General features: G+C 51.6%; 3 protein-coding genes, 2 long non-coding RNA genes and 1 pseudogene across 5 annotated transcripts; 4 read left to right on the top strand and 2 right to left on the bottom strand.

Moving 5' to 3' along the window:
- The first annotated feature begins 2,565 nt into the window (after window positions 1-2,565).
- Window positions 2,566-15,642, top strand: LOC147412314 (coiled-coil domain-containing protein 40-like). The gene is made up of 19 exons (XM_086481492.1): window positions 2,566-2,586; window positions 2,751-2,875; window positions 4,060-4,228; window positions 4,412-4,602; window positions 5,125-5,208; window positions 5,297-5,516; window positions 6,351-6,505; window positions 7,330-7,452; window positions 7,854-7,975; window positions 8,698-8,941; window positions 9,049-9,231; window positions 10,470-10,715; window positions 11,453-11,666; window positions 12,216-12,385; window positions 12,510-12,601; window positions 13,204-13,324; window positions 13,988-14,176; window positions 14,388-14,546; window positions 15,309-15,642. The coding sequence occupies exons 1-19, from the start codon at window positions 2,568-2,570 to the stop codon at window positions 15,552-15,554; spliced, it is 3,072 nt and encodes a 1,023-aa protein (XP_086337618.1). The 5' UTR covers window positions 2,566-2,567; the 3' UTR covers window positions 15,555-15,642.
- Window positions 15,643-15,945: 303 nt separating this feature from the next.
- On the top strand, window positions 15,946-24,706 carry LOC147412313 (lysosomal alpha-glucosidase-like). The gene is made up of 14 exons (XM_086481481.1): window positions 15,946-16,335; window positions 16,417-16,562; window positions 16,838-17,003; window positions 17,408-17,504; window positions 17,588-17,707; window positions 17,874-17,992; window positions 18,133-18,264; window positions 18,424-18,534; window positions 18,699-18,811; window positions 18,934-19,019; window positions 19,144-19,261; window positions 20,033-20,133; window positions 22,407-22,531; window positions 24,650-24,706. The coding sequence occupies exons 1-14, from the start codon at window positions 15,946-15,948 to the stop codon at window positions 24,704-24,706; spliced, it is 1,881 nt and encodes a 626-aa protein (XP_086337607.1).
- A 12,203-nt stretch (window positions 24,707-36,909) lies between these two features.
- On the top strand, window positions 36,910-67,982 carry LOC147412311 (serine/threonine-protein kinase PAK 3-like). The gene is made up of 15 exons (XM_086481480.1): window positions 36,910-37,153; window positions 37,278-37,352; window positions 46,460-46,514; window positions 46,988-47,062; window positions 47,952-47,985; window positions 48,451-48,515; window positions 49,196-49,317; window positions 50,816-50,888; window positions 51,967-52,015; window positions 58,824-58,936; window positions 59,818-59,935; window positions 60,762-60,859; window positions 61,296-61,494; window positions 66,225-66,362; window positions 67,893-67,982. The coding sequence occupies exons 1-15, from the start codon at window positions 36,910-36,912 to the stop codon at window positions 67,980-67,982; spliced, it is 1,548 nt and encodes a 515-aa protein (XP_086337606.1).
- Window positions 54,658-56,046, bottom strand: LOC147412312 (uncharacterized). The gene is made up of 2 exons (XR_015184216.1): window positions 55,785-56,046; window positions 54,658-55,308 (listed from the first exon to the last, which is right to left on the bottom strand). It is a non-coding gene; the product is annotated as an uncharacterized LOC147412312 (long non-coding RNA).
- Window positions 67,983-91,493: 23,511 nt separating the features above from the next.
- On the bottom strand, window positions 91,494-109,361 carry LOC147412309 (serine/threonine-protein kinase PAK 3-like; annotated as a pseudogene).
- LOC147412310 (uncharacterized) lies at window positions 103,380-104,814 on the top strand. Its single transcript, XR_015184217.1, has 2 exons — window positions 103,380-103,687; window positions 104,164-104,814. It is a non-coding gene; the product is annotated as an uncharacterized LOC147412310 (long non-coding RNA).
- Window positions 109,362-134,628: the final 25,267 nt, after the last annotated feature.

The raw sequence follows: 134,628 nt of genomic DNA, 5'->3' as shown, positions 1-134,628 counted from the left end.
TGGGACCAACAATAGGGATCCCACCCCAAATTTAGATTCCATTTCAAAAGGAACGTCTTTTATTACTGGAACCCCGAAAGGCTCTCCTTTTGCTCCAATTACTTGCATTGTCTCCGGGGACAAGTGACATCCCCGGGGTAACTCTTGTACTGTGGACCTTTCGGCCCCGGAGTCCACAAGGAACTCGATTTCCTGTTGCTGGGGACTTACTTTAATTTTTATCAAGGGCTTGGTCTTACGTCTAGCCCCCAGCAAATAGAGCCCCTGACACCCCTAATCCTCCTTGAATATTTTCTCATCCTGCAGCCGCTTTCTGCATTCCCTTCTCATATGACCCTTCCTCCCACAATAATAACACTCTACGTCCTTTCTCCTTGTTCCTTCCACCCCGGGTCTTGGGTCCGTTTTGTGAGTCGATCTAATCCCACCTCCACGTTGTCCTTCCCGAGCCACTGCTACCATCACCTTTGCCTGCTTCTTAAACCTCTCGTCTTTCCTTCTGACAAACATCTTCTGTGCCTCCCTCAATAGCCCGTCCAAACCTCTGTTCTGCCAATCATCTATCTTCTCAGTTTTTCTTTTAATATCTTCCCATGCGTTTGCTACAAATTGCATTTTCAGCAGGGCCTGCCCCTCCTGAGTGTCTACATTCAGACTGGAATACATTTGGAGACTCTTTCGTAGTCTCTCTAACCATTTAGTGGGCGACTCATCTGCTTCTTGATATTCCTTGAAAGCTTTATTAATTCTTCCTCTCTATTCTTCCTCCCTCGGTAGCCACCCCCCTTTTCTTTTAAAGGGTATAAATTTACCCTAGTGTCGGCCACCATCCACAGACTGGCATATTCACTTTCTTCCAAATTAAATGGTTCCTTTGAGTTAACATAAATGTTTAGCGCCTGACATATCCAATCCTCAAATGATCCAAAACCAGGCCAATACAGATGGTCTCCTCGAATCTGTTTTCCGCCCCAGACCTCTATGCAATAATGGATCATTTTTACCTTATCCTTTCCCTGCCTAGAGGGAAAGTTATCCCAGTGTTTCAACATCAGCCCTAGGGGACTATCGGGCGGTATTTGGGGCAATTTCACATGGGGCCCCTCTCCCATGGGCTCAAAGGGCTTGCTTTTCCTTTGTCCCATCTTCTGAGGCACTCACACACACACACCAACCGCTCCCCTCGTTTGGGGCTCGCTCCCTCGCGGGCTACGAGAAACGCACTACTAGAGGGTCCGCACTCACTTCGCCCTGGCAGGACGTCTCATACACCGTGCCCCAGGCTACCCAACCCAAACCGAACGGATTCCCGGCCTATACTCACGCGTCCTGCGTCTTCGTTCAGAGCTTTGTGCACAAAGATTACAGGGTTACCGGTTCTCCTTTGCTCAGTGTTCAATTTAGGTTCGTCGGTCGAGACAGAAGCGACCTGAGGGCTGCAGGGGCCGCCGGATGGCGGGGCGCCTCCCCAATGCAGCTGCAGGCCACAATCTAGTCGCGATCCGAGTCACGGCACCAAATTGTGATAGGTAGAGACACGGACAATTTAAAGTGTCAAAATCCAATGCGAATTTTATTATATTAGAAAGCGAACAAGAGCAAAGGCAGCGCTGGGCGGCCGGGGAGTCTGCGCTCCGCCAACGGCTCGCGCCTTCCCGCCTCGTGTAAGCACATGATATACAGTCTCATTTCCTGCATTCGCGATGTCGCAATCAGGGCGATACTCTGCGCATGTTCCTTCTGTTGCTGGGGGGTCTTTCTCTGCCTCCTGGTGGTCGTAAGGATGAAGGCTGAAGGTCTTCCTCGTTGCCCTGTGGGTGAACTTATGCAAGAATGTGATTACTCAACCCCCTCAGCTGCGGGTCCTGTTTACTTTGCCAGATGTCCTTCGGCTGGGCTATCAAGCCTTGCGGGCACATAAATCTTCCATCCATACCTTCCCATACAGGTTTAATGAACAAAGCACAATATGTTACTTATTACACCGACCATCCACCTTCAGGTCTCTGCTGATAACAGCAAAGGAAGAGGTAGATACTGGGGCAATTTGAGAGAGGACCCCCTCCCCAAAAGGAAGGCAATCCTAAATACACCCCAAGCTTTAGGGAGCCAGCCCAGAACAGCAGAACATAAAGTTAAAATGAACTATTTCGCATTCCGCCAGCCCCCAGCCGGCAGCACACCGAGCGCCTCAGGGCTCCGGTGGGAAGGGAAGACAAAGAGCGGGATAAAAGAAAATGGATGCATCCCCGGGGTGCTGGGCAGCGTCCCGGGTGCCTCGTCCCCGCAGATCCCCCCGTCCGGACTCCAGCCCTCGGCGCCGTTACCTGCTGCCCCGCACCGGGGCTGGCGCCGCCAGGGCGGCCGGGACGCCGCGGGCCCCCCCCGGGCCTGGCGGGCTGAGGTAGTGCGGGCCGAGCGCCCCCCCCACAGCCCCCCCCCATCTCCACGAGCCGAGGTGGTGCGGCCCGCGTGTCCCCCCCCCCTCCACAGGCTGAGGTGGTGCGGCCCGGAGCGCTCACGTGACCGGGTGTTGATGCGTCGCCTGGCAACGGGAACACGGGAACATGGCGCAGACGGCGGCGGGTGAGTGCGGGGCTGGGCCGCGGCCGGGCCTTGAACCGCCTGGCCCTCGGCCGCCCGGCCTCCCCGGCCCTGCGGGTGCCCTTGCCCAGCCCCGCGGCGGCCTGCAGCTGGCGGGCCCCGGGGAGCCGGGCTGGTTCTCACTCTTCCCTCCGCTCTGGTTGCAGGCACAGGCCATCCCCAGCCCAGCAATATGGAGGAGGCCGCCGGTGCCGCAGCAGAGGGCTCTGGGGTGGAATCCGGCTCCGCTGCGCGGGATATCGTCCGAGTTCCGTCGCCTCTTGCTATGGAGGTGATTTCCTTCAGAACGTTCGCGGGGCAGCATGATGTTCCTACGCTCTCCTTGCAGAGTGATGGCTTCGTGGAAGCAGTTTCAATAGGGAGAAGTAAAACAAGGGAGCGGTTGTTGAAGTCTTGCCCTGCCTATTAAAAAACCAAAGTTAAATGTAGTTGTAGTTCTGTGTGTCAGCAGCGTCCTGAAGCATGTGCTTCTCACTCAGCTCCCAGATGGCTGTAGGCATGTTAAACGGGAGGTTGCCCCCATCTCACAGACACACGTATGGGGGCTGTGTTCGAGGTTGGTGGTGATAAGTTTTTTTTGTCTGTTGGTACTGCACGATATTTGAATTTGGCAAATGATGGTACGGGATAAAACAGTGTCTCTTTAAAAAGAAGATAATAGTTTGGCTACGTGTAGCACCAGCTGGAGGACTAAAATCCCTAAGGGCATTTTTTTAAAAAATAGACGTGAGCCAGAGACACATCTGAAATTAAAAGTGGTGTGTAGAATTTTTGTCAGGATCTTTACCGTCTTCATGCTGCCTGGGTGACTGTTTTTGTGAACGAGCTTAAACTTCAAAATTAAACTCCCATGACAAAAAGCAGTTGTTACAGCACCGTAGCATGAGCATTAAACCAAATGCACAACCTGCTGTAACGCTGCTATTCTGCTTTTTGCCTGTGTGTGTGCTAGGCAGTAGAGGCGGAGAATGGGAGCGACAATGAAGAAGAAGGGTCCGTTCCTCTGCAGGACCAAAAAGAGACATTTCCACCAGCAGAAAGAGGACCTACAGAGCTGTTTGTTAGTTCTGCAGAGGTGAGACACTAACAACACACACAATCTTATTCACAGAAGGCATGGCCGGTATTTGTAACTTCAAATTCTCCTGGGGCGGTTTTGTTGCTGCCAACACAAACCCGACCAGAACTGAACAGAGAGAAGCTAACTGGTCAGGCACAAAGTCTACAAAAGCTGTGACAGAGCTGGAGAGGTTCCTCTGTTGTGCTGCGTGTGGGTAAAGGTGATTTTTTGATCGGCAGAGGCACAGCTTTGCCAGTGTATCTGTGGGCTGAGTTTAGAACAAGGCCCTCTTGCCGATTCTGTGTCTGCATCGTTCTTGTCTCGTGGTGACAGAAATAAGCAGATTGTCAGGGCAGACTGAAAAGCTGTTTCAGGTGGTGGATTTTACGTTTCAGAAAAAATCCCCTGAGACTTTCTTGGACAAAGTCGAATTAGACAGTTGTCCTCCTGCGTTGGGTGACATGGAGCAGCCAGTAACCGAGAGAGAAAACCCTCCCCTTCCTTCAGGAGCTCCTCAGCAGGTGTCTGCGTGGTCAGCGGAGCGGAACAGCTGCACAGAGTCAGGTATCCTTCAGTCCCTTGCTAACAGTACAACACTCCATACCACCTGTCAAGCACAGTTTCTAGTTTTCTCCCTTTCTCATCATTGTTAGTCCAACTGGAGGCACAACGCTTTGAAATCTAAGCATTTTCTTTGTCTTTTTCTTCTCTTTTTTTTTTTTTTTTTTCTTGGGGGGTGGGGTCCAGGTGACATTGGAGAACCCATTTCTCTCTGCTCAGAGACTGCCTTTGAGCAGTTGGATCAGCTCACCAGTGAGCATGGTGACCAAAGGCGGGAACAGGCATGCCAGCAGCGTGGAGCTGAGGGGCACAAAATGAGTGGAAGAAGTGAAGAAACCGTAGAAGAAACAGAGCTGGTTGTCTTGGATCTAGAACATGTGAGAAGTCCTCAAATCTTGTCATTCTTCTTCGCAGACCTGCTGTTTTTATTTGTATGAAATACACAAGGTAGATTGTCAGCGGCGGCTCAGCCATAGGCTGAAAGCACGTGTTTAAAACAGGCTTTTGCAGAAGTACTGACTCCTGAGCGTGTCTGCTCCCTCAGGGTTAGCCCCAAACGGGAGGCTCAGGAGGGAGCCGTGTAGTGGGTAAATCTGGTACTCCTCAGTGCTCCTGAAAGAGAAGTACTGTCAGCAAGAGCGAGGGGATGGGCTCTCAGAGGCAGCTCTTCTGATGTGTTTCTGACTTTCAGATATCCTCAGTAGTGGCTTTCTGCTGTCAACAAATAGCCACTATGTAACTCCTCTCACTCGTTACAGTGAGCGTAGCTAAAGTAAGAATGCAAGGGTCTGTGGCAGAAGATACGCTGTGTTATTTAGCAGCGGGGGTAGCAGTAAGGTTTCTTCATAATTTCTTTACACAAGTACCTTGACTTGTATCAATGTCATACTTCTTGACAGCCTCTGATGAGAAGATTCCAGGCTGCCCTGAAGAGTCACCTCACTAAGCAGATGGAAAAAGTGAGCCTAGAGCTTCAGGAACTGGTACGTGGCATTCTTACTTTGCCTTCCCGCAGCAGCCCACCCCTGCCCGAGCTGAAGCCAGGTAACTGGTTTCCTCTTGTGTTTGCAGAGGGCAGCAGCGAAGAAGGGGCAAGCAGAGAGGGAAGAGCTTGGGCTGGTTCTTTACGGAGCGCAGCAGCAGCTGGCCCGCCTGCAGCTGGAACTGGAGAAGAGCCACGACCGCCGTTCTCAGGTGGCCACAGCACGTCAGCAGCTGGAGGAGGAGCTGGAGGGCCTCAGGCTTACTTACAAGCAAATGTGTCAGAACACACACGATGAACGCCAGAAAGGTGACCGAGGCAGCCCTTGCCAGGTTTCCTGGCTCTAGTACTGTGTGGAGAAAGGGATTTATTTGAATCCAAGTCAAGCATTGGATTGAAAAATACAGTAACATTGATCAGGAATCAGGCACTCGCTGAAACCTTTCACAGGTATTCCTGGTTGTTTCTAAGACCGTGTGGCTACCTTGTACTTCTGAGAAGGTCTTTAGGACTACAACTGTTCCGGGCAGATGGGCTGCTCTGTGACTTAGAAGGAGGAAGATCCTGTCGCTCTGTTACGTTTGCCTGTGTCTCTGTAAGGGTGTGACGAGATCGCAAAGGTCGTGGGTCGTGAGGGGCACCCGGGAGCCTGAGAGTGCCATCCGTGTGGGAACCCGTCCCAGCCAAAGAAATGGACTTGACTCATGCTGGTTGTGCTGCAGGCCTGTGGGTAGGGGACAGGAAAACAACTGTGATGGCGAGGATAGCTCAGCGTAGGATAAACTGCCTAGAAAGGTTTGGCAGGTTGCTGAAAAAAATAGAGAAGCGTTCAACAGACTGAGAAAGAGACAGTTCTGTTTTGGGGCAGAGGAGTGGAGTCACAGCCTCCTGAGGCCGCCCCTTCTTTGATCTCCTGGGCTTCTGAGTGCTGGGAAGCAATGAATTGCTTACCAAGATATTAGCTGTGCTTGTGGAGCTGTACTCCAAAGCCGATGCAAATTCACATTTCAGGGGGGCTGATTTGGCTGGTAAATGTGCGAATTTGGCTTTGGGTGCTTCTGTGTTTCTTTCCCTTTTACCTCTGTTTAAAGTGTGTCTTACAAACATACTTTCCTGTAAATATTTTTCCCTCTGCCTCCCCAGTCTCTGCAATGCAGACCCAGCTTGAAAACCTGGCCTTGCCCCTCTTCTACATGCAGAACATGGCCCATATGCACCATAATATTTTACTAATGAAACGGTCGACAAAGAGGGCTGAGCTGGAGAAGGCCCAAGCTGACGTGGAAAAGAAAAAACAGGTATCAAGTAAAACTCTCTTCTTTCAAATAAATAAATGAATTCAGGTGACAGCTAGCGGCGAGTCTCGGAGGACGTGCTGCCTTGGCAGAAGGAAGGCTGTAGTGAATATACAGACACCATGGAAGGTGCGTGGGGATATTTTCCCCAAATAATTGAAAATGAGAAGAATCCCCACCACCAAGATAGTGGCATGTACTGAACAGAATTTTTTTATGAGCCTTATAATAGGAAGTAGTAATCAGTAGTGATCACTCTTCACACAGGCAACGGGGGTGTGGGGGCAGAAAGATATTTAGCAAAGAAGTATCGTATGTTGAAGTCTGGAGAATTGCCCTGAGTCCCAAGGAAGAGCGAACTTGGAAGGTGAACTGAGCGGTCGGTGTGCTGGAGCTCCCTCTGCTGCCTCCTGCTTGCAGCAGGACACCAACTAATTACTGTTGATGCAGAATTGCGGGCAAACGGTTGAGATCGAATGGGTTTAGATGGTTTTTAACAAAGGGTTTTAAACCATAAATTATCAAGATTCCCAGCTGCTGGAGAGGTGGCGCAATGTAACCCATGCTGGCAGGGATGAATGCTGCTTCAGATCTGAAGGACCAATTTCCTACTGTGGGTGGAACGATAAAAACCAGCAAAGAAGGTTTTGTTCTCTTGAAAATCGTCACTGCTGCATTCAGGAGTCGTTTGGATAGGAATGGAAGAGTTTCAGTAGGAATCAAAGCTAACTGAATTCATTTTCAGCCCAAGTTATTGCTGTAGAATTTAGTTGGTTAAGCCTGAGATTATGTTACTCATCCTGAGCTGTTTGGCTCTGCCTCTCTAGGATCTTCTGGTAGACCGCTTGACCCGGAAAGCCTACGAGCTGCAGGAACAGATTGCTCTGTTCGAAGCTCAGTTTGTGGCTCAGGCAGAGGACACAAAAGTAACTCGGCAAGCAGCAAATGAGGTAGGAGAATGCTTTTTTCCGCTTCTGGTTAATATTTCCCTCTGGAAGGACCGAGCCCGTTGGCTCATGCTCACGTGGTACCTACAGTGTAGGACAGAGTTGTATGATCAGTTCCTGTTTGGAGGAATGAAGACTTTTTTGTTTTGTTTTGTTTTGTTTTGTTTTTCCCTTTGTCCTCAAGAATTGCCTATAAATCACTTCCTCCCCCACCCTCTCTGCATTTTTTTCCTTGCAGACCTATGCTCTGTGGTCGGGGGTGACCATAAACCAGAGGCACGTTAGCTGAAGCTGTTCCTGCCCACCGTATTATGAACACGCACCAAAAAAAAGGCATTGTAACGTGAATTTGGTTTCCCAGCCTAGTATAGATTTATCCTGTCTACAAATCCTCTCTCCCCCAGGCTTGTATGGAGGTTCAGGCTATTAACATGGAGAAAAAGCGACTGATGAACCACTGGAATAGCAGCTTGGCGGGAATGAAGCAGAGAGATGAGGCCTATATCGCCACCCAAGCGCTGCTGAGGTACGGTATCTGAGAACAGTCCCAGGAGAGACCTCACACGGGCTGGACGGGAGGAATGCTGAAAGGGGCAGTGCGTCTCCAGTTTATTGCTGCGCGTGCAGGATATGTCAAGCAGAACAAGTTTGCTGCTCTGAAGCACGTAGTAAGGTTAAAGGATAGGAAGCACAGTTCTTCGTCACTATTCTGTATCCAAAACACAACTCTCCCCCAAAATGTGTGGGGTTTTTAAAGCTGTTTAGAGTTTTTCTGTTCATATTTTAGTCCTTTAGAAGAGTTCCTTCACCTTTGCAACATCTCTCAATCCAAAGAGCTAGACTTCAAGAGGGATTTTACCTGTCGCTCTCAGTTAGGGTTTTGTGATGCCTTCAGAAATCATCAGGAAAACCGTCCTGTTGTTGCCAAAGGAAGCGCTTATTTGCTCTGGAGTCAGCCTGGCTGATTCCCTGCAATGTGCTTTTATGGTGGCATCCTGGTAAGAGTGGGGGGTGGGGACAGGACTGAAAGCGGGAATTAATTTTCCTACGTACGTTTGCTTTTCAGTCTTCTGTCTCTATCCATCTTCTGATGACTCTGCACTGTCACAGCAGGATGGCCTTTGTAAAGATCTTCCTCCTTGGTCTGTTGTCGCTGCAGTAGCGTGTTTGAAAAGAGGAATTTGTAGATGACTGTTCAGCGCGTGAGTCTACCCCTGTGGTGATTTTCCATCCTCTTTGCCTCTCCAGCAAGTACAGACATGACCTCAAGTCCCTAGAAACGGACATCCATGGCTGTAGGAAGTCAATCAGGAAGGAGGAGGAGAAGAATGAGTTGCTTGTCGCCATCCTGAGCCGTTCACAGAACGATGCCAACATGACAAAGGAGCTGATTGCCCAGTGCCTTTCCAGGCAGGAGGCCTTGAAGGTGGAATCTGGCACCTACGCTCGCGTTCTCCACGAGACAGAGCAGGCCCTCAACAGGACCAGGATGGTGAGGAGAGTTACTTGGAAGAAGAACCTTTCAAATCAGACACAGATGTTTAATCCCCTTCCCCAAACAGTTGTAGTGACCCTGTCTCCTGTCTTTCCTGCGTTTAGGATCAAGCTGCTTGTCTGAATCAGTTGCTGTCCATCAGTAAGGACATAGAGAAAGGAACTGATGCCAAAGTGCAGATGGAGAACGGAATCATGGCAAAGCTTCAGGACCAGATGGTGTCCAGCAAAGCCACAAAGCACTTCTCGCAGCTGGCTGCAAAGCTCCGTAGGAGAAAAACAGACCTGGTGTGTTATCTCTTCCGTTTGGGAGGGCGGGGGAAGGAAACCGCCCTGAGCGATGTTTCTCAAGTGTGTTTCGTCCGCGCCTTCGTTCTGCTTTTCAGACCTGAAGTTGAAGGTCTGCTGAGTTTGTGACTTCAGTTTGGTTCTTCCAGTGATCTTAGTGCGGGATTCTGGTGTACGCGAGAGGGTTTGGCCAAAAAGGCCTTGACACATAATGTACTGTTCTTTCTTTGCTTAAAAAATGGGACAGAACGATGAATTCTGGGAGTTTTTACCATAAAGTAGTGCCAATTCTTATGTATTGGAGGAAGACAGTGGATATGTAGTACTGCTGTACTCCACATTGAACTAACCTGTATCTCTGTCCGGCATCATGGAATGCAATACAGGCCTGCTCTCATTCCTGAGTGAGGATTACAGCCCGAGGAACAATCGAACCAGACCCACAGTTCTTTGTGGCACGATCAGTTGCTCTCTTTGGGAGTGTGTAACTGGAACAGATAGAAAAACTAGAAGATCCAGCGTAGTGTTTGTGGTGTTGAGTTGTGTGGGCTGGCACTAACAAGGCACCCACACCTCTGTATTTCTGCGGGTTACTTCAGCCTGGCCCTGGGATTTTTAAATCGGGGGCATTATCTTGAGCAACAGGAAGAGTTCCAGGGCTGGCTTCCGTTGTGAGAGAGGGGCCCCCCGCCCCCTTCCCACAGGCACACCAACAAGTGGACACTCGTGTTGTCTCCCATCAGCACCTGCGGTGCACGGCTGGATGTAGCCAGAGTCGTGGCCGCTGGCGGCGCGGGGGCAGCAGAAGTCACCCGGCTGCATTCGCGCTGCGCTCAACAGGCACCCGCCTTTCTGGCTGCTGCGGTGGTGGTTCGGTGAGGGACGTGTTTGTCGGGTGTGGTGGAGAATGTCCTGCTCCGGTGAGCCGGGCAGCTGGAGACACCCAGGCAGGGCAGGTAACTGCAGAGGTGATGAGCGCGGCCTCTTAAAGGCTTTGGGATGTTTGGGCTCCTTCATGCTCTTCAGCAGCCTTATGGCAGAGGTAAATGTTGGTATCTCCGTCAGGAGATGGAGAAACAAAGGTACAGAGCGGGTAAGTGGCTGGCTTGCAGCTTGTGGCACAGACCTGGGAGGAGAATCTAAATCCCCTGACTCCTGTGCCTCGGGAAGCGGGCGTTCCAAATCAATGGGCTGCTGCTGGTGACAGTAATTTGTTTTCTGTCTGTTGGCGTTCCTAGGAGCTGCATTTTTCCAAGGTTGAGAATGATGTGGCCCAGGTTATTCTGAATGCAACTCATACCAGCTGCAGGCTGACAGTTCTCCAAAACACACTTTGTCGGCTGGACAAGGAAGTAAAAAATACCTGTGACCTGATCAGCTGCAGGGAAAGCGAGATTGCAAGGTGCAGTCTCCTGACCGAGAACAGGCAAGCGGTGCTCAGCCAGTACAACAAGAGGTTGGAGAAGATTCTTGCGCGGCAGGGGGTATGTACATTCCCATTTCAGTCCCAGGCTTGATTTTATTCTTTGTGGTGACCACAGGTGCCCCTGATAAATGTAACTGTGTAAGTGCTGAGTAGTTAAAACTTTCAGGCATCAGTATAGAGGTTTAAAAGCTGCACTAGTTAATGTAAGTGTTTACGTCTGTCAAACAGCTCTTAGTGCACGGGGGGGAGGAGCTGGCATGAGGGAATTGTGAAATGAGGGTGTGCCCAGCACAGATTTCTGCAGGGAGTTGTCTGCGCCCGATGAAAACGTTGAATGACATCAATACTCTGGGAGTAACTAGGGTCTCATCAGAAAACCTGCAAATCCTGACAAGGGGCGAATGGAGCAGGTGGGGTGATGTAGATCACTTGGTGCTTGGCCCCATTCAGCTGATACCCAGGTCTGCCCCTGGCACCGTGAGCTGCAAGACCTTTATAGAGCCCAATGCAAGAATGAGTGCTGTGGCAGACTCTTGGACACCCAGATGTGCCTGTTGTAGGAGCTTAGGAGGCCCCTCTCGCCCCAGAGCCTGAGAGCTGTTCGGGCTTCCCTTGCATTTGTTCCCGTGAGGTCAGGAATGATTGGTCCCATCCAGCTCCTGGGAAATAGAGGCACAAAGGAAGTAACAGTATAGCTGAAGTATTCGGTAGGCATCTCAGCAGCTGGACTGGCCTTCTGCAAAAAGTGCTTCAGCAGCTTCTGCCTGATTAATCCCCAACCTCGCCCTCATCCAGGGTCAAGAACTGGGGCCACTGGAAATGGAGATCAACAAGCTGTCCAAGCAGATAGAAGAATATCACTCTGAGGTGATGACGCTACAAAAGCACTGGCTCAATCAGCAGCAAGAGCTGGTCAAGTTAACACACCAACGGGAGGAACAAGTAGCCTCCCTGGATATGTTAAAGAAACGGATCACAGTAATGCAGCAGAAGAAAGTGCGCAGGGAAAGTAGGTCATTCCCCAACTCTTTTTAAAATGTTCAGCTGTGAATGGAGGAAAAAGGGAGCGAGAGCTTACAGACGGGTGAGCCAGACCTTCACCAGAGAATGCGCCGTGCTCCTACGTCCGTGTGAGCAGTAACGCAGGCGGCCCCAGCACTGCTCTGGGGCTACGAGCCAGGCACCTCTGCTGCTCTGCCTGGCGTTATTCCCTGTCCCAACTGATCCCGCTGCCTTAACGGGCACAACCGAACCAAAGTGGCCGTGTCACGTGCTACACTTCTTAAATAACGTTTGCAAGTAGTTGGTGGGTAAATGTCCCCACCACGATGGCGCTTCCCTTGGCTCAAACCAGCTCTTTTCCACAGCAGTCTCCTTCAAAACCGTATTTGGGTTTTGGGCTTGTGGAAAAACAGTTTGGCTGGGTACGTGGGACGCAGGTGGCTCTGCAGGCAGCGTTGTCTGGTCTGATGGCAGTCTGTCACGCCTTGCCTGTGTTCCACCTGCTGCTTGTGGGAATTTTAAGACTTTTTTTTTTTTTTTTTCTGTTCACCTGTAGATGAAATTCAGCAGGAAACAAAAGAGCAGAAAGACATCGAACGTCACATGAGGAACATGTCCAATGACTTGATAAAGCTGAATGTGTTCATCAACAAGAACAGCAGCAGCTTCGAGGAGCTGCAATATGGCAACACGATCACCGAGAACGAGTTTGTGCGCTCTCTCAAGGTACAGACATCTCATTTCCAGGTCTCAGCCTCCCGTGCAGATCGGAGGCAGACAGTGACCGTGTAAATCTTTCTTAGTCTGACCACGTTGTGTTGTCTGACAATGTTATGCTTCCCAAACCTAGGCAGCAGAAAAAGAGTCGGTTGAGATGCAGGAGAAGCACAGTCAGCTGACTGAGGAGAAGGAAAGACTCCTAAACAGCCTGGTGGAAGCAGAGTAGGTACCAGAGAGGTTCTTGCTTTGTGCCACCCTCTTTGAATGTAGGTGTCCATGTCACCTTTCCTCTCTGCTCATCGAACTGAACCAGTAACAGCAAATGTGCTTCTGTCCTTCTCGGAGAAGATGAAAGGAGTTTCATGGATTTTTGGGCGCAGAAGCTGAAAGGTGCTTTAGCTGTCTCTGCAAGCAGCGAGAGCCGGGAGGATGTCGGCTTTAACAGTTCCAGCAGGCTCGTGCTGGACGTTGCTGAGATCTGTATGGGGTGACTCTGCCTGCGCTCTCCTCCGCCAGTAACTCGGAGCGAGCGTGCTGCGCTGGGCAGCTCACTGGGGTCCACCAGCCCCCGGCAGCCTGGGCACGCTTGTTGTTAGCCACTGTGCCACCACCGTGCCACGTTGTGGATGGCGGAGCTCCCTGTCTGGTTCCACGCTGCTCCTGGCTGCCCTTTTACGTGTCCCACATGCAAACCCTCAGGTTCTGCTGAACCTTCAGCTCCATGTTCAGGACTGAGCTCGGGAGCGTGCTGCCACGCGTGCACAGGGAGCGAGCGTCCTCTCGGGCACTGACAAAGGTGCCGCTTTCCCTTTCTGTCACTGAAGGCATCAAATCCTGCTGTGGGAGAAGAAGATCCAGCTGACGAGAGAGATGCGTGCGGCGGTGGAGTCTGAGTCAGGGCACGGCGAGATCCACGCCATGAGAACAGAGATTCACAGGATGCAGGTGAGCCCCGGGGGAGGAGCACTGGGGAGGGGAAGCTGCACACAATGGATTCAGCTTCGGCGTTGCTGAAGGCAGGAGATGAGAAACGGGCTGGGGAAACAGCATTGCCAGGCCATAGCAATGTTGGAAATCGTACACCCTCCAGCTGGGCTGAATGAAATACATCCAGCGTGCGTGCTCTTCGTGCCTTCCTTGCGCCTGCCGTGTAATGGGCTGCAGCAGAGTCTAGAGACACCTGAGAAATCTATTTAAAACATAATATGTTTGCCACCTTATGCCGTGACCCCAATTTATAAGCAAAGGAATGTTGATGACTAAATATTGCATCATCTTAATCACTGGTTAGGGAAGCCTTCTGTCTTCTGGCAAAGCAGCTCTTCCCTTTTGTTCCCAGGTTACTTTACTCTTCTGCTTTTCCTATTGCTAAGGAGTTCCAGTGAAACCTTTTGAAGATTACTTTAGACGAGTTGATAATCCAGCCCTTTGCTTTCCAGATCCACACAGGGCAAGCCGGGTTTGGGTTTAGAGCAAATTTGGCTTGCCAACGCTCACGTGTCACGTATGTCTGGTTTATGTGGAGGGGATGTGCCGCACAGAATCGGTTCGGTGCCGTTTGTGAACATTTGTTACTTTCAGCCTATTTCATATCTTGGCACACGGCAGGTCCGCTATGGCCAGCTGATGAAGCAGCAGGAGAAGATGATTTGTGATATGGAGGCATCTGTTTCTCGCAGAGAGGTGATAGCGCTTCGTGGAGAGGGTCAGAACAAAAGAGACAAGAAGCTTGTCCCCAAGAGCGTCTTCCACTGCAAGAAACAGGAGCTGAGAAAGAAGATCAGCAAAGCCCAGAAGGTGAGCGAGCAGAGCAGGGCTGCAGGAGTTCACCGGGGCTGTAAGGAGCACCAGGGTGGGCTGAGCGCAGACACGCGGGGTGTCGGGACACAGACGGGACAGGCTTTGGAGGCTCCTTAAAAAACCCCACAGGAGAGTTCTGGGGAGATGGCTGGGAGTGCAGCTGGACGAAGAACCACACTCTGCCGTTTCCTTCTCTTCCCTTTGCCAGACCGTTCAGGACTGCAACGCAACCCTCCTGGAGCTGGAGAGTGCCCAGGCGTCCCTCGGTGCCGCCTTCTCAGAAAAGCAGCGAGAACTGCGCAGGCTGGAGGCTGAGTGCGACGGCCTCGATGCAGACGCAGAAGCTCGTTGGAACAGGAAGCGACGGGTGAGCGGCTCCGCTCCCTGGAGCTCGCGAGCCCGACGGGACCGGCTGCTTTCTCCTGGTGCCGGCTCCCCATCTCCCTGTCTCGCCACCATCCTGAACTGAGTGTGCTTGGCATTTTAGCGGCACTTTAAATTAACTGAGCACACCTTGAGGGCTCATGGGGGTCCTGAATTGGGGCTGCAGTTGTACTCTTAGCGAGGCAGCATTCACCTGGAGACATCAGCCTGAAGGACATGGTTTGTGTCTTGAAAATACCCGGTCACAGCTCTCCTCTGTGAGCGCTTTCTGGCTGCTCGTATGTTACAGATTTGAGAGCCAGCTGAAGGTCTTGAATGGCCTCCTGCAAAGGTTGTAAGTTGGTCAAACTCTGTCCTGGCGAGGGTTGCCCTGCGCATGCAGGTATTTCTCTAGTTTATGGAATTCTGTGATGAACATTTAATTTTTTTTTTTTTTTTTTCTATTAGCTGACGTGTAGATGTGGTGCTTAGGGACATGGTTTAATGGTGGACTTGGCAGCGTTAGGTTCATGGTTGGACTCAATGATCTTAAAGGTCTCTTCCAACTTAACCACTTCTCTGGCTGTACCCGTTAGCAGCTGTTCTGCCGGTACAAGGGGGACTTGATAGCCCTGTCCCTCTTCAGAAGCCCTTCCCTTTCAGAATGTGATGGTTCCAGTACCGGTGACAAAAGTCACCTGCCTTTCTTAGTGCTTTTCTCTCTGCGGCCTGCTGTCAAAGCAATTTCTGTTGTTGCTTTCCTTAGAACCTTTTGGAGATCGTGTCCTACCAGACTCGCCGGAAGCACCTGCAGGCGCTGAAGGAAGGGACGTACACTCCCCTGTGCCGCACGGAGCAAGCCTGGAGAAATGAGCACCAGAAACTGCGCCACCGGCTCCAGACCATCAATGCCATCGTCCAGCAGATCCAGCAGGACCATCCCCAGCACTACCGGACTCTCCAGTGGCTCAGACAGTGCTTGGGCTCCAGGCTGGGCTCGCAGGAAGCCTGACTGCCACGAACCCCATCCATGTAACCCTCAGCTCTTGTTCTGCTGGAGCCTGCAGGCTTTGTAAATAAACAAATATCTAAAAACTAAGTCTGTGTAGCAGGTAGTGGTCACCAAAGCTGTAGCACTGCAACTGATTTTTGTTTCCTTGGCTGCACAAGGGTGGCTTCATCCCTCCCCCTGGCCTGGGGCGCTGGGGGCAGCCGCCCCCTTCCCCTCCGGGCCCCCCCTCTCTCACCGCCTTTCCCTGCAGCTCCGGGAGGCGGAAGGCCCCGGCCCCGGCAGGGGAAGGCGCCCACCCGCTCCCGGGGCCGGTCCCGCCCCGCAGACGCCTCCGTGCCGTGGGGCCGGTCCCGCCGCGCCTGCTGGGAGGCCGGGCCGGGCCGGCGGGGCCATGGCGGGACCGGGGCTCCCGGCCGCGCTGCTGCTGCTGGCGCTGCTGGGCTCCGCCGCGGCGGGCAGCCCCGGGGCCGCCGGCTGCCAGGTGCCCCCGGGTGAACGCTTCGACTGCGGCCCCGAGCGGCTGCTGTCGCAGGCGGACTGCGAGGAGCGGGGCTGCTGCTACGCACCCGCCGGCTCCAGCTCCAGCCCCGGCTCCAGCCCCGGCCCGCCCTGGTTCTTCTTCCCCAGCGGCTACCGGAGCTACCGGGCGGAGAACCTGACGGCCACCGCCACCGGCTATGCCACCCGGCTCCGCCGCGTCGCCGCCAGCTTCCTGCCGGGGGCCGTGGGCAGCTTGCGGCTGGACGTGGCGCTGGAGACCCCCACCTGCCTCCGCTTCACGGTGCGAGCCGGCCCCGGGCCCGGTGCCCCGGTGCTCCGGACCCCCCCGCTGACATCCCCCCCCTTCCTTCTGTCCCCGCAGCTGCGGGACCCGGCCCGGCAGCGGTACGAGGTGCCTCTGGCCACGCCGCGGGCGAGCGGCCGAGCCGCCTCCCCGCTCTACGGGCTGCAGATCAACCAGGATCCCTTCGGCCTCGTCGTCTGCCGGCAGCGCGACGGGCAGGTCCTGTAAGTGCCCGTCCTGCCCCGAGCCTTCCCGAAAGGATTCGGTCTGGAAGCGGGTCCTGGCCCCAACCCCAGCGGTGCGTGGGACGGAGCAGAGATGCGGCAGGGGATGGCGGTGACAGCAGCGGGGTGGCGGTCAGCGGCTGCGGGGGCTTTGCTTTGAGCCCCTCTGCGGTTCGGTGCCTGGGAAGGGAAGCAGGAGTCCCAGAGATCAGTCGAAACCCGGCTGCTGGGCACCGCTGGGGCTGTTTGCCGGAGTCTCCCTTTCTCTCCGGCAGGCTGAACACCACCGTCGCGCCCCTCTTCTTCGCAGACCAGTTCCTGCAGTTCTCCACCTCTTTGCCCTCCCATTTCATTTCTGGGCTGGGGGAGCACCAGACGCCGCTGGTCCTCGACACGGTGTGGACCAGGGTCACCCTCTGGAATCAGGATATGGCGCCTGTGGTACGGAGCGGGCTGAGGGAGAGGGAGGTGGCTCATCTGCGCCTGTGGGGGTGGCCCTGCAACCTCTGACATCTTGTTTGGGGCTGGGGAAAGGCATCGGTGGCTGTGGAGCTCTGGGACCTGGCCTCAGCCCTGGGCAAGCCCGTGGGACCGTTGTCCCCAAGTCAGGCTTTGTCCCCCCTGGGGCTCTTGTTTGGCTCAGAAGCCGCTTTCCCTGACACGGTCCAGGGCTCTTGTTTGGGGCAGAGCTCTGCTGACTCAGGCAGTGTCTGGGGCTGCAAGCCCTGGCTTTGCACCCCGAGCCTTGACGGTGCTTCTGGCCAGTGGCAGGCAGGTGGGTGGGTGGGTGCTGTGCTGGGGCCTCCAACGGAGCCTCACCCGCACTGCGCTGTGCTCTACTCCAGCCCCAGGTCAACCTCTACGGCTCCCACCCTTTCTACCTGGTGATGGAGGACAGCGGTTCGGCTCACGGCGTCTTTCTGCTGAACAGCAACGCGATGGGTGAGTCCCACGGAGGTGCTGGGCATGGGCTTGGCCCACGTCCCCATCCTCAGCTTGTTCCTCCGGCGCTCGTGCTTCGCCAGATGTGCTCCTGCAGCCCAGCCTGGCCCTGACCTGGCGCACGACGGGCGGGATCCTGGACTTCTACGTCTTCCTGGGCCCTGACCCCAAGAGCGTGGTGCGGCAGTACCTGGACGTCATCGGTAGGGCCGAGCCGCGGGCGGGGGGCACGGGTGCTCCTGGGCTGGCTCTGCCGGGATGCTGCGAGCGGCGCGGTGGGGCCGGCGTGGCGGAGTGGGGCCACGGGGGAGCACGATGCTGGGCTGTCCCTGTGCCCACCTGGCCAGCACCCGCCCTCTCGGCTTCCAGGGTTCCCCGTCATGCCTCCGTACTGGGGCCTGGGCTTCCACCTCTGCCGCTGGGGCTACTCCTCCACCGACATCACCCGGCAGATCGTGGTCAACATGACGGCAGCCCGCTTCCCCCTGGTAGGTCTCGGCTGCTCCCTGGAGCCTCTGCCCGGAAAGCGGCCATGGGGGAGTGACGGGGAGCCTCTGTGGGGTGGGGGTCCCACAGCAGCGTGCAGGGGTCCCTGCTCCTCCCTGAGCACCGCTGCCACCATCCACAGGACGTGCAGTGGAACGACCTGGATTACACGGATGCCAAGAGGGATTTCACCTTCAACAAGAAAACCTTTAAGGACTACCCGGAGATGGTGCAGGACTTCCACCGCCACGGCCCGAGGTACATCATGATCGTGGTGAGTGACACCCCCGGCCATGCTGAGGCTTCTGCGCAGGTGGGCTGGCACCGGGGTTTCTGGCAGCCCCCAAGGGCGGTGATGGAGCTTCCTCTGTGGAAGGCGGGGGAGGCCATTCCCTGCCCTTCTTGGTGAAGCCCCGGCTTTGTGCCCTGCCAGGATCCTGGGATCAGCAGCTCAGGGCCTCCCGGCACCTACAAGCCCTACGACGAGGGACTGAAGCGAGGGGTTTTCATCCGAAACGCCACGGGGCAGCCCCTGATCGGGAAGGTACGTGTCGGGAGCAGCCCCAGTCCCTGTGGGAGGGGGCTTGAGTGGAGCCCTGAGAGCTGAAGGGAAACACGGAGGGGTTATGGCCGTGGGGGGAAATGAGGTGGCATGTGGGGGCTGTGGGGTGCAGCAGGGCTTTGCCCATTGCTGCCTCCCTCCTGCAGGTCTGGCCGGGTCCGACAGCCTTCCCAGACTTCACCAACCCAGAGACTCACGAGTGGTGGCACGACATGGTGAAGGACTTCCACGACCAAGTGCCCTTCGATGGCATGCGGCTTGTGAGTGGCCCCGGCAGAGCTGCCGGTTGTGGCTCCCTGGCTTCTGCCCTGCGCTTCAGCTGGGCTCTGGTGCAGCAGCGAAGGCATCCCATCCTTTCCCTCCCCTTCTCTTCCCTCCCCGGGACACGAATGAGCCGTCGAACTTCGTGGAGGGTTCCTGGGACGGCTGCCCCACCAACAGCCTGGAGCAGCCCCCCTACGTGCCAGGTATGGGGGTCGAGTACCAGCCTCTGCCTGGGGTTGTGGGGAGCCCCGGGAGGAGCCCAGGGGATGCTCCGGTCCCAGACAAGTGGGCTCTGAGCTTGCCCTCGCCTCCGCCTCTCCCGTGCAGGTGTGTTCGGGGGACGCCTCCAAGCTGGGACCATCTGTGCCTCCAGCCAGCAGTACCTGTCCTCCCACTACAACCTGCACAGCCTCTACGCGCTGACGGAGGCCATCGCCTCCCACGAGTAAGCCTGGGGCTCACACCTGCTGTCCCGGAGGAGCTGATGCAGAGCCCAGGGGATGCCAGAGCCGGGAGAGAGACCCCCCTCCCTGCGCTGCGGCGTGGGCAGTTTGGGCACGGGGGAAGGCATTTGGTGGATGGGCAAGGGTTTGGTTTATAACACTGCCTGCTGCTGCCAGGAAGCTGCCTGCAGTGAGTGAGCAGTGCCTGCGACACCTTGTCACCTGGATGATGCTCCCCGATGCCTTGTAGCAGCTCTGGGGGGTGGACACAGACGTTGTTCTCCGAGTAGATAATCTCTCCATCGAGTATGGAAGATGAACTGCCACCACCACCAGAATTCAAGGTCAGGAGGTCGGAAGCTTTGGAAGAGGCACGTCGGAGGAGTCGCCCCAGAGACATCGCCAAGGAAATGTTTCCATTATCCGTCAGCTTTAATCAGGAGCCAATTTTTTTGTTCATTTTTTGACCCTATTGCTCTATCCTGTTTTGGGGGGCGTTTTGCAGGCGTTTTATAAGAAGACAAATGGTTCTAGCCAACACGTTGTTCAAATGTGTGTGTTACCATCCTGAAGAGTACCAGATGATCACCAGTGGAACAGACAGAAGGGTAAGCAAAGCTGCGGGAATTCTGTTTGAAGGAATTCCAAAACACAAAGTCGGGGGCTTGTTATGTGATGAAGCTCCTGAAGCCCCACAGAAGATTGTGTTACAGGGCTGAAATCTGTGTGCTGTTCACACAGAACTGAGCTCTCCTCTCTGGTCTGCTCTCTAGATTCGGTACTGGGAAGTCTGCAATCAGAGAAGTGGAAGGATCTGTATCGGGTTCCGTCAATGGGATGGACATCACATCAGATGGGGCGTACTTTGTCACAGGTGAGTGGGTGGATGAAACTAGACAAGAGGAGGTCATATTAAGAGCAGGAAAAGGAAGACAACGAACCAGGGATCTCAGTGAAGTATGAAAAAAATGAAAGAATGGATTGTAAAGGGGAAAATAAAAAGAATCACTGAAGAAAAATACTGAGAAAAAGGCTGTAGTTCAGACTTGGAAGATACTATGGTTCAGTCTTGCAAGATGTAGTTTAAAGGTGAAGACAAGGTTCAGATGTCTCCAAGGGAAGAAAGACTACAGGGTTCCACCTTGCCCTGCTCCTCATTCAGTTCAGTGGTGTTCACAGTGCACTTGAATGGTTTGTTCAAGCGCCCTACTCGAAGCCTGGAAGTATCTGTTGGTTTGCGAGCAGGAATGACTCCAGGCTCCATCTAGCCTCAGGCTCACATGCTCCCTACCACTGTGCCGTCCCTTCTGGGAGCCTGGCACAAGCACAGAGGAGCCATGGTATTGCAGATCTTGGCTATAGTTAAAAACCACAGATTTGGTGGCAGCACCAGTTGTTTCAGATGAACCTGGTTAAACGAATGTTGGTGAAGAGCCTTTTGAAGACAGTCAATATTATTAAAATCATAATCATATTAGAATCACAGTTTGGGTTGGAAGGGACCTTTGAAGGCCCTAGAGTTCCAACCTCCTGCTGTGGGCTGGGACATCTTCCACCAGACCAGGTTTCTCTAAGCCCCATCCAGCCTGTCCTTGAACAGTGCCAGGGAGGGGGCATCTCTCTGGGCAACCTGTGCCAGTGTCTCACCACCCTTCATAGTGAAGAATTTCTTCCTAATATCTAATCTAAATCTCCCTCTTTCGTTTTGAAACTGTTACCCCTCATCCTACCACTACACTCCCTGATAAAGAGACTCTCCCCACCTTTCCTGTAGCCCCCTTTCAGTACTGGAACGTCTTCCTAGAGCCTTCTCTTCTCCAGGCTGAACAACCCCAACTCTCTCAGCCTGTCCTCACAGGGGAGGTGCTCCAGCCCCCCGATCATCTTTGTGGTCTCCTCTGGACCCACTTGAGCACATCCATGTCTTTCTTGTGCTGGGGGCCCCCAAGCTGGATGCAGCACTGCAGGTGGGGTCTCACCAGAGTGGAGCAGCAGGGGAGAATCCCCTCCCTCGACCTGCTGGCCACGCTGCTTTTGATGCAGCCCAGGATACAGCTGACCTTCTGGGCTGCAAGCGCACTTGCCAGCTCATGTCCAGCTTTTTGTCCACCAGCACCCCCAAGCCCTTCTTGGCAGGGCTGCCCTCGATCAACTTGTCCCCCTGCCTGTGTTGATACTGGGGACTGCCACAACCCAGGTGCGGGACCCTGTCCTTGGCCTTGTTGAACCTCATGAGGTTCACATGGGCCCACCTCTCCAGCTAGTCCAGGTCCCACTGGACGGCCTCCCTTCCCTCCAGCATATCAACCGCACCACTCAGCTTGGTATCACCCGCAAACTTGCTGAGGGTGCACTCGATCCCACTGTCTATATCATTGATGAAGATATTAAACAGCACTGCTCCCAGTACAGACCCATAAGGGACGCCACTGGTCACCAACCTCCATCTGGACATCGAGCTGTTGACCGCTACCCTCTGGATGCGACCATCCAACCAATTCCTTATCCACTCAACAGTCCACTCTTCAAATCCGTATCTTGCCAATTTAGAGAGAAGGATGTTGTGGGGGACCGTGTCAAAGGCCTTACAGAAGTCCCGATAGACAACATCAGTAGCTCTTCCCTTGTCCACTGTTGTAGTCACTCCATCATAGAAGGCCACGAGGTTGGTCAGGCAGGACTTGCCCTTGGTGAAGCTGTGCTGGCTGTCCCGAATCACCTCCCTGTCCTGCATGTGCCTTAGCAGAGCTTCTGGGAGGATCTGTTCCATGATCTTTCCAGGCACAGAGGTAAGGCTGACAGGTCAGTAGTTCCCAGGGCCCTCCTTTCTACCCTTTTTAAACATGGGTGCAGTGTTTCCCTTTTTCCAGTCACCAGGGACTTCACCTGACACCTGGTTGGTACATTATTGGTACCAATTGCTGGCCATAGCTCGCTGTGATCTGCTGGGGCAGGTCCTGAGCACTCTACTGGACATTGATTCTCTACTTCGGTTGAAAAGAAGTAGCTTTTGCCATAAGGCCCGAGACAATGTATCCCACCCTTCCTAAACCAAATGAATGCCTAAATATTCCCCTGCCTGTGATCTGGGAACAAAAAGCAGCAGAACTCTGTGTAATCATTGTTCTTGCTTTGTGCCCCATGCAGGTGGTGATGACCATCTGGTGAAACTGTGGCACTACAACGAGCGTGCAGTGACTCATGTTGGAGTGGGCCACAGTGGCAAAATCACCTGTCTCAAGATCTGTCCTGGGAACAAGTACATTGTGAGTGTGAGTGCAGACGGTGCCATCCTGCTCTGGAAATACCCAGACTTGCGCTAACAGTTGACACAGGAGCTGTGAGGCTCCTACTACCTCGGCCACTCCTAGCAATCCTTTTCTTGTACAGCTGAGGTTGTTTGAAAGCATTTGTTCTATTAGAGGAGATACTATTTTTATACTCTCTGGTACGCGTTTATCAGATCCTTCAGATATCCTTTGTAGCACTGCATAAATAGGTCTGATTTTTTCAGGGGGGCTAAGAATTTGCTGTTCCTTTTAGATTGGTGTGAAAGGATTCATCACTTCTGAAAATCATCTTGGCTGTTGTTATAACACTTGCATGCTGTTACTGCCACCTCTCCTGATAGTGTCCCAGCATAGTCTTACTTGTATGTCTGCTCATTTTTGTGGGCGCTCTCTTGCTTTCACGTGGTCTCTTTCTCTTCCCTACCCCCTTCTGTCCCTTCCTTTAATGAATAACTTGTTGTGTAAATTCAGTCTTCTGTGTTCATTTTAATTTGTCTGCTCCTGATTAAGGAAAAAGCCCTCAGCTCCAACTCAGGCGTTTAACTGGGAAGCTCTTTTGAGTCAAGCTTTTAAATCAATGTTCTCAAAGGAATCCAAGGATGTCAGGGCTTCTTCATTTGCGGTGTCCAATTTAAAACTCTCTTCAGGGACCTGGTTTTCAAGAGCGAGAGTGCAGTCATTTCTAAAAATGCTTGGATGTTTCCAGCTAGACACATTCAAATTCCTGGTCATTGGCCTAATTTTTCAAACGGGCTCCAAATTTGCAGGAAATATGTATTTAGTCTGAGAACGAATACCAGGTATCATATGTAGTATTAAACCCAACAGCTCTCGAGATACTGTTTGTTTAAAGATCAGTGCAGGCAGCCAGTCTGTGAAGTGATGCAAGTGAAGTAAATATTTCTTTTGCAGGTGCTGAAGGCCTGTGAGAATTCTGTCATAAATTAAAATGGTAGGAAAATGTTGCATTCCTTGATGTTAAGGCTCACCGATGTTTTAGTTAACTAAGATGAAGATTTAAAGGTGGCATCAGCCAGGTACTGTCATACCTGTATCGATAGTATTAGCTGTTCTGGTAGGCAATTTAAAGGGATTTAAGGTATATTTAAAGGTATGATTGCTTATTATTCTTTATATGTCCCTAAAAATGTTTACTGCTCCTAACACAATAAACCTTTTGGACTGGCTCAGGGGGTATCTGTGCACCTATGTTGTCCGCCAAACACCACGCAAGTCATATTCCTTCTGGTTGAAATACCTCTGCTTGTACTAATGGAGTCTTTAGCAAAGGAATTAACTCATTCCTTCCCCTTTTTGTTTGGAGTCAAGACTCGATGCTGTGCAGCGATAAACACTCCAGCAGGTTTTACAAGGTCTGCAGCAATGCTCGCTGTGGTTTGGAAGGCAGAACCAAACCGCTGGAATGTGGGACAGACAGGCAAAACATCTGTGCTTGTGCTAGGGGAGTGAAAACAGAAGTGGAGCCTGTGAGAGCTAACCAGGCCATCCTGAAGACCCACATCACCGCCAGCCCCCTGTGCTCTCTGGGGTGTGGGGTTTTGAGCTGCAGGTAACTGTCTGGCAGAGTCCCACCTCAGCAAAGCATTTCCCTTCCCATCAGATCACACCAAACCTGTCATTACAGGCAGGGGGAGAATCCAAGTACCCATCGGGGAGCCAAAGTCCTGTTTCGGTGTGGGTGTTCGCTGGGGTGTAAGGACCAAAGCCCTGCACGCTCCTGCACTAGCTGGTTCTTCACGGCTTGGAGGCAGCAAAGTGAGACAGGCTTTCCTGACTCACCTGGCCACTGTCACCCACTGACTCCGTGGAGGACAGGAATTGGCACATTCAGAGTAAAGGCTGGTAACCCACACTTTCTGTTTGTGACAGCCAGCCAGGGCCTGTGTTTGTCACCTTCCAGATTTGAAAACTGAGAGCGCAGATTAGTTGGAGAAGTCTTGTCCTGCCCATCTTCCTTTTGAGTGTGAAGTAGCATCGCTTTGTTGAAAACAGCCCAAATGTTAGGCGTGGACACTGGCTGAATTCGCCTGCTCCAGCCCATATAGGTCACTGCCCAGGGTGGCGGTTGGTGCGCCGTAGCAGCAGGACGGCATCTCCCCTGTCCTGCGGCACAGCGTGCACACTGTGCTCCGTTAGACCCCCACCCTAGTGTCCATGCACAAAGCTGGGCTGTCACATCCTTGCTGCTGTAGAGGTAGATGATTTGGGGCTCTGCCCCTCATCGTGTGTAGGAACTAACACGGCCGTGACTGCAAGTAGCGGCGTGACCTTTCAGTCTGTTGGTGCGGTCGGAAAAGATGAGCCCCCGTGGCTGAGCCAGGCACTGGCAAGCTCATCTACTTCCCAAGCGGCGCTCAGCTGCGCAGCAGCTTGGCAGCGCTCGTTCCCCCAGCCCAACCTCGCCCCTCCCGGCACATCTCACACAAGCCCTAAGAGCTGTCCACGCTCCTCACCAGCACGGCCGGGCTCCCCAGGGAGCCCCCGGAGCTCTACAAATGGATGTGACCTACATGAACGACACCAAGAAGCAGACAGGCAGAGCAACCTGTGCTGCTCTTCCGCCAGAAGTCAGGTTGTGTTTGGAAAACATGCAGTCACCGATTTCCCCATTATGCATTTGCCTGACGGCAGGCACGTTGTGTTTTACAGCATGAATGTATTCATTACGGTATCATTAGCTGTGAAGAACGGCCCGGTTAATAACGGAGATCGGTAACGCTCGTACACAGAATCAGCCGTAACGAACGTGCTGTTGCCATCCAGTGCTGGGGAGCTCCAGTGCCCCCCTCTTCGCTGAGGCAAAGGGAGCGGATGTCGCTCCAGTCATATCAGGAAAAGCAAAGAGGTGTCACTGGCAGAAGGCACGTTTGCCTGCCCGTTGCGTGTGCTCCTGACATCGCTGCCCCTCTAGCTCGGTGAATTTGCATCGGGAGGAGGAGTCGTCAGGGCCAGGACAGAGATGCATGGGCACCATGGTGGCACCAAGCTCCCTTAGCTGTTTTGATTGACGCCGGTGATTAATGTCAAAGTGCAGCTAAATTCTGGTCCCTGTGGGCCTGGGGGAGGGGATGAAGGGAATGTGAGTGAAAATCAGGCAGGTGCTGGGGTTTGGAAATGGCTTTATAATCCTTATTGCTAGGGGGGAGAAAAAGGACGGTGTGTTAAAAGGACTTCAGTGATGCCTGACTCTTGGTGAAAGCAGTCATCGCTGTACGGCATCGGGCCATGAGATGGGAGACCCAGGTTTCTAGCTGTACCATTAATTCACAGCACAATGCTGGGATCAGAGCCCCTTACCACCAAGAATTTGTCTTCCACCCCCCTGATGCCATCCTCCCTCTGGGAGCTGCTTTCTCCTGGTCTCAGGCCACAGATACCGCTGACGTACAGCCCTGCAGAAGGGCTTGCATCACCCTTCTTCCCTTCCTGTCCTCAGCACAAAAGCTTCATAGGGAGGTTTTTTAACACACTAGCATCTGAAGTTAATTTTTTTTGTTGTTGATTTGCACATCCCTCAGCACCTCGGGGCGTCTGTTTGTGTGGAAATGGGTACCCTGGTGCTCATGCCAGCAGGTGCCCAAACACATGGCTGAGCTGGGCTGCTGTGCAGGGAGAGGGGGAGCCCAGCCCCGGGCTCAACACGGGCAACAAGTCCCTGGGGAATTCAGCTTACCCAGTGTTGCCTTTGAAGGCATGGCGACCTGGCTCAGGAACGGCACGGTGGCCTTCCCCGGGCCGCTCGGGCCATTAGCTCACTGACACCAATGTGGTGGACGGCAAATGGCGTTTATTGCTGGGTGATGCAGCGTTATATAGCTTAGGTTTATGACCTCATTTCCGTCTGCTTACATCATAAACTAGGCACTAATGGCTGTCGGGAGGGGGGGCCCTATGTTTCCGTACAGCGCGATATCTTCCGGCTGCCAGACCCTAACTCTCTACATTTCCCCCCTCCCTATGGATAGTTAAATTTGTTAAATATAACAACCGTTAAAGAATAAAAACCATCTTAAGATATATATCGATAACTTGGATAGAAAATATAAGGCACTCTAGAAAAGAAGTAATTGGGGGATAATCGGGGGTAACGGGGTATAATTGGGAATAGCAAAAAAAAACATTCTTAAAGCAGTTGTCGGCGTTCTACCAACATGATGTTAACCTTCTCTAGCCGGCTCTTAACGAACGACACGAGCCTGTTCAATATACAGGGTCCGAAGATCAGTGCTATCACGATCATTGCGATCGGCCCTATCAAGGTAGATATTAAGGTGGTCAGCCACGGTGAATGGTTAAACCACGACGCAAACCAACTTTCTTGTGCCTCTCGTTCCCTTTTTCGTTTTTCCAGTCCCTCTCGCGATTTGGTCATAGTGTCCCTCACTATTCCGGTGTGGTCCGCGTATACGCAACATTCTTCCCTTAGTGCAGCACACGCTCCCCCCTGCTGTAAAAACATCAGGTCTAATCCTCTTCGGTTTTGCAACACTACTTCAGATAGTGATCTGAGTGATTGTTCTAGCGCAGTTATTGATTGCTCGATTCTAGCCAGGTCCTCATCTACTGCTATCCTCAAGGTGCTAAATTCTTTAGTCTGTTGTACCAAGGATGCTACTCCTGTACCTAATCCCGCCCCTCCGATGATCATTAGAGTAGCTATGGTTAATGCTGTAAAGGGTTCTCGTTTGGACACATGATGTTCTGGGGTAATCTGTGAGTCATAGACAAAGTCTTCGGGGTGGTAAAAAATTTTAGGGACTATAGTTACCTGGACACAATATTCTGAGGATTCGTCAAAGTTTGTTAACAACAAGCAAGGTGTAACTCCCATAACAGAGCAAACCCACTTAGCATTGTTGGCTGGTATCAACCACTGCGCAGGGGTCTGACTTCGTGTCTCATCTACACACAGTTGCTTTTTGTGCTTTGGGACTTTGCCTACACACACACCACTTCCTACCACCTGCGCCAAAGTAATCCCTTGCTTTTTTGTGTCCCATTTGCATTGGGCCGGATTTGTACCATTTTTCCGTATGGGTGCGTCACTTATTCCTACAGCCTCATAAAAGGGTGGCTTCATTCCGTAACACAGCCAACAATGCTCCGTGAGATTTGGTGTAGTTTTGTTCAATATTTGGTAGCTAGCTTGCATCATGTCCCAGAGATCATTTTTGTCAGGGATTTGGGTGGTTTTTGTCATGGTTTTGGGCCCAGTCTCTTCGGGGGCGTGGGTGGTTTGGATCACAGGAACTTTCTTTACATAGACCTCTGGTTTCTTGGCCGAACTGTCAGCCAGTACCCAGTTGGGGCCTACTGGCAGTGGATCATTCAGGATTGTTTCCTTCCTTATGAGAATTAAGCCACCCTTGTCTGTCCCCGGTTCTGTGCACCTCACTCCCCACATTCTTCCGATTATCCACACTTTGTCTGTGGGATTGCTAACATTTAAGAAGAGGTATTTGCAGTTCCCATGTCCTCCCCACTTCTGCGGTGGCCTGCACTCGCACGGACCCCACTGGACTTTTAGGTACCTGTCTCTACCACTACCCGGTATCCAACTAGGGGCTATGGTCTCGCAACCCCAATAGCTGCAGTAATATTGACCAGGGGAGTTGCAATACCCCTTCCCAGGATTCGAGCTAGGGCAGATGTAAAATCCCAGATGCTCCCAGCATCGGGGTCTCGGGACAAGCTGACATAGAATGGAATTAAAGCTTGGTGCCCCTGGTGTTGTCTGGGTCGCGATGATCTTTTGGTCTTTGAGCTGGAGTAAGGTCCATTTAAAAGATTGGTGGGGATGGTGTTCTGACTCTGCCTGTTCTATCATGATAAGCCCTAAAATCAAGATCACACAAGGGCATCGTAGCCCTCCCCCAGGGGGACTATGTTGCCATTGTTTGGATTCCGTATGCGCGGAACTCTCAGGTGCGGACAGGATGCTTGTCGACTTGTCATCTTCTGTTGTCACTGGGGCGTACGGGTTACGAGGGCGTCCGGTAATCCGGTCCTGTGGACAAAAACTCACAGTTTTCATTAGTTTTATTCCAGAGGTCCGGTTTAATAGACTTAAGCGGACACCCCTTAACTTTTCCATCTTTTTTGACAGCGGCATACCCTCGTCCTGTGAGGACTAGCCTCTACCCTTGCTCCCATTCCCCTAGCTCGTTTCTAATTATAACCAGTGGGCCTTCTTCCAGTGCCTGAGTGGCCCAATGTTTTTGAGTGGGACTATTCCTTTCTTCCCCTCTGGGGAATTGATTCAATGCTAAAAGAGTGGTTGCTAACAAGCGTGCTTGGTCCCCTGGGGGAATGGCGTTGGCAAAACCTTCTGCTTTTGCCAATACCTCTAATTTAGATTTCAAGGTTTGATTTGCTCATTCAACTATTGCTTGCCCTGTGCTATTATATGGAATGCCGTGCGTTAGAGTGATACCCCATTTTGAAGCAAATGTCTGGACTGATTTAGAGACGAAGTTCGGACCATTGTCTGTTTTGATTTGATTAGGGATGCCAAGCCACGCCGTGACCGTCAACCAGTGTTGGATGGTTGCTTTGGAGTCGGTTCTGAGGTGTTGTGTGGCTACGATCACTCCGCTATATGTGTCTACGGTCACCGCTAGCCACGCTCGAGGCTTCAGCAACTGGCAGAGCGTGAAATCTGTCTGCCATACCTCGGAGGCTTTGAGGCCTCTGGGGTTGACTCCACTGGACTATAGTGGTGTTTTCTGGCAGTGGGGACACGTGGCTACTATGTGTTTCGCGTCAGTGACTGAGATCCCGCATTTTTTCGCTAGCGCTTTAGCTCCGATGTGGAGAGATTCGTGTAGCTGGCGGGCATCTCTTAGCGTCCACAACCCTTTTGCAGCGGCGTCTGCTTTGTCGTTGCCGGTTTGGAAAAACCCTTTGATTGGGTCGTGGCTGTTGACGTGGATGACCGATATGGTGCCCTTTCGGGAAAAAAGTGCTTCTTCCAGCATTAGGGCCGCTGTGGATGTTGACACGCCAGGCCCCGACATTGCTAAACAAAGCTTGGCCACGAACATCGAATCGGTCACGATGTTGAGGTGTTCCATTGGAAACAGTCCACACGCCAGTACCACAGCCATTGCTTCCAGCTGCTGGACTGAAAGCGCACCATCGGTCATTTTGATACAGTGCCATTCTCCTCCTGATTGCCATACTGCCGCCGCGGTTGAGGTTGTTGAAGATGCGTCTGTAAAGACTGTTGGTCCCTGTTGGGGCCGGTCCATGATCTTCTGTGGGAGGTCGATGTCGACAACCGCCAGCATTTGAGTCCAGGGGGGCTTTGTGGCGTACCGGACTTCTCCACCAAATCCAACGAGAGCTATGGCTAGATACTCTGACATAGCCACCGATTGCGCTGGGAGCTGTTTGCGGAAGGGTAGGTATATCCTGGCAGGTTCGCTGCCTAGATGTCTTAGGGCGAGTTTCCTGCCTTTCATAATGAGATTACCGAGGCACTCGACTCCTGGAGAGAATGCGCGCGACGGTTTTCCCAGGACTACCCATTGTATTGGTTCAGCTTTGTCAGGGGGTCCCTGGGCTAGTGCCCCTACTCCCCCTCCCTCCGTAAAGTGGACATACAGATCGAGTGGTGCATCTGGGTTCCACCTGGCGAGCATGCTTGATGATACCTGTTGCTCGATGAAGTCAAGAGAGTTCATTGCTTCCGTCGTCAGAGTTTTCTGCTCCCATGGGTTCTTTCCTTTCAGGAGATCGTACAGGGGTACCATGGTTTCAGGAGGAATCAGGACGATGTTACGGAGCCATTGCAAAGATCCCACGAGCTGCTGCATATCATGGAGTGTTTTGATGTTCCGACGGATTTTTATTTGAGGGGGGGTTACGTAAGAACTTGTGATCCCCACTCCCCAAAAGCTTACACTTGGTCCCCTCTTAATTTTCGCACTTGCGATTTCAAACCCGTATGTTTTTAAAGTCTCTGAAACTGTTGATACCAGTTGGTCCACCTGACTTCCTGACGGCGCGGCAACTAAGATATCGTCCATGTACCGGATGATAGTCGCGGTCGGGTCGCTGCGCCGAACCGGTGCCAACGCCCGATCGACTGTAATCTGGCAGATAGTAGGCGAGTTAATCATCCCTTGAGGCAACACTTTCCACTGGAAGCGCAGGTTGGGGCGTTGGCTGTTTGGGAACATGACAGAAAAAGCAAATCGCTCCCTGTCCTCCTCGTGCAGGGGTATGGAAAAGAAACAGTCCTTAACATCAGGGACGGCACAAGGTTGTCTCTCTGGTATCATAGAGTTCATGGGCAACAGCGTTTGGACGGGCCCCATTGGTTGAATTTTTTTATTTACTTCACGCAGGTCATGGAGGAGGTGAAACCCCTCGCCAGTTCGTTTGGGTACAACAAAAACTGGGGTGTTCCATGGGCTAATGGAAGGTTCAATATGACCTCGTTGTAGCTCGCGGTCGACTAGCTCAAGAAGGGCATCCATTCAAGGCTTTGACAGGGGCCACTGCTCGACCCACACTGGGTCAGACGATTTCCAGATCAGTTTAATGGGTGGAAGTGGGTGTACGGCAGTGGCCCCTACGGTAAATTTGTTACCCTGGCTTTCAACAGGGTTAGAGCATCCCTTCCCAACAGGGGTGGGACTCCTGACATGACATGTGGGAAGAGGGCAATAGTTTTTTCTGGTCCTTTTTCAGTGTGAAGCATGATTGCTACCAATTGGATGCTCTTCCGAGCTCGGGTTAATCCCCCCACTCCACCCACCATGGGAGCGTCTTCCAATTCCCAATGCAGGGGCCAGTTTGTCTCAGGAATAACTGTAACATCTGCTCTGCTATCAATCAAAAAGGGGACACTAATAGTGGTACCATTTAAGATACTATAGAGGGAACAGGTCCCCCACACTACTGGCGGGTTATCACACTTTACTGCCAGGGCCACCCTGGGGTCTCGCCCCCAGAGGGTGGTCCTTGTTGTCTCAGAGGTAGGGATAGGTTCGGCTGGACTGTCGGTTGAACCGTAAAGTTGGTCGTTCCTCAAGGGGGCAGCGGGTTCGGGAGCACTTCGCCCCATCCGGGGTTGGCATAGCTGGGCCGCCTCATGTCCCAAGTGGGAGAGGGCTGTGCGCAGCCCGGGTGCCCTCTCCCCCTCCCGTTTCCCTGGCTTTTGGATCGGCATTCCTTTGCAAAATGTCCTTTCTTTCCACAGGCCCAACACGGTCCTCTGGGTCGATTTTGGCGCGGGGGGAGCGCTGCTGGCGGGTCCCCTAGCTGAGGGCAGTTCGCCACAACGTGGCCCACCTGGCCGCATTTAAAACATGCCATCACATTAGCTATTGCGGTACGAACGGCCGCCTGAATCGGGGCTAGATGCTCTTCCTTTGCGACATGCTTAATCATGTCTGCGATACTTGACCCCACTGGCAGCGATCGTAAGACTTCTTTGGTTGACGAATTACACTGCTGACGTAAACAATCTGCAACAACCGGGCCTTTCGCTTCCGCAGGCAGGGTCGAGGAATCGACCGCTGCCTGGAGGCGATCTACAAATTGTGTAAAACTCTCACTCTCATTTTGCTTTATCGTGGACCATGGCGATGGCTTGACAATAACTCTAGAGGCTGTGCGAATGGCTTCTCTGGCCGCACGAGTAGTTGTCCTAACTTCGTGGGCCCGCAGGCCCTGGGCCTGCGCCTGGGGGGTAATCATTGTTGGGTCTGTACCTATCAGCCGCTGCAGGCTGGAGCCATGGAGCGGGTGATCCGCCCCGGTTACTTGGGCTAGTTTCCTCGCACAGTTGTCCTCCCATTCTCGTTTAAAAACGATCATCCCTGCCCCATCAAAGATCCATCTACAAGTTTGTTTTATGTCGAACGGGAGCATATCGTCTCCCCCGAAAACGCCATCTATAAGGGTGGAGACCATGGCAGAATTAAGCCCTTTATCAGAAACTGCTGAGACTGTGACATTAAACAAGGGGCTCCTGCTTCATCCACAGTAACCACTGATCTCCAACAAAACATTAACCAAACCAAGTTCATCTTGTGCTTACCAATTTTGGGCCTAATTCTGCCGTGCATTTGAGGTTTTTGGGTTGGGGGTTGGTTTTGATTTGTTTGTTTCTGAGCAGCGATGGTTAAATAGAGCTTTTTTCCGAGGTAAGTGGCAAGAGAACCAAGTTCAACAGAGCAGGCAGCCCCCAACAGCAGAGCACGGCACGGCAACCCAAGGCAAACACTGCACCTCTCGGTAGGTCACTTGGGCTCACTACAGAACACGGTCCCCAGCTAACCACCGAGGGAGCTTTGCGCTCCAACGAGGCGTGCTCCCATCGAGGCTGGGGATGAGGAGCTCTACGGCGACTCCAAAGGGGTCACCCAACCTACAAACTGTGTAGCAGACAGGGCAGCAAGACGACCTGATGGGACCGCAGGCGGGTCTGGCACAGCGCCCTCCCACAGCACCATTCAGCGCAGAGCAGGCTCTACCTGCTGCTGCTGCCCCTAGCTGGCAGCCAGACCGCCCGAGGCACGGCAGCTCCTGTTCTGCCAAAGGCACACGAGGAAAGGAAACACCCGTGTGTTCCTTTGTATTCACCCGGCCTGCCCTGCTCGCAAACAGGCCAGTCTGACCTAGAACACAGCACACAGCACCACAGTGCCAGGGCACGGAGGGATCAGCCCAGCGTGTTCCTCGTGCCAAGTCCCCCTCTGCAGAGCAGCCACTGGGCAGCCAGCAACGAAAAGAAAAGCCGACAGGCCCTGACTTGTCCTACCGGGGCACTGTATGCGGGAAAGATTTAGGGGCCTAGAGCAAGCATCGTCAAACACTGACTAGCTCTGATTTCTTTAACCACGGTTTTAACAGTATCTCCAGACAAACAAGGAAGGAAGGAGGCAGAAAGGGCAAACAGAAATCGGCGTGTCTCAAAGAGCAGCGTGAAACCTGCAGGGAAGGAAAATAGCTGTCCTGATTCTGACAGATTTGTACATACAGAAGATGGCAAACGAGACTGCAGAGTCTTTGACAGAGCCTTCATTAAAGGACAAGCTATTGGTTTAACTGGTAATCCCTGGATTTGTCAGCTTGAACCACAGCATAAGCAGTTTCTGCATTTCAGTCTTTGCTGGAACTTGACGGAGAAGCCTCGACCTCGCTACGCACTGTGCCCAGCAAGCGGTTAGGGCAAGACAATTACTCTGCAAGTCCTTCGCACCCATGTCTCCTTCTAGCACCAAACACAACACCTATCGTCATGCCTCAGCCCCAAAAACCAAACACCAATGGAGCCGTATGCTCCTTCTTGTCCGGGTCACCAAAAACCACCGTCCTGTTTCAAGCCTTGGGTTATGTCTTGGAGGAAGTCACTTGCCTCGACCACACTTAAAGAGCAAGTCACCTTTCCTCTCATGGCACCCTGCAAGAATACAGACGGTAAACTCTGCTGCAATTCCTCCTTCCCACCAGCAAGTTACAACACACCATTTCGACACAGCGTTGAAGGCGTCCGAAGCCGTCATGTGGAGCAACCTGTAGGGCAGCAGAGGCCCTGAGTGTCCCGCACGTCTGAAGAGGGTCATCTGTCACCACAACATTTTGTGGGCAGCACGGTCTGTTCAGCTATGCCCCGTGGCTGCCAAGACTGAAACCAGCCCGGATACCCCGGCCTGTAGCTACGCCGGCTCTTTCATCGCAGCTCTGAAAGTGCTAAACCTGCAGGTGCAACCAAGGAAGGTGCTGGCAGGTGGCTGTGGCTGTTGACCAGGGAATGCTCCCTCAGAAAACATGAGGGAGCTTTCCTGTGAAGGACAGCAGGTGGAGACGCAGGTATGAGACAAGAGCTTGTGTGATGTCCTGCTGCAGGTCTCCAGGGGCTCTCAGGAATGCAGGCAGAGGTGCGGGACTTCTCTGCCACCAGAGGCAACATTTAATTAGCTTTTACCTAGCAGAGGAAGAACAAAGCAACAGGTAAAAAATCAAAAGCTGCTCCCTGGAAAACAGGAGGAATTTAAAGGGAAACATCGCTTTGATCTTGCAGAACACTTGTTGCTCCAGCACTGCCCTGACGTGCAGGCGGCCGGCGCTGCGGGTACGCACTCGCAGGCTGGGAAGGGGAAGCCCAAATAAGACAGGAGGTGAAGAACACGGTGTCCTGCCAGCACAGAAATTTTGTCTTTTGCATTTGTCTTGCAGAAGAGCTACGCATCGGAAATCAAAGAGAGTTCACGATGATGTTGCAAACAAATAGCCAAATATACTGGGATATATAAATATCATCAGCAAGACTCAAATTAGTCCAGTCACCGTTGCCAGGGGCTAGGGAATTCTGCATAGCTTTGGTTGCAGCACCAAAGAAAAACAGATGCACGTCACTGGACGGTTCCAGGGAGAGTGACGAGAGTGATCTGGAAAGAGATTGCTGAGGAAAGACTGAAAAAAAAGGGAAATGTATTAAAAGTCTTCGTATGTGTGAATTGTCACTGCCAAAAAAAGGAAGAGCTGTCCATGGAGGACAGAAGCAGCCGGGCAATTGGACTGTGGCAAGGAATAGAGTCCAGCCATTCTAACAGCAGGGATAACGGTGGAGCAGAACAGGGCACCCTGCAGGGGCCATTTCCATCCCTGGGGCGTTTCAGAGCCGAGCCACAGAAACAGACTGGCAGTCGGTCCCAGCACAGGCCAGGTGGTGCACTGCGCCTCTGAAAGGCAGCTTGGGAGCGTGCCTCTCCTTCCCAAAGGAGAACAGGAGTTCACACAACACAAGCCAGCAAATAACAGAGACCAGACCTGCAGGGTTTGCTCTGTTCTGAGCCCCCTTCTGTGTGGGACAGCGTCTGCACACACAGCCCATGGGGCCTGGGTCGTGGGGAGCAGCAGGTATTGCTGCTGCCGGGCTTGGGAAGGCAGGCGGGAACTGTCCTACAGCTAAGTCAGCATTCAAAAAAATCCCCATATTTTTCATATTAATTTTCTATTTATCCCCTGATCTGAAGAGAGTCTTTTCAACGTGGCAGAGACAACCCAGCGCTCCAGAAGCTGAAGCACTGAATTAGCTGATAAGCTCTTGCTGAGTGCCAATATTTATGGGGACTCATCACACGAGTGGGTGATGGCACCAAGGGGGGGTGACGATGGCTGGCTGTTGCGGGGGGTTTGCAAGCCACAGTATTTTGCAAGGATGCAGTATGGGGTTTTGGCTGCACCGCAGCACATGGGGGTCCTTGCTGTGCCAGCACGGCACCCCCCCAGCTCTGGGGTCTCGCCTTCCCTCTGCCCCCCCCCTCTCTGGGGACAGCAGCAGTGGCCAGTGCAGGCAGCGTGGGGGACTTGCTGCAGGTTCCTGGGGTGGGCTCACTCCCATTCTCGGTGCCCTGCCAGGGACATCCAGCAAGAGAAAAGGCAGGGACAGCTGGTGTTAAAAAAGTGATTTTTCGTTTGGGTTTTTTGTTTGTTTTTTATTATTTTTAAATTAATAAAAAACCTTCACCTGTTTTTTGTTTTTTCCTTTTTTTTTTTTTTTTAAGCAAGATTGATTTGAATAGCAACCCCCCCCCCAACCTCCCCTCTCCCTGGGGAAGGGCCATGAACCAGGGTTGCAGGGATGGGGCGGGGGGGTAAATCCCCCTGGGCCCTGGGGGTGCTGAAGAAGGATGGGGTTGAGGGGGGGGCCATCCTTGGGCAGGGGGGGGTGTGTGCAGGAAGCTGGGCTGAATTTCGGAAGCCAGAGAGGCGCGTTTGCTCTGGGTGCTGCAACAAGCGTCCAAGAAATCCAAAGCCAGGCATGGGGGGGGGGCACCCAGGAGCTCTATGCCCCCATGGCCGTGATCCGGGGTGCTGACAGCTGCCTCCATCCGTATTTTTTCTTACCCCACCCCTCCCCTCCTTCCCTCTCCTGCCCTGCTGCAGGGATGCTGGGGAGGGGGCAAGTCATGGGAACCTTCCCCCTCTGCCCCACAGCAGCCTCCTCCACGCTGCTGCTCCTTCTCTCTGGATTTGTATACATTAGATATAGTTGTATATTATAGTTATATATTGAAAAAAAAAAATCGGAGGGGGAAAAGATCAGCTAGCAACTTTTGCAGAGGCTCTCGTGGGCAGGTGCCCTCCCTGGCACCGTGTTCCCCCCTGCTAAAAATAACAATAAAACCTAGAAAAAATGATTCCAGTGCGTTTCTCAGGGAGCCCCTGCTCCCAGTGCCCTGGCCTGGACACCACCCCCCCAATTCCCCCCTTCCAACCCAGTCTTATCTCTGGCCATCCATGGTGGCCACGGCTTTCTGTGGGAGGGCAGCAGGCGGGGGGGCGGCGGGGGGCCAGGCGGGCTGAGGGTGGTGCAGGTGATGGTGGAGGCCGTGGGCAGTGGGCGAGGAGGGGGGCAACCAGGTGGGCTGGTGGCGGGGGGGCGAGGAGGCCCAGAAGGGGCTGAAGCTGCCGGGGGGGAGCAGGCCATGGAGGTGATGGGGCTGTTGCTGCTCTGCAGGCTCTCGGAGCTCCGCAGCTTGGAGAACACGGCCAGAGCACCCGGGAAGTTGGGCAGTGTGGCCGGCGGGTTGCTGGGGGTGCACATCTGCGGGGGGGAGGGAAGCGGGTGGGTGTCAGACAGGTCACGGGAGCTTTTGGGGTTCCCAACCTGCCCGCAGGAGCTGGACCTGTCACAGGGGATCCTGCATCCCACACCTGGGACACCCCCCACCCCCCTCCGCCCTAGGGGATGCTCGGAGCCCAGGTCTGGCTGGTATTGGGGTATCAGCAGCCCCCAAGGGGCTGGATGGCTCCCCCAAAGGTGCGGGGGCTGCATGGAGAGGGTCTCCAGCCCAGGCTGGGAAGGACATTCGGACCATCCAGGGTGCAAAAAGCGCTGGGGTAAGGCAGGTTTGGGGAGGGGGCCACTGCTCTGGTGCCAGGAGGGGAGCAGCAGGGATGGGGCTGATGCAATGGGGTCCAGCATGATGGGTGGGGAGGGTGCTGGGGTCCCACCTGACCCCACAGGACCCCCCCTTCACCCAACCCCCTTCCCCTTCGCACCGTGTTAGGGCAGAGAGAGCGGAAGGCAGGCAGGGCCCCCCCTCCAAGACACGAGGCGGCAGCCGGGCCCCACGCGGTTCCTGGTACCCAGCTAAATTTAGCACCTTCCCCCCCGCCTCCTGCCCAGCTGGAGATGGATCGGGCCCCTTTTGCAGCCAGCCTCACCAGCAGAGGAACATCCCAGTGGGGACAACAGCCACCTACCCCAAAACAGGGTGGGCACCTGCCCTAAGGCCCCTGCCCCCTCTTTTATCTGGCAGGGAGCAGCGTTGTGCCAGGGGCTGCTCTGAGCACACGCGGGAGGGGGGGCGTCAGAAATAGCAACGCTTTGTCCAGCCCTGTCCCTGGGGGGAAAAACCTGTCTTGGGGGGCAGATCCCCCCGTCAGAGCCACGGAGCAAAATTCCCCTGGGGTTGCACGGGGTACGTGGATGGGGAGGGGGGAATACATGGACATGGAGGTGGTGGGTGCACGGGGAGGGGCTTCACCCCTCTGGGCTAAATCCATCCCAAAGCCCTGTTGCCCTCGTGGAGTCGGGGCCCGGGGCACAGCTGAGCAGCGCATCCCGCCGCTGTGCTGCTCACGGGGCTATCGAGCAGCGCCGAGGGGCCGGGGCAGAATCTCCTGCCTCCAGCTTTTGCTGCCTTTAGCAACGGGAAACTGGGGAGACGCTTCTGACGAGGCGTAGCTGCTGCATCTCCCCCCTTCTGGGGCTTATCCCAGGGTTTGCCCCTGGCTGCTGCTCGGCAGCCCCAGCTGCTCCCCAGCCAACGCCCGAATCCTTCTTACAGGTTCCTCCTCATCCCCATCCCGGCCCCCCTTAGCGATCACCGGGATCAGAGGAGCAGCTGGATGCACCGCAGGTGCTCCCCGCTCCCCTCTGCTGCGGCCAAACCCCGGCTGGGGCAGGGGGTCCCAGCCGGAGCTGTTGGAAGACAGGGTGCTCCCCCAGCCCTTCCGGCGGCCGGCAGACCCGTGCTGGCAGCGGGACAGATCAGCTCCCGTCAGCCTGCAGAGCTGCTGCACCCTAAAAATGCAATCCCGGCCAGGCTGGCACCAAAGGGGTTCGTGGTGAGTCAGGGATGTTCCTGCTTCGCTGCACACAGGCTTTAGGAGAACTCGTTTCTGAGCTCACCTCAGAGCAGTGGTAAGCCAGCTTTTGGGTTGGTTGGTTTGTTAAAAAAAATTGACTGTATAAATTTGGTAGTACCTAAAAAGATACTTGTTGCAAAAAAAAGAAACCAAAAAACTTCCAGTGGCTGTGTTTTGAAAAATCCAAGCAGCACCACAGCCACACGATTGAGGCTGGACACGATGCTGGAGGGGGGACACAGCTCTGAGCTTCTGGGGTGGTGTTGGCCAGATTAATTTAAAAACCCCCAAACCAAACAAGAATTGCCATGTAATTATTGCCTTGAATAAGGAGTGCCGTGCCCATCCTTGATACGGCTGTGTAATACGTGGATATTGATAAGTAGTAAAGTTGGTACGTGGAAAGCAGAGTTGTGCGGAGAAGGAAGGAAAGGATAAGTGAAGGGTTCAGGTTTGAAAACCAAAAGATGGGGGGAGGAAAGAGTAAACCTCATGAAAAATCCCCTTTAGGATGTGTTCTGACATATTGGAAAGATAGAGCAGGACAAGGGGGCACAGAAAAGAAGAAAAAGTGAATGAAGTATTGCAATCAATGGTGGCCGCTTTATAAGCTGGAAGATGGGGCAAAACGGCCTGAGGAAGGTGGCACGTTAGAGTGTAACATGCTCTTGCAGTTAATGTTCTTTCTGAGGAGAGAAGGGAAATGGGATGAAGTAACATACGCTGATATGTTCTTTGTTCTCCGGGACAATCCTGAGTGGCAAAGGGACTGTGGATTAGTACCCCCATGAGACCCCATGGTCCTCGCATTAGAGAAAGAAAACAAAAAGAAGAATAAAAATAAACTAAAAAGATGCTGTTTGGCTTGTAGCATTGGCCAAAGGTGTACAGAGAAAAGTCAAACTAACCCTGGGTCAGAACAAGATCTAAGTGAACTCTTTAGGCCCCCTCAGCAGCCACCATGGCGAGATGAGGACTTAGAAAGGATCCGTACCCCTCCACATCCTCCCTCCTCCCCACCAGATAGCCCGATGTCTTCCCGAACCTGGGGAAAGCAGATAACAGAAACAATGCTCCAAGCTCCTCTCCGGGATGCAGTTGGACCAGATGGAGAAACAGGAAAAGTCAAAATACCATTCTCTGGTAACGATCTGAAGGAATGCAAAGATGCTGCCCGAAAATATCGCAGTGACCCTGTAGGTGTTACTCAAAATCCCAAGTTTATAATAAAACAGCACAGCCCTGATTGGAATGACGTGTAACTGTCCAAATGCCTAACTCAGGGCCCAAATCTGCTCTTTTGTGTCCCAAAGCCTCTTTTTTTTTAGGGCCCAGAGCCTCCTTTTTTTAGGGCCCAAAGCCTCCATTTTTTAGGGCCCAAAGCCTCCTTTTTTTAGGGCCCAAATACCCATTTCAGGGTCCAAACCCTCCATTGCCAGGTACATATCCTCTTTTATAGAAAGCAAATGCTGCTTTTTTAAGGTCGAAATCCCTATTCCAGGGCCCAAAAACTCCTTCTTAAGGCCCAAACCCACCTTTTAAGGGTCCAACTGCCTAATTCAGGGCCCAAATGCCTCCTTTTTAGGGCCCAAATGCCTCCTTTTTAGGGCCCAAACGCCTCCTTTTTAGGGCCCAAGTAGTCCTTTTCTTAGGCCCAAATCCCTAATTCACACTCCAAACCCTTCTTTCTAGGGTCCAAATCGCCTTTTCAGTGTCCAAATCCTACTTTTTAGGGTCCAAATACCCATTTCAGGGGACAAATGCTCCTTTTTAGGGCCCAAACGCTCATTTTAGGGCCCCAAACCTCTTTTTTAGGGTGCAAATCCCAATTTCAGTGCCCACACTCTCCTTTTCAGGGCCCAAACCCTCCTTTAAACCTGACAGGATGGACCTTAAAACAGAGAGTTTGGGTCACAAGCTAATGCTTTGAGCCCTAAAAGAGGGCTTTGGACACTCCCAGGGAGGATTTGGACACTCACAATGCAGCTTGGACCCACAAACGCCTGTCTGGAATCTAAAAGGGAGGCTTTGGAGCCTGGAAGTGACAGACTGCAAAGCCAAACTCTCCCCTTGGGCCCTAGAAATGAGGCTTTCGAGCCTGAAATGTGGCTTCAGATTAAAAAACTCAAACTGGAAAGTAAGAATGAGGCTGTGGTCACCATCATGTGCTTTGGGCTCTAGACAGGAGGCTTTGGAGCTTCCAAAGGAGACTTTGGGCCTTCAAAATGATGCTGAGGGGCCTGCAAATGAGTCTTTGCACCTTGAAAGCGTTAACCTCCGAAGTTAGAAAGGAGGCATTGGAGCCTGACACTGAGGGTTTGGAGCCTGACACTGAGGCATTGGAGACTGAAAACACAGCTGTGGATACCAAGCAAAGGCTGTGAGTGTGCAAGACAGGCTTGGAGGCTACAAATAGAGGTTTTGGGCCCTACAAATGGGGCTTTGCAGCCTAAAACAGGATCTTTGGTGCTGAAAAGGAGAATTTGGACATGGAGGAAGTGAGGCTTTGAGTCCTAAGTGGGGAGTTTGCAAATACAAAGGAGGGTCTAGAGCCTAAAAATGAGGCTTTCCCCCCTAGAATCTGAGCTGTGGACCCTAAAACGGAGGGCTTCTGACCACAACAGTGAGGCTTTGCGCCCTACAAGGCAGCTATGGTCCTTCCCAATTAGGGTTTGGACGCTCACAATGCAGCTTGGACCCTAAAATGCGTGCCTGGAGCCTAAAAATGAGGCTTTTGGAGCCTGAAAGGGACACATTGCAAAGCAAACTCTCCCTTTGTACCCTAGAAACGAGGCTTTCGAGCCTGGAATGAGCCTTCAGATTGGCAAACTAAGAAGCTGGAAAGAAAGAACGAGGCCAAAGTCACCATCGCCCTGCTCTGGGCCTGTGCCCCGGGGAGGGGCCAAGGGGCCCGCGGGGGCGGGGCGGGGCCGGGGGAAGTGTCCCTGCAGGGGCAGGCAGCAGGAGGGAGCCCCGGGGCATGCTGGGAGCTGTAGTCCTGGGGCAGGGGCTGCCGGGCGGCCATGTTGGTGCCGGGAGGTGCAGGCTCTGCTCCAGCCGTGGCCCGGATGAGGTGAGGGCTGGGGCTGCCCCTGAGGTGAGCGAGGCCCTTGGACGGGGGAGGGGGTGTCTCCTGCCTGCTGGCTGCCCGGGGGTGGTGGGTGGGAGCTCCAAGCCGGAGCCGGGCCGGCTGGGGCATCCTCGGGGGGTGACCTGAGGGCTGGGCAGGGGAAGGAGAAGGGAGACAGACCCCCCCCAGCACAGGCACTGGGCACCCCGACTCCCAGAGCCCCCCTGAGCCCCCTCAGCCCCGCTCCCCCCCCTGCAGCTGCCCCGTCCCCAGCCCCTCCCCTGAGGCCAGTCCCACAGCCCCAGGCTGCCCCACGGCCTGTCCTGGCAGCGGCGAGCGGGGCCTCGGGCAGGCCCAGGGCTCTGTTAACCCAGGGGCCTTCAGCAGCCGTGCGGGGAAGGAGCGGGGTCTGCAGGAGCGGCTGCAGCAGGAGGGGCTCCGGCCTGGGGCCAGCTGTGGCCGTCAGGGTTCTTTCCCTCTGCCAGAGGCCGTGCCAGGGCCTCGGTTGTCTGTTCCTGCCCTGGGGATGTCGTCAGCTGCATCCAGCTCAGGCTGAAGCTGAAGAGATGGGCAAAATGAAAAGCGGCTGGAGAAGGACACGAAGGGGATCCGGCTGCGAGCTGCCCCCAGCTGCAGGCAAGAGACAGCCGGCCTCTCCGCGTGAGGAAGGGTCCCTGTGAGTAGTCCTCAGCAGAGCTGGTCGCCAACATGCACAGCGGGGTCTGTGTGCGTAACCAAAGCACGGTACAGCCATGTAGTGTGTGTGTGTGTGCGCGCACGTGAGGCTGTGTATGTAGGAAGCCTCATATTGTAAGAGCTGAGAGAGGCAGAGACAGAAGTGTCTGAACAGTAAGATCCTCCCAGCAGCACCAAGAGCGGGAGCTGCAGTGAGTCCTGGGCCCTTGTGTTATAATCAGATCTGAATTTTGATTTCATTGGTAATTAATTGTTTTGAATGAACAACTAACGTCTTATAGTTAATTCTTTCCTGATTCAATTAATTTACATTATGGTAAGAAATATACAAAACCTCAGTTATGCTAAGAGACAGCAGATGCAGGCCTTAGGAAGATGGCCAAAGCTGAAGCTGCTGTGGATTGGGAAACTGTACAGAACACAGAACGAGGAGGGAAGGAGGCAGGTACAAGGGGTGAAATTGTACGTTCTCAGCTAGTTCTCTTCTCTTATGTGATGAAACCATCGAAACAAAGGAATGTTGCTGTGAAGACTCTCCCATCCTCCCCATCCTAATTTGTATATCAGAGATTTTGATCAGTAAAATAACGAATGACTAGATTAGGAAAGGACTATTAAGGAAGTTATATAATAGGGCGGACCAATCATTGTAAATGTCAAAATTAATAGCGGGCATAACATGCATGCTTATGTTAAAATCTGTTAAAGATCATGACTTTGCAGAAAAAGGGTGTAAGATGTTGAATTTTTGATGTAACTTTGAAGCACGTCAGGTGGAGCTGTCCCCATGCTTCCCAGCGCTGCAATAAAGACGTGCCGGCTTATCTGCAGTTGTGTAGATAAATTTGTCATGATTGCGACCCTCCGTCCACACTTGGGGCCGTGTCACCCCTCTTCTGCTCCGGGTGCCTCCCTGTGCCTGTGCCCTCCCACCTTCCATCACTGGCGTCACTCTTTTGCTTCCCTGTACCTTTCTTCTTCTGTCTGTTCTCGTACCCTGCTCCCTCTTCGTCCCTCTCTGGTTTCCAAGCCCCTCTCTTGTTCTCCTATTCTACCTGCCCCTTTGGTTTTTCTTGCTCTCCCTCTGTCCTGCTCCCTGCCCCTCTTTTTTCCTTCCTCTGTCTCTGTCCTGCAGCACATGGCTGGTTTTTTGTTCACTGCCTCTTTGTCCCGATCTGCATCCCTCCTTGTTGTTCACAGTCTCTCTGGCTTCTTGCCTGAGCTGCTTTTTCTCTCTCTGCTTGCATGTCCCACTCCCTGCCCCTGTCCTCCTCTCTCTCCTTCATCGAATTGTAGAATGTATTGGGTTGGAAGGGACCTCTAAAGGCCATCTAGTCCAAGCCTCCTACAACAAGCAGGGACATCTCTAACGAGGTCAGGTTGCTCAGAGCCCCATGGGGCCTGACCTTGAATGGCTCCAGGGATGGGGCTTCCAGTACCTCTCTGGCAACCTCTTCCAGTGACCCAGCACCCTCATATTAAAGAACTTTTTCCTAATGTCCAACCGAAATCTACACTTTCCTAGCTCAAAACCACTACCTCCCGTCCTATCGCTACAAACCCTTGCGAATTGTTCTTCCCTGCCTTCTTAGAGGCCCCCTTCAGGTATTGCAAGGTTGCTACCAGGTCCTCCTGGAGCCTTCCCTTCTCCAGGCTCAACAACCCCAACTCTCTCAGCCTGTCTTCATAGGGGTGTCAGACCTTGGTGGCACCAAACTGATCTCAAACAAAGACAACAGGAGTTTGAAGATAAGAAAACGGTAAATGTCTGATTTCCTAGGTCAAGTTAGGAGGGACATCATTTACTTCACTGCAGTTCCTTTGGTGTTGTTTTGTATCTTAAGACCCAGCTTCTTTCCCCAAAGGGGTGCTAGCTTTGTGGAGGTACCACCTAGCATACTTTTCTGTGAAGGACTGGAATTAAACAAATATCCTGACTGTGTTTTTCAGCTCTTTGCAGACTGGGTAAAAGAACCCTGATTTGGGGGACAACAGGACTTACAGTGCTAATACCCCCCCCCCCCCCCCCCCCAGCTTTTTGGAAAGCACATAGAAGAAAGTGTGACAAATGAGCTCATAGAGAGGAGGGGGGAAGAAAACCCACCAGATGACTAAGAGCTATGTCTGTAGTTGGATAAAGCTGCTCCGAGAGAGAGAGACATCCATCTTCCCTCCATGGGAGAGTCAGGGCAACGACTAGAAATGAGGAGCTGTAATCAGGTGTCCTTTTTCAACCCCAGTGTCGAAGCTGTCCTTTGAGCATTTCCTAATCCCACTGCAGCTGATGTGGGTCAGGTACCTCAAAAGCATCTCTTGACTGACCCAGCTGATCTCTGCACTTGTCCACATGTGAAGGGGGAAAATACCCGCTTTGAGTAATGGCCTCATTAATGCCTTTAGCCTTAGGGTCTGGGTATGGACTCTGACAAGCAGGAGGAGTTGAATAGACCTTCTGATGGGTCTCCCCCTGTTGCTGCTAGTGTTTCTGTAGGGATCCTTCATCTGTTAAGTACAGGTCTTGCCTCCGGTCCCACTCCTCTCTCTCTGCTGGTTTCAGCTGGTACTGAAAAGTCGTAGGTTTTCTCCATCTCCATTTTTCCCTTTCTAAAGCAAGGGGTTTATGTGTAAAAAAAAAAAAAAAAAAAAGCTAATGCTGCCTTTAATTGAATGTTGCCCTGCCCTGTCAGTCCTGTGCTGCTTCTGACTGCAAATGAGCCTCAACACGCAGGACAAATGGAGGGTGGGAGGTGAAAATGATGCCTTGCTGTAGCTGGAGTTCCAGGGCAGTAACCTGGGGGCCTCCAAACCAGGTGCCTGGTGTCATGCTCTGCCTAACGGGGCAGTGAGCTGGCTGAGCCAGATCTGAACACCCTTTACAACCAGAGCTTGGCTTGGGCTGCTTTATATGCTGACTGGTTTAGATAAAACAGCCGTGTGTACAGCTGAGCCTCTGGACTATAAAAACTGAGCACCGTGTTACGAGCAGGGGGCTCTCCCGGCAGCATGCACTGCAGATTGGTTCATGTTCTCCCACTCTTCCATAAACAAACCCAAGGTAATACTGAATTTACTGCATCAGCTGTGTTTAACAGCCCGCTTCGTTAGCTGTCCTTCCACTAGAAGGCCCTTCCAGAATCAGCAGCAGCACAGCAAATACATTGAACGAAATGCAGCCGATGTTAACCTGTCTTGTTTAATGTCCGCAGGAAGCTGATGGGAATATCCTTAAGTCAAAACTGGTATGGGACTGGAAATGGGTCCAAAACCTCTGTTGTGTGACCCTTAGTGGGGTTTGAACCTTTTCCTTTCCTGGTGATTTGTTCTAGCTGTCTAGAGCAATGCAAATCAGTTGTGTTAAGATCATAGCAACTTGGATCTTTTCTTCTATCCACAAATGGTTTTTAGAAGAGGTAGTTGTGGGTTCTAAATTGGGTCAAGTTTTCTAAAAATCAGCAGCAGGATTTTTTTTTCTCATTTCTGTTACTGATGGGTGAAAGAGTAGAAGATGATTTGGAAACCTGTAAGCTGAAGGCTGTTTTCCAATAAGTTTCTTTTTTTTTGCTTTTGTGGAGTCTTCAGCATTTTGTTTTCTCCCACAGTACTTGTAGGCTGCAGAAGCAGCCCCAGAGGCACCATGGAGTTACTTGTGCAATTAGCTTGGCTCCTGCTAAGGATATAGATTGCTGTGATACTCAGAAGCTGGTTGGAGCGAAGAATCCATGTGGGGTATTTGAAGACGAGGAAGAACTGAATCACAGGCATAACAAGGCTGTAAAACTTGTTCACCTCTTCATTTTTTTTAAGGCAAACGGATGAGTTTTCTTTACAGGCTGACTGTTCCTGGAAAACTGAGTAACTTGGTCAAAGAATGGATGTCAGACCTTGGTGAGAGCAAGGGAAGGATTTTTTATACGTTTTTATCAAAACAGCTGAAGCCTTTTGATTTCTTTTAAAGGCCGTACTACCAGGCTTTATGCTAAAGCTCAACTTTTGACTTTCTTCTGAAGTATTGAGTGGAGCCGTTGTAACTGCCATTGAAATCAGGTCTCAAAGCTACTTCAGGTGAAGATTTGAAGTCTTTGGGGCACTGATTGAATCTGTGAAGTGGCTGCATCAGTTGACTTGTAGCAGTTCACAAAGCTGGAGCAAAGTGTTGTGGGGAAGGTAGATGGTAAATGGGCACTGATTTGCCCCAAACAGCCTGCAGCACCCAGTCTGGTTCGACATTGTGACAGGAGACTTGCCTTTTGTGTAGCTGCTTCATGTGTGCCTGCTGCAGGGAAGACCAACCATAGGTCTTATTTTGGGTAAAGTACTGAAAGGAATGCTACATTGGGGTGGGGGTGGGGGGTGTGCTTTTGGGTTTTTTTGAGTTGCAAGTACTCACTGCAGAAAACCAGCATCAGTCTGTTAGAGTAACCACTGGGTACGGGCCTGAGAAGACACTTTATGGAGGCTGTTGTGGTCTTTCCAGTAACTTGCAGATAGGTCGGTGTGTTTCTTCTATTCTAACGTAAACTCTCTTCTGCCCACAGAATCTTCCCCCTTCCGCAGCAGCAAATGTTGGTGGCAAATATTTACATTGAGTTCTTAGAGGCTTGGAGCACACAGTAAAGGTCGAACTTTTGTTGTCTGGTCATAGTTATAATGTTTGAAAGCGACTTCCAACAACCACAGAAGAAATGGAATCTCTTTGCAAGTGCTGACAGATGCTGTTTGTGTTGTTTCCTAGACGTGCGGAAAGATGAGGGTTTTTTTCAGTCACTGTTGGAAAAACTAAAACATCAGGAGGAAATAAAGAAATCTAAGAGTGAGTAAGCTTTCTCCTTGATAGATTGTGCAAGTTCTACAATGAGACTGTTCATGTTCAAGACTCGTACTCGTAGTGAATGTCTTACAAGGCAAAATTAAAACAGAATTTGTTCCTGAGCACCTTCTAAAGTGCTATTTTCTGCAGCATGAAAATGGTGAAGTTCAGCTTTTGTTTCCTTTCCCTGATGACTGTACATCGATAAGAATCTTGGTGGTACACTTCTCCCCTGCCCGTGGTTTGAGAATAAGTCAGCTGCATCAAAAAGCCAGCTTGTCCCTAGGAGCCTTGCTTTGATCTTAGCTGTAGTTGTCACCGAAATCGGGCATAAACCTCTCAACCCCAGGGCAGCATCACAAGGCAGGCATTCTTTGATTGCGGCGCCAGTGGCACGGGGGATCGCTCCACCCAACGTGTGTCCCGTATGTGGCATCAACCAAAGCTTTTATCCCCTTATTCCATACACAGGCATTAGATTTCCAGGGAAGTTGAGACATGTTCATCCTGTTTCCTGGAACTAATGATCATAATCATAGTTGCATAGTTATTAGACATGTGGGCTGGGTCTCTGAGGGGCTTCCATGAGGTCTCTGGTGGCGATTGAAGAGATGTCCTTTAGTGTCTTTTCCATGAAATCTGAGTCTTTCTTCCGTATATGGGCTTATCTTGTCTCATCGCCCTGTTTGCAGGTTCCTCAGTGTCCTTATCTTGGTAGTTTCCCAAGTGAGAGTTGGAAACAGCGAGGATTGAGTTGGAAACAGCGAGGATCGAGTTGAGGCCAACAGCAAACCCGTGGGTGGAGCGGAGCTCTTCTGGCCCCGACAGCCCTGCTGTGCTCTGTGCTCAGCACGGTCAGCGCAGGGTTCCCCGCTGAGGGGACTGGTCTGGGGTGCTGGGGGAGGCGGGTAAGCGTCAGGCTGAGCCTAAAGGGGGAAGAGTCCCAGGGGTTCACAGAGCTCGTCCTGATGGGGGAGGAGGGAAAGGGCGTGGGAACACGGCAGTGAGGACAGAAACGAGGCTGCACTGAAATCATGAGCATTGTAAGGGAACTGTAGCACCGTGCCTGGGGCCGAGGGCTGGAGAGTGGCTCTGACTGGCAGCGTCAAATGGAACAGGGGTCCTGAGACACTGCTGTGGTGCAGCCAGGGACAGGACGAGTCCCCAGACCTGGGGCTTGCTCTTCCTCAGGGTGAGGGGCAGCAAGGAGGGCTGCAGTGCGATGGCGATGGCGATGAGCTGGGAACTCCCCCGGGGCAAGTGGGGAGCAGTTGTGAAGGAAAAGGCAGGCAGGGGAGAGAACTGTGCAGTGAACAGCTGAGATGCATTTTTCTTCCTCCCTCCCCAGGACACCAGCCTTGGCATCCTTCCCTGACAGGCTTGCTTTCTGTTCTGCTTCTGCAGGAGGCTGTGAGGGCTGCTGAGGGGTCTGATAGTCCCGATGTTGAAGAGATACCTCCAGCCCCAGCATTGAGACTGAACAGCAACAACAGCGACTCTTCAGCCCGAAACCCCAGTTCCAAACCTCTCCCCACGGCCCCCGAGGGAAGGACAAGAAAGCCAGGCTTCGCTCCCTCTTCCCAGGGGGAGGGGATGAAAGTAAAGTCTAAGCAGCACCAACGGGTGGCTCCATCTCGGTTTGCTTTCTGTTGGTGGTGGGTCGCCGCGTTTGCTTTCTGCCCGTGTTTTCTGTTTCAGCTGCATGCTTTGAAATGCACTGGCGTGAAGGCGTGTGTTTTGTGTTAGTGTGTTCACAGCATTAAGGGAAGGGATCTTCTGTTTTTGTAACGCTGTGGGAGCTGATGGGCTGCCCCCACACGTGCTGAGGGTGCTGGTGATGTCACTGCAAGGCCACTCTGGGTTATCTTGGAAAAGTTCTGGTGCCTGGGGATGTTCCTGATGACTGTACAAAGGCAGATGTCACTTCTGTCTTTAGGAAGGAGGATCTGGGGAGCTATGGGCCAGCCAGCCTCCCCTTGGTCCCTGGGAAGGTGGTGGAGCAACTCCTCCTGGAAACCATTTCCACAGGAATGAAGGCTAAGAACGTGATCAGGAGTAGTCAGCAGAGATTTCATGCTGAACCACACTGACAGCCTTCTCCCAGGAGATGCCAGGCTTGGTGGTGAGGGGAGAGCAGGGAGTGTTATTTCTCCTTTAGGAAGGTGTTCAACACAGCCTGCCATGGCATCCTCACAGACACACTGATGAAGTGCAGTCTAGGTGAGTGGGCGGTGAGGTGGACTGAAAAGTGGCTGAAATGCTGTGCTCGAGGAGTTGTGGTCAGCAGCACGAGATCCAGCTGGATTTCAGGGGGGATTCCACCTTCGATGTGCCTTGCTGTCCCTCCAAGGAGAGCTCAGAAGTCTGGGACTGTGGTGACTCCCTCAGAGCTCCAGCTCACCTGCGCTGCTCAGCCGCCCCACTCGTGAGTCTCTTCCCCAGGTCATGTGGAGCTAAGATTTATAGCTTGATTTTGTTGGGGGAAATAACAAGTGGAAGAAGTTTAGCTTGGCTGGGCGAGGCCCTTGAGGTGGTTTCATCTCAGGGTTGGTTTGTGGGTCAGGGTATCAGGTGGCCTGTGTGTGCTTCACAGACTGTGTGACACATTTGAGAGAGTCCTGCTTGTAAAACAGGAGGTGATTGGTACGGCTGCTCTCATCTAGTGCAGTGCTTTGCAGCATCACAGTTTTATATCAATAGTCCACCACTGGTGCTAGTAAAGAGAACGTGAAGAAAACACCACGGCAGGGTGTTTCTACCTGAACCTGCAGGAACTTTGTTGTATTTCGTTGGCTCACGAGCCAGGGGGGATGCGAGGCTGGATATGCTACAGTGCGGTCTCCCCAAGGCGATGGTGTGTGCTGGGACTACCGTGCTCGGGGACCAGGAATCCTGTGGGAGTGTAGGGGTTTCAGTTAGGGTTTGAGCACTTGTGTGTTCAAAAGCTGGTTGTGGCAAGCCACTGCTGGCTCTGTGGGGCCCCTCTGAGCTTCAGACTGCCTGCACTTCTGAGTGGGCCAAACGCCATCAGGCAGCGCACGCTTCCCTGTTGGCCTTCAGTGGCAGCTGAGCTGCACAGTGGCTGATGGAGCCGGCCTGTCCCACGCCCTGGCTTCTGACTCCTGGGGTCAGAAGGGTGGAGACACATGATGAACAGCTGTTCATCAGAATGGATTCCAGAACTCAAGGGGCAGTTAACCTCCAGAAGTCTTAAACCTTCTGCTGAATCGCACAGACTATTCGTCCCTAAGAAGATGAAGGCTCTGTTGTTCCAGCTGTCCTTAGTGTTTCTAGACAACAAGCACTTGCACTGGTACTTGTCCTTTTCTGATCTGTGGCTCCCGTGAATGTTTCTCCATGTTCTTGGTTTCCTGTCAAGGTGACTCTCCAGAGGACTGTAAAAATCAGTCTTCGTGGAGACTCTCTGTGCTGCGGAGCTGCCTGTATTGTTGTTGTCACCCAGCTGCCTACAAACGGCTCACAGCCCCAGATAGTGGGGTGGCATTTCTGATCTGCTGGAAGGGGGTGTCTCCATTTTTAGTGTTGTTTCTTTCAGGGAGCACTGTGAGCGTGGGAGATCCTAAGCAGAAATACACTCGATTTGAACAAGTCGGGCAAGGGAAAGTCCAGTCACAGCTACTTACACAAAATCACGGGCCAGGTATTTTGCTGGTGTGATATCAAGCGTGAAGTCGGGCAAGCTCCAAACGTGTTCAGACCCTGGGTTTAGATTCTCCTGTCTCTCAGTACTGATCAGAATTGGTGACTGTGGTCAGAAGGTGTTGTCAAAGAGCTCTTGATGCTGGCAATGTCTTGTCTGCAGCAAGGGGCAGGACCTGGAAGATCTACTGTCCCTCAAGTTTGTGGCACCCGTTTGCTTGTTTTCTTAGGGGAAATCATTATTGTGTGTCTCAAAATAATACGGCCACGCTAAAGAAAGGAGAAAAATCTTTATTGCCTGAGAGAGCAACTTAGAACCTGATAGCTGTCAGATAAATAACAGTTCTCAAGAACATTTTTTCCAATATTTTGCTTTCAAAAAATATTCAGTGATCAGGATTATAACGGCATGGTTTAGAAACTGCAACCGGAGATTAAGTAATCAGCTCTCTTTTCTGGCAGAGGTAGTGAAACCCAACAATTCAGAAATAAACAGTGTCGATGCCCCGTCCTTTCCTCAGATGGCTGGCACATGTGTTCAGGGTTGTCAGAATGACTGCATGGTGTTGCCTGAGTTTTGCAGACAGATCCAAATAATAGGTCTGAGAAGGCACAGCTAGACTGTGCGTGTGTTACATTCTTTGGGAAAAAAACACACAAACATACCGCAGGGAAAAAAAAGAAAAAAAAAAAAAAGGGAAAAAATAAAACCCAACAGAGCAAAACTGGAGAAAATGGGAAAAGAATGAAATCTATTACTTTCCAGTCTCTGTAGGCACCTCGCCCTTCAGTTTTAGACTAAAAGAATGTAGTATGAACTCTGGAGATTTGTACCAGCCCTTTTTTCTTCCTGTTCGACCTAAGTTTTCACTTGGATACCCTGCATGGCAGGGGGCTGGTGGGCTGCTGCGCTGTGTGCTGCTGGCTGCAGGAGTGGAGGAACCAAGGTGTTTTAGAAACACTACAGGCAGCAGAGAGCTCCTGTCAGGGCTTTCACTTCCAGGGTCTAAACCACTTCTCATGTCTCCGCTGCTCTTTTGTTTCTAGGGCATCTGGAACTGTCTATACAGCACTTGACATCACCACGGGACAAGAGGTGGGTGTCAACAGCCCCAGCAGATTTGGCAGGGGTTCAGCGCTTTCCCCCCCCCCCGGTGTGAAGAGCGGATGGGCTTTCGAATCGCCAGGAGATCTTTACTGCCAAGGCTGTTCCTCTGAAGCGCAGGCTGGCGTCAACCTGCAACATACCTCGTCTGCTGTTTTCAGCTTTTCAGGGAAAGCTCTTCAAGGGCACTGTGGTTCTGTGCCTCAGGAACTGAACGCTTCCTGTTGCTATCCGCTTTCCAGCAACCATTGCACCGAGGGGGTGATTAATGCCTGAAAAGGTGCCTGCGAATTCCTGGGGGGAGGTCCTGGTCGCTCTGGCATCAGGAAGAGCCCTGGTGCTCTCTGTGCTTGGGCTGATGCTTCACCCCTCGCTTCCAAGGCCCATCATAAGAGAACTGTTTTTTTATTTATTATTACTGTGTCTTGAGGACAGGTTGGTGCTCTCCACAGTACTGTTGGTCCCAGGCTGGCACCATGTTACGTCATCCCTGACTGGGCATTTGAATGGAGAGAAATCTGTAAAGAAATCCCAGCAAGCCTTTGGGCCTGCTAAAAACTATAGTTTTTACTGCCAGTGTGAAGGTGTTGGTTTAGAAATTGTTAGGTCTCTGTTCCCCGGTGTGCGTGAAGTTGTGCTCTTAGAGCGAGTGTTGGTCTCGATATAGAATTTAACTCTGTACAATCACAGCATGTAAATCTGCCTGTGGACCTGTCCCTAGATTGGTTAGTAATACAAATGGTAAAATCTGAAGATCTGTCACAATGAGAGGCCTCGGGAGAACGCCAGGGGTGCTCACAGATTCCCCTGTTGCTGTGAGAAATAAATAGCCTCATTATGTAGTTTAATTTTGGGCAGACTTTGTCCTTATTAACAACCAGCAAGAACGCAAGGAGGGCAGTGGTATCTTTCAGAGAAGGCCACACTAGCTCTGTCTTAGTTACTGAATATATTGATGTGTCCACTCGCTGCTGAAGGCTGCCGTCATTCAGTCCCAATTTACCTTAATCCCAGGTTCAGGCAGCAATACTGTTTAGCGTTTTTTCCCTCTGGTGTTTCACCTCCAAAGTGTGATGCAGGACCTAATGAAGGAGCGGTCGTGTTTAGGACACACTTTTGTGTTTTAGTCATCCTGAAGCTGGTTGACACACGCCTGACAGATGAGAAGAGCAAAGCTCTCCCCAAAACAATAGAGCCGTGTTTAGGTCCGGTGTCGGTGACAGCCCGTTACAGCCTGTGGAGTGGTTGCAGGGAAGTGGGGGCCGAGGGATGAGAAGCAGCTCTTGAAGGAAAGCAGAGTTAACGCTGACAGTCCCTGCAGTGGCCCATTTAAAGTGGCACCTGAACGTTCGTTTCCTTTTCCAAGCCAGAGTTTTGGAATCTGCGCAAACGCTGCCTGAAAATCTGGCTGGAAAAGCAGGCCCGAGAGCGGAGGGGTGCTCTCTTTTGGGCCGTGTCAAGAGCAGGACTGGGCAGAGGGGGAGGCTGGCCAGACTGCGTATGGGGGAGCAAGAGGCTGACTTGAAATAGCCCCAGGGCCTCGTCTCCCCAGCGGGCGCGTGTCGGGTAGGGGGGCTCTTCTGAGGTGGGTTTGTAGGAGCCCTTGGCTGGAGCTGAGCTGGAAGGCAGGGAGGGAAGCAGGGCTGAGCCCAGAGGGACGGGGCTGGCAGAAGAGGGGCTCACATTGCGGCCAGGACGAAAAGCTCGAGCAGGGACCGTGGCTGCCTGGGGGAAGGTGGGACTGGGTGGAGGAGCCAGGCTGAGGCAGAGGCAGAGGCAGGCTGGCTGCAGCGGTTCAGCGCAAATGTGGTCACACTAGTAATGATCAGACACGGTGGTGTCTTAGAGAGTCCCGTTGCTCTTTTTGGCTACAGCTTCAGCTTTCTGATTTCTCATTCCTGGCTGTCAGCAGATACATCTGAATCTCACGGGTAGTGTCTCATCCACTTGCAGTGCTGCACTTTACAGCTGCTCTGAGACGGAGGTCTGCAAGGGATCTAAAAGCCCTAAGCTCTGCTTATGACCCTGGGTATATCCATCAAATACCGATGAATGGATTCTTGTTTTTCAACCCAGAAAATAATTGCAAATCTAAACTGTGCTGAAGAATGGCATTTAGAGTTGCGAAATCAACATTCCAGGCATTAGGAAGTGCTGGGGTCATATTTTTGTGTGTAACCTTAGTGATCTTTTTAGTATGGCATTTGCTATGTAATGTTCATGTGTGTTTTCTTTCAGTTATGCCGTCAAGAATAACAGCGGTTGCTGAAATAATGATCAAAAATTACAAGATTGCTACAGCATTACCAGCTGGTTTTATGTTTTCACAGCACAAAATCACTTCCTGCTGCCAAAACGTGCATGCATAATAATAATGGTGATCAACTGAGGCCATTTGACAAGAACGTAGGTCCGGTGAGTGCTGTTAGAGATTTGTGGCTGATAGTTTGAAGACCGTTTTTACAGATTTACGAGCCAAAATACATATGGTCGTGTGTCCTGTAAGCAGCAGACAAGCTAGCAGAGAAATGGGGTGTTGTAGTGTGAGGTACTCACCTCTAACGTCTAATAACAAGAGAGCTTGGCAGAGCTCTGCGGAGATGGGAGTTGGAGAATCCACAAAAGACTCAATATGAGTTATATCAGGAAACTCGTTTTATTGTGCAGATGCACTTTCTTATACAGCATAATTTTCCAAAGTCATCATGACTTGCAGTTTTTCATAAACTCCAATTGTGCTATACATACATCAGTCATCTGCTTCTACCTATCACTTTACTATTAATACTAATGCGTTCCGCCTCATACGGATGTTAGCTTCTAATTCTTCTATTCTGACCCTCAAGGCCGAAGCGTCCTTGAGGCCTGCTATATTAGTTTAGACAAACTGTTCAACAGAGTTTTCCCTGTGCAGGCCCTCTAGCATTCCATGCCTGTTTTCAGTGAGCTACGCTCCCACAATTCCCCCTTTTTCATTTTGCACAAATAAAACTCTGTGAACGAGACTCAATATGCCTTTCTGCAGCAAATTCCATACAAAGCCTAACCCTAGCAATAGCAATATAATTATAATAAGCCATCGTATGCTTTCTTTGATTAAGCCTAGTAACCAAGGGGAGAGATTTCCAAAGATGTTTGCAGCCATAAATCGAACAAATTTGTATCCTTCTGAATCTTTTGGCTGTGCTCCTTCAACCACTGCAACTGCTGATGAATCAATTCTCCATGATCGCTCAGGTTGAAGCAACACATCCCTTGGACATCTTCACACCCATGATCTTGTGCTAGAAGCAAGAAATCATTAGCCACACAGTTCTGCAAGACCGCATGTCTTAAGCTGTTTTAATCCAATAGCATCTGTTCTAATCTGTTCTAGGATTTGCGTAATTACATTCGACTGCTTTTCTGACCAGCAAGCTAATTTCTCTATTTGCTTGCCTCCTTTTTTTTTTTTTTTTTCTTTTGTGTGTGAAAAGAGGCAAAGTGCTGTTAACACTGCGTCTCACTCACTCACGCATTCAAATATTGGTAACCAATTTTACACTATCACACAAGGAGTTCCTTTACATCATTCACACAAAAGATACAAGAAGACCTGTAAACATGATTACTACAATATCAACCACAGCACCAAGCAAACTAACCCCATTCACATAGTTAAATATCAGTGCGAGTGGTGAAAATACACATTGACATCGATGCCGATCAGTGCACAGTGTGAACGTTTAGCAAACTACAAAAAACAGACCAGAAAGAATACCTTTTTCCGTAGATGGACCGTGTCTGCCCCTGCAGCGAGCCAGATGAGTCAGGGAGCCCCTCCGAGAAAGGGTCCCGGGGCGCGCCTAGGGAGTCCCGGTCCTCATTGGCTCCTGCAGCCGGACAGAGACTGTCGCATCTGGGTTGTCAATTGAATCTGAGAAAACTCAATAACAACTAAGTGTTATCAAGCAGGTATTCTCCATTCCCCAATGCACTTCAAGAAATCTGACAAAAGTTTTTATATCTTTTATGTAGCACCCCCTTTTTCAGTTGTTTTTGTTTTTTTTTTTTTAACAACAAACAAACAAACCAAAAAAAAAAAAAAAAGAAAAAATAGTTTTAAAACAAGGACCTGCTTTGACCTTATTGTAACGACTGAAAAATTAAGTACTTTTTAAACCTGCCTGGCAAACACAAACCTACAGTGCAATTAGAATTTGGTACGCCGTGTAACTGCGGAGGTTTGATTTACAGAGGGACTGAAATGAGTTTACATTGGCTCATAAAGTGACCCATTGTCCCGTAATTGAAACATCTCTTCTGCTTGCCTCTCTCCTTTCTATCTATGAGGGGTTGAACAGCAGTGTATACAGCAGCAGCAAGTAAGAACGCGATACCATTGGTGCGTTCTATAACTTCAAGCATATCAGCTACTTGTGCATCTCTGGGTAGGGTACTTAAAGCTCTTTTTGTTGTATCATTAGCATTCTCAAAGGCAAACATTTTAAAAACCTTTTCCTTTATTCCCTCATCCAAATCTGGATAACTTCTAATAACCTGATATAAACGATCAATAAAAGAAGGAAAACTTTCTTGTAGACCCTGCTTAATATTGGCAAAGAAATATACCTTTCCTGGTTCCCCGATTGAAATTATTGCTTGGTAAGCTAACCGCTGTGACAATTGTAATACCTCTCCTATAAAACCTTGTTGTAAAGCTGCGCTCGCAAAAGGACCTTGGCTTGTTAGCATTTGTGCTTGTACCCCATACAATGGATCCCCTTGCTGCCTTGGTCATGCAGCCTCCTGGTCACAGAGTTGTTGCCAGGCCCTGGAGAACATAAGCTGCTGAGAAGGGGACAAAAGAATGTTAGCAACCTGTTGTGAATCAAGTGGCAACAAAACACCTGCTGTAAAAATAAATTGTAATAATTGCTGAGTATAATTAGATTGAAGCCCATATTGTGATACTGCTAAACGTGCTTTTTCAAGGATTTTCCAATCAAATGGTTCCCGTTTTCTACCTCCTGCCTGATCTGTAACGATAGGAAAGGCAGAAGAAAGAAAATTTCCTTCAATTAGGGCATCACAAATAACTCCTTTCCATCTTCGTCCTGCTTCTTGTTCATTTAATAGTGTATTTGAAAATGAAGTAGTTGGCACAGGCATTTGCGACAAAGGCACTGGTAGTGATGACGGTACAGCAAAAGGATTATGAGTCGCAGCGTTTTCTGGATTCTTCTTGTTGCTGTCCGCTGCGGTATTGAGTTCCGATAGTTTGTTTATGAGTTGCTGTAGGACTTCATCAAACAGTTCCTCATTCTGCTTTTGTTTTGACATGATCCCTGGAGAAAGAGAATCTTCCTGTAGGCAGGTCTTTGTGACTTCGGGATAAAGGTGGGATTCTACTGGTTCACGTACTTGTCCCTTTTCTTTGCCCACGCCCTCTTGTAGTTTTTCTGCGTTCTCCGCCGAGTCCCTGCTTACTGCGATCGGGTCGGCGCCATTATGGCGCACCTCCTCCTCCGAGGGTGCGGTCCCCGCGGAGGCCCCTCTAGCCCCCGAACTCGCGGTCTGTGTCTGATCAGGGTGAGATTCCGTAGTCGTGAGGTGCGCGCCTTCCTCTTCTCTCCTCCTGCCTGGTAACTATGTGAGTCACCGCTTTTCCTCCCGCAGTGCGCTCGGCCCCCCTGCAGGGCACTGCCCATCGGGGGGGGGGGGGGGGGGGGGAAATGGTGGCACAAGCGGGAAGACCTCAGACCCAGGAGACAACTGGGGTTTCGTAAATACCAACGAACTCTCGACTGCATTAAGTCGTCTCACGGCGGCAGCCGCCACCGATAGTTCCATTTTATACTTTTTCAAACAGTTAGTTACTTCCCGCCACGGCGCCCCCAGCCTTTCTGCCGTTCAGTCCTTATCAATAACCGCATCCCATAACGAGTCCCCACATCTACGCCACTCGGACACATCAAACAATGTGCTTGAGTCCGAGAAATGTCCTTTTACATATCCCCAAGTATAAAGAGATATTAAAGTCTTTTTTCCAATATTTACACCCAGCTTTCCCAGAAAGCTTTTCAATAACGATAAGGTTACTTCTTTTTCCATTATCTTACCGCAGTGTTGAGTTTCTTTTCTCCGGCTTTCCCTGATGGGCCGCCTGTTTTCTTTTCTCCGGCTTTCCCTGATGGGCCGCCTGTTTTCTTTTTTCCGGCTTTCCCTGATGGGCCACCTGTTTTCTTATCTCCTTTTCTCCGCCGAGCTCCAACTCTGCTGCAGAGGCGAGCTTTTTCCTTAATTTCCCCGAATGTGAGTCCTGCTCATTCTTCAGGTCCCTGTTCGGGCGCCACTTGCGGAGACGGGAGTTGGAGAATCCACAAAAGACTCAATATGAGTTATATCAGGAAACTCATTTTATTGTGCAGATGCACTTTCTTATATAGCATAATTTTCCAAAGTCATCATGACTTGCAGTTTTTCATAAACTCCAATTGTGCTATACATACATCAGTCATCTGCTTCTACCTATCACTTTACTATTAATACTAATGCGTTCCGCCTCATACGGATGTTAGCTTCTAATCCTTCTATTCTGACCCTCAAGGCCGAAGCGTCCTTGAGGCCTACTATGTTAGTTTAGACAAACTGTTCAACAGAGTTTTCCCTGTGCAGGCCCTCTAGCATTCCATGCCTGTTTTCAGTGAGCTACGCTCCCACAGAGCTCTGCTACGTCATTCCAAAAACACTCCCTCCAGGTTCATTCTGATCTCGTGCAACAGACTGCTCAAATGAATGGTTTTCCTTGTCATTTTAGGGGGCGATAAAACAAATGAATCTCCAACAACAGTGCAAAAAGGAACGAACTCTTAATGAAATCCTGATGATGAGGGAAAATAGGAACCCCAATGTTGTTAACTATTTAGACAGGTAAGTATTTCTGGTACTGTCTTGTGAATGTGCATTTACGTACTACCAGCAAAAGATTAAAAAACTTCTGGCCTCTGGCAGAACATAGACCTCTCTATTATTTATCTACTCATCTACAATTTATGGGAGAAGATTGTGTTTTGTCTGCATTAATCTTTTCTGGCATACAGAGTTTGAAGACTGTTTTCAACACCCTGGATCAGCCATAGCTTACTAAAACAACAGCCTGTAAATTTACTACCTCTGTGTTGTTTTGATGGGGGTTTTTTGTTGGTGTTTTTTTTTTTTTTTAGTCAATCATATTTTCTGTGTCCTGTGATAAGTGCTGATAAATCATCATAGAAATTATTTCTGTTGGGCTGTTCCCACTATGTTCTATCACTGTGGATGCCAGGAAGACGAGGTTCTTTTTTCCAGAAACATGTCCTTTGCCAGATTTTAGATTGTTTTTCCTGTCTCTGCGTGTATTTTCTGTAGGGTTTTCCAAACTGTCGACCAATTTCTGTCCTCAGTGGTACACCCCCGCCTACCACGGACATCTGTGAAAGTTGTGTTGCCTTGTTTCTGGAGTTAATCCCGGGATTGATGCGTTAAGATGACGAACCAGATGATGTGCTATGTCCTGGTTCCAGATTTATCTTTGCTGTTAGTAAACTGCATTTTCCCTTGCTTGCCATCTAAGACATCTGATTTTTCACTCATGTGCCTTTCTCGTTTAGGCTGCACAGATTCTAAGCCCTGTATAGCCTAGAAGGAACGTCTCGTCATGTTGTTGTGTCTTCATTTAAAAATGACCTGGAAAGAAAAGCCACCGGCAGTCTTTTCCATGAGGTAATTTAGCTGTGCCTGTTCATCTCAGTGCCCTTGTTTTCTTCTTTCAGCCACCTGGTCGGTGACGAGCTCTGGCTGGTGATGGAATACATGGCCGGAGGCGCTTTAACCGAAGATGTTACCCAGTTTTGTATGGAGGAAGGGCAGATGGCAGCTGTCTGTAGGAAGGTGAGGGATCCCGCGTGTGCTTCCTCTGCCTCGGACAGGATGGTACTGGTGAACAGGTGGTAAGATCATGAGGGATTTTGTCTTGAGAGTTTTGTTTCTGCGTTGCTTTATGATACGGAAAAGAAAGATCACCTTAAGTGAACTGCCTGCCAGTGTCACTGCACTTACTGTCCTCTGTCATTACACTCTTCAACACTGTTATTGTGTTATCTCTATCTTTTTTTTAGTTGTACTCTTCTCAACATCTGCCTGGAGCATGTCTGTACTGCATTCCTTGCCTGTAAAAGCAAACATGCTGGTGGCAGAATTTTAAAAGAACAGCAAGGCAAAGGAGAGACTCATTTGTCAGAGTCCTCAGCTTAAAAGGATAGCATTCCACCCAAAATGGTGTTTGCTCCTGAAAAATGACTAAGGTGCTATTTCCAAATCTGCTGTAGAGCCTGACAATAAGGTCCTTGTCCTGCAACCTCCCACCCAACAGTGATCCACTTCACACCGAAGAAAGGGACTTTCTCATTTCTGGCAAACAATAGTTTGTCATACGGATGGAGATAGCACACTGGTTGTGGCAGCAGCCATCCTGCCTGTGCTTTCAGGGGCTAGTCTGTGACAGTAATGGACATTTCTCTTCCCAAACCTGATATGCCTTCCTTTGGAAAGTTGTTACTTTAATAGTGTTGAAGCAGCAGCTATTCCTCTTGACAGCGCGGTATTCAGTCATTACTGACAATTCATCTAGAAATTAAATCTTTTAGAGGCATTTCCTTCTTGTGTGATGAAATCAGGTCATTAATTTTTACCCTCACGTTTTTTTTTCATCTGTCAGTGCCTGCAAGCCCTGGATTTCCTTCAGTCAAAGCAGGTGATTCACAGGGACATCAAAAGCGACAGGATTCTGCTTGGCGTGGACGGGACTGTCAAATTGGGTGGGTATTCTTGGTCAGGCGTAGCCTTCCCAGGCTGTGCACGGGGCTGCTTTTGACTGACAGCCAGTTCCCCAGAAGGGATGCCTGTGGTAATGCGCTGACCACTGCTGCCAGCTCCGAGCACAGTTCCAACGTGCAGGGAGGCAGAGAAAGGAGAAAGGTGTCAAGAGTGGCTTTGGTTTGTGTGTGGCCCTTCCAGAGGGAGGCAGTTACACTCTAACGGTTCAAGTCAATAAAAGCCACTGCATGGAACTTGAGGGGGGGGGGGTTAAGTGGCCAATTCAACAACATTTCCGTGGCTACAGCACTGAGCAAACGGAGCATGGCCGCTTTTCCAGATAGATTCCACACCGTGTTCTCGGGCACAGAGTGGGGATTTCTTTTGCTCGCTTTCCTAATTCGAGCTGCCTTTAACACCACTTGTTTTCCTCCTCGGCTGATTTTGGCGTCTGTGCTCGGCTCAGCCCTGAGCAGAGCCGACGGAGCACAGCGGTCGGGTCTCCATACTGGCTGGCATCAGAAGTGGTGACGAAAGAAGCCTACGGCCCCAAGGTGGACATCTGGTCGCTTGGGGTCGTGGCAATAGAGATGGCGGAAGGACAGCCTCCTTACCTTGATGAAGATCCTCTCAGGGTAAGGTGCACATAAAATCAGATACCACTGTCTTTCAAATCGATCCCGTTAGTCCCCTGTGAGGGAAAAACCCAGCCGCGTCAGCTGGAACCAGTTCCCCCATGGCCCACTTCTAAAGCTATCACTGCAGCACAACAGCATCTCCTGTAGCTTTGGTGACGTCAAGGGGAAGACCTCCAAAGAGAAGTGACATGTAGCCAGGTCAGAGATGTGCCATCTCTGCCTTCAACTGGGCTTGAAATACCTGGTATGTTTTTTGAACTCTCTTGGAGCTGTATCTCTGAGTGACAGCGATTTTTCCGCGGCAAGTTTCTCCAGTTGGGGAATTTTTCTGAAAAGCATTCCGGCTGTGTCTGCAGGCGGAGAAGTCTTTTCATCTGGTGTCAGTGACGATGGCTTACCTGGGCCTTTCAGGAAATGTCGCTGCTTGTAGAAATGCCATAATTACTCATTAGCAAATGACTTTCTGAAAATGTGTTTTAACACAGAAACTTGTAGTAAACAAAAGTATTTTTAATGTTTTGAAGTTTTCCGTTTCATCCTCATTCCTTACAATGAAACGACCAGCTCTTATCCCAAATGAGTGTGTGATAGTGGAGGCATGTATACCAAGATAAAACCTCATGACTGGTAGCTGGAACAAAGTTAGGTGCTGCACAGTTAATTCCCGATAGGGATGCAGGTATGTATGAGGAAATTAATTGTGACCATGTGTATAGATAGATAATTTGTGTTAAGGCTGGAATTAAAATAGAGCATGATGTGTAGCTTTTCTCGTAGCAATAAGGCTGTGCTCTCTCTGGTCTATGGCACCCCGACTGTGTGCTGCAGGCTGAGAGAAGAAACAGCAGAAGGGTCAGGACATACCCCCAGGCAGGCTGCTTAAGAAAGGAATACAACAACTACAGCAGTGTCAGTCCTCCGCTCTGTTTGAACAAAGATTCCTGAGTTTTCTTGGAAGGCTTGTTTTGGTTTGGTAGGTGCCTGGGGTTTTTGGTTCCAGTGCACACAGGAGGAGCGGTGTGCACTGTGCCGCCTCCTGAGGGTGGAGAAGAAGTAAAGAGGTTTGGGTTCAGCCTGATGCTGAGTCAGCTGAGTGCACCGCAGCTGGCAGGGTGGCAGTAGGCCTGTGTCCCTGGTTTGGAGGCTGAAAATTCCCAGCTTCCTTAACCTCAAAGGTTGCTTAGGGCTCCTCGAGAAGCCTCAGGTCAACTGTGAGGCAGGGAACTGGATTTTTTTCTCTCTGATCAAATTCACATTCAGCGATTCCTGCCCTTGCCCAGATTATTTGAGATGCTCTTTTTCTCCACACATGCCTCGTCTACTGCGGGAGTTGAGATCAGCTTGAGCACTTAGAGCTTCACGGTGTCTTCAGGTGCCTGAGTAAAACTGCAGGAGGTTAAAATCAGGCACCTGGAGTTGGTCCCATCTGTGTTCGCTTCCTGGGCTCTTGGGCAGAGGCTGTTGCCCCTGAGCTGGGAACAGTGAACAGCTTGTGATGGATCACCTGAAGTTCCCCAGTTCCCAGCTGGTTTTATGAAGGTGAATCATCCCCAACAGGGACAGGATCCTTCTGCTGTTGTGTGTGGAACCACAGAGTGCAGCGAGAGCTCTCAGCTGCATCCAGACAGGAGAGCTGATAAGCAAGACCTGTGTTTGTAGGTCAGGTTTTTAGCTGATGGCGCACAGTAGCTGTTGGGTTTAATAGTCACATTTAGACCCCATCCAAGGAGTTCTGCGAAGCCTGGAAACCAAAGGATGCTCTTTCAAACTTTCATGAATGTTTTAATAGCGCAAGGCACGCAGCAGCTTCTGTTACTGACAGGAGTCGAAATACCTAAATGTACTATAAGGGCATTAAAGGATCATTGATCATAGAGGTAACACCAGTCTGAATGTAGATATGATTGTTGTTTTCCACATGTAGAGCAAATGCATCCCCTGTTGCTCACGTTCTTTCCAGCCGATGCAGAACTCACAGGAATGAACCATTTTCCAGCCAAGAGTGGCCTGGATATTTCTGTGACGGTGTTTGTTTTCTCTCACTGGGATTTCCTTCCAGCAGGCGTATGCCTGGGGCCTGAGGGACAAATATTGGTGTGATAAATGTCCTTTGAAATGCTGGTGGACCTCCCCAGTTTCAGTTTTAAAAATACCCAACAAACCAAATCCTAGGCATTTCTGTTTGCTTTTTCATTTGTTAACCAGAGTGCATCAGTTTTCTTCAAAACTATAGCACGTTTTCCAAATGCTGCAGATCTTCTACAGTTTCAGGCTGCTAAATCATCTGTATGTTGTTCTGTCATGTATCTGGGTGCCCTGGAGAACTTGAGGGTATCGTTTTCACAGACCGCAGCGGCAGCTGTATGCCAAATCCCTTCTTGTTTCTGGGTACATTAAAGAAATTGATGAGCTTATTGCCCCTTTGCAGCTACTGCAAACACTCGTTTCCTTCGGACTGTACTTGCTTTTCTCTGCCAGCTGGATCACAGGAAAGCAAAAGAGACGTGACAAGAAGGTATTTGAGATTCCCCTAGAGCTTTTTCTGTGGTCATAGAACTATTTAAAAGGTGCAGTACCCAGCTAAAGATGACTCTCATGATTGGTGTTCTGTGAAGAAAGGAGCAACTGAAAGAGCTCCCTTTGTCCCGGCACTCCTGTTTCACAGCCAGGCGAATGGAGCCGGAATAAAATTCCCAAGGCTGGCATGGGTGCTGTGTTCCTTTACCGCAGGAGAAGGGACGTCCCTGGGGCAGCACAATTTAACCGCAGTGAGGACAGGCCCTCCGGCTCACCGCTGTGCCTGGTGCCTGAGGTCAGCTGCAGATGGATGGGACAAGGCTGATTTTGTGACACTTCTCTCGTGGGAAAAGTAGAGAAACTTCCTTTTATTGTTTTTACTCTAAGATAGTTCATTTGCCTTTTTAGGCCTGGAAATTTTCCTCTGCATTTAAGAGGATAAGAGCAAAGTCTCTTTGGCCACCGTCTCTTTAAATGCCAGTAGCGCAGAGCTGTTCTTGTCATGGCAGACATTTGTATGGAAGACTCCTAGGCCTATTTCTGTTATTATTGCTGTATATTTGGGACATACTCTGCAAGTTTAGGTTCGAACAGTTCAAAACGTTTGTCTTCCTTTTCTGAAGAACGTTTTGCAAAAGCAGAATGAACTCATCTGTCCAGCTTCTCCACGTGTTAGACCTTGGTTGCAAGTTGTCACGGTTTGAGGCTGGGCCGGCCACTAACGAATGACAGACGCTCTCTACTAACCCCTCTCCCCTCCCAAAAGGGAAGAGGAGAGAGAACAAGGGAGAGAGACTTTACGGTTTGGAAAAGAAAACTAAAACAGCTTTAATGGAACAATAACAATAAAAGAAAAGATAATAATAAGAATAAGGAAAAAATGAAATATATACGATATGTACAAATATATACAAAACCAATACCGAACCCAACTCCCCCCACCCTGATGACAATACGTCACCACCACACCACAGGGCTGGCACTGGGGCAGTCCCAGGCTGGACTCGGCAGCAGACAGGGATGGGATACAGGAGCTGGACTCAGGCACTGGATTCAGGGATGCACAGATCAGTCCTCCTCAGATGTCGGCCATCGAAGAAGAGAGGAAGAGACGAAGAGGCGAAGCGCGAGACCCTCGTGATCTCTCAGCTTTATACTGAATATGACGTCTATGGGATGGAATACTCTGTTGGTCAGGTTTGGGTCACCTGTCCAGTTCGCTCCTCCCTGTAGGTGCGACTCTTTTCACTCCTGGCACCCCAACATGGAGTACAAGATTTAGCAGTGACCTTGGTCGCCATAAGAACAAGTATAAGCAAGGGCCTCTCTGCATACCATTCCTTGGTATGAACTATAAACACCAGGCCTTATCACTGCTAGGAGCAGTCACTGTCTGGAAAAACCTGCTGCTGTTTCAGAAAATGCTGTTAGTTAGAGGAGACTTAACTGAAAAGTTAAAAGCACTAAACCAGAATTAGTTCTGATTTAGCCCAAACCAGGACACAAGTGAATCTCCCTGGATAAAGCTCGCCCGATGTTTTGCAAAATTACATTCTAATTCCTTGGCATGAGGTCTGTCAGGAAGACTTGCTGATCTGGAATTTGGAGACTGCGGAAAGACATAGTTGCGGGTGGCTCCTGTCTGCCCAGTTACGTGTTTTCTTCAAAATATATTTGTGCACGCAGCTAACATGTCTGTGTTGAAAATGAGGTTCCAAATGTTTCTGTTTATCCGAGGAATAAGCTGATGGATCTACTTTTTTTTACTCTAGTTACCATTTTTATCTAGAACAGAGCAAAAATCTGGACTACCTGTCTTTTAAGGAAGCTGTACTTTAGGGAGCGGTGAGCACTGCAGGGGTGCATTTTATGTCAGAATCCTTTGAAATAATACAGCTGGACCAAGTTCACTCTTTAAAATAGCCAGTAAAGCTGGTGTCGATGCACAAAGAAGCCAAATGTGCTTTTGCTGATGGAGTTCCTACTCACTAGGTCAGCCACTGCAATCAGCTGTCAAGGCGAGATCACGTTGATGTTGGAGTAGCTGTGGCTGCATCAGGGTTTTTTTTCTAGGTATAGAAAAATCATCTCTAACCCTCTGCCAGGGAGGAAAGTGGCACTGGAGGCTGGACCTTAAAAAAATGGGCTCTCTGTGAGCAGTTCTGGGTAAGAAAGAAACAGGTGGAGTCTCGTGTTTCTTGTCTCTCTAGGCGATGGATCTGATAGCGACCAACGGGACACCAGAGCTGCAGAACCGCGAGCAACTGTGCGCTGAGTTTCAGGCCTTTTGGAGCTGCTGCCTGGAGGTGGACGTGGGCAGGCGAGGGTCTGCCCAGGACCTTCTGCAGGTAAAACGCGAAGCAGCTGCAGGTGAAAGAGCTGCGCTGTGTCATGGTTTTCTCATCAGCTGAGCTCGAAGGCATCAGATGGAGCCCCCTCGTGTTAGTCTCCAGTCTCGGTGCTTTTCAGATGAAAAACAAGTGGAATCATACAGTGGTTTGGGCTGGAAGGGACCCTTAGAGGCCATCTAGTCCAGCCCCCCTGCAGGGAGCAGGGACATCTTTAGCTGCATCAGGTTGCTCAGAGCTGCATCCAGGGATGGGGCTTCTGCCACCTCTCTGGGCAGCCTGTGCCAGTGTTTCACCACCCTCAATGTAAAAAATTTCTTCCTTATATCTAGTCCGAATCTGGCCTCTTTAGTTTAAAACTGTTACCCCTTGTCCTATTGCGACAGGCCCCGCTAAAAAGTCTGTCCCCATCTTTCTTATAGGCCCCCTTTAAGCACTGGAAGGGTGCTAGAAGGTCTCCCCGGAGCCTTCTCTCCTCCAGGCTGAACAACCCCAACTCGCTCAGCTTGTGCTCACGGGGGAGGTGTTCCATCCCTCTGGTCATTTTTCTGGCCCTATTTTGTGTTTTCGTAGTGTGTTCAGTTTTACAGGGTGGCAAAATAACTGCAGTGGAACGATAGCAGGCGCAGAGGCCTGAGATGGTGTTGGGGACTGGTGTATGCCGAGAGATGAGCAGGGAGGAACGCAGTGAAGTCAGTCCCAGCCAAGCGGTCAGAGGTTTGGCGGTGGGAAGGAAGGGGCTGTGGGTGCTCCCTGTGAGCACCAGAGGGGCCCCGGCCCCGGCTTGTCCCTCCTGCCCCACTCTTAGAGGTTTCCGCCAGCAAAACGGGGACGGCTGAGCAGGACTTGTCACAGCTCCTTCTGTTGCCTGGCATAGTCGAGTAGATGAAAACTGCTGCAGGTTTGGTGCCAGGTTTTGTGGCAGACAGGGAGTGGCACCATGTGCCCCTTGGCTGTCCCTGCTGTGAAGGTGCCAGGCAGCGCAGGAGGGGCAGGGCATGGGGTGGTAGATGCTGCTGTCCCTGCAACCCAGAGCTGAGTCCATCAGCGCTCTGTCACTTGTCTCCCTGCTCTTCTCTCGACCTCAGTGGCCTTCGGAAGAACACATGGGCCTAAATATTGCTGGGATAAACATTTCCTAGGGGTACTGGAGTTCCTTGAGGAATAGCTTGTGCCCCTCCTCTTTTCTGACCACTAAAAGAGCCCGTGTCTGTAGAAAACAGGAACCTAAGTGAGCATTTTGAGTTTCCTGAAAGGAACAAGGCCCTGGGACAGCAAGCAGCATTCCCAGAGCACTGGCAGGGCAAAATTGCCAGCAAGCTGAAGACACCTTGATAAATGGATTAATCAAATGATGGGCCATGATGGCCTGTGATGGCAAGGGACTGGACTTGCAGGCGCAGGTGCAGGTGGTCCCCTCAGTCCCATTTCTGCATATTGCTGGTAACCAGCAGAATACTGCTTGAGCCCGTGAGTAACTGAGTTTGGAAAGTAATGGTTCATTTCTTTTTTTTTTTTTCCTGTGGGCAGCATCCGTTTCTAAAGAAAGCCCAGCCTCTGTCCAGCCTGACGCCTGTGATCGTTGCAGCAAAGGAAGCGATTCAGAACAGCAGCTGCTAGCGCTTCAGGGGGGCTTTCTCCCATGCCAGCTCAGCGCAGGAGTGAGAACCAAAACTCTAACTTAACCCCTAACCCTAACCCAACCCAGTCCCTCGAGTAAAAATGTATGGTTTGTCTTCTTCCTGCTTTCTGGCTCCTTCATTTATTTTTAAGATGAAACACGGCTTAAGACAGAGAGGTAATGACCGAAAATGCTTTGCTGCCTCATCCATTTCCAAGGTAAAGCAAACTGAGTTGAAAGATTCTCTTCCTTCTCACCCTGTGAATAAGCTGTACATTCACTTTTAAATTGTCACTTGTTTCTTAGAGACGGAAAGTCCCTTTGACGGTTGATTATTTTTTGGTATGGTTTGGAACTGGAGAAGGGTCTCCTGCATGCCTAAGCTGCCGACTGCACTGCCTTTTCAGTACATACTCGCTGGTATGTGCCCAGTCGTGGTCCTTCTAGAGGAGGAAGAAAGTGAAACTGCATTTCCAACCAACAGTGAATGAGGCGTGGGGCAGGCAAGAGCTCCTGTGGAGAGACAGGCTTTCAGCTGTGACCATGCAGTGTTTCGTTCTTGACAGTGTGGTTTGTGTCACTAACTGCAATCTGTTTGCCTGGGTGAGAGTGTCCCTGAGCTGAAAGAGCAGAAAGATCAGTCCGTGTGCTCAGAAAGGGCTCGTCTGATGCAAAGCTGCCAGAGAAACGTGAGGTGAGAGCGGGCCCAGCCTTGCCTGGTGCTGAGCCCCAGCAGAGCCCTCGCAGAGCCCAGAGCAGCCTCAGCATCCGCAGAGCCAGGCGGGAAGAAGGCGCTCGGGGAGGCAAGCAGCAGCAGACCGGCCCTGAATGGGTGAGCTTGGCCTGGGGAGGGAGTCGCCACCTCCCTTTGGTGCATAAGCTCCAAGAGCCCAGGGCCTGTCACCTGAAGTCCCTGCTTGTGCTGAGGGATCCCGGGTGCTTGGGGCTGGTGTGACCCCATTGCAAACGTGAGGCAATAGTGGCAGGTTGTGTTTGGAAAGTCAGGCCCTTTTGCTGCTGCCCATTGTGTGTGTCATTGGTCCAGCCCAGCCGTAGGCTCAGGGATCGGCTACAGGCACTGCTGCTACTGCCACGGAGGTCAGGGAGAATGTGGTTGTTGGCCTCCACGGCAGCACAGCTGGTTGCTTAAGAAGCGGGTGCTGATAATGCCGTGGGTAGGGGGGCTGGGGGTGTCCCTCATCTCAGCGGGTGGAAGGGAGCTGCCCGCTGTCCTTATTCTGAAAAAAACAGGACCAGGCTTTGAGAAAGGAACTCTTGCTGACAGACCACTTGGTCCATCAGACCTGGATCTTGAGAAAACTCAAGGTTTGCAAATCCTATGAGAATTTTGTGAAATACAAGGCCGAAAACCAAAGCCAAACACCAGGGCCAGACTTGGGAAAGCAAAGGAAGGAAAAACTCCATCCCTAAAGAGAGAAAAAGGAAGGATAAAACACTTCCTTCGCTTGCCGTACATGAGCTGCGTGGGGCGGCCCCGGCTGCAGCCTCTGCCTCTGGAGCCCAGGCGGTCCCGGAGCTGCCCGCGCAGCTTGCCGACCGTGACTGAGACCGGGTTGGCTCTTCTAGCCCCAAACAGGCGCATACTGCCTGTAGCGGTGATCTTCCCCGGTGTACGTGTTTTGAGAAGGACCTGGTGGCAAACGGCTGTGGAGAGCAGGGTGGCAGTGAACTTCCCAAAGAGGCCGTGATGCCACGCTTGTTCTTTTCCTGCTGGCTGTGAGCTCTGGGGCAGAACCGAGGGTCCCAACTCTTCTTTGCAGTCAGGGACTAAGGCTGGATCCAGCTGCACCCAGGCTCCTCTCTGAGAGGGAGTCTGGAAAGCAAAGGGGGTCCAGTCTGAACCCCGTCAGTCAGCAGCAGTAGCTCCCCAGATCCTTTACAACAACCCCGCACGCGCTGGCAGCGGGAGTCCTTCACCCCATGGCATGCTGCGAGCTGGAGCCCCTTCCCGGCAGCTCCACTCCCTGGGAACCATCACCCTCCGGGAGTGCCGAGACGACAGCTCCTGGTCACAGCCCTGAGAGCAGCTTCCACCAACCATCCCCCGCTACACACCGACGGAACAGCCCTGGCTTCTCCCATGCCCATCTCCACGCTCGGGAGGAGCCGTTCACCCACCCTGCCAGCTGGCCTTGCTGCCTGAAAAATCCATGCCGTGCTGCTCAAGGCCACCACAACTGTCACACTGCGGCTGTCCCACACCGCTCTTCCTCATTCTGAGTGACGTTGCCCATTTCTGTGTACTCCCACCTGTGTGCAGCCAGCTGTTGCCTTCCATCTCATAGGAATTGTGGGAAGTCACACTTTTTTTCCCTGAATTCCTGCTCTGAGCTCACTACAGGACAGGCCCAGAGTCCATGACTACGGCTGGTAAAGGCCGTAGCAATAGAGTTGTGCAAGGATGAAAATTACCCAATGGTTCAGCTCGTTTCAATTGTTTCAGGCAAGGCTTTTAGCTAGAACACCGTCGACAAAATTAAAACTAGCACTAACCTGCACGCCCTCCTTGACTGGCACCTCTTGCTTTATCAGTTCTTCTCATTTCCTTCTGTCCTTGGCAGTACATATCAACATGTTCTTGTCTAAAAGAAACACGAAAGATCAGTCACAAATAGGCAGAAAACCGGACATCCACACACCTGGTGCCCACGCAGTAACATCGCTCTACTGTTTCCCTACGCCCAAAGCTACTAAGGATCAACTGAGCACAACCACCACCTGCCGTTACCTGTTGTCACAGGAGGCACGTGCTGCCTCAGCGACGGTCTTTCAGGCTGTTACTGATGAGAAAATGGAAGCAGGTTTTATTCTCAGAGGAAACCCTGAATTGGAAACTTAGTTCGTGGCCTCATTTGCCTCTCTGGGCGCCCAGGAAACGGCGCAGAAGCGAGCAGCAAAGCAAGCCCAGGACACCCCAAGAGACCCCGTGACTACAGGAGTCCCTCTCTCCTTTTCACCCCGAGCACCAGGGCAGGAGCAGGCAGGGCAGGCGTGTGCTCGGGTCGCACCGGGGAGGAGAGGGCAGGAAGAGCCCTCGGGCACCCAGGATTAGTAAAGGGAATTCCTGCTCTCAACTGGGGTCAGTCCGCGCCCAAGGCCAGCACTGATCCAGACACGAAGCTGAGGGAGTCAGTGAGCCCCAGGGGCCACACCCGCTGCACCTTCTTCCCTCGCCTCATCCATGAGCTGTTTTCCAGGTTCCTCCACCTCACCCCGGCTCAGACACCTGCAGGCCGGCTCAGGGCTGGCAGGGGGGAACTGGCGACCCTTGGGGCAGCAGCAGGAGCCGCTCTGACTCTGGGTGTGGGGCTGTCCCTGGGACCGGGCACTGCGGTCTCCAGGTCCCTCCCCCAGGCCTGGCCATGGTGGGAGTTAGCTGCTCCTGAGCCTGCAGCACGCCTGGGCCTGGGCCTGGGCCTGTCCCTGTCCCTGTCCCTGTTCCTATCCCTGTGCCTGTCTCTTGTCCCTGTCCCTATCCCTGTCCCTGCCCCCCGCCCGCCTTCGGGAAGGGCCGTTTGGCGGGAGCGGAGCCCGCGGCAGCGCAGGGCTGGGCACAGCTCTGCCCGCCCTCGGTCCGCTCGCGGGCCTGGGCCTGCTCAGGGAGGGAGGGCCCAGGAGAGGAGCTGCCCTGGGCTTGCTCTGGGCCGGCATATCTTTCCCAAAAGGTGGCTCTGCCTCTGCTCCGGCCACAGCCCTGGCAGCAGGAGCTGTGTGACGGAGCCGCTGGCGTCGGCCAGGCCCTGCCCCGGGCAGGAGCCAGGGCCCAGCACCAAAGGCAGCTTTGGGGCCTCCAAGCTGCCCAGCTTTTCGCCAGCGAAAGCGCGTTGGGCTGAGCCGGTCTTTGGGGTAACTCGGCTCCTTCCTTTTGGAATCGCATGCCTACGCTTTCCCTTTTTTCCACCACTGTCTTCCTTTCTGCCCCCTTCCCCCCCGAGTTCCCTCCTCTCCCAAAGGCAGATGTGGTCTGAGTTTGTGGACAACCCATGGAGCAGGCGGACAGAGGACACAAGTCTGGGCTGGTCTGTACCTCCAGAGCTGCAGGCTGAGTTTTTCCCTTTAAAGGCTGCAGAGCCATGGGTCACGGGTAGAGTTTCTCTTTGCTAATTATTCCTTCTTTTGGGGCCCTGTGACAGTGGTGGCGTTTGGTTTGGCCGCCTGCAGCTGGACAGCAGTTAAAACTGCCCCTGAAACAGTTTAGATATGGGTGCTGTTCTGTGTGTCTCATTTTGGGTACCCATTGCCCTGAGCTAGAATTATTTCTTTGCAATTAGGTGACGGGGACCTTCTTGCACCGATCTTCTTTTTCTGGAGCGTGTCTTGACAGCCTTGGGCATCCAGAGCTTTCCCCTCTGTTGCCAAGAAAAGCGATGGTCGCAATGTGGACCCAATCCAACTTCTTCAAAGCCTCATTGTTAGAGTGCAAAGCCTTCTTTAGAGGGTCCAAAGGCTCATTTTCCAGCCCAGACCCTCCTTTTTAGCTGCCAGAGCCTCCTTTTCAGGCAGCAAAACCTCCTTGTTAGGATTCAGTCTGCAATTTTGAGGGCCCAAATCCTCATTTTGAGCCTCCAAAGACCTGTTTTTAGGATGCAAAGCCTCAGGCTTTGGTATCAAAGCATCATTTGAGGGTCCAAAACCAAGTTTGGGGGTTCAAAGCCCAATTTGCATTTCCAAAGCCCCATTGTAGGGCCCAAAGCCCCATTGGGAAGGCTCAGACCCTCCTTCAGAGACTCCAAAGACCTCGTTTGCAGCTCTAGGCCTCAGCTGTAGTGCCCAAAGCCCTGTGTTTGGGATCAAAGCTGCACTTCTGGGGGCCATAGAGGAACCAAGAGTTTTCCCCGCCCTTGGCAGGGTCGAAAGGGTCAGATATAGCATCTTGCCCGTTCTTTTTGTTGCCCAAAGCCTCATTTTGAGGGCCAAAATCCTCTCTTTTTCCTTATGTTAATGTGGAACCCCCTATGCTCCAGCTTGCACCCGTTGCCCCTTGTCCTGTCCTTGGCCATCACTGAGAAGAGCCCAGCTCCATCCTCCTGACACTCGTCCTTTATGTATTTATAAACATTCATGAGGTCACCCCTCAGTCTGCTCTTCTCCAAGCTAAAGAGACCCAGCTCCCTCAGCCTTTCCTCATGAGGGAGATGTTCCACCCCCTTCATCACCTTTGTGGCTCTGCGCTGGACTCTTTACAGCAGTTCCCCATCCTTCCTGAACTGAGGGGCCCAGAACTGGACACACTATTCCAGATGGGGTCTCAAATGCCACACTGCTGCTTGTTGTTGGAAAACGGTAAGTTCATCAGTCCCCTTGAAGGCAGATACTGAACAAAGACCTCCAATTTTCAAACCTCCTTGGTCGGTCTTTAGTATGGAAAGTGTCTTGAATATCGGGATCTTTAAGCATGTGTGTCCCAGTGTGTTGGAGAACCGCACCTCCATGCTTCGTCTGCAGTTCCTGTACGTTGGGGTTTCAGCTATAACGCAAGACACTCTCGGCTTCATAAAGGTAGATACCAGCTTGATTTTGAACAGGGTAAAAAGCCCATGCTGACAAGGGAATTAAAGTGTCACTGGTCACCACTGTCTTTAGGAGAAAGGCTGCATTATATGGTTGGTTTGATTTCCTTTGGTACATTTTGTTCTGTGGGGTTCTCTCTGTGATGTCCTTCGGAAAACATGCAGTTCACCTAAAGACAGCCTCATCTGTACTTGCAGGCCGGTAACGGGCTTTGGTACCAAATGGAAGAGGCCTCAACAGACCTTGCTGATACCAAACCGGTGCTCAGTCAACGCGCTTATGTACTGTTTTGTATCAGGTGATAACAACTACCGGTCGCTGGGCAGGGCGGGACCTGCACCTCTGAGCACACTGATGTACCTGGTGCCCACGTGGAGGGGACAGCAGAAGTGACCTTGGACTGCTCTTCCGGACCTGCCTGGGTATAGCCCGCAGGCATCTGGAGAACCAGCATGCCTGTGAGGTCAGACATAGTGCATTTGGCTCCCAAGGAAAGGCACAAAAGATTTCAGCCGCGTATTTCAGCCGTTAACTTTGAAGTGCAGCACTGCAGTTAGACAGATCACTGTCCTTGGAGGCTCACTATCCGCTCCAGCCTTTCAGGCTCTTTCACCAGTGGGTTCCTGAAGCCACACTTGAGAAGACAGGCCTTGTTTTCCTTCATTTCTTAGCCCAGAAAGCAAACAGGATACAGAACTCTCCCAAAGCATCATTCTCATCTCAAAGACAGAGAAAGGCGTTTTGAAATATATTCACGCAAGACCTCTATCCTAGAGGCACGACAGGTGAGCTACTAGAGACACGACACCTCCCAAAACAGGTCCATCCACCCTTCTCCACTTCTGCTTCTTCCCCACGCACGGAGAACGAGGAAATGCAAGAGTGTGCAGACTCGGTAACTCAATGTCACCGGCTGTACGCTGGGGGGGCCTGGTGGGGCGTGGGGCCTGACAGGTCTCTGAGGTCACAGAGCCCCACCCTGCTGTGCTGTGCCACGCCAGCTATGGGCAACACTCCGGCAGTGGCGGCGGCAGCAGCAGCAGCAGCTGGTAGCAGCATGGTGCGAGTGTGTGGGGCCCGGGTCCTTACCCACCTCCTCCTCCTCCTCCTGGTGATCCTGCAAGCCTGGGACACCCAGGCTGCTCCAGGACAAGCACAGGGAGCAGGTAGGAAGGCAGAGGGCCGGAACCCAGCCCTGAGGAGTGCAGAGTGGCATCCAGTGCACCTCAGTGGGGTGGCGTGGGGCCAAGATTAATGCTGGGTCTGGGAGAGCAGCTGAGCTGGCCTGGGCAAGCCAGGCAGGCACCGCGGTGCAGGCAGAGGGGGCAGACACCCTGCGGGGAGCTGTAGAGGGGCTGTGGCTGCTTTTAGGGCATTTTCTGGTGGGAGCAGCAGTGCAGGGTAAGAAACCCAGCACTAAGTCCCTGTGGGGACACCCGGCCCTGTGCCACACTGCCCTGCTCCAGGGCAGCCTGTCCCCACTGTGTGCCAGGGCAGGTGAGTGCATGGCACCACGGGAGCCAGGCAACAGCTCCAGTTCCAGGGGCGGGCTTCCTCTGCATGTGTGGAAACTTCTCTGAGCTCTGCTTGATTGCAGGTGATGGCCTTGGCCTGGCTTATCGAGATTCTCAGCTGGAGCCTGACTATGAGTCTTGGGAGTTCCAGGATGCCGACAGCTCCATGCCACTGCAGGCAGACGGTAAATATCTGCAAGAGGCACCTGAGCAGAAGGCGAGAGGAGCGCTCTGGAGCAGTCCTGTGTCTGAGCTGCGTTCGCTGTCATTCAGACCTGAAGCAGCACATTGAAATGTTTCACAGGAGCTGCTCTGTCCTGTGTTCATTCACGGACACGGTTGCAGGCGAGGGCTGTCCAGCTTCTCAGCTGGGTTCCAGGGCTGAGCTGCAGAGAGGTCACGTGGGTGCGTCATGGCCTTGTCCTTAAACCTTCAGGAGCTGCCAGCTCAAAGGCCAAAGTCAGCCAGGCACCTCTGCGGGGGTGAGAACACAGCCCTGTGCACCTGTGCCGTGTCATCACGTGACCCCTTTCTATGTTCCGCTGTTCAGTTACAGCCACGTGGGTCAGAACATACTCTCTGCGGCTTTTGCCCATCTTCTTGAAAGAAGCAATTTAGTATCATCTTGAGTTTGCCAAAAATGCGCTCCATGGAATGTGAACAAGAAGGTTCCACGCAATTTCCCGGTTTCCCAGCTGGTCAGGTTTTGCTGCCTGTATTGGGAGACGGAAAAGTGTGACGTGCTTAGATTTTTCTCAGTGAATGACACATCCTTTGGACTAGATGCACCCCCAAAAGCCCAGGCTTTGTTTCTAAACTTTCTTAATGTATCCAGAGAGCATTGTCTCCTGGAGGTATCGTGTCCCTGAGGAGGAAGGATGACTTCTGATTTAATTGTCCTGCTTTGTTTCTAAAGAGACTAACCGTGAGGAGGCGGCCTTTCAGAAGGGAATCAGTCGCAGAGAGCCAGTCTCAGGTGCAGACAGACAGGCAATCCAAGAAACCAGTGCACCAGGTAATTGCTGTCCCGAGGTCACCCGGTGTCACCAGTCAGAATCACCGTGTGCCTGAGGCTCTTCCCCCGGAGCCTGCTGTTGCGCGTCCATCCCTTCAGCAGCCAAACCGCGTCCATCCCTTCAGCAGCCAAACCGGGAAGTGTTAGTGCAGAGAAGAGCTGTCAAAGCAGCCAGGAGGAGCTCTCAGAGGATGATGTGTCTGTGGTGCGTGGAGGTTATCACCAGCAGCGTGCCAGAGACGCTTGTAGACCTCTCTGGATGCGGTCAGGGATTGTTCGCCTCCCACCATCCCCAGTCCCCAGGAATTTAGGAACTTTGCCCTTTTGGGAATGAGGCCACGCAAGGGCTACAACCCAGCTCTGCGCTGCACTGTCCCAGGGCCAGTCTTCCCCCAGGGTGTGCGTCGGGGCCGGGCGTGACAAGCAAGTGACACCGCAGCAGCCAGGCCATAGCCCATGGACTGGATCCCATCTCTCAGCCTCAGTGACGTGCTGGAGGGGAGTGTTCGGGAGATGTCTGCTTGGAAAAGCAGGAGCATTTCTGCTCTATCCCTGCAGTGCTCTCCTTGGATGAGCTGCAGGTCTCCAGCACGCAGCCCTGGCCTGCAGCCCAGAGGAACAGACAGGGGTAGCACCGGTGCAGCTTCTCCCCGAGAAATTTAGGCGACCCTTCTTGTCCTCTGGTGTGAAGACACCGGAACCAGAGGCAGCAACCACGGAAAAAGAAAATCTCTTGGGCCCGTGCAAAACACCACGAGATCATCCGTAGCGCAGAGCACAGGAACGTCTGGCATTGTTTCTTCTCCCACAGGGGCAGACGCTGGGAAAAATGCTGAGGCTGCCGGTCGTGAGGAGCAGCGCAAGGCCAATATCCCAGCGACAGCAGCAGCCTGGGGCATGCTGGTGTTTCAGATTCTGGTGTTTTGCGGAGTCGTCGTGTGGCTGAGGAAGAGCAATGCGTGAGTTGGCTTTTCCCCACAGTTATTTATTGCAGTGGGCAGTGAAGGATTTGCAGTCAGAGCGCCCCGAGTGCCAGGGCAGCTCCTGGCAGTGCTCTGCTGAGAGGACTGCTATCAGAATTTTTAACTGGTCTCTTACTGCATCTCAGTGAGTAGTCTTTTCTGAAACCCATTTGTGCAGAAGGACCTGGAGAGATGAAGAAGAGCTGGAACAGGATGATTCTGATTCTGCCTGTGAACATGAAGATCAGACTGGAGATCAAGGCAAAGCCGAGGCAGGAGAAGGAACAAGAAAGGATACGGTTGCCCAAACAACAGAGATTTTCAACAGCAGCTCCAGTCCATCCCCACAGAGCTTTGCTGAAGAGCTTGCCCAGCTGTACAAGAACATGCAGGGAGACCCCTCAGCTCTGCCCATGTCTCACGGCTGCTCTCACCCGGATCCCTGCATTTCTCCATACTCGCCTTGTCCTAACCCCTCCTGGTGTCCCTGCTACCAATACCAACAGGGATACTGTACATCAGAAGATGACTCTTTTTAGAACACATAATAAATATGGTTTGGCCAGAAGCAGTGAGCCCTTGGCCATTTCCATCAGGGTATAATGCAGAGAGCTGGGACCAGCGCTGGGTCTGTGAGAGAAGCTGTAGGAGACCTGCACTCCAGCGAGGGACCCAGCATCAGCCTGGTTTCCCAGTGGGGGCTGTCAGGAAGGCTTTTACCCCCCAGAAGGCTGGTGGGAGCTGAGGTGTGCAGGCTTGCCCTTGAGCTTGCTTGGGTTGCTGCCCTGAATCAGGGTGGCCTGGGCAGAGAGGGAAGGAGATGCTGGCAAGGACGGCCATCCAGCGCTGAGCAGCAGGTCTGGCATGGACTGCCATGGTGGCAGAGGCTGCGGGGCTGGAGCAGTGTTCCCCACCGCAGACCTTGGATAAGTGAGCGGGGCTCGGGAGGAGAGGGAGTGGAAGGAATGTGACTGCAGTCACCAGGCTGGCATCAAGATGGAACAGAGTATCACAAAGAAATAATAACAACAACAATAACAATGGCAATAACAACTGTCCCAAAGGGTCAGAGACAGCCTCCGTGCAGCAGCACTAGCGAGCCTTGGAGAGCGAAGGTGGGCGAGTGGAAAAGAAGTTGTGCACATATGTGAAGGGGGGGGAGCAAATGTGAAGGGGGGACAAACCATCATGGCCCTGGGAAAACTGGATTAAGGCCCTCCCAGAGTGTAAGCGAAGCTGGGAGGAGAAAAAGAGGCTCCAGAGCGCATTGGTTTGCAGCAACTTTGGGAGTGTCCTTTGCTTCTGCTGAAATCAAGCGAACGTTGCAGCCGCAGCATGGTCACCCTTTCAGAGGTGCTAACGAAGTGAGAAAGGACATTTCCTGGCAATGTCAGATGTCCGGTGAGGTTACCAGGAGTACACGCTACACCACCTTGGAGCCTGAAAATGAGGTTTTGGGAACTAATAATATGGCTTTGGACTCTGAGAAGGAGACATTGCAAACTGAAACAGAGCCTTTGGACCATAAAAATGAGGCTTTGGAGCCTAAATGAGGTTTTCTGCCATAAAAGTGAGGGTTTAGACCCTGAACACGAATGTGCGTGTCCTCACAAAAGGCTGCTGTTAATGAAAGATGGGTTTGGACCCTATAAATAAGGGTTTGGACTCTAAACATGAGGCTTTGGACCTTCAGAATCAGACTTTGGGCCTTAAAAACGATGCTCTGGGCCCTAGAAATGAGTCTTTGGACCTTAAAAGGGGGCTTTGGAACTTAGAAAGGAGGGTTTGCATCCTAGAAATGAGACTTTGGGACCTAAAAAGGTGGCTTCAGGCCCTAAACCGTAGGTTTGGACCACAAAAATGAGAGTTTGGACACTTAAAGATATGGCTTGGCCCCTCAGAAGGACTGTCAGGATCCTAAAAATGCTGCTTTGGAGCTCGAAAATGGGGCTTTGGAAACTAAAAATGCAGTTTGGCCTCTAAAAAGGAGAGAGTGCAACATGAAACAGAGCCTTTGGGTCATAAAAATAAGGTTTTGGCATCCCTGAAAGAGGATCTGGACCCTAAAATGAGGCTTTGATCCCTAGAAGCAAGGCTTCAAGTCATATAAATGAGTGTTTGGACCCTAAAAATGAGGGTGTGGGTACTCAGAGGAGGGGCTGGACCTTAAAAGGAGCATTTGGACCATAAACCAAGGGCTTGGATCCTACAGCTGAGGCTTTGGTCCCTGAAAAAGGGAATTTAGGCTCTGTCATCAGTTTTGGAAACTGAAACTTTGGACCCTAGAGAGTAGGGGTTGGACCCTGAAGGTACAGGTTTGGAACTTAAAGGTGAGGCTTTCTACCCTAAAAGAGGGATTAAAACCCTAAAAATGAGTCAGTGGACCCTAAAATGCAGCAATGAGCCCTAGAAGTGAAGGTCTAGACCCTAACAGTGAAGGTTTGGACCCTAAAAAAGAGGTTTTCAACCACAGAAATGAGGCTTTGGAGTCTAAAAACGAGGCTTGGGGCCCTAACTGGCGGTTTGGACCCTCCCAATGAGGGTTTGGACACTCCAGATATGGCCTGGACCCTAAAAATGCCAGGCTGCATGCTCAAAATGACGCTGCTCTCTGAAAAGGAGATTCCTGCACCTGCAGCATGGTGCAGGCAGATGCAGGCAAGAATTATTAGGGCCCAAGCTGCATTATGAGTGTCCAAACCCTCACCTGGAGTCTCCAAAGCCCTCTTTTAGGGCTCAAAGACTAAGTTTGTCATCCCAGTGCCTAATTTTTAGGTTCCAAAGGGTCAGGTTTTACTTTGCAAAGTCTCACTTTCAGGCTCCAAACCCTTATTTTTAGGATCCTGCCAGGCATTTTTGGTGCCAGAGAAATATCTTGAGTGCCCAAATCCTCATTTTTAGGGTCCAAGGCCCACCAAAGCCTTAGTTTATGGTCCCAGACCCTCAGTTTTAGGGTCCATAGCTCAGATTCTAGGGTTGAAAGCCTCATTTTTATGCTCCAGACTCTCCTTTGAAGGGGCAAACTCCCCATTTGGGGCTCAAAGCCTCATTTTCTCCATGTCCAAAGTCTAATTTTCAGCACCCAAGGATCCGTTTTCAGCCTGAAAATCCCTATTTGTAGGGCAAAATCCTCATTTCTAGAGTCCAAGCCTGTCTTTTCACATGCATAACATTTGTTTAGGACCCACAGTTGCATTTGTAGTCTCCAATCCTCATTGTTTGGCTCCAAAGCCTCATTTCGAAGTTCCAAGGTTAACACTTTCAAAAGTGCAAAGACTCATTTGAGGGGCCCTGGGTGTTGTTTTGAAGCCCCAAAGTCTCATTTGGAAGTTCCAAAGCCTCAGTTCTGGAGTCCAAAGCCTAAATGATGGTGACCACAGCCTGCGCCTCCCACCTCCTTGCTGCTTCCTCCGCCACTCCCTCACTTTTTAAATTAGTAGTTATTATTTTTTTATTTTTTTTTTTTTTTATTTTGGGGCAGGAAGGGAAAGGAAGACATTGGGGAAAGGAAAAGAAATAAAAAAGGAGAAAGCAAACTGCCTCCCCAAGTGCTTGCAAAGCAACTATTAATATTTTTTGTGGAAGCAGCAGGGTCAGGGGCCAGCACCTCATCGCACTGTGTCCTTGTGTCCCCTCCCACCCTCCTGGGAACCCGTTTCACCGGGCTCTGGGCAGGGTTTTGGGGGTGGCGGTAGCTCCATGCCGGTTCTGAAGCCTCTCACGCTGCCTCGCGCCCAGCAGAGCGGCCTTGCCTTTACTGCCCCAACTGCCGGCACATCCACTGGCACCGGCACCATCACCGCTGCTCCCACCCCCGCCGTGCCGTCCAGTAGAGCCGCGGCTCCTCGATGTCATGGCCGCAGCGGAGGAAGAGGCAAAGGCGGGAGGCGCTGAGGCTGCTGACCCCGCAGGGGACCTGGGGAAGGGGGTACAAGCAGGATGAGGGGCTGCCCAGGGGGTCCCCTTCAGTGCTGGAGGGGTCCTCAGTGGGGTCCCCAGGTCGGTCTCTGGTGTCCCCCGCTCTCACTGCGACGTGGAGCCAGACAAAGTTCTCGCTGCCGCTGGGCCAGCCCAACAAACAGCCACCGGTGCTGCAGCCGCAGCCCAGCAGGGTCCAGTCCTGCATCAGCACCAGGGAGTGGTTGAGGCCGCAGCAGAGGTCGCGAGGGCAGGGTGGGCAGGGGACCTGCAAGAAAGGGACAGAGTGGGGACCCTGGGGACAGCAAAGGGGACAGGGAGGGACGGGGATGGGGACAAGGCACCTGAGGGACAGGGACAGGGATGGGGACAGGACACCTGCCCGGGCAACGTTGTGGACAGGGATAGGGACAGGGCCACTGTGGGGACAGGGACAGGGAACCTGTGAGGAGAGTCACAGGGCTGGGGCAACTGCAGGGACAGAGAGAGGGATGGGGAGAGTGGTGGGGTCAGGAGACCAGTGACAGGACAGTGTTGGGGACTGGGAGACGGACAGGCAGGGGGTGACCCCTCACCTGTGTGACCTCCACGCAGTCCAGCCGGTCCCTGGTCCCCAGCTGCCCGTGGTGGTTCCTCCCCTGCATGTAGACTTGCCCCTGCTCATCCACCAGCCCCAGGTGGTTGTATCCCACAGAGCAAGCCACCACCTTGGGGATAGGGAGAGAGCAAGGTGACACCACTGGGGACACCCCCACTAGATGCTGGGGACCCCCCAAGGCACCACCCCGCTTACCTTGATGGGCAGTGGCAGGGGGAGGGGCTCAGGGCACAGGGCGAGCAGGGCACCCCCAGGTTCACGCCTGCAGGAAGACATCTCCCATCTTGCAGGAGACATCAAGTCAGATGGGGAGAGGTCTTGGGGTGAATTTCGGGGCTATGGGGGGGTTGGGGACGCACCGGTGAGGAAGGCAACAGTGCTGTGGCTAGCGACCATGGCGCAGACAGGCTGGCGGAGGCCGATGAGGTGAAGGGCTGAGTGGAGTGTGTCCAGCCACAGCTTGTACACCTGCCCCCCCTCTCAATTTAAAGATGGGGGTCAGGGGGAGGAACTGGGTGGGTGCGCATCCCCCCCAGTGTCCCTCCCACCCCAATGTGTCCCCCCATCCCCTCGGTGTCCCCCCCAAACCTGTCAGCAACAGAAGGGTCCTCATGGCCTCCATGCTGATGATGACTACCTGTCGGGAGCGGATGGAGGGGGACAAGCTGATGCAGAAGGTGCACTGGCCGTTGGCGGGGTTGTACACCTCCAGGGTGTCACACTGCTCCTGTCCCGCCAGCGCGTAGACCTCGGTGGGCTCTCCATGGGGGTCTGCTGTCACCTGCGGGGAGGAGGGGACGGTCAGCCGGCCCGGCACTGGCACAGGCGACAGGGGGGCGAGGGGTCAGCATACATCCTTGATGCTGCAGGAGAGGCCGTGGCAGTGGCAGGTGCGGCAGCCAGAGTTGCGGAGGGAGAAGAGAGTCCCACTGTAATCCAGGAGGAAGAGGTGCTGCTGGGCAGGCATCAGCTTGCGGTAGCCATGAGAGGGGGGAGACAGGATGGAGGCCATCATCACTCGCTGCCAGGGGCGGCCCAGGCTACGGAGGTGCCGTCCCTTGGTGTCTGGAGGGGGGAAGCAGGGACACTGTCACCGGCTGGGGGACAGAGCGCCACTCCCCTCCCCCCCAGCAACGGCAGGCGCTCACAGTCGGGGACGGTGGCCCTCTTGTGGGGCCGGGCGCTGGCAGCGGTGGGGGAGAGAGGGGCGCAGAGGTGGCGCCAGGCAGCCTCGCTGTCGCACACCTCATGGAGGGAGTGGCAGGTCTGGCCCAGGCTCAGCATGTCTGGCGGCGTCAGGAAGGAGATGATGTGCAAGAGCTGGTGGGAGAGAGGTGGGGAGAGCATGAAGACTGGGACCCCCCTACTGTGAGGGGGACCGCCCAGCCCCATCAACCCCTCCTGCTCAACTCACTATCTCAGGGGGGGAGATGCTGGATGGCGGCCACGACCTCCCCCTCCTCACCCTCCTGCAGGCTGCTGCAGGGCTGCTTGGGCTGCGGGAGGGATGTGGGTGAGGTGATGGCGGGTGGCCCCCTGCCCATCCCCCTCCACCCCACTGCTGTCCCAGCCGCCTCACCGGCACGTCCTCAGCACCATGGGTCGGGTGCCAGCGATCAAGGCAGCGAGGAGCCCGGTGGCTCATGGCTGATGTCTAGTGGCACGGCCACAGGGTACTGATCCTCTGCGAGGCGGTGGCTGCCACAAAACGGAAGGTTCCAGAGCATGGGTGGGGTGAGGGGGGAGGGGACCAAGGGGGGGAAGGGGCTCCCGGGCCTGGGCCAGGGGCTGCTCGGCCTCAGGGCAAATTCTCATGGACACAACAAGCTGGACCTTACCCACGGTGTCCTGAAAAGTCTCTTGACCATATGCGGTGCATTCGCGGAGCGGTCGGGAGCCCGAACGACCATCAGAGGCTGTCCAAGCACTCCAATGCTTCACTCGCACTTAAACCAGGATAAGGCGACATGTTTTTTGCAGTAAAAAAAAAAAATACAGGCCTCTGTGGTCATATTTTTACCGCTCACTGTTCCATCCACTCAGATAGTGACTAACTACAAGAACTCTCTTGCTAGATGCAAAGAGCAACTTAGTTCCTTCTCATTTTAATATTCATCCTGAATTGTGCTTATTGCAGCTTAAAATGCCTCATGACAGGAAGAAGGACAGGGACAGTGGGACACAGAGTGGAAAAACAAAACCCAGAGACCAGAGACAGTGAGCAGGACAGGGGGAGAGAGGAGGACGGGGACGGGAGTGGGACACACAGGAGAGAGAGAACAAGCCAGGCAGGCAGGAGGCCTGAGAGACTGTGAAACCCAGGGAGTGATGCTGCTCAGGACAAAGAGGCAGGGAATGACAAATCAGCAGTGAGCTGCTGGGCAGAGACAGAGGTAGAAAAAGAGAGGAACAGGGAGCAGGACAGAGGGAGAGTGAGGATGAAAAAGGGGTGGGTAGAATGGCAGAGAAAGAAAGGAGCTTGGGAACTAGGGAGGGAGGACCAGGGGGCAGGGCACAAGAAGAGAGAGAAGAAGAGAGGTACAGCAGAAGAGTGACCTGAGGGAGGGAAAAGCTGGGGCAGGCACAGGCACAGGGGGGCACCTGGATGGAGAAGAGGGCCCCTGAGGGCCCAGGACTCGCTGCAGTTCCCGCTCTTGGTGCTGCTGGGAGAAATTTGCAGCTCAGACACTTCTGTCTCTGCCTCTCCCAACTCTTACGATATGAAGGTTCCCACACACGCAGCCTCACGCGTGCACACACACACACACGCTACATGGCCATGCCGGGCTTTCGGTTACACACAGACCCCACGATGCACGTTGGTGATCTGGGCTGCTGAAGGCTTGTCACAGGGACCCTTCCTCAGGCAGAGAGGAATGCGTGTGGGGGCTATGAGCCCTAAAAGTGAAGGTTTGGACCCTAAGACAGAGGCTTTCAACCATAGAATCAAAGCTTTGGACTCTAAAAATGAGGCTTTGGACCATGAACCAGGGCTTTGGACCCTCCCAGTGAGGGTTTGGACAATCACATGTCTTGGACCCTAAACATACCTGGCAGGATCCCCAAAATGAGGCTTTGGAGCCTGAACGTGAGACTTTGCAACATTAAACCTGATCGTTTGTATCCTTGCAATGAGGCTTTGGGACCAGAAACTGAGGCTTTGAGCCCTAAAAGAGGGATTTGGAGACTCCAGGTGAAGGTTTGGACACTCACGATGCAGCTTGGGCCCTAATAATTCCTCAGGGCTGGGTTCCGGCCCTCTGCCTTCCTACCTGCTCCCTGTGCTTGTCCTGGAGCAGCCTGGGTGTCCCAGGCTTGCAGGATCACCAGGAGGAGGAGGAGGAGGTGGGTAAGGACCCGGGCCCCACACACTCGCACCATGCTGCTACCAGCTGCTGCTGCTGCTGCCGCCGCCACTGCCGGAGTGTTGCCCATAGCTGGCGTGGCACAGCACAGCAGGGTGGGGCTCTGTGACCTCAGAGACCTGTCAGGCCCCACGCCCCACCAGGCCCCCCCAGCGTACAGCCGGTGACATTGAGTTACCGAGTCTGCACACTCTTGCATTTCCTCGTTCTCCGTGCGTGGGGAAGAAGCAGAAGTGGAGAAGGGTGGATGGACCTGTTTTGGGAGGTGTCGTGTCTCTAGTAGCTCACCTGTCATGCCTCTAGGATAGAGGTCTTGTGTGAATATATTTCAAAACGCCTTTCTCTGTCTTTGAGATGAGAATGATGCTTTGGGAGAGTTCTGTATCCTGTTTGCTTTCTGGGCTAAGAAATGAAGGAAAACAAGGCCTGTCTTCTCAAGTGTGGCTTCAGGAACCCACTGGTGAAAGAGCCTGAAAGGCTGGAGCGGATAGTGAGCCTCCAAGGACAGTGATCTGTCTAACTGCAGTGCTGCACTTCAAAGTTAACGGCTGAAATACGCGGCTGAAATCTTTTGTGCCTTTCCTTGGGAGCCAAATGCACTATGTCTGACCTCACAGGCATGCTGGTTCTCCAGATGCCTGCGGGCTATACCCAGGCAGGTCCGGAAGAGCAGTCCAAGGTCACTTCTGCTGTCCCCTCCACGTGGGCACCAGGTACATCAGTGTGCTCAGAGGTGCAGGTCCCGCCCTGCCCAGCGACCGGTAGTTGTTATCACCTGATACAAAACAGTACATAAGCGCGTTGACTGAGCACCGGTTTGGTATCAGCAAGGTCTGTTGAGGCCTCTTCCATTTGGTACCAAAGCCCGTTACCGGCCTGCGAGTACAGATGAGGCTGTCTTTAGGTGAACTGCATGTTTTCCGAAGGACATCACAGAGAGAACCCCACAGAACAAAATGTACCAAAGGAAATCAAACCAACCATATAATGCAGCCTTTCTCCTAAAGACAGTGGTGACCAGTGACACTTTAATTCCCTTGTCAGCATGGGCTTTTTACCCTGTTCAAAATCAAGCTGGTATCTACCTTTATGAAGCCGAGAGTGTCTTGCGTTATAGCTGAAACCCCAACGTACAGGAACTGCAGACGAAGCATGGAGGTGCGGTTCTCCAACACACTGGGACACACATGCTTAAAGATCCCGATATTCAAGACACTTTCCATACTAAAGACCGACCAAGGAGGTTTGAAAATTGGAGGTCTTTGTTCAGTATCTGCCTTCAAGGGGACTGATGAACTTACCGTTTTCCAACAACAAGCAGCAGTGTGGCATTTGAGACCCCATCTGGAATAGTGTGTCCAGTTCTGGGCCCCTCAGTTCAGGAAGGATGGGGAACTGCTGTAAAGAGTCCAGCGCAGAGCCACAAAGGTGATGAAGGGGGTGGAACATCTCCCTCATGAGGAAAGGCTGAGGGAGCTGGGTCTCTTTAGCTTGGAGAAGAGCAGACTGAGGGGTGACCTCATGAATGTTTATAAATACATAAAGGACGAGTGTCAGGAGGATGGAGCTGGGCTCTTCTCAGTGATGGCCAAGGACAGGACAAGGGGCAACGGGTGCAAGCTGGAGCATAGGGGGTTCCACATTAACATAAGGAAAAAGAGAGGATTTTGGCCCTCAAAATGAGGCTTTGGGCAATAAAAAGAACGGGCAAGATGCTATATCTGACCCTTTCGACCCTGCCAAGGGCGGGGAAAACTCTTGGTTCCTCTATAGCCCCCAGAAGTGCAGCTTTGATCCCAAACACAGGGCTTTGGGCACTACAGCTGAGGCCTAGAGCTGCAAACGAGGTCTTTGGAGTCTCTGAAGGAGGGTCTGAGCCTTCCCAATGGGGCTTTGGGCCCTACAATGGGGCTTTGGAAATGCAAATTGGGCTTTGAACCCCCAAACTTGGTTTTGGACCCTCAAATGATGCTTTGATACCAAAGCCTGAGGCTTTGCATCCTAAAAACAGGTCTTTGGAGGCTCAAAATGAGGATTTGGGCCCTCAAAATTGCAGACTGAATCCTAACAAGGAGGTTTTGCTGCCTGAAAAGGAGGCTCTGGCAGCTAAAACGGAGGGTCTGGGCTGGAAAATGAGCCTTTGGACCCTCTAAAGAAGGCTTTGCACTCTAACAATGAGGCTTTGAAGAAGTTGGATTGGGTCCACATTGCGACCATCGCTTTTCTTGGCAACAGAGGGGAAAGCTCTGGATGCCCAAGGCTGTCAAGACACGCTCCAGAAAAAGAAGATCGGTGCAAGAAGGTCCCCGTCACCTAATTGCAAAGAAATAATTCTAGCTCAGGGCAATGGGTACCCAAAATGAGACACACAGAACAGCACCCATATCTAAACTGTTTCAGGGGCAGTTTTAACTGCTGTCCAGCTGCAGGCGGCCAAACCAAACGCCACCACTGTCACAGGGCCCCAAAAGAAGGAATAATTAGCAAAGAGAAACTCTACCCGTGACCCATGGCTCTGCAGCCTTTAAAGGGAAAAACTCAGCCTGCAGCTCTGGAGGTACAGACCAGCCCAGACTCGTGTCCTCTGTCCGCCTGCTCCATGGGTTGTCCACAAACTCAGACCACATCTGCCTTTGGGAGAGGAGGGAACTCGGGGGGGAAGGGGGCAGAAAGGAAGACAGTGGTGGAAAAAAGGGAAAGCGTAGGCATGCGATTCCAAAAGGAAGGAGCCGAGTTACCCCAAAGACCGGCTCAGCCCAACGCGCTTTCGCTGGCGAAAAGCTGGGCAGCTTGGAGGCCCCAAAGCTGCCTTTGGTGCTGGGCCCTGGCTCCTGCCCGGGGCAGGGCCTGGCCGACGCCAGCGGCTCCGTCACACAGCTCCTGCTGCCAGGGCTGTGGCCGGAGCAGAGGCAGAGCCACCTTTTGGGAAAGATATGCCGGCCCAGAGCAAGCCCAGGGCAGCTCCTCTCCTGGGCCCTCCCTCCCTGAGCAGGCCCAGGCCCGCGAGCGGACCGAGGGCGGGCAGAGCTGTGCCCAGCCCTGCGCTGCCGCGGGCTCCGCTCCCGCCAAACGGCCCTTCCCGAAGGCGGGCGGGGGGCAGGGACAGGGATAGGGACAGGGACAAGAGACAGGCACAGGGATAGGAACAGGGACAGGGACAGGGACAGGCCCAGGCCCAGGCCCAGGCGTGCTGCAGGCTCAGGAGCAGCTAACTCCCACCATGGCCAGGCCTGGGGGAGGGACCTGGAGACCGCAGTGCCCGGTCCCAGGGACAGCCCCACACCCAGAGTCAGAGCGGCTCCTGCTGCTGCCCCAAGGGTCGCCAGTTCCCCCCTGCCAGCCCTGAGCCGGCCTGCAGGTGTCTGAGCCGGGGTGAGGTGGAGGAACCTGGAAAACAGCTCATGGATGAGGCGAGGGAAGAAGGTGCAGCGGGTGTGGCCCCTGGGGCTCACTGACTCCCTCAGCTTCGTGTCTGGATCAGTGCTGGCCTTGGGCGCGGACTGACCCCAGTTGAGAGCAGGAATTCCCTTTACTAATCCTGGGTGCCCGAGGGCTCTTCCTGCCCTCTCCTCCCCGGTGCGACCCGAGCACACGCCTGCCCTGCCTGCTCCTGCCCTGGTGCTCGGGGTGAAAAGGAGAGAGGGACTCGTGTAGTCACGGGGTCTCTTGGGGTGTCCTGGGTTTGCTTTGCTGCTCGCTTCTGCGCCGTTTCCTGGGCGCCCAGAGAGGCAAATGAGGCCACAAACTAAGTTTCCAATTCAGGGTTTCCTCTGAGAATAAAACCTGCTTCCATTTTCTCATCAGTAACAGCCTGAAAGACCGTCGCTGAGGCAGCACGTGCCTCCTGTGACAACAGGTAACGGCAGGTGGTGGTTGTGCTCAGTTGATCCTTAGTAGCTTTGGGCGTAGGGAAACAGTAGAGCGATGTTACTGCGTGGGCACCAGGTGTGTGGATGTCCGGTTTTCTGCCTATTTGTGACTGATCTTTCGTGTTTCTTTTAGACAAGAACATGTTGATATGTACTGCCAAGGACAGAAGGAAATGAGAAGAACTGATAAAGCAAGAGGTGCCAGTCAAGGAGGGCGTGCAGGTTAGTGCTAGTTTTAATTTTCTCGACGGTGTTCTAGCTAAAAGCCTTGCCTGAAACAATTGAAACGAGCTGAACCATTGGGTAATTTTCATCCTTGCACAACTCTATTGCTACGGCCTTTACCAGCCGTAGTCATGGACTCTGGGCCTGTCCTGTAGTGAGCTCAGAGCAGGAATTCAGGGAAAAAAAGTGTGACTTCCCACAATTCCTATGAGATGGAAGGCAACAGCTGGCTGCACACAGGTGGGAGTACACAGAAATGGGCAACGTCACTCAGAATGAGGAAGAGCGGTGTGGGACAGCCGCAGTGTGACAGTTGTGGTGGCCTTGAGCAGCACGGCATGGATTTTTCAGGCAGCAAGGCCGGCTGGCAGGGTGGGTGAACGGCTCCTCCCGAGCGTGGAGATGGGCATGGGAGAAGCCAGGGCTGTTCCGTCGGTGTGTAGCGGGGGATGGTTGGTGGAAGCTGCTCTCAGGGCTGTGACCAGGAGCTGTCGTCTCGGCACTCCCGGAGGGTGATGGTTCCCAGGGAGTGGAGCTGCCGGGAAGGGGCTCCAGCTCGCAGCATGCCATGGGGTGAAGGACTCCCGCTGCCAGCGCGTGCGGGGTTGTTGTAAAGGATCTGGGGAGCTACTGCTGCTGACTGACGGGGTTCAGACTGGACCCCCTTTGCTTTCCAGACTCCCTCTCAGAGAGGAGCCTGGGTGCAGCTGGATCCAGCCTTAGTCCCTGACTGCAAAGAAGAGTTGGGACCCTCGGTTCTGCCCCAGAGCTCACAGCCAGCAGGAAAAGAACAAGCGTGGCATCACGGCCTCTTTGGGAAGTTCACTGCCACCCTGCTCTCCACAGCCGTTTGCCACCAGGTCCTTCTCAAAACACGTACACCGGGGAAGATCACCGCTACAGGCAGTATGCGCCTGTTTGGGGCTAGAAGAGCCAACCCGGTCTCAGTCACGGTCGGCAAGCTGCGCGGGCAGCTCCGGGACCGCCTGGGCTCCAGAGGCAGAGGCTGCAGCCGGGGCCGCCCCACGCAGCTCATGTACGGCAAGCGAAGGAAGTGTTTTATCCTTCCTTTTTCTCTCTTTAGGGATGGAGTTTTTCCTTCCTTTGCTTTCCCAAGTCTGGCCCTGGTGTTTGGCTTTGGTTTTCGGCCTTGTATTTCACAAAATTCTCATAGGATTTGCAAACCTTGAGTTTTCTCAAGATCCAGGTCTGATGGACCAAGTGGTCTGTCAGCAAGAGTTCCTTTCTCAAAGCCTGGTCCTGTTTTTTTCAGAATAAGGACAGCGGGCAGCTCCCTTCCACCCGCTGAGATGAGGGACACCCCCAGCCCCCCTACCCACGGCATTATCAGCACCCGCTTCTTAAGCAACCAGCTGTGCTGCCGTGGAGGCCAACAACCACATTCTCCCTGACCTCCGTGGCAGCAGCAGCAGTGCCTGTAGCCGATCCCTGAGCCTACGGCTGGGCTGGACCAATGACACACACAATGGGCAGCAGCAAAAGGGCCTGACTTTCCAAACACAACCTGCCACTATTGCCTCACGTTTGCAATGGGGTCACACCAGCCCCAAGCACCCGGGATCCCTCAGCACAAGCAGGGACTTCAGGTGACAGGCCCTGGGCTCTTGGAGCTTATGCACCAAAGGGAGGTGGCGACTCCCTCCCCAGGCCAAGCTCACCCATTCAGGGCCGGTCTGCTGCTGCTTGCCTCCCCGAGCGCCTTCTTCCCGCCTGGCTCTGCGGATGCTGAGGCTGCTCTGGGCTCTGCGAGGGCTCTGCTGGGGCTCAGCACCAGGCAAGGCTGGGCCCGCTCTCACCTCACGTTTCTCTGGCAGCTTTGCATCAGACGAGCCCTTTCTGAGCACACGGACTGATCTTTCTGCTGTTTCAGCTCAGGGACACTCTCACCCAGGCAAACAGATTGCAGTTAGTGACACAAACCACACTGTCAAGAACGAAACACTGCATGGTCACAGCTGAAAGCCTGTCTCTCCACAGGAGCTCTTGCCTGCCCCACGCCTCATTCACTGTTGGTTGGAAATGCAGTTTCACTTTCTTCCTCCTCTAGAAGGACCACGACTGGGCACATACCAGCGAGTATGTACTGAAAAGGCAGTGCAGTCGGCAGCTTAGGCATGCAGGAGACCCTTCTCCAGTTCCAAACCATACCAAAAAATAATCAACCGTCAAAGGGACTTTCCGTCTCTAAGAAACAAGTGACAATTTAAAAGTGAATGTACAGCTTATTCACAGGGTGAGAAGGAAGAGAATCTTTCAACTCAGTTTGCTTTACCTTGGAAATGGATGAGGCAGCAAAGCATTTTCGGTCATTACCTCTCTGTCTTAAGCCGTGTTTCATCTTAAAAATAAATGAAGGAGCCAGAAAGCAGGAAGAAGACAAACCATACATTTTTACTCGAGGGACTGGGTTGGGTTAGGGTTAGGGGTTAAGTTAGAGTTTTGGTTCTCACTCCTGCGCTGAGCTGGCATGGGAGAAAGCCCCCCTGAAGCGCTAGCAGCTGCTGTTCTGAATCGCTTCCTTTGCTGCAACGATCACAGGCGTCAGGCTGGACAGAGGCTGGGCTTTCTTTAGAAACGGATGCTGCCCACAGGAAAAAAAAAAAAAGAAATGAACCATTACTTTCCAAACTCAGTTACTCACGGGCTCAAGCAGTATTCTGCTGGTTACCAGCAATATGCAGAAATGGGACTGAGGGGACCACCTGCACCTGCGCCTGCAAGTCCAGTCCCTTGCCATCACAGGCCATCATGGCCCATCATTTGATTAATCCATTTATCAAGGTGTCTTCAGCTTGCTGGCAATTTTGCCCTGCCAGTGCTCTGGGAATGCTGCTTGCTGTCCCAGGGCCTTGTTCCTTTCAGGAAACTCAAAATGCTCACTTAGGTTCCTGTTTTCTACAGACACGGGCTCTTTTAGTGGTCAGAAAAGAGGAGGGGCACAAGCTATTCCTCAAGGAACTCCAGTACCCCTAGGAAATGTTTATCCCAGCAATATTTAGGCCCATGTGTTCTTCCGAAGGCCACTGAGGTCGAGAGAAGAGCAGGGAGACAAGTGACAGAGCGCTGATGGACTCAGCTCTGGGTTGCAGGGACAGCAGCGTCTACCACCCCATGCCCTGCCCCTCCTGCGCTGCCTGGCACCTTCACAGCAGGGACAGCCAAGGGGCACATGGTGCCACTCCCTGTCTGCCACAAAACCTGGCACCAAACCTGCAGCAGTTTTCATCTACTCGACTATGCCAGGCAACAGAAGGAGCTGTGACAAGTCCTGCTCAGCCGTCCCCGTTTTGCTGGCGGAAACCTCTAAGAGTGGGGCAGGAGGGACAAGCCGGGGCCGGGGCCCCTCTGGTGCTCACAGGGAGCACCCACAGCCCCTTCCTTCCCACCGCCAAACCTCTGACCGCTTGGCTGGGACTGACTTCACTGCGTTCCTCCCTGCTCATCTCTCGGCATACACCAGTCCCCAACACCATCTCAGGCCTCTGCGCCTGCTATCGTTCCACTGCAGTTATTTTGCCACCCTGTAAAACTGAACACACTACGAAAACACAAAATAGGGCCAGAAAAATGACCAGAGGGATGGAACACCTCCCCCGTGAGCACAAGCTGAGCGAGTTGGGGTTGTTCAGCCTGGAGGAGAGAAGGCTCCGGGGAGACCTTCTAGCACCCTTCCAGTGCTTAAAGGGGGCCTATAAGAAAGATGGGGACAGACTTTTTAGCGGGGCCTGTCGCAATAGGACAAGGGGTAACAGTTTTAAACTAAAGAGGCCAGATTCGGACTAGATATAAGGAAGAAATTTTTTACTTTGAGGGTGGTGAAACACTGGCACAGGCTGCCCAGAGAGGTGGCAGAAGCCCCATCCCTGGATGCAGCTCTGAGCAACCTGATGCAGCTAAAGATGTCCCTGCTCCCTGCAGGGGGGCTGGACTAGATGGCCTCTAAGGGTCCCTTCCAGCCCAAACCACTGTATGATTCCACTTGTTTTTCATCTGAAAAGCACCGAGACTGGAGACTAACACGAGGGGGCTCCATCTGATGCCTTCGAGCTCAGCTGATGAGAAAACCATGACACAGCGCAGCTCTTTCACCTGCAGCTGCTTCGCGTTTTACCTGCAGAAGGTCCTGGGCAGACCCTCGCCTGCCCACGTCCACCTCCAGGCAGCAGCTCCAAAAGGCCTGAAACTCAGCGCACAGTTGCTCGCGGTTCTGCAGCTCTGGTGTCCCGTTGGTCGCTATCAGATCCATCGCCTAGAGAGACAAGAAACACGAGACTCCACCTGTTTCTTTCTTACCCAGAACTGCTCACAGAGAGCCCATTTTTTTTAGGTCCAGCCTCCAGTGCCACTTTCCTCCCTGGCAGAGGGTTAGAGATGATTTTTCTATACCTAGAAAAAAAACCCTGATGCAGCCACAGCTACTCCAACATCAACGTGATCTCGCCTTGACAGCTGATTGCAGTGGCTGACCTAGTGAGTAGGAACTCCATCAGCAAAAGCACATTTGGCTTCTTTGTGCATCGACACCAGCTTTACTGGCTATTTTAAAGAGTGAACTTGGTCCAGCTGTATTATTTCAAAGGATTCTGACATAAAATGCACCCCTGCAGTGCTCACCGCTCCCTAAAGTACAGCTTCCTTAAAAGACAGGTAGTCCAGATTTTTGCTCTGTTCTAGATAAAAATGGTAACTAGAGTAAAAAAAAGTAGATCCATCAGCTTATTCCTCGGATAAACAGAAACATTTGGAACCTCATTTTCAACACAGACATGTTAGCTGCGTGCACAAATATATTTTGAAGAAAACACGTAACTGGGCAGACAGGAGCCACCCGCAACTATGTCTTTCCGCAGTCTCCAAATTCCAGATCAGCAAGTCTTCCTGACAGACCTCATGCCAAGGAATTAGAATGTAATTTTGCAAAACATCGGGCGAGCTTTATCCAGGGAGATTCACTTGTGTCCTGGTTTGGGCTAAATCAGAACTAATTCTGGTTTAGTGCTTTTAACTTTTCAGTTAAGTCTCCTCTAACTAACAGCATTTTCTGAAACAGCAGCAGGTTTTTCCAGACAGTGACTGCTCCTAGCAGTGATAAGGCCTGGTGTTTATAGTTCATACCAAGGAATGGTATGCAGAGAGGCCCTTGCTTATACTTGTTCTTATGGCGACCAAGGTCACTGCTAAATCTTGTACTCCATGTTGGGGTGCCAGGAGTGAAAAGAGTCGCACCTACAGGGAGGAGCGAACTGGACAGGTGACCCAAACCTGACCAACAGAGTATTCCATCCCATAGACGTCATATTCAGTATAAAGCTGAGAGATCACGAGGGTCTCGCGCTTCGCCTCTTCGTCTCTTCCTCTCTTCTTCGATGGCCGACATCTGAGGAGGACTGATCTGTGCATCCCTGAATCCAGTGCCTGAGTCCAGCTCCTGTATCCCATCCCTATCTGCTGCCGAGTCCAGCCTGGGACTGCCCCAGTGCCAGCCCTGTGGTGTGGTGGTGACGTATTGTCATCAGGGTGGGGGGAGTTGGGTTCGGTATTGGTTTTGTATATATTTGTACATATCGTATATATTTCATTTTTTCCTTATTCTTATTATTATCTTTTCTTTTATTGTTATTGTTCCATTAAAGCTGTTTTAGTTTTCTTTTCCAAACCGTAAAGTCTCTCTCCCTTGTTCTCTCTCCTCTTCCCTTTTGGGAGGGGAGAGGGGTTAGTAGAGAGCGTCTGTCATTCGTTAGTGGCCGGCCCAGCCTCAAACCGTGACAACTTGCAACCAAGGTCTAACACGTGGAGAAGCTGGACAGATGAGTTCATTCTGCTTTTGCAAAACGTTCTTCAGAAAAGGAAGACAAACGTTTTGAACTGTTCGAACCTAAACTTGCAGAGTATGTCCCAAATATACAGCAATAATAACAGAAATAGGCCTAGGAGTCTTCCATACAAATGTCTGCCATGACAAGAACAGCTCTGCGCTACTGGCATTTAAAGAGACGGTGGCCAAAGAGACTTTGCTCTTATCCTCTTAAATGCAGAGGAAAATTTCCAGGCCTAAAAAGGCAAATGAACTATCTTAGAGTAAAAACAATAAAAGGAAGTTTCTCTACTTTTCCCACGAGAGAAGTGTCACAAAATCAGCCTTGTCCCATCCATCTGCAGCTGACCTCAGGCACCAGGCACAGCGGTGAGCCGGAGGGCCTGTCCTCACTGCGGTTAAATTGTGCTGCCCCAGGGACGTCCCTTCTCCTGCGGTAAAGGAACACAGCACCCATGCCAGCCTTGGGAATTTTATTCCGGCTCCATTCGCCTGGCTGTGAAACAGGAGTGCCGGGACAAAGGGAGCTCTTTCAGTTGCTCCTTTCTTCACAGAACACCAATCATGAGAGTCATCTTTAGCTGGGTACTGCACCTTTTAAATAGTTCTATGACCACAGAAAAAGCTCTAGGGGAATCTCAAATACCTTCTTGTCACGTCTCTTTTGCTTTCCTGTGATCCAGCTGGCAGAGAAAAGCAAGTACAGTCCGAAGGAAACGAGTGTTTGCAGTAGCTGCAAAGGGGCAATAAGCTCATCAATTTCTTTAATGTACCCAGAAACAAGAAGGGATTTGGCATACAGCTGCCGCTGCGGTCTGTGAAAACGATACCCTCAAGTTCTCCAGGGCACCCAGATACATGACAGAACAACATACAGATGATTTAGCAGCCTGAAACTGTAGAAGATCTGCAGCATTTGGAAAACGTGCTATAGTTTTGAAGAAAACTGATGCACTCTGGTTAACAAATGAAAAAGCAAACAGAAATGCCTAGGATTTGGTTTGTTGGGTATTTTTAAAACTGAAACTGGGGAGGTCCACCAGCATTTCAAAGGACATTTATCACACCAATATTTGTCCCTCAGGCCCCAGGCATACGCCTGCTGGAAGGAAATCCCAGTGAGAGAAAACAAACACCGTCACAGAAATATCCAGGCCACTCTTGGCTGGAAAATGGTTCATTCCTGTGAGTTCTGCATCGGCTGGAAAGAACGTGAGCAACAGGGGATGCATTTGCTCTACATGTGGAAAACAACAATCATATCTACATTCAGACTGGTGTTACCTCTATGATCAATGATCCTTTAATGCCCTTATAGTACATTTAGGTATTTCGACTCCTGTCAGTAACAGAAGCTGCTGCGTGCCTTGCGCTATTAAAACATTCATGAAAGTTTGAAAGAGCATCCTTTGGTTTCCAGGCTTCGCAGAACTCCTTGGATGGGGTCTAAATGTGACTATTAAACCCAACAGCTACTGTGCGCCATCAGCTAAAAACCTGACCTACAAACACAGGTCTTGCTTATCAGCTCTCCTGTCTGGATGCAGCTGAGAGCTCTCGCTGCACTCTGTGGTTCCACACACAACAGCAGAAGGATCCTATCCCTGTTGGGGATGATTCACCTTCATAAAACCAGCTGGGAACTGGGGAACTTCAGGTGATCCATCACAAGCTGTTCACTGTTCCCAGCTCAGGGGCAACAGCCTCTGCCCAAGAGCCCAGGAAGCGAACACAGATGGGACCAACTCCAGGTGCCTGATTTTAACCTCCTGCAGTTTTACTCAGGCACCTGAAGACACCGTGAAGCTCTAAGTGCTCAAGCTGATCTCAACTCCCGCAGTAGACGAGGCATGTGTGGAGAAAAAGAGCATCTCAAATAATCTGGGCAAGGGCAGGAATCGCTGAATGTGAATTTGATCAGAGAGAAAAAAATCCAGTTCCCTGCCTCACAGTTGACCTGAGGCTTCTCGAGGAGCCCTAAGCAACCTTTGAGGTTAAGGAAGCTGGGAATTTTCAGCCTCCAAACCAGGGACACAGGCCTACTGCCACCCTGCCAGCTGCGGTGCACTCAGCTGACTCAGCATCAGGCTGAACCCAAACCTCTTTACTTCTTCTCCACCCTCAGGAGGCGGCACAGTGCACACCGCTCCTCCTGTGTGCACTGGAACCAAAAACCCCAGGCACCTACCAAACCAAAACAAGCCTTCCAAGAAAACTCAGGAATCTTTGTTCAAACAGAGCGGAGGACTGACACTGCTGTAGTTGTTGTATTCCTTTCTTAAGCAGCCTGCCTGGGGGTATGTCCTGACCCTTCTGCTGTTTCTTCTCTCAGCCTGCAGCACACAGTCGGGGTGCCATAGACCAGAGAGAGCACAGCCTTATTGCTACGAGAAAAGCTACACATCATGCTCTATTTTAATTCCAGCCTTAACACAAATTATCTATCTATACACATGGTCACAATTAATTTCCTCATACATACCTGCATCCCTATCGGGAATTAACTGTGCAGCACCTAACTTTGTTCCAGCTACCAGTCATGAGGTTTTATCTTGGTATACATGCCTCCACTATCACACACTCATTTGGGATAAGAGCTGGTCGTTTCATTGTAAGGAATGAGGATGAAACGGAAAACTTCAAAACATTAAAAATACATTTGTTTACTACAAGTTTCTGTGTTAAAACACATTTTCAGAAAGTCATTTGCTAATGAGTAATTATGGCATTTCTACAAGCAGCGACATTTCCTGAAAGGCCCAGGTAAGCCATCGTCACTGACCCCAGATGAAAAGACTTCTCCGCCTGCAGACACAGCCGGAATGCTTTTCAGAAAAATTCCCCAACTGGAGAAACTTGCCGCGGAAAAATCGCTGTCACTCAGAGATACAGCTCCAAGAGAGTTCAAAAAACATACCAGGTATTTCAAGCCCAGTTGAAGGCAGAGATGGCACATCTCTGACCTGGCTACATGTCACTTCTCTTTGGAGGTCTTCCCCTTGACGTCACCAAAGCTACAGGAGATGCTGTTGTGCTGCAGTGATAGCTTTAGAAGTGGGCCATGGGGGAACTGGTTCCAGCTGACGCGGCTGGGTTTTTCCCTCACAGGGGACTAACGGGATCGATTTGAAAGACAGTGGTATCTGATTTTATGTGCACCTTACCCTGAGAGGATCTTCATCAAGGTAAGGAGGCTGTCCTTCCGCCATCTCTATTGCCACGACCCCAAGCGACCAGATGTCCACCTTGGGGCCGCAGGCTTCTTTCGTCACCACTTCTGATGCCAGCCAGTATGGAGACCCGACCGCTGTGCTCCGTCGGCTCTGCTCAGGGCTGAGCCGAGCACAGACGCCAAAATCAGCCGAGGAGGAAAACAAGTGGTGTTAAAGGCAGCTCGAATTAGGAAAGCGAGCAAAAGAAATCCCCACTCTGTGCCCGAGAACACGGTGTGGAATCTATCTGGAAAAGCGGCCATGCTCCGTTTGCTCAGTGCTGTAGCCACGGAAATGTTGTTGAATTGGCCACTTAACCCCCCCCCCTCAAGTTCCATGCAGTGGCTTTTATTGACTTGAACCGTTAGAGTGTAACTGCCTCCCTCTGGAAGGGCCACACACAAACCAAAGCCACTCTTGACACCTTTCTCCTTTCTCTGCCTCCCTGCACGTTGGAACTGTGCTCGGAGCTGGCAGCAGTGGTCAGCGCATTACCACAGGCATCCCTTCTGGGGAACTGGCTGTCAGTCAAAAGCAGCCCCGTGCACAGCCTGGGAAGGCTACGCCTGACCAAGAATACCCACCCAATTTGACAGTCCCGTCCACGCCAAGCAGAATCCTGTCGCTTTTGATGTCCCTGTGAATCACCTGCTTTGACTGAAGGAAATCCAGGGCTTGCAGGCACTGACAGATGAAAAAAAAACGTGAGGGTAAAAATTAATGACCTGATTTCATCACACAAGAAGGAAATGCCTCTAAAAGATTTAATTTCTAGATGAATTGTCAGTAATGACTGAATACCGCGCTGTCAAGAGGAATAGCTGCTGCTTCAACACTATTAAAGTAACAACTTTCCAAAGGAAGGCATATCAGGTTTGGGAAGAGAAATGTCCATTACTGTCACAGACTAGCCCCTGAAAGCACAGGCAGGATGGCTGCTGCCACAACCAGTGTGCTATCTCCATCCGTATGACAAACTATTGTTTGCCAGAAATGAGAAAGTCCCTTTCTTCGGTGTGAAGTGGATCACTGTTGGGTGGGAGGTTGCAGGACAAGGACCTTATTGTCAGGCTCTACAGCAGATTTGGAAATAGCACCTTAGTCATTTTTCAGGAGCAAACACCATTTTGGGTGGAATGCTATCCTTTTAAGCTGAGGACTCTGACAAATGAGTCTCTCCTTTGCCTTGCTGTTCTTTTAAAATTCTGCCACCAGCATGTTTGCTTTTACAGGCAAGGAATGCAGTACAGACATGCTCCAGGCAGATGTTGAGAAGAGTACAACTAAAAAAAAGATAGAGATAACACAATAACAGTGTTGAAGAGTGTAATGACAGAGGACAGTAAGTGCAGTGACACTGGCAGGCAGTTCACTTAAGGTGATCTTTCTTTTCCGTATCATAAAGCAACGCAGAAACAAAACTCTCAAGACAAAATCCCTCATGATCTTACCACCTGTTCACCAGTACCATCCTGTCCGAGGCAGAGGAAGCACACGCGGGATCCCTCACCTTCCTACAGACAGCTGCCATCTGCCCTTCCTCCATACAAAACTGGGTAACATCTTCGGTTAAAGCGCCTCCGGCCATGTATTCCATCACCAGCCAGAGCTCGTCACCGACCAGGTGGCTGAAAGAAGAAAACAAGGGCACTGAGATGAACAGGCACAGCTAAATTACCTCATGGAAAAGACTGCCGGTGGCTTTTCTTTCCAGGTCATTTTTAAATGAAGACACAACAACATGACGAGACGTTCCTTCTAGGCTATACAGGGCTTAGAATCTGTGCAGCCTAAACGAGAAAGGCACATGAGTGAAAAATCAGATGTCTTAGATGGCAAGCAAGGGAAAATGCAGTTTACTAACAGCAAAGATAAATCTGGAACCAGGACATAGCACATCATCTGGTTCGTCATCTTAACGCATCAATCCCGGGATTAACTCCAGAAACAAGGCAACACAACTTTCACAGATGTCCGTGGTAGGCGGGGGTGTACCACTGAGGACAGAAATTGGTCGACAGTTTGGAAAACCCTACAGAAAATACACGCAGAGACAGGAAAAACAATCTAAAATCTGGCAAAGGACATGTTTCTGGAAAAAAGAACCTCGTCTTCCTGGCATCCACAGTGATAGAACATAGTGGGAACAGCCCAACAGAAATAATTTCTATGATGATTTATCAGCACTTATCACAGGACACAGAAAATATGATTGACTAAAAAAAAAAAAAAACACCAACAAAAAACCCCCATCAAAACAACACAGAGGTAGTAAATTTACAGGCTGTTGTTTTAGTAAGCTATGGCTGATCCAGGGTGTTGAAAACAGTCTTCAAACTCTGTATGCCAGAAAAGATTAATGCAGACAAAACACAATCTTCTCCCATAAATTGTAGATGAGTAGATAAATAATAGAGAGGTCTATGTTCTGCCAGAGGCCAGAAGTTTTTTAATCTTTTGCTGGTAGTACGTAAATGCACATTCACAAGACAGTACCAGAAATACTTACCTGTCTAAATAGTTAACAACATTGGGGTTCCTATTTTCCCTCATCATCAGGATTTCATTAAGAGTTCGTTCCTTTTTGCGCTGTTATTGGAGATTCATTTGTTTTATCGCCCCCTAAAATGACAAGGAAAACCATTCATTTGAGCAGTCTGTTGCACGAGATCAGAATGAACCTGGAGGGAGTGTTTTTGGAATGACGTAGCAGAGCTCTGTGGGAGCGTAGCTCACTGAAAACAGGCATGGAATGCTAGAGGGCCTGCACAGGGAAAACTCTGTTGAACAGTTTGTCTAAACTAATATAGTAGGCCTCAAGGACGCTTCGGCCTTGAGGGTCAGAATAGAAGGATTAGAAGCTAACATCCGTATGAGGCGGAACGCATTAGTATTAATAGTAAAGTGATAGGTAGAAGCAGATGACTGATGTATGTATAGCACAATTGGAGTTTATGAAAAACTGCAAGTCATGATGACTTTGGAAAATTATGCTATATAAGAAAGTGCATCTGCACAATAAAATGAGTTTCCTGATATAACTCATATTGAGTCTTTTGTGGATTCTCCAACTCCCGTCTCCGCAAGTGGCGCCCGAACAGGGACCTGAAGAATGAGCAGGACTCACATTCGGGGAAATTAAGGAAAAAGCTCGCCTCTGCAGCAGAGTTGGAGCTCGGCGGAGAAAAGGAGATAAGAAAACAGGTGGCCCATCAGGGAAAGCCGGAAAAAAGAAAACAGGCGGCCCATCAGGGAAAGCCGGAGAAAAGAAAACAGGCGGCCCATCAGGGAAAGCCGGAGAAAAGAAACTCAACACTGCGGTAAGATAATGGAAAAAGAAGTAACCTTATCGTTATTGAAAAGCTTTCTGGGAAAGCTGGGTGTAAATATTGGAAAAAAGACTTTAATATCTCTTTATACTTGGGGATATGTAAAAGGACATTTCTCGGACTCAAGCACATTGTTTGATGTGTCCGAGTGGCGTAGATGTGGGGACTCGTTATGGGATGCGGTTATTGATAAGGACTGAACGGCAGAAAGGCTGGGGGCGCCGTGGCGGGAAGTAACTAACTGTTTGAAAAAGTATAAAATGGAACTATCGGTGGCGGCTGCCGCCGTGAGACGACTTAATGCAGTCGAGAGTTCGTTGGTATTTACGAAACCCCAGTTGTCTCCTGGGTCTGAGGTCTTCCCGCTTGTGCCACCATTTTTCCCCCCCCCCCCCCCGATGGGCAGTGCCCTGCAGGGGGGCCGAGCGCACTGCGGGAGGAAAAGCGGTGACTCACATAGTTACCAGGCAGGAGGAGAGAAGAGGAAGGCGCGCACCTCACGACTACGGAATCTCACCCTGATCAGACACAGACCGCGAGTTCGGGGGCTAGAGGGGCCTCCGCGGGGACCGCACCCTCGGAGGAGGAGGTGCGCCATAATGGCGCCGACCCGATCGCAGTAAGCAGGGACTCGGCGGAGAACGCAGAAAAACTACAAGAGGGCGTGGGCAAAGAAAAGGGACAAGTACGTGAACCAGTAGAATCCCACCTTTATCCCGAAGTCACAAAGACCTGCCTACAGGAAGACTCTCTTTCTCCAGGGATCATGTCAAAACAAAAGCAGAATGAGGAACTGTTTGATGAAGTCCTACAGCAACTCATAAACAAACTATCGGAACTCAATACCGCAGCGGACAGCAACAAGAAGAATCCAGAAAACGCTGCGACTCATAATCCTTTTGCTGTACCGTCATCACTACCAGTGCCTTTGTCGCAAATGCCTGTGCCAACTACTTCATTTTCAAATACACTATTAAATGAACAAGAAGCAGGACGAAGATGGAAAGGAGTTATTTGTGATGCCCTAATTGAAGGAAATTTTCTTTCTTCTGCCTTTCCTATCGTTACAGATCAGGCAGGAGGTAGAAAATGGGAACCATTTGATTGGAAAATCCTTGAAAAAGCACGTTTAGCAGTATCACAATATGGGCTTCAATCTAATTATACTCAGCAATTATTACAATTTATTTTTACAGCAGGTGTTTTGTTGCCACTTGATTCACAACAGGTTGCTAACATTCTTTTGTCCCCTTCTCAGCAGCTTATGTTCTCCAGGGCCTGGCAACAACTCTGTGACCAGGAGGCTGCATGACCAAGGCAGCAAGGGGATCCATTGTATGGGGTACAAGCACAAAGGCTAACAAGCCAAGGTCCTTTTGCGAGCGCAGCTTTACAACAAGGTTTTATAGGAGAGGTATTACAATTGTCACAGCGGTTAGCTTACCAAGCAATAATTTCAATCGGGGAACCAGGAAAGGTATATTTCTTTGCCAATATTAAGCAGGGTCTACAAGAAAGTTTTCCTTCTTTTATTGATCGTTTATATCAGGTTATTAGAAGTTATCCAGATTTGGATGAGGGAATAAAGGAAAAGGTTTTTAAAATGTTTGCCTTTGAGAATGCTAATGATACAACAAAAAGAGCTTTAAGTACCCTACCCAGAGATGCACAAGTAGCTGATATGCTTGAAGTTATAGAACGCACCAATGGTATCGCGTTCTTACTTGCTGCTGCTGTATACACTGCTGTTCAACCCCTCATAGATAGAAAGGAGAGAGGCAAGCAGAAGAGATGTTTCAATTACGGGACAATGGGTCACTTTATGAGCCAATGTAAACTCATTTCAGTCCCTCTGTAAATCAAACCTCCGCAGTTACACGGCGTACCAAATTCTAATTGCACTGTAGGTTTGTGTTTGCCAGGCAGGTTTAAAAAGTACTTAATTTTTCAGTCGTTACAATAAGGTCAAAGCAGGTCCTTGTTTTAAAACTATTTTTTCTTTTTCTTTTTTTTTTTGGTTTGTTTGTTTGTTGTTAAAAAAAAAAAAACAAAAACAACTGAAAAAGGGGGTTCTACATAAAAGATATAAAAACTTTTGTCAGATTTCTTGAAGTGCATTGGGGAATGGAGAATACCTGCTTGATAACACTTAGTTGTTATTGAGTTTTCTCAGATTCAATTGACAACCCAGATGCGACAGTCTCTGTCCGGCTGCAGGAGCCAATGAGGACCGGGACTCCCTAGGCGCGCCCCGGGACCCTTTCTCGGAGGGGCTCCCTGACTCATCTGGCTCGCTGCAGGGGCAGACACGGTCCATCTACGGAAAAAGGTATTCTTGCTGGTCTGTTTTTTGTAGTTTGCTAAACGTTCACACTGTGCACTGATCGGCATCGATGTCAATGTGTATTTTCACCACTCGCACTGATATTTAACTATGTGAATGGGGTTAGTTTGCTTGGTGCTGTGGTTGATATTGTAGTAATCATGTTTACAGGTCTTCTTGTATCTTTTGTGTGAATGATGTAAAGGAACTCCTTGTGTGATAGTGTAAAATTGGTTACCAATATTTGAATGCGTGAGTGAGTGAGACGCAGTGTTAACAGCACTTTGCCTCTTTTCACACACAAAAGAAAAAAAAAAAAAAAAAGGAGGCAAGCAAATAGAGAAATTAGCTTGCTGGTCAGAAAAGCAGTCGAATGTAATTACGCAAATCCTAGAACAGATTAGAACAGATGCTATTGGATTAAAATAGCTTAAGACATGCGGTCTTGCAGAACTGTGTGGCTAATGATTTCTTGCTTCTAGCACAAGATCATGGGTGTGAAGATGTCCAAGGGATGTGTTGCTTCAACCTGAGCGATCATGGAGAATTGATTCATCAGCAGTTGCAGTGGTTGAAGGAGCACAGCCAAAAGATTCAGAAGGATACAAATTTGTTCGATTTATGGCTGCAAACATCTTTGGAAATCTCTCCCCTTGGTTACTAGGCTTAATCAAAGAAAGCATACGATGGCTTATTATAATTATATTGCTATTGCTAGGGTTAGGCTTTGTATGGAATTTGCTGCAGAAAGGCATATTGAGTCTCGTTCACAGAGTTTTATTTGTGCAAAATGAAAAAGGGGGAATTGTGGGAGCGTAGCTCGCTGAAAAGAGGCATGGAATGCTAGAGGGCCTGCACAGGGAAAACTCTGTTGAACAGTTTGTCTAAACTAATATAGTAGGCCTCAAGGACGCTTCGGCCTTGAGGGTCAGAATAGAAGAATTAGAAGCTAACATCCGTATGAGGCGGAACGCATTAGTATTAATAGTAAAGTGATAGGTAGAAGCAGATGACTGATGTATGTATAGCACAATTGGAGTTTATGAAAAACTGCAAGTCATGATGACTTTGGAAAATTATGCTGTATAAGAAAGTGCATCTGCACAATAAAACGAGTTTCCTGATATAACTCATATTGAGTCTTTTGTGGATTCTCCAACTCCCATCTCCGCAGAGCTCTGCCAAGCTCTCTTGTTATTAGACGTTAGAGGTGAGTACCTCACACTACAACACCCCATTTCTCTGCTAGCTTGTCTGCTGCTTACAGGACACACGACCATATGTATTTTGGCTCGTAAATCTGTAAAAACGGTCTTCAAACTATCAGCCACAAATCTCTAACAGCACTCACCGGACCTACGTTCTTGTCAAATGGCCTCAGTTGATCACCATTATTATTATGCATGCACGTTTTGGCAGCAGGAAGTGATTTTGTGCTGTGAAAACATAAAACCAGCTGGTAATGCTGTAGCAATCTTGTAATTTTTGATCATTATTTCAGCAACCGCTGTTATTCTTGACGGCATAACTGAAAGAAAACACACATGAACATTACATAGCAAATGCCATACTAAAAAGATCACTAAGGTTACACACAAAAATATGACCCCAGCACTTCCTAATGCCTGGAATGTTGATTTCGCAACTCTAAATGCCATTCTTCAGCACAGTTTAGATTTGCAATTATTTTCTGGGTTGAAAAACAAGAATCCATTCATCGGTATTTGATGGATATACCCAGGGTCATAAGCAGAGCTTAGGGCTTTTAGATCCCTTGCAGACCTCCGTCTCAGAGCAGCTGTAAAGTGCAGCACTGCAAGTGGATGAGACACTACCCGTGAGATTCAGATGTATCTGCTGACAGCCAGGAATGAGAAATCAGAAAGCTGAAGCTGTAGCCAAAAAGAGCAACGGGACTCTCTAAGACACCACCGTGTCTGATCATTACTAGTGTGACCACATTTGCGCTGAACCGCTGCAGCCAGCCTGCCTCTGCCTCTGCCTCAGCCTGGCTCCTCCACCCAGTCCCACCTTCCCCCAGGCAGCCACGGTCCCTGCTCGAGCTTTTCGTCCTGGCCGCAATGTGAGCCCCTCTTCTGCCAGCCCCGTCCCTCTGGGCTCAGCCCTGCTTCCCTCCCTGCCTTCCAGCTCAGCTCCAGCCAAGGGCTCCTACAAACCCACCCCAGAAGAGCCCCCCTACCCGACACGCGCCCGCTGGGGAGACGAGGCCCTGGGGCTATTTCAAGTCAGCCTCTTGCTCCCCCATACGCAGTCTGGCCAGCCTCCCCCTCTGCCCAGTCCTGCTCTTGACACGGCCCAAAAGAGAGCACCCCTCCGCTCTCGGGCCTGCTTTTCCAGCCAGATTTTCAGGCAGCGTTTGCGCAGATTCCAAAACTCTGGCTTGGAAAAGGAAACGAACGTTCAGGTGCCACTTTAAATGGGCCACTGCAGGGACTGTCAGCGTTAACTCTGCTTTCCTTCAAGAGCTGCTTCTCATCCCTCGGCCCCCACTTCCCTGCAACCACTCCACAGGCTGTAACGGGCTGTCACCGACACCGGACCTAAACACGGCTCTATTGTTTTGGGGAGAGCTTTGCTCTTCTCATCTGTCAGGCGTGTGTCAACCAGCTTCAGGATGACTAAAACACAAAAGTGTGTCCTAAACACGACCGCTCCTTCATTAGGTCCTGCATCACACTTTGGAGGTGAAACACCAGAGGGAAAAAACGCTAAACAGTATTGCTGCCTGAACCTGGGATTAAGGTAAATTGGGACTGAATGACGGCAGCCTTCAGCAGCGAGTGGACACATCAATATATTCAGTAACTAAGACAGAGCTAGTGTGGCCTTCTCTGAAAGATACCACTGCCCTCCTTGCGTTCTTGCTGGTTGTTAATAAGGACAAAGTCTGCCCAAAATTAAACTACATAATGAGGCTATTTATTTCTCACAGCAACAGGGGAATCTGTGAGCACCCCTGGCGTTCTCCCGAGGCCTCTCATTGTGACAGATCTTCAGATTTTACCATTTGTATTACTAACCAATCTAGGGACAGGTCCACAGGCAGATTTACATGCTGTGATTGTACAGAGTTAAATTCTATATCGAGACCAACACTCGCTCTAAGAGCACAACTTCACGCACACCGGGGAACAGAGACCTAACAATTTCTAAACCAACACCTTCACACTGGCAGTAAAAACTATAGTTTTTAGCAGGCCCAAAGGCTTGCTGGGATTTCTTTACAGATTTCTCTCCATTCAAATGCCCAGTCAGGGATGACGTAACATGGTGCCAGCCTGGGACCAACAGTACTGTGGAGAGCACCAACCTGTCCTCAAGACACAGTAATAATAAATAAAAAAACCAATTCTCTTATGATGGGCCTTGGAAGCGAGGGGTGAAGCATCAGCCCAAGCACAGAGAGCACCAGGGCTCTTCCTGATGCCAGAGCGACCAGGACCTCCCCCCAGGAATTCGCAGGCACCTTTTCAGGCATTAATCACCCCCTCGGTGCAATGGTTGCTGGAAAGCGGATAGCAACAGGAAGCGTTCAGTTCCTGAGGCACAGAACCACAGTGCCCTTGAAGAGCTTTCCCTGAAAAGCTGAAAACAGCAGACGAGGTATGTTGCAGGCTGACGCCAGCCTGCGCTTCAGAGGAACAGCCTTGGCAGTAAAGATCTCCTGGCGATCCGAAAGCCCATCCGCTCTTCACACCGGGGCGGGGGGAAAGCGCTGAACCCCTGCCAAATCTGCTGGGGCTGTTGACACCCACCTCTTGTCCCGTGGTGATGTCAAGTGCTGTATAGACAGTTCCAGATGCCCTAGAAACAAAAGAGCAGCGGAGACATGAGAAGTGGTTTAGACCCTGGAAGTGAAAGCCCTGACAGGAGCTCTCTGCTGCCTGTAGTGTTTCTAAAACACCTTGGTTCCTCCACTCCTGCAGCCAGCAGCACACAGCGCAGCAGCCCACCAGCCCCCTGCCATGCAGGGTATCCAAGTGAAAACTTAGGTCGAACAGGAAGAAAAAAGGGCTGGTACAAATCTCCAGAGTTCATACTACATTCTTTTAGTCTAAAACTGAAGGGCGAGGTGCCTACAGAGACTGGAAAGTAATAGATTTCATTCTTTTCCCATTTTCTCCAGTTTTGCTCTGTTGGGTTTTATTTTTTCCCTTTTTTTTTTTTTCTTTTTTTTCCCTGCGGTATGTTTGTGTGTTTTTTTCCCAAAGAATGTAACACACGCACAGTCTAGCTGTGCCTTCTCAGACCTATTATTTGGATCTGTCTGCAAAACTCAGGCAACACCATGCAGTCATTCTGACAGCCCTGAACACATGTGCCAGCCATCTGAGGAAAGGACGGGGCATCGACACTGTTTATTTCTGAATTGTTGGGTTTCACTACCTCTGCCAGAAAAGAGAGCTGATTACTTAATCTCCGGTTGCAGTTTCTAAACTATGCCGTTATAATCCTGATCACTGAATATTTTTTGAAAGCAAAATATTGGAAAAAATGTTCTTGAGAACTGTTATTTATCTGACAGCTATCAGGTTCTAAGTTGCTCTCTCAGGCAATAAAGATTTTTCTCCTTTCTTTAGCGTGGCCGTATTATTTTGAGACACACAATAATGATTTCCCCTAAGAAAACAAGCAAACGGGTGCCACAAACTTGAGGGACAGTAGATCTTCCAGGTCCTGCCCCTTGCTGCAGACAAGACATTGCCAGCATCAAGAGCTCTTTGACAACACCTTCTGACCACAGTCACCAATTCTGATCAGTACTGAGAGACAGGAGAATCTAAACCCAGGGTCTGAACACGTTTGGAGCTTGCCCGACTTCACGCTTGATATCACACCAGCAAAATACCTGGCCCGTGATTTTGTGTAAGTAGCTGTGACTGGACTTTCCCTTGCCCGACTTGTTCAAATCGAGTGTATTTCTGCTTAGGATCTCCCACGCTCACAGTGCTCCCTGAAAGAAACAACACTAAAAATGGAGACACCCCCTTCCAGCAGATCAGAAATGCCACCCCACTATCTGGGGCTGTGAGCCGTTTGTAGGCAGCTGGGTGACAACAACAATACAGGCAGCTCCGCAGCACAGAGAGTCTCCACGAAGACTGATTTTTACAGTCCTCTGGAGAGTCACCTTGACAGGAAACCAAGAACATGGAGAAACATTCACGGGAGCCACAGATCAGAAAAGGACAAGTACCAGTGCAAGTGCTTGTTGTCTAGAAACACTAAGGACAGCTGGAACAACAGAGCCTTCATCTTCTTAGGGACGAATAGTCTGTGCGATTCAGCAGAAGGTTTAAGACTTCTGGAGATTAACTGCCCCTTGAGTTCTGGAATCCATTCTGATGAACAGCTGTTCATCATGTGTCTCCACCCTTCTGACCCCAGGAGTCAGAAGCCAGGGCGTGGGACAGGCCGGCTCCATCAGCCACTGTGCAGCTCAGCTGCCACTGAAGGCCAACAGGGAAGCGTGCGCTGCCTGATGGCGTTTGGCCCACTCAGAGGTGCAGGCAGTCTGAAGCTCAGAGGGGCCCCACAGAGCCAGCAGTGGCTTGCCACAACCAGCTTTTGAACACACAAGTGCTCAAACCCTAACTGAAACCCCTACACTCCCACAGGATTCCTGGTCCCCGAGCACGGTAGTCCCAGCACACACCATCGCCTTGGGGAGACCGCACTGTAGCATATCCAGCCTCGCATCCCCCCTGGCTCGTGAGCCAACGAAATACAACAAAGTTCCTGCAGGTTCAGGTAGAAACACACTGCCATGGTGTTTTCTTCACGTTCTCTTTACTAGCACCAGTGGTGGACTATTGATATAAAACTGTGATGCTGCAAAGCACTGCACTAGATGAGAGCAGCCGTACCAATCACCTCCTGTTTTACAAGCAGGACTCTCTCAAATGTGTCACACAGTCTGTGAAGCACACACAGGCCACCTGATACCCTGACCCACAAACCAACCCTGAGATGAAACCACCTCAAGGGCCTCGCCCAGCCAAGCTAAACTTCTTCCACTTGTTATTTCCCCCAACAAAATCAAGCTATAAATCTTAGCTCCACATGACCTGGGGAAGAGACTCACGAGTGGGGCGGCTGAGCAGCGCAGGTGAGCTGGAGCTCTGAGGGAGTCACCACAGTCCCAGACTTCTGAGCTCTCCTTGGAGGGACAGCAAGGCACATCGAAGGTGGAATCCCCCCTGAAATCCAGCTGGATCTCGTGCTGCTGACCACAACTCCTCGAGCACAGCATTTCAGCCACTTTTCAGTCCACCTCACCGCCCACTCACCTAGACTGCACTTCATCAGTGTGTCTGTGAGGATGCCATGGCAGGCTGTGTTGAACACCTTCCTAAAGGAGAAATAACACTCCCTGCTCTCCCCTCACCACCAAGCCTGGCATCTCCTGGGAGAAGGCTGTCAGTGTGGTTCAGCATGAAATCTCTGCTGACTACTCCTGATCACGTTCTTAGCCTTCATTCCTGTGGAAATGGTTTCCAGGAGGAGTTGCTCCACCACCTTCCCAGGGACCAAGGGGAGGCTGGCTGGCCCATAGCTCCCCAGATCCTCCTTCCTAAAGACAGAAGTGACATCTGCCTTTGTACAGTCATCAGGAACATCCCCAGGCACCAGAACTTTTCCAAGATAACCCAGAGTGGCCTTGCAGTGACATCACCAGCACCCTCAGCACGTGTGGGGGCAGCCCATCAGCTCCCACAGCGTTACAAAAACAGAAGATCCCTTCCCTTAATGCTGTGAACACACTAACACAAAACACACGCCTTCACGCCAGTGCATTTCAAAGCATGCAGCTGAAACAGAAAACACGGGCAGAAAGCAAACGCGGCGACCCACCACCAACAGAAAGCAAACCGAGATGGAGCCACCCGTTGGTGCTGCTTAGACTTTACTTTCATCCCCTCCCCCTGGGAAGAGGGAGCGAAGCCTGGCTTTCTTGTCCTTCCCTCGGGGGCCGTGGGGAGAGGTTTGGAACTGGGGTTTCGGGCTGAAGAGTCGCTGTTGTTGCTGTTCAGTCTCAATGCTGGGGCTGGAGGTATCTCTTCAACATCGGGACTATCAGACCCCTCAGCAGCCCTCACAGCCTCCTGCAGAAGCAGAACAGAAAGCAAGCCTGTCAGGGAAGGATGCCAAGGCTGGTGTCCTGGGGAGGGAGGAAGAAAAATGCATCTCAGCTGTTCACTGCACAGTTCTCTCCCCTGCCTGCCTTTTCCTTCACAACTGCTCCCCACTTGCCCCGGGGGAGTTCCCAGCTCATCGCCATCGCCATCGCACTGCAGCCCTCCTTGCTGCCCCTCACCCTGAGGAAGAGCAAGCCCCAGGTCTGGGGACTCGTCCTGTCCCTGGCTGCACCACAGCAGTGTCTCAGGACCCCTGTTCCATTTGACGCTGTCAGTCAGAGCCACTCTCCAGCCCTCGGCCCCAGGCACGGTGCTACAGTTCCCTTACAATGCTCATGATTTCAGTGCAGCCTCGTTTCTGTCCTCACTGCCGTGTTCCCACGCCCTTTCCCTCCTCCCCCATCAGGACGAGCTCTGTGAACCCCTGGGACTCTTCCCCCTTTAGGCTCAGCCTGACGCTTACCCGCCTCCCCCAGCACCCCAGACCAGTCCCCTCAGCGGGGAACCCTGCGCTGACCGTGCTGAGCACAGAGCACAGCAGGGCTGTCGGGGCCAGAAGAGCTCCGCTCCACCCGCGGGTTTGCTGTTGGCCTCAACTCGATCCTCGCTGTTTCCAACTCAATCCTCGCTGTTTCCAACTCTCACTTGGGAAACTACCAAGATAAGGACACTGAGGAACCTGCAAACAGGGCGATGAGACAAGATAAGCCCATATACGGAAGAAAGACTCAGATTTCATGGAAAAGACACTAAAGGACATCTCTTCAATCGCCACCAGAGACCTCATGGAAGCCCCTCAGAGACCCAGCCCACATGTCTAATAACTATGCAACTATGATTATGATCATTAGTTCCAGGAAACAGGATGAACATGTCTCAACTTCCCTGGAAATCTAATGCCTGTGTATGGAATAAGGGGATAAAAGCTTTGGTTGATGCCACATACGGGACACACGTTGGGTGGAGCGATCCCCCGTGCCACTGGCGCCGCAATCAAAGAATGCCTGCCTTGTGATGCTGCCCTGGGGTTGAGAGGTTTATGCCCGATTTCGGTGACAACTACAGCTAAGATCAAAGCAAGGCTCCTAGGGACAAGCTGGCTTTTTGATGCAGCTGACTTATTCTCAAACCACGGGCAGGGGAGAAGTGTACCACCAAGATTCTTATCGATGTACAGTCATCAGGGAAAGGAAACAAAAGCTGAACTTCACCATTTTCATGCTGCAGAAAATAGCACTTTAGAAGGTGCTCAGGAACAAATTCTGTTTTAATTTTGCCTTGTAAGACATTCACTACGAGTACGAGTCTTGAACATGAACAGTCTCATTGTAGAACTTGCACAATCTATCAAGGAGAAAGCTTACTCACTCTTAGATTTCTTTATTTCCTCCTGATGTTTTAGTTTTTCCAACAGTGACTGAAAAAAACCCTCATCTTTCCGCACGTCTAGGAAACAACACAAACAGCATCTGTCAGCACTTGCAAAGAGATTCCATTTCTTCTGTGGTTGTTGGAAGTCGCTTTCAAACATTATAACTATGACCAGACAACAAAAGTTCGACCTTTACTGTGTGCTCCAAGCCTCTAAGAACTCAATGTAAATATTTGCCACCAACATTTGCTGCTGCGGAAGGGGGAAGATTCTGTGGGCAGAAGAGAGTTTACGTTAGAATAGAAGAAACACACCGACCTATCTGCAAGTTACTGGAAAGACCACAACAGCCTCCATAAAGTGTCTTCTCAGGCCCGTACCCAGTGGTTACTCTAACAGACTGATGCTGGTTTTCTGCAGTGAGTACTTGCAACTCAAAAAAACCCAAAAGCACACCCCCCACCCCCACCCCAATGTAGCATTCCTTTCAGTACTTTACCCAAAATAAGACCTATGGTTGGTCTTCCCTGCAGCAGGCACACATGAAGCAGCTACACAAAAGGCAAGTCTCCTGTCACAATGTCGAACCAGACTGGGTGCTGCAGGCTGTTTGGGGCAAATCAGTGCCCATTTACCATCTACCTTCCCCACAACACTTTGCTCCAGCTTTGTGAACTGCTACAAGTCAACTGATGCAGCCACTTCACAGATTCAATCAGTGCCCCAAAGACTTCAAATCTTCACCTGAAGTAGCTTTGAGACCTGATTTCAATGGCAGTTACAACGGCTCCACTCAATACTTCAGAAGAAAGTCAAAAGTTGAGCTTTAGCATAAAGCCTGGTAGTACGGCCTTTAAAAGAAATCAAAAGGCTTCAGCTGTTTTGATAAAAACGTATAAAAAATCCTTCCCTTGCTCTCACCAAGGTCTGACATCCATTCTTTGACCAAGTTACTCAGTTTTCCAGGAACAGTCAGCCTGTAAAGAAAACTCATCCGTTTGCCTTAAAAAAAATGAAGAGGTGAACAAGTTTTACAGCCTTGTTATGCCTGTGATTCAGTTCTTCCTCGTCTTCAAATACCCCACATGGATTCTTCGCTCCAACCAGCTTCTGAGTATCACAGCAATCTATATCCTTAGCAGGAGCCAAGCTAATTGCACAAGTAACTCCATGGTGCCTCTGGGGCTGCTTCTGCAGCCTACAAGTACTGTGGGAGAAAACAAAATGCTGAAGACTCCACAAAAGCAAAAAAAAAGAAACTTATTGGAAAACAGCCTTCAGCTTACAGGTTTCCAAATCATCTTCTACTCTTTCACCCATCAGTAACAGAAATGAGAAAAAAAAATCCTGCTGCTGATTTTTAGAAAACTTGACCCAATTTAGAACCCACAACTACCTCTTCTAAAAACCATTTGTGGATAGAAGAAAAGATCCAAGTTGCTATGATCTTAACACAACTGATTTGCATTGCTCTAGACAGCTAGAACAAATCACCAGGAAAGGAAAAGGTTCAAACCCCACTAAGGGTCACACAACAGAGGTTTTGGACCCATTTCCAGTCCCATACCAGTTTTGACTTAAGGATATTCCCATCAGCTTCCTGCGGACATTAAACAAGACAGGTTAACATCGGCTGCATTTCGTTCAATGTATTTGCTGTGCTGCTGCTGATTCTGGAAGGGCCTTCTAGTGGAAGGACAGCTAACGAAGCGGGCTGTTAAACACAGCTGATGCAGTAAATTCAGTATTACCTTGGGTTTGTTTATGGAAGAGTGGGAGAACATGAACCAATCTGCAGTGCATGCTGCCGGGAGAGCCCCCTGCTCGTAACACGGTGCTCAGTTTTTATAGTCCAGAGGCTCAGCTGTACACACGGCTGTTTTATCTAAACCAGTCAGCATATAAAGCAGCCCAAGCCAAGCTCTGGTTGTAAAGGGTGTTCAGATCTGGCTCAGCCAGCTCACTGCCCCGTTAGGCAGAGCATGACACCAGGCACCTGGTTTGGAGGCCCCCAGGTTACTGCCCTGGAACTCCAGCTACAGCAAGGCATCATTTTCACCTCCCACCCTCCATTTGTCCTGCGTGTTGAGGCTCATTTGCAGTCAGAAGCAGCACAGGACCGACAGGGCAGGGCAACATTCAATTAAAGGCAGCATTAGCTTTTTTTTTTTTTTTTTTTTACACATAAACCCCTTGCTTTAGAAAGGGAAAAATGGAGATGGAGAAAACCTACGACTTTTCAGTACCAGCTGAAACCAGCAGAGAGAGAGGAGTGGGACCGGAGGCAAGACCTGTACTTAACAGATGAAGGATCCCTACAGAAACACTAGCAGCAACAGGGGGAGACCCATCAGAAGGTCTATTCAACTCCTCCTGCTTGTCAGAGTCCATACCCAGACCCTAAGGCTAAAGGCATTAATGAGGCCATTACTCAAAGCGGGTATTTTCCCCCTTCACATGTGGACAAGTGCAGAGATCAGCTGGGTCAGTCAAGAGATGCTTTTGAGGTACCTGACCCACATCAGCTGCAGTGGGATTAGGAAATGCTCAAAGGACAGCTTCGACACTGGGGTTGAAAAAGGACACCTGATTACAGCTCCTCATTTCTAGTCGTTGCCCTGACTCTCCCATGGAGGGAAGATGGATGTCTCTCTCTCTCGGAGCAGCTTTATCCAACTACAGACATAGCTCTTAGTCATCTGGTGGGTTTTCTTCCCCCCTCCTCTCTATGAGCTCATTTGTCACACTTTCTTCTATGTGCTTTCCAAAAAGCTGGGGGGGGGGGGGTATTAGCACTGTAAGTCCTGTTGTCCCCCAAATCAGGGTTCTTTTACCCAGTCTGCAAAGAGCTGAAAAACACAGTCAGGATATTTGTTTAATTCCAGTCCTTCACAGAAAAGTGTGCTAGGTGGTACCTCCACAAAGCTAGCACCCCTTTGGGGAAAGAAGCTGGGTCTTAAGATACAAAACAACACCAAAGGAACTGCAGTGAAGTAAATGATGTCCCTCCTAACTTGACCTAGGAAATCAGACATTTACCGTTTTCTTATCTTCAAACTCCTGTTGTCTTTGTTTGAGATCAGTTTGGTGCCACCAAGGTCTGACACCCCTATGAAGACAGGCTGAGAGAGTTGGGGTTGTTGAGCCTGGAGAAGGGAAGGCTCCAGGAGGACCTGGTAGCAACCTTGCAATACCTGAAGGGGGCCTCTAAGAAGGCAGGGAAGAACAATTCGCAAGGGTTTGTAGCGATAGGACGGGAGGTAGTGGTTTTGAGCTAGGAAAGTGTAGATTTCGGTTGGACATTAGGAAAAAGTTCTTTAATATGAGGGTGCTGGGTCACTGGAAGAGGTTGCCAGAGAGGTACTGGAAGCCCCATCCCTGGAGCCATTCAAGGTCAGGCCCCATGGGGCTCTGAGCAACCTGACCTCGTTAGAGATGTCCCTGCTTGTTGTAGGAGGCTTGGACTAGATGGCCTTTAGAGGTCCCTTCCAACCCAATACATTCTACAATTCGATGAAGGAGAGAGAGGAGGACAGGGGCAGGGAGTGGGACATGCAAGCAGAGAGAGAAAAAGCAGCTCAGGCAAGAAGCCAGAGAGACTGTGAACAACAAGGAGGGATGCAGATCGGGACAAAGAGGCAGTGAACAAAAAACCAGCCATGTGCTGCAGGACAGAGACAGAGGAAGGAAAAAAGAGGGGCAGGGAGCAGGACAGAGGGAGAGCAAGAAAAACCAAAGGGGCAGGTAGAATAGGAGAACAAGAGAGGGGCTTGGAAACCAGAGAGGGACGAAGAGGGAGCAGGGTACGAGAACAGACAGAAGAAGAAAGGTACAGGGAAGCAAAAGAGTGACGCCAGTGATGGAAGGTGGGAGGGCACAGGCACAGGGAGGCACCCGGAGCAGAAGAGGGGTGACACGGCCCCAAGTGTGGACGGAGGGTCGCAATCATGACAAATTTATCTACACAACTGCAGATAAGCCGGCACGTCTTTATTGCAGCGCTGGGAAGCATGGGGACAGCTCCACCTGACGTGCTTCAAAGTTACATCAAAAATTCAACATCTTACACCCTTTTTCTGCAAAGTCATGATCTTTAACAGATTTTAACATAAGCATGCATGTTATGCCCGCTATTAATTTTGACATTTACAATGATTGGTCCGCCCTATTATATAACTTCCTTAATAGTCCTTTCCTAATCTAGTCATTCGTTATTTTACTGATCAAAATCTCTGATATACAAATTAGGATGGGGAGGATGGGAGAGTCTTCACAGCAACATTCCTTTGTTTCGATGGTTTCATCACATAAGAGAAGAGAACTAGCTGAGAACGTACAATTTCACCCCTTGTACCTGCCTCCTTCCCTCCTCGTTCTGTGTTCTGTACAGTTTCCCAATCCACAGCAGCTTCAGCTTTGGCCATCTTCCTAAGGCCTGCATCTGCTGTCTCTTAGCATAACTGAGGTTTTGTATATTTCTTACCATAATGTAAATTAATTGAATCAGGAAAGAATTAACTATAAGACGTTAGTTGTTCATTCAAAACAATTAATTACCAATGAAATCAAAATTCAGATCTGATTATAACACAAGGGCCCAGGACTCACTGCAGCTCCCGCTCTTGGTGCTGCTGGGAGGATCTTACTGTTCAGACACTTCTGTCTCTGCCTCTCTCAGCTCTTACAATATGAGGCTTCCTACATACACAGCCTCACGTGCGCGCACACACACACACACTACATGGCTGTACCGTGCTTTGGTTACGCACACAGACCCCGCTGTGCATGTTGGCGACCAGCTCTGCTGAGGACTACTCACAGGGACCCTTCCTCACGCGGAGAGGCCGGCTGTCTCTTGCCTGCAGCTGGGGGCAGCTCGCAGCCGGATCCCCTTCGTGTCCTTCTCCAGCCGCTTTTCATTTTGCCCATCTCTTCAGCTTCAGCCTGAGCTGGATGCAGCTGACGACATCCCCAGGGCAGGAACAGACAACCGAGGCCCTGGCACGGCCTCTGGCAGAGGGAAAGAACCCTGACGGCCACAGCTGGCCCCAGGCCGGAGCCCCTCCTGCTGCAGCCGCTCCTGCAGACCCCGCTCCTTCCCCGCACGGCTGCTGAAGGCCCCTGGGTTAACAGAGCCCTGGGCCTGCCCGAGGCCCCGCTCGCCGCTGCCAGGACAGGCCGTGGGGCAGCCTGGGGCTGTGGGACTGGCCTCAGGGGAGGGGCTGGGGACGGGGCAGCTGCAGGGGGGGGAGCGGGGCTGAGGGGGCTCAGGGGGGCTCTGGGAGTCGGGGTGCCCAGTGCCTGTGCTGGGGGGGGTCTGTCTCCCTTCTCCTTCCCCTGCCCAGCCCTCAGGTCACCCCCCGGGGATGCCCCAGCCGGCCCGGCTCCGGCTTGGAGCTCCCACCCACCACCCCCGGGCAGCCAGCAGGCAGGAGACACCCCCTCCCCCGTCCAAGGGCCTCGCTCACCTCAGGGGCAGCCCCAGCCCTCACCTCATCCGGGCCACGGCTGGAGCAGAGCCTGCACCTCCCGGCACCAACATGGCCGCCCGGCAGCCCCTGCCCCAGGACTACAGCTCCCAGCATGCCCCGGGGCTCCCTCCTGCTGCCTGCCCCTGCAGGGACACTTCCCCCGGCCTGTCCCGCCCCCGCGGGCCCCTTGGCCCCTCCCCGGGGCACAGGCCCAGAGCAGGGCGATGGTGACTTTGGCCTCGTTCTTTCTTTCCAGCTTCTTAGTTTGCCAATCTGAAGGCTCATTCCAGGCTCGAAAGCCTCGTTTCTAGGGTACAAAGGGAGAGTTTGCTTTGCAATGTGTCCCTTTCAGGCTCCAAAAGCCTCATTTTTAGGCTCCAGGCACGCATTTTAGGGTCCAAGCTGCATTGTGAGCGTCCAAACCCTAATTGGGAAGGACCATAGCTGCCTTGTAGGGCGCAAAGCCTCACTGTTGTGGTCAGAAGCCCTCCGTTTTAGGGTCCACAGCTCAGATTCTAGGGGGGAAAGCCTCATTTTTAGGCTCTAGACCCTCCTTTGTATTTGCAAACTCCCCACTTAGGACTCAAAGCCTCACTTCCTCCATGTCCAAATTCTCCTTTTCAGCACCAAAGATCCTGTTTTAGGCTGCAAAGCCCCATTTGTAGGGCCCAAAACCTCATTTTTAGCCTCCAAGCCTGTCTTGCACACTCACAGCCTTTGCTTGGTATCCACAGCTGTGTTTTCAGTCTCCAATGCCTCAGTGTCAGGCTCCAAACCCTCAGTGTCAGACTCCAATGCCTCCTTTCTAACTTCGGAGGTTAACGCTTTCAAGGTGCAAAGACTCATTTGCAGGCCCCTCAGCATCATTTTGAAGGCCCAAAGTCTCCTTTGGAAGCTCCAAAGCCTCCTGTCTAGAGCCCAAAGCACATGATGGTGACCACAGCCTCATTCTTACTTTCCAGTTTGAGTTTTTTAATCTGAAGCCACATTTCAGGCTCGAAAGCCTCATTTCTAGGGCCCAAGGGGAGAGTTTGGCTTTGCAGTCTGTCACTTCCAGGCTCCAAAGCCTCCCTTTTAGATTCCAGACAGGCGTTTGTGGGTCCAAGCTGCATTGTGAGTGTCCAAATCCTCCCTGGGAGTGTCCAAAGCCCTCTTTTAGGGCTCAAAGCATTAGCTTGTGACCCAAACTCTCTGTTTTAAGGTCCATCCTGTCAGGTTTAAAGGAGGGTTTGGGCCCTGAAAAGGAGAGTGTGGGCACTGAAATTGGGATTTGCACCCTAAAAAAGAGGTTTGGGGCCCTAAAATGAGCGTTTGGGCCCTAAAAAGGAGCATTTGTCCCCTGAAATGGGTATTTGGACCCTAAAAAGTAGGATTTGGACACTGAAAAGGCGATTTGGACCCTAGAAAGAAGGGTTTGGAGTGTGAATTAGGGATTTGGGCCTAAGAAAAGGACTACTTGGGCCCTAAAAAGGAGGCGTTTGGGCCCTAAAAAGGAGGCATTTGGGCCCTAAAAAGGAGGCATTTGGGCCCTGAATTAGGCAGTTGGACCCTTAAAAGGTGGGTTTGGGCCTTAAGAAGGAGTTTTTGGGCCCTGGAATAGGGATTTCGACCTTAAAAAAACAGCATTTGCTTTCTATAAAAGAGGATATGTACCTGGCAATGGAGGGTTTGGACCCTGAAATGGGTATTTGGGCCCTAAAAAAAGGAGGCTTTGGGCCCTAAAAAATGGAGGCTTTGGGCCCTAAAAAAAGGAGGCTCTGGGCCCTAAAAAAAAAGAGGCTTTGGGACACAAAAGAGCAGATTTGGGCCCTGAGTTAGGCATTTGGACAGTTACACGTCATTCCAATCAGGGCTGTGCTGTTTTATTATAAACTTGGGATTTTGAGTAACACCTACAGGGTCACTGCGATATTTTCGGGCAGCATCTTTGCATTCCTTCAGATCGTTACCAGAGAATGGTATTTTGACTTTTCCTGTTTCTCCATCTGGTCCAACTGCATCCCGGAGAGGAGCTTGGAGCATTGTTTCTGTTATCTGCTTTCCCCAGGTTCGGGAAGACATCGGGCTATCTGGTGGGGAGGAGGGAGGATGTGGAGGGGTACGGATCCTTTCTAAGTCCTCATCTCGCCATGGTGGCTGCTGAGGGGGCCTAAAGAGTTCACTTAGATCTTGTTCTGACCCAGGGTTAGTTTGACTTTTCTCTGTACACCTTTGGCCAATGCTACAAGCCAAACAGCATCTTTTTAGTTTATTTTTATTCTTCTTTTTGTTTTCTTTCTCTAATGCGAGGACCATGGGGTCTCATGGGGGTACTAATCCACAGTCCCTTTGCCACTCAGGATTGTCCCGGAGAACAAAGAACATATCAGCGTATGTTACTTCATCCCATTTCCCTTCTCTCCTCAGAAAGAACATTAACTGCAAGAGCATGTTACACTCTAACGTGCCACCTTCCTCAGGCCGTTTTGCCCCATCTTCCAGCTTATAAAGCGGCCACCATTGATTGCAATACTTCATTCACTTTTTCTTCTTTTCTGTGCCCCCTTGTCCTGCTCTATCTTTCCAATATGTCAGAACACATCCTAAAGGGGATTTTTCATGAGGTTTACTCTTTCCTCCCCCCATCTTTTGGTTTTCAAACCTGAACCCTTCACTTATCCTTTCCTTCCTTCTCCGCACAACTCTGCTTTCCACGTACCAACTTTACTACTTATCAATATCCACGTATTACACAGCCGTATCAAGGATGGGCACGGCACTCCTTATTCAAGGCAATAATTACATGGCAATTCTTGTTTGGTTTGGGGGTTTTTAAATTAATCTGGCCAACACCACCCCAGAAGCTCAGAGCTGTGTCCCCCCTCCAGCATCGTGTCCAGCCTCAATCGTGTGGCTGTGGTGCTACTTGGATTTTTCAAAACACAGCCACTGGAAGTTTTTTGGTTTCTTTTTTTTGCAACAAGTATCTTTTTAGGTACTACCAAATTTATACAGTCAATTTTTTTTAACAAACCAACCAACCCAAAAGCTGGCTTACCACTGCTCTGAGGTGAGCTCAGAAACGAGTTCTCCTAAAGCCTGTGTGCAGCGAAGCAGGAACATCCCTGGCTCACCACGAACCCCTTTGGTGCCAGCCTGGCCGGGATTGCATTTTTAGGGTGCAGCAGCTCTGCAGGCTGACGGGAGCTGATCTGTCCCGCTGCCAGCACGGGTCTGCCGGCCGCCGGAAGGGCTGGGGGAGCACCCTGTCTTCCAACAGCTCCGGCTGGGACCCCCTGCCCCAGCTGGGGTTTGGCCGCAGCAGAGGGGAGCGGGGAGCACCTGCGGTGCATCCAGCTGCTCCTCTGATCCCGGTGATCGCTAAGGGGGGCCGGGATGGGGATGAGGAGGAACCTGTAAGAAGGATTCGGGCGTTGGCTGGGGAGCAGCTGGGGCTGCCGAGCAGCAGCCAGGGGCAAACCCTGGGATAAGCCCCAGAAGGGGGGAGATGCAGCAGCTACGCCTCGTCAGAAGCGTCTCCCCAGTTTCCCGTTGCTAAAGGCAGCAAAAGCTGGAGGCAGGAGATTCTGCCCCGGCCCCTCGGCGCTGCTCGATAGCCCCGTGAGCAGCACAGCGGCGGGATGCGCTGCTCAGCTGTGCCCCGGGCCCCGACTCCACGAGGGCAACAGGGCTTTGGGATGGATTTAGCCCAGAGGGGTGAAGCCCCTCCCTGTGCACCCACCACCTCCATGTCCATGTATTCCCCCCTCCCCATCCACGTACCCCGTGCAACCCCAGGGGAATTTTGCTCCGTGGCTCTGACGGGGGGATCTGCCCCCCAAGACAGGTTTTTCCCCCCAGGGACAGGGCTGGACAAAGCGTCGCTATTTCTGACGCCCCCCCCTCCCGCGTGTGCTCAGAGCAGCCCCTGGCACAACGCTGCTCCCTGCCAGATAAAAGAGGGGGCAGGGGCCTTAGGGCAGGTGCCCACCCTGTTTTGGGGTAGGTGGCTGTTGTCCCCACTGGGATGTTCCTCTGCTGGTGAGGCTGGCTGCAAAAGGGGCCCGATCCATCTCCAGCTGGGCAGGAGGCGGGGGGGAAGGTGCTAAATTTAGCTGGGTACCAGGAACCGCGTGGGGCCCGGCTGCCGCCTCGTGTCTTGGAGGGGGGGCCCTGCCTGCCTTCCGCTCTCTCTGCCCTAACACGGTGCGAAGGGGAAGGGGGTTGGGTGAAGGGGGGGTCCTGTGGGGTCAGGTGGGACCCCAGCACCCTCCCCACCCATCATGCTGGACCCCATTGCATCAGCCCCATCCCTGCTGCTCCCCTCCTGGCACCAGAGCAGTGGCCCCCTCCCCAAACCTGCCTTACCCCAGCGCTTTTTGCACCCTGGATGGTCCGAATGTCCTTCCCAGCCTGGGCTGGAGACCCTCTCCATGCAGCCCCCGCACCTTTGGGGGAGCCATCCAGCCCCTTGGGGGCTGCTGATACCCCAATACCAGCCAGACCTGGGCTCCGAGCATCCCCTAGGGCGGAGGGGGGTGGGGGGTGTCCCAGGTGTGGGATGCAGGATCCCCTGTGACAGGTCCAGCTCCTGCGGGCAGGTTGGGAACCCCAAAAGCTCCCGTGACCTGTCTGACACCCACCCGCTTCCCTCCCCCCCGCAGATGTGCACCCCCAGCAACCCGCCGGCCACACTGCCCAACTTCCCGGGTGCTCTGGCCATGTTCTCCAAGCTGCGGAGCTCCGAGAGCCTGCAGAGCAGCAACAGCCCCATCACCTCCATGGCCTGCTCCCCCCCGGCAGCTTCAGCCCCTTCTGGGCCTCCTCGCCCCCCCCGCCACCAGCCCACCTGGTTGCCCCCCTCCTCGCCCACTGCCCGCGGCCTCCACCATCACCTGCACCACCCTCAGCCCGCCTGGCCCCCCGCCGCCCCCCCGCCTGCTGCCCTCCCACAGAAAGCCGTGGCCACCATGGATGGCCAGAGATAAGACTGGGTTGGAAGGGGGGAATTGGGGGGGTGGTGTCCAGGCCAGGGCACTGGGAGCAGGGGCTCCCTGAGAAACGCACTGGAATCATTTTTTCTAGGTTTTATTGTTATTTTTAGCAGGGGGGAACACGGTGCCAGGGAGGGCACCTGCCCACGAGAGCCTCTGCAAAAGTTGCTAGCTGATCTTTTCCCCCTCCGATTTTTTTTTTTCAATATATAACTATAGTATACAACTATATCTAATGCATACAAATCCAGAGAGAAGGAGCAGCAGCGTGGAGGAGGCTGCTGTGGGGCAGAGGGGGAAGGTTCCCATGACTTGCCCCCTCCCCAGCATCCCTGCAACAGGGCAGGAGAGGGAAGGAGGGGAGGGGTGGGGTAAGAAAAAATACGGATGGAGGCAGCTGTCAGCACCCCGGATCACGGCCATGGGGGCATAGAGCTCCTGGGTGCCCCCCCCCCATGCCTGGCTTTGGATTTCTTGGACGCTTGTTGCAGCACCCAGAGCAAACGCGCCTCTCTGGCTTCCGAAATTCAGCCCAGCTTCCTGCACACACCCCCCCCTGCCCAAGGATGGCCCCCCCCTCAACCCCATCCTTCTTCAGCACCCCCAGGGCCCAGGGGGATTTACCCCCCCGCCCCATCCCTGCAACCCTGGTTCATGGCCCTTCCCCAGGGAGAGGGGAGGTTGGGGGGGGGTTGCTATTCAAATCAATCTTGCTTAAAAAAAAAAAAAAAGGAAAAAACAAAAAACAGGTGAAGGTTTTTTATTAATTTAAAAATAATAAAAAACAAAGAAAAAACCCAAACCAAAAATCACTTTTTTAACACCAGCTGTCCCTGCCTTTTCTCTTGCTGGATGTCCCTGGCAGGGCACCGAGAATGGGAGTGAGCCCACCCCAGGAACCTGCAGCAAGTCCCCCACGCTGCCTGCACTGGCCACTGCTGCTGTCCCCAGAGAGGGGGGGGGCAGAGGGAAGGCGAGACCCCAGAGCTGGGGGGGTGCCGTGCTGGCACAGCAAGGACCCCCATGTGCTGCGGTGCAGCCAAAACCCCATACTGCATCCTTGCAAAATACTGTGGCTTGCAAACCCCCCGCAACAGCCAGCCATCGTCACCCCCCCTTGGTGCCATCACCCACTCGTGTGATGAGTCCCCATAAATATTGGCACTCAGCAAGAGCTTATCAGCTAATTCAGTGCTTCAGCTTCTGGAGCGCTGGGTTGTCTCTGCCACGTTGAAAAGACTCTCTTCAGATCAGGGGATAAATAGAAAATTAATATGAAAAATATGGGGATTTTTTTGAATGCTGACTTAGCTGTAGGACAGTTCCCGCCTGCCTTCCCAAGCCCGGCAGCAGCAATACCTGCTGCTCCCCACGACCCAGGCCCCATGGGCTGTGTGTGCAGACGCTGTCCCACACAGAAGGGGGCTCAGAACAGAGCAAACCCTGCAGGTCTGGTCTCTGTTATTTGCTGGCTTGTGTTGTGTGAACTCCTGTTCTCCTTTGGGAAGGAGAGGCACGCTCCCAAGCTGCCTTTCAGAGGCGCAGTGCACCACCTGGCCTGTGCTGGGACCGACTGCCAGTCTGTTTCTGTGGCTCGGCTCTGAAACGCCCCAGGGATGGAAATGGCCCCTGCAGGGTGCCCTGTTCTGCTCCACCGTTATCCCTGCTGTTAGAATGGCTGGACTCTATTCCTTGCCACAGTCCAATTGCCCGGCTGCTTCTGTCCTCCATGGACAGCTCTTCCTTTTTTTGGCAGTGACAATTCACACATACGAAGACTTTTAATACATTTCCCTTTTTTTTCAGTCTTTCCTCAGCAATCTCTTTCCAGATCACTCTCGTCACTCTCCCTGGAACCGTCCAGTGACGTGCATCTGTTTTTCTTTGGTGCTGCAACCAAAGCTATGCAGAATTCCCTAGCCCCTGGCAACGGTGACTGGACTAATTTGAGTCTTGCTGATGATATTTATATATCCCAGTATATTTGGCTATTTGTTTGCAACATCATCGTGAACTCTCTTTGATTTCCGATGCGTAGCTCTTCTGCAAGACAAATGCAAAAGACAAAATTTCTGTGCTGGCAGGACACCGTGTTCTTCACCTCCTGTCTTATTTGGGCTTCCCCTTCCCAGCCTGCGAGTGCGTACCCGCAGCGCCGGCCGCCTGCACGTCAGGGCAGTGCTGGAGCAACAAGTGTTCTGCAAGATCAAAGCGATGTTTCCCTTTAAATTCCTCCTGTTTTCCAGGGAGCAGCTTTTGATTTTTTACCTGTTGCTTTGTTCTTCCTCTGCTAGGTAAAAGCTAATTAAATGTTGCCTCTGGTGGCAGAGAAGTCCCGCACCTCTGCCTGCATTCCTGAGAGCCCCTGGAGACCTGCAGCAGGACATCACACAAGCTCTTGTCTCATACCTGCGTCTCCACCTGCTGTCCTTCACAGGAAAGCTCCCTCATGTTTTCTGAGGGAGCATTCCCTGGTCAACAGCCACAGCCACCTGCCAGCACCTTCCTTGGTTGCACCTGCAGGTTTAGCACTTTCAGAGCTGCGATGAAAGAGCCGGCGTAGCTACAGGCCGGGGTATCCGGGCTGGTTTCAGTCTTGGCAGCCACGGGGCGTAGCTGAACAGACCGTGCTGCCCACAAAATGTTGTGGTGACAGATGACCCTCTTCAGACGTGCGGGACACTCAGGGCCTCTGCTGCCCTACAGGTTGCTCCACATGACGGCTTCGGACGCCTTCAACGCTGTGTCGAAATGGTGTGTTGTAACTTGCTGGTGGGAAGGAGGAATTGCAGCAGAGTTTACCGTCTGTATTCTTGCAGGGTGCCATGAGAGGAAAGGTGACTTGCTCTTTAAGTGTGGTCGAGGCAAGTGACTTCCTCCAAGACATAACCCAAGGCTTGAAACAGGACGGTGGTTTTTGGTGACCCGGACAAGAAGGAGCATACGGCTCCATTGGTGTTTGGTTTTTGGGGCTGAGGCATGACGATAGGTGTTGTGTTTGGTGCTAGAAGGAGACATGGGTGCGAAGGACTTGCAGAGTAATTGTCTTGCCCTAACCGCTTGCTGGGCACAGTGCGTAGCGAGGTCGAGGCTTCTCCGTCAAGTTCCAGCAAAGACTGAAATGCAGAAACTGCTTATGCTGTGGTTCAAGCTGACAAATCCAGGGATTACCAGTTAAACCAATAGCTTGTCCTTTAATGAAGGCTCTGTCAACGACTCTGCAGTCTCGTTTGCCATCTTCTGTATGTACAAATCTGTCAGAATCAGGACAGCTATTTTCCTTCCCTGCAGGTTTCACGCTGCTCTTTGAGACACGCCGATTTCTGTTTGCCCTTTCTGCCTCCTTCCTTCCTTGTTTGTCTGGAGATACTGTTAAAACCGTGGTTAAAGAAATCAGAGCTAGTCAGTGTTTGACGATGCTTGCTCTAGGCCCCTAAATCTTTCCCGCATACAGTGCCCCGGTAGGACAAGTCAGGGCCTGTCGGCTTTTCTTTTCGTTGCTGGCTGCCCAGTGGCTGCTCTGCAGAGGGGGACTTGGCACGAGGAACACGCTGGGCTGATCCCTCCGTGCCCTGGCACTGTGGTGCTGTGTGCTGTGTTCTAGGTCAGACTGGCCTGTTTGCGAGCAGGGCAGGCCGGGTGAATACAAAGGAACACACGGGTGTTTCCTTTCCTCGTGTGCCTTTGGCAGAACAGGAGCTGCCGTGCCTCGGGCGGTCTGGCTGCCAGCTAGGGGCAGCAGCAGCAGGTAGAGCCTGCTCTGCGCTGAATGGTGCTGTGGGAGGGCGCTGTGCCAGACCCGCCTGCGGTCCCATCAGGTCGTCTTGCTGCCCTGTCTGCTACACAGTTTGTAGGTTGGGTGACCCCTTTGGAGTCGCCGTAGAGCTCCTCATCCCCAGCCTCGATGGGAGCACGCCTCGTTGGAGCGCAAAGCTCCCTCGGTGGTTAGCTGGGGACCGTGTTCTGTAGTGAGCCCAAGTGACCTACCGAGAGGTGCAGTGTTTGCCTTGGGTTGCCGTGCCGTGCTCTGCTGTTGGGGGCTGCCTGCTCTGTTGAACTTGGTTCTCTTGCCACTTACCTCGGAAAAAAGCTCTATTTAACCATCGCTGCTCAGAAACAAACAAATCAAAACCAACCCCCAACCCAAAAACCTCAAATGCACGGCAGAATTAGGCCCAAAATTGGTAAGCACAAGATGAACTTGGTTTGGTTAATGTTTTGTTGGAGATCAGTGGTTACTGTTGGAGATCAGTGGTTACAAGCAGGAGCCCCTTGTTTAATGTCACAGTCTCAGCAGTTTCTGATAAAGGGCTTAATTCTGCCATGGTCTCCACCCTTATAGATGGCGTTTTCGGGGGAGACGATATGCTCCCGTTCGACATAAAACAAACTTGTAGATGGATCTTTGATGGGGCAGGGATGATCGTTTTTAAACGAGAATGGGAGGACAACTGTGCGAGGAAACTAGCCCAAGTAACCGGGGCGGATCACCCGCTCCATGGCTCCAGCCTGCAGCGGCTGATAGGTACAGACCCAACAATGATTACCCCCCAGGCGCAGGCCCAGGGCCTGCGGGCCCACGAAGTTAGGACAACTACTCGTGCGGCCAGAGAAGCCATTCGCACAGCCTCTAGAGTTATTGTCAAGCCATCGCCATGGTCCACGATAAAGCAAAATGAGAGTGAGAGTTTTACACAATTTGTAGATCGCCTCCAGGCAGCGGTCGATTCCTCGACCCTGCCTGCGGAAGCGAAAGGCCCGGTTGTTGCAGATTGTTTACGTCAGCAGTGTAATTCGTCAACCAAAGAAGTCTTACGATCGCTGCCAGTGGGGTCAAGTATCGCAGACATGATTAAGCATGTCGCAAAGGAAGAGCATCTAGCCCCGATTCAGGCGGCCGTTCGTACCGCAATAGCTAATGTGATGGCATGTTTTAAATGTGGCCAGGTGGGCCACGTTGTGGCGAACTGCCCTCAGCTAGGGGACCCGCCAGCAGCGCTCCCCCCGCGCCAAAATCGACCCAGAGGACCGTGTTGGGCCTGTGGAAAGAAAGGACATTTTGCAAAGGAATGCCGATCCAAAAGCCAGGGAAACGGGAGGGGGAGAGGGCACCCGGGCTGCGCACAGCCCTCTCCCACTTGGGACATGAGGCGGCCCAGCTATGCCAACCCCGGATGGGGCGAAGTGCTCCCGAACCCGCTGCCCCCTTGAGGAACGACCAACTTTACGGTTCAACCGACAGTCCAGCCGAACCTATCCCTACCTCTGAGACAACAAGGACCACCCTCTGGGAGCGAGACCCCAGGGTGGCCCTGGCAGTAAAGTGTGATAACCCGCCAGTAGTGTGGGGGACCTGTTCCCTCTATAGTATCTTAAATGGTACCACTATTAGTGTCCCCTTTTTGATTGATAGCAGAGCAGATGTTACAGTTATTCCTGAGACAAACTGGCCCCTGCATTGGGAATTGGAAGATGCTCCCATGGTGGGTGGAGTGGGGGGATTAACCCGAGCTCGGAAGAGCATCCAATTGGTAGCAATCATGCTTCACACTGAAAAAGGACCAGAAAAAACTATTGCCCTCTTCCCACATGTCATGTCAGGAGTCCCACCCCTGTTGGGAAGGGATGCTCTAACCCTGTTGAAAGCCAGGGTAACAAATTTACCGTAGGGGCCACTGCCGTACACCCACTTCCACCCATTAAACTGATCTGGAAATCGTCTGACCCAGTGTGGGTCGAGCAGTGGCCCCTGTCAAAGCCTTGAATGGATGCCCTTCTTGAGCTAGTCGACCGCGAGCTACAACGAGGTCATATTGAACCTTCCATTAGCCCATGGAACACCCCAGTTTTTGTTGTACCCAAACGAACTGGCGAGGGGTTTCACCTCCTCCATGACCTGCGTGAAGTAAATAAAAAAATTCAACCAATGGGGCCCGTCCAAACGCTGTTGCCCATGAACTCTATGATACCAGAGAGACAACCTTGTGCCGTCCCTGATGTTAAGGACTGTTTCTTTTCCATACCCCTGCACGAGGAGGACAGGGAGCGATTTGCTTTTTCTGTCATGTTCCCAAACAGCCAACGCCCCAACCTGCGCTTCCAGTGGAAAGTGTTGCCTCAAGGGATGATTAACTCGCCTACTATCTGCCAGATTACAGTCGATCGGGCGTTGGCACCGGTTCGGCGCAGCGACCCGACCGCGACTATCATCCGGTACATGGACGATATCTTAGTTGCCGCGCCGTCAGGAAGTCAGGTGGACCAACTGGTATCAACAGTTTCAGAGACTTTAAAAACATACGGGTTTGAAATCGCAAGTGCGAAAATTAAGAGGGGACCAAGTGTAAGCTTTTGGGGAGTGGGGATCACAAGTTCTTACGTAACCCCCCCTCAAATAAAAATCCGTCGGAACATCAAAACACTCCATGATATGCAGCAGCTCGTGGGATCTTTGCAATGGCTCCGTAACATCGTCCTGATTCCTCCTGAAACCATGGTACCCCTGTACGATCTCCTGAAAGGAAAGAACCCATGGGAGCAGAAAACTCTGACGACGGAAGCAATGAACTCTCTTGACTTCATCGAGCAACAGGTATCGTCAAGCATGCTCGCCAGGTGGAACCTAGATGCACCACTCGATCTGTATGTCCACTTTACGGAGGGAGGGGGAGTAGGGGCACTAGCCCAGGGACCCCCTGACAAAGCTGAACCAATACAATGGGTAGTCCTGGGAAAACCGTCGCGCGCATTCTCTCCAGGAGTCGAGTGCCTCGGTAATCTCATTATGAAAGGCAGGAAACTCGCCCTAAGACATCTAGGCAGCGAACCTGCCAGGATATACCTACCCTTCCGCAAACAGCTCCCAGCGCAATCGGTGGCTATGTCAGAGTATCTAGCCATAGCTCTCGTTGGATTTGGTGGAGAAGTCCGGTACGCCGCAAAGCCCCCCTGGACTCAAATGCTGGCGGTTGTCGACATCGACCTCCCACAGAAGATCATGGACCGGCCCCAACAGGGACCAACAGTCTTTACAGACGCATCTTCAACAACCTCAACCGCGGCGGCAGTATGGCAATCAGGAGGAGAATGGCACTGTATCAAAATGACCGATGGTGCGCTTTCAGTCCAGCAGCTGGAAGCAATGGCTGTGGTACTGGCGTGTGGACTGTTTCCAATGGAACACCTCAACATCGTGACCGATTCGATGTTCGTGGCCAAGCTTTGTTTAGCAATGTCGGGGCCTGGCGTGTCAACATCCACAGCGGCCCTAATGCTGGAAGAAGCACTTTTTTCCCGAAAGGGCACCATATCGGTCATCCACGTCAACAGCCACGACCCAATCAAAGGGTTTTTCCAAACCGGCAACGACAAAGCAGACGCCGCTGCAAAAGGGTTGTGGACGCTAAGAGATGCCCGCCAGCTACACGAATCTCTCCACATCGGAGCTAAAGCGCTAGCGAAAAAATGCGGGATCTCAGTCACTGACGCGAAACACATAGTAGCCACGTGTCCCCACTGCCAGAAAACACCACTATGGTCCAGTGGAGTCAACCCCAGAGGCCTCAAAGCCTCCGAGGTATGGCAGACAGATTTCACGCTCTGCCAGTTGCTGAAGCCTCGAGCGTGGCTAGCGGTGACCGTAGACACATATAGCGGAGTGATCGTAGCCACACAACACCTCAGAACCGACTCCAAAGCAACCATCCAACACTGGTTGACGGTCACGGCGTGGCTTGGCATCCCTAATCAAATCAAAACAGACAATGGTCCGAACTTCGTCTCTAAATCAGTCCAGACATTTGCTTCAAAATGGGGTATCACTCTAACGCACGGCATTCCATATAATAGCACAGGGCAAGCAATAGTTGAATGAGCAAATCAAACCTTGAAATCTAAATTAGAGGTATTGGCAAAAGCAGAAGGTTTTGCCAACGCCATTCCCCCAGGGGACCAAGCACGCTTGTTAGCAACCACTCTTTTAGCATTGAATCAATTCCCCAGAGGGGAAGAAAGGAATAGTCCCACTCAAAAACATTGGGCCACTCAGGCACTGGAAGAAGGCCCACTGGTTATAATTAGAAACGAGCTAGGGGAATGGGAGCAAGGGTAGAGGCTAGTCCTCACAGGACGAGGGTATGCCGCTGTCAAAAAAGATGGAAAAGTTAAGGGGTGTCCGCTTAAGTCTATTAAACCGGACCTCTGGAATAAAACTAATGAAAACTGTGAGTTTTTGTCCACAGGACCGGATTACCGGACGCCCTCGTAACCCGTACGCCCCAGTGACAACAGAAGATGACAAGTCGACAAGCATCCTGTCCGCACCTGAGAGTTCCACGCATACGGAATCCAAACAATGGCAACATAGTCCCCCTGGGGGAGGGCTACGATGCCCTTGTGTGATCTTGATTTTAGGGCTTATCATGATAGAACAGGCAGAGTCAGAACACCATCCCCACCAATCTTTTAAATGGACCTTACTCCAGCTCAAAGACCAAAAGATCATCGCGACCCAGACAACACCAGGGGCACCAAGCTTTAATTCCATTCTATGTCAGCTTGTCCCGAGACCCCGATGCTGGGAGCATCTGGGATTTTACATCTGCCCTAGCTCGAATCCTGGGAAGGGGTATTGCAACTCCCCTGGTCAATATTACTGCAGCTATTGGGGTTGCGAGACCATAGCCCCTAGTTGGATACCGGGTAGTGGTAGAGACAGGCACCTAAAAGTCCAGTGGGGTCCGTACGAGTGCAGGCCACCGCAGAAGTGGGGAGGACATGGGAACTGCAAATACCTCTTCTTAAATGTTAGCAATCCCACAGACAAAGGGTGGATAATCGGAAGAATGTGGGGAGTGAGGTGCACAGAACCGGGGACAGACAAGGGTGGCTTAATTCTCATAAGGAAGGAAACAATCCTGAATGATCCACTGCCAGTAGGCCCCAACTGGGTACTGGCTGACAGTTCGGCCAAGAAACCAGAGGTCTATGTAAAGAAAGTTCCTGTGATCCAAACCACCCACGCCCCCGAAGAGACTGGGCCCAAAACCATGACAAAAACCACCCAAATCCCTGACAAAAATGATCTCTGGGACATGATGCAAGCTAGCTACCAAATATTGAACAAAACTACACCAAATCTCACGGAGCATTGTTGGCTGTGTTACGGAATGAAGCCACCCTTTTATGAGGCTGTAGGAATAAGTGACGCACCCATACGGAAAAATGGTACAAATCCGGCCCAATGCAAATGGGACACAAAAAAGCAAGGGATTACTTTGGCGCAGGTGGTAGGAAGTGGTGTGTGTGTAGGCAAAGTCCCAAAGCACAAAAAGCAACTGTGTGTAGATGAGACACGAAGTCAGACCCCTGCGCAGTGGTTGATACCAGCCAACAATGCTAAGTGGGTTTGCTCTGTTATGGGAGTTACACCTTGCTTGTTGTTAACAAACTTTGACGAATCCTCAGAATATTGTGTCCAGGTAACTATAGTCCCTAAAATTTTTTACCACCCCGAAGACTTTGTCTATGACTCACAGATTACCCCAGAACATCATGTGTCCAAACGAGAACCCTTTACAGCATTAACCATAGCTACTCTAATGATCATCGGAGGGGCGGGATTAGGTACAGGAGTAGCATCCTTGGTACAACAGACTAAAGAATTTAGCACCTTGAGGATAGCAGTAGATGAGGACCTGGCTAGAATCGAGCAATCAATAACTGCGCTAGAACAATCACTCAGATCACTATCTGAAGTAGTGTTGCAAAACCGAAGAGGATTAGACCTGATGTTTTTACAGCAGGGGGGAGCGTGTGCTGCACTAAGGGAAGAATGTTGCGTATACGCGGACCACACCGGAATAGTGAGGGACACTATGACCAAATCGCGAGAGGGACTGGAAAAACGAAAAAGGGAACGAGAGGCACAAGAAAGTTGGTTTGCGTCGTGGTTTAACCATTCACCGTGGCTGACCACCTTAATATCTACCTTGATAGGGCCGATCGCAATGATCGTGATAGCACTGATCTTCGGACCCTGTATATTGAACAGGCTCGTGTCGTTCGTTAAGAGCCGGCTAGAGAAGGTTAACATCATGTTGGTAGAACGCCGACAACTGCTTTAAGAATGTTTTTTTTTGCTATTCCCAATTATACCCCGTTACCCCCGATTATCCCCCAATTACTTCTTTTCTAGAGTGCCTTATATTTTCTATCCAAGTTATCGATATATATCTTAAGATGGTTTTTATTCTTTAACGGTTGTTATATTTAACAAATTTAACTATCCATAGGGAGGGGGGAAATGTAGAGAGTTAGGGTCTGGCGGCCGGAAGATATCGCGCTGTACGGAAACATAGGGCCCCCCCTCCCGACAGCCATTAGTGCCTAGTTTATGATGTAAGCAGACGGAAATGAGGTCATAAACCTAAGCTATATAACGCTGCATCACCCAGCAATAAACGCCATTTGCCGTCCACCACATTGGTGTCAGTGAGCTAATGGCCCGAGCGGCCCGGGGAAGGCCACCGTGCCGTTCCTGAGCCAGGTCGCCATGCCTTCAAAGGCAACACTGGGTAAGCTGAATTCCCCAGGGACTTGTTGCCCGTGTTGAGCCCGGGGCTGGGCTCCCCCTCTCCCTGCACAGCAGCCCAGCTCAGCCATGTGTTTGGGCACCTGCTGGCATGAGCACCAGGGTACCCATTTCCACACAAACAGACGCCCCGAGGTGCTGAGGGATGTGCAAATCAACAACAAAAAAAATTAACTTCAGATGCTAGTGTGTTAAAAAACCTCCCTATGAAGCTTTTGTGCTGAGGACAGGAAGGGAAGAAGGGTGATGCAAGCCCTTCTGCAGGGCTGTACGTCAGCGGTATCTGTGGCCTGAGACCAGGAGAAAGCAGCTCCCAGAGGGAGGATGGCATCAGGGGGGTGGAAGACAAATTCTTGGTGGTAAGGGGCTCTGATCCCAGCATTGTGCTGTGAATTAATGGTACAGCTAGAAACCTGGGTCTCCCATCTCATGGCCCGATGCCGTACAGCGATGACTGCTTTCACCAAGAGTCAGGCATCACTGAAGTCCTTTTAACACACCGTCCTTTTTCTCCCCCCTAGCAATAAGGATTATAAAGCCATTTCCAAACCCCAGCACCTGCCTGATTTTCACTCACATTCCCTTCATCCCCTCCCCCAGGCCCACAGGGACCAGAATTTAGCTGCACTTTGACATTAATCACCGGAGTCAATCAAAACAGCTAAGGGAGCTTGGTGCCACCATGGTGCCCATGCATCTCTGTCCTGGCCCTGACGACTCCTCCTCCCAATGCAAATTCACCGAGCTAGAGGGGCAGCGATGTCAGGAGCACACGCAACGGGCAGGCAAACGTGCCTTCTGCCAGTGACACCTCTTTGCTTTTCCTGATATGACTGGAGCGACATCCGCTCCCTTTGCCTCAGCGAAGAGGGGGGCACTGGAGCTCCCCAGCACTGGATGGCAACAGCACGTTCGTTACGGCTGATTCTGTGTACGAGCGTTACCGATCTCCGTTATTAACCGGGCCGTTCTTCACAGCTAATGATACCGTAATGAATACATTCATGCTGTAAAACACAACGTGCCTGCCGTCAGGCAAATGCATAATGGGGAAATCGGTGACTGCATGTTTTCCAAACACAACCTGACTTCTGGCAGAAGAGCAGCACAGGTTGCTCTGCCTGTCTGCTTCTTGGTGTCGTTCATGTAGGTCACATCCATTTGTAGAGCTCCGGGGGCTCCCTGGGGAGCCCGGCCGTGCTGGTGAGGAGCGTGGACAGCTCTTAGGGCTTGTGTGAGATGTGCCGGGAGGGGCGAGGTTGGGCTGGGGGAACGAGCGCTGCCAAGCTGCTGCGCAGCTGAGCGCCGCTTGGGAAGTAGATGAGCTTGCCAGTGCCTGGCTCAGCCACGGGGGCTCATCTTTTCCGACCGCACCAACAG

This window comes from Leptosomus discolor, unplaced genomic scaffold (assembly GCF_034619465.1).
Source record: "Leptosomus discolor isolate bLepDis1 unplaced genomic scaffold, bLepDis1.hap2 HAP2_SCAFFOLD_31, whole genome shotgun sequence".
NCBI classification, from domain to species: Eukaryota; Metazoa; Chordata; class Aves; order Leptosomiformes; family Leptosomidae; genus Leptosomus; species Leptosomus discolor.
The sequence above is the reverse complement of the archived record's forward strand: the minus strand, read 5'-3'. Positions and strand labels throughout refer to the sequence as shown.

Bases quoted from the DNA above. Each gene is read 5' to 3' on its own strand.
- LOC147412314 (XM_086481492.1), top strand. The intron at 12,386-12,509 runs GTACAGACATCT...TCCCAAACCTAG, and splicing joins AGTTTGTGCGCTCTCTCAAG to GCAGCAGAAAAAGAGTCGGT. The intron at 14,547-15,308 runs GTGAGCGGCTCC...TGCTTTCCTTAG, and splicing joins GTTGGAACAGGAAGCGACGG to AACCTTTTGGAGATCGTGTC.
- LOC147412313 (XM_086481481.1), top strand. From the start codon at position 15,946: ATGGCGGGACCGGGGCTCCCGGCCGCGCTGCTGCTGCTGGCGCTGCTG. The intron at 16,563-16,837 runs GTAAGTGCCCGT...TCTCTCCGGCAG, and splicing joins CAGCGCGACGGGCAGGTCCT to GCTGAACACCACCGTCGCGC. The intron at 19,020-19,143 runs GTATGGGGGTCG...TCTCCCGTGCAG, and splicing joins GCAGCCCCCCTACGTGCCAG to GTGTGTTCGGGGGACGCCTC.
- LOC147412311 (XM_086481480.1), top strand. From the start codon at position 36,910: ATGGTGGAGGCCGTGGGCAGTGGGCGAGGAGGGGGGCAACCAGGTGGG. The intron at 52,016-58,823 runs GTGGGTGTCAAC...TTGTCATTTTAG, and splicing joins ACATCACCACGGGACAAGAG to GGGGCGATAAAACAAATGAA. The intron at 61,495-66,224 runs GTAAGGTGCACA...TTGTCTCTCTAG, and splicing joins TTGATGAAGATCCTCTCAGG to GCGATGGATCTGATAGCGAC.